The 117,371-nt window shown below is 41.2% G+C and overlaps 2 protein-coding genes and 2 long non-coding RNA genes across 6 annotated transcripts; 2 read left to right on the plus strand and 2 right to left on the minus strand.

Annotated features, from left to right (window-relative positions):
* Positions 1 to 508: 508 nt before the first annotated feature.
* On the minus strand, positions 509 to 69,506 carry LOC115082377 (serine/threonine-protein kinase LMTK2-like). The gene is made up of 9 exons (XM_029586604.1): positions 69,031 to 69,506; positions 50,074 to 50,198; positions 47,554 to 47,698; positions 43,294 to 43,367; positions 38,813 to 38,931; positions 37,978 to 38,065; positions 9,198 to 9,331; positions 1,852 to 1,936; positions 509 to 744 (listed from the first exon to the last, which is right to left on the minus strand). The coding sequence occupies exons 1-9, from the start codon at positions 69,137 to 69,139 to the stop codon at positions 619 to 621; spliced, it is 1,005 nt and encodes a 334-aa protein (XP_029442464.1). The 5' UTR covers positions 69,140 to 69,506; the 3' UTR covers positions 509 to 618.
* A 42-nt stretch (positions 69,507 to 69,548) lies between these two features.
* On the plus strand, positions 69,549 to 83,479 carry LOC115082375. Its single transcript, XR_003854154.1, has 3 exons — positions 69,549 to 69,621; positions 75,217 to 75,482; positions 82,796 to 83,479. It is a non-coding gene; the product is annotated as an uncharacterized LOC115082375 (long non-coding RNA).
* A 7,080-nt stretch (positions 83,480 to 90,559) lies between these two features.
* Positions 90,560 to 105,923, minus strand: LOC115082374. Of its 3 annotated transcripts, XR_003854153.1 has the most exons (4): positions 104,964 to 105,037; positions 100,453 to 100,561; positions 97,994 to 98,200; positions 90,560 to 91,430 (listed from the first exon to the last, which is right to left on the minus strand). It is a non-coding gene; the product is annotated as an uncharacterized LOC115082374 (long non-coding RNA). The 3 variants fall into 3 exon arrangements; XR_003854151.1 differs by lacking the exons at positions 100,453 to 100,561; positions 104,964 to 105,037 and adding an exon at positions 105,800 to 105,923; XR_003854152.1 differs by lacking the exons at positions 100,453 to 100,561; positions 104,964 to 105,037 and adding an exon at positions 104,162 to 104,436.
* Positions 105,924 to 105,928: 5 nt separating this feature from the next.
* On the plus strand, positions 105,929 to 108,504 carry LOC115082373 (parvalbumin beta-like). The gene is made up of 5 exons (XM_029586603.1): positions 105,929 to 106,066; positions 106,785 to 106,852; positions 107,334 to 107,466; positions 107,679 to 107,788; positions 108,206 to 108,504. The coding sequence occupies exons 2-5, from the start codon at positions 106,792 to 106,794 to the stop codon at positions 108,229 to 108,231; spliced, it is 330 nt and encodes a 109-aa protein (XP_029442463.1). The 5' UTR covers positions 105,929 to 106,066; positions 106,785 to 106,791; the 3' UTR covers positions 108,232 to 108,504.
* Positions 108,505 to 117,371: the final 8,867 nt, after the last annotated feature.

A 117,371-nucleotide genomic window follows, 5' to 3' on the forward strand; every position in this document is an offset into this window, starting at 1 on the left:
CTGGAGTGAAGCATTTTTATTTTTATGATCCAGCTCCACTGACTCAGCTTAATAGTGAAAGACAAGCCTTGTCTTGACAGAACTAGTACCTTTGCCAGTGGACAATAAGCTCCTTTATTCTCGTATTTAGGAATAGGTGTCTACAGCAGCCTTTGTCTAAATTCTTCATATTACTTCTTTGGGTTTTTCTTCTACCCCTTACCATTGTGGACTGGAGTTTGAATTGAGAATTCTTCTGGAGTAATTATTTTTTGTTAATATTGTTTCTATACTTGAACTTCCTCTTTTATATGTTTGCATTAAAAAATGCTTCTAAATAAAAAGTGAAAAAAAATACAGAATAAAAAGACTATATAGTATAAATAGAAATGTGCAGACAACAACTGAACTGGAAACTGGAACAAGTCAGACTCTGCAGGGATCGCCAACTCCTCTGTCCTTGAGAGCCACAAACGGGCCTGGTTTTCAGGATATCCACTGTTTGTCAATCATGCATATTTCACTGTGAATATCCTGAAAACCAGGTCTGTTTGTGGTTCTCAAGGACAGGACTTGGCAAAGCCTGCAATAAGCATTAAAAAGCATCCCATCACGCATTCACATTTTGTAATTTGTTACTCACCAAATATTGCTAGGCTTTGTCTGGACTGCTACCACCAATTTGTCTTGAAAGCTTGTCACCAGTTCGGGTGCAGTCCATCGAAGTGGAATTAATTTCTTCTCATCTGTCTCCACGTAGTCCTCCTGTAGTTTTGGAAAAGCATTACTATTTTACACATCAAACAATACAAGCCAAAATATATTTTGCTTTTTGGTAGTTTCCAAATGTAAGTTTTTCCTGGCAGTTTTACACTGCAAAGTATTAGGTCTACAACATGTACATGGATTCCTATTTTTAAAAGAACTTTTGTTTTAGGCCTGTAATGAAAAACCCTTTACTTCTAAGTACAATAGTACACTGAGTTTTCCATCCATTCTTTTGGGATTCCAACTTGTTTGCTTACAAAATCCAAATTTAAAGTTATCTGATCTGATAATGTTATCTGTAAAGTCAGGTATGGGATTGATGTTGTAATTTTAACAATCAGGCTTGAGATTTTTAAAACCCAATCTAGTTACAAGTCTGTTAAGAATCCCTTAAGCTATACCATAAACCTCATGGTACGGAGTCAAGTCTAAACCAAGCAATACTGTACACCAGTTTTCACATCTTAATTCAAAGATCCAATAAGAACTATCGGAGCCTACTTTCCAGGACATGTCTGCAGGTACGCATAGGACCCCCCTCTTAGAGGCACTTATTACACATTTTGTATTCCATGAATCCATAATGTTCAGCATGGACCACATCAAAAATACATAAAATAGTAAGCATTTTGCATTACCGCTCAGTAGGGAGCAGCATATAAGTCAAAACAGTACAAGGCTAACTAATTAAATCAACCTGTTCTGCAGTGGTAATTTTCTTAAATGGCAGCCTCCACCTTCAGCTACAATGGGAGAAAAGAAAGCAAGTCCCAAAAGGCTCTAGGTCAGCAACCTAGTATGATCTGGCAGAAAACCACCACTGCTGTTCTCAGAATATATTACAAATGTATTTTAGAAATGAGAATATGTAAGAAATTCTATGGCAAGCTCAATTTTTAGATTTTTTTTCTTATTTTTTCAGAAAAGGCTTTAAACATTACCAGATTAATACATGTGAGCTAACAATTCAATTTACAGGATACAGAAATGAAAAGAAATAAAGAGTCCTATAATGGATGATCACAGGCAAGCACTGGAATAGTCCCATCTTTGTTAGTGTCTAGTCTATAATACGTGAAGCATGCATATAACACAGCAACTTACCTTACACCTACTGACTCCTATTCCGTAATCTCCGATTTTTACAGTTAAATCAGATGTAAGAAAACAATTCCGTAAGGCTAAGTCACTGGAAAACAAAGAGGGTACAGTATTGAGAGCAGAAGCAAGGAGGAAAAAGATGGTTCAGAGCAAGCGCTCAGACAAATCAATCGATGGTTTGGCTAATGCAAGAGTATCCCCAGAATGGAATTCGATTCTGGCAGCACTGCCCCTCACTGCAGCTCCTTGCAACAACAACACAAGAGGGAAAATACTTGCACCATGAAGATGGCACAGGAAACCTTCGCTAAACCAGTTACAGTAAAAATGACGTTAGTTCTGCTTGAAGTGTTCAAGTCGCTCCATGAACCCCTCTCCCCCAGACCTCTTGGGAGGGCCCCCGCAGCATTTTACGAATGGAGCGCCACGACATTCCATGTGGGATTCAGTGAGCAGCAACAACAATTCACAGCAAACGTTTTACCACTGCACATTTAAAATATTCACACAAACACTGCAGCCTCCACTGTCCCCCCCCCACCCCCCCTTGCGATTTCTGACTTTCCTGTTTGAAGGACCATAACACTCTTTTCTATTTCGCAAAGCACCAGTAACAGGTCCCGTAGAGTCTGGGAACCTGTAGCTTTACATCGGGAGGGCAGTTTTCAAAGCAATCAATCCAGACAAACTAGCCTGTCTGAAAATTGCTCCCCTCTGCCCGAGTAAGGGTACGCATGGGCTTCCATAACATGTGCACTTTCAGCCGGGTGAAAGAGAGAGACTCCTATGGACAGGCTCAGGTCACGGGAGTAAGAGTATGCACACATACATTTGTCTTCCAGAAGTGCGCACAATATAGCTACAAACAAGCATGCTGCAGAAGCCGGTGCGTACTTTTAACTGGGCAGAGGGTGCAAACTCAGCTGGGTAAATAGTTTTGACAATTACCCCCTGCATACTCAACTTCCTTTTTGCCTCTGTGCTGTAAAATATCCAAGACAAGCAAATGGTAACTTTCAATCTGGCGAGCAGGCGCATATTGTGTGGGTGTGCTTTGGCCTGCACCTAGGAATGTGGCTATTTTATAACTTGCACACGTATATGTGTGCAAGTTATAAAATAGTCTGCCCACATGCTCATGTGCACAAAAATGCCACTTCCATTGCATACATTGGGGAATTTTAAAAGTGGTGTGGTGCCCGATGTTATTCCCAGTTTTACTAGCTTGTCCTCAATTCGCCCAATTAAGAGATAGGTCCTCCAAACTCCCTAGTTTAATAGCCTTCACGCCCCACCCCCCCAGTTATTCCCAACCTTCAAAATCTATCATCTGCCTTTTTCTTTATTTTAACTTACACGTCCTCCATAGCAGAAATAAGTTACACGGCAGGGGGCCTCTTTGCGTGCCGGGTTGGCATCAGTATTTACATGCACATCTCGTTCACACCTCAAAATGCCCATGCCCCGTCCTTTTTGAAAACTGTGTAGGTGTGCGCACAGTGGGTGATATGCGTGCATCTTGCCAGCTTTTAATATTGCTCAATGTGTGCAAGTCCACTTGTTCATTGCATCCCCAGCAGGCTTTTAAAATTTAAGTGTCTAGTTTTCATTTGTTTTATTATGGATTTTTATTTACATTTATTTTGTTTTTATATTTTTATTTGGATTTTTGAAATGTGAATTTTGTAATTATGTTTTTATTGTATCTCTGTATGGCACTTTGGCTTTGGACACCCTAGAAAACCTGAGAAGGCTGTCTAGAAATTTCTAACATTTACAGAAAACCCCCCCACTGCAATCCCTCTCATGCAGCATAAAAGTTACTCAGGAGATGCTTAGTTTTGCTCAATGGAAATTTAATCATGTGAATAATATTTTGCATACCAATTCATAGCATTGAAGCCTATGACAGTAACTTTTGAACGTGCACCCGTACGCTTGTTTATCGGCCTGCGCCCAGGGACACGGCCATGTTATAACATATGCGCATGTTATAAAATAGCCTGAATGCGCACACATGTGCAAGCAATTTTAAATGGATGTGTGCCTATGTACGCAAATGCTGCTTCTACCGGTGTGAAGTGGGGGGATTTTAAAAGACAGGCATTCTGACACCGTTACCAGTTTTACTAGTTCGTTCCTAGCTCAGGAATAGGACTTCCAAACACCCCTGGTTTAATAGCTTCCCTTCTCCCCTGTTAGCCTCGATCTTTAAACACCCCACTTATGTGTTTACTTCTGCTATGGATGGCATGTAAGTCATAAAACAAAAAACACTTAAGTTATTCAGCAGGGGCCCCAGCACATGCATGTATTTAAGTGCAAACCAGGAACCCCCAGGCCTCGCCCCCTTTTCAGAACTCATGTGTGAGCCTAGTGGGAGATACACGAGTACACAGGCAGCTTTTAAAATCTGCTCGATGCACACCAGCCCGACTTGAGTTTGTTGATGCACGCCAGGCTTTTAAAATTAACCTGTAAGTGGTTAAAATACTCTTCCGTTGATATAAAACTAGCTATTTCACCCTTCTGCTTTAAGGTGGAAGTAAACCACAAATGGCTGACTTTGAACACACGAATGTAGGCCAATTTCATAGCTCTTACAGAAGAAAAAAAATGGCAAGAGACAACTGAAAATTAATTGTGAAGCATCAGAACTGATGACCACCTGCCTATTTGCTATCAAGCGGGACCATTATACTGAAAGAATAGACCAAAACTATACATTTTTTATACTTCAACATAGAAGAATTAAATATCAAATCCCTATGGCATTCAGAGTACTGAAAGTGGAAGATTTGCAATGTACGTTTTTTAGAGAATTACCAGCAATTCTGTTGTCCCTGCTTTCAAAGATATTTTCCACAGATAACAAGCAGGAGAAACGTTTGTGCACTCCTACTGCTTTGGTGGATACAGTTCTAATTCTAAAAATCCCTGCCAGGCTCATCCCAACTCTTACTGTACGCCAGCACATTTTCAAACTTTGGAGATCAGGCTGATATGTTTTTAAATCCACACCAGTAAGAAAAGAGTTCAAGGGCTTATGGATCCAGCAAGCGGTTTATTTTTATTCTGCTTATTTCAGTTAGAAGGGCTTCGATCTACCTCTAGTGAAGAAGCGATATACAAAAAATTTCAAATAAATAAGGGAGGAATTACCAAAAGCTGTGCTTGCTTTCCTGTCTAAAGGGCAATTAGAGGTTTTTAAAATTGAATCTGTCTGGCTGAATAATCATTAAAACAGAAATGCCTCCTATTCTAGAAAAATTCCAAATTTGCCTCCAAATAACTCCTACTCAGTCATATTTGATATTCTGCTTCACATAGGCATCATGAAGTAAGGAGACTCAGGGAAAACAAAACAAAACACATATTCCCTCTTAATTTAACAAAAAAAAAAAAAAATGAATACAGCACAGCATATATTTTCCCTTTCCCATACCTTTTTTGTCATGAACTGGATCTCAAAAAAAAAAAAAAAAAAAAAAAAGTGGCTACCAATTCATATTTGGGGATCAAGACAAGGAGAGGCTGACTACAGGCTCCCCCTCAAATCCAAAATGTTTAAGCCTGAAGTTTTTTTTTGTCCAAATGGGTAGAACTAACACCCTGTGGTCTTCATTCTTATTACAGGAAATATATGAAAAATACCACGCTCTCCGTTTCTTTTTCCATGGCACACACAGGACACCATTCAAATAATACTCAGAAATGTAAACATGTCATGTATTTTGCAAAAATAAAAATCCCCAACTCTACTTTTAATCAGCTGACTAAAGTCAACCTATAGGCCTATGTCCAAAAACTGTGATGCCAACTGAGGCACTCAGGCTGGATCCATGATCCACATGCTTACCTTTTGTTGGACTAGTCAAAGATCTAAGGTAAATGGAAGTCAAGAATTGCTTCTGTATAATTAGCCAACATGGTCACAACCAGTACAGTTTCACAACGCTAGTCATGAACTAAAAGTACTCAAATAAGGGGGTGAAAAAAAAAAAAAAAAAAAAAAGCATGGCAGGCTCTACATCGCATTTCCTTCATAGAAGTTTCTATCAGAACACAGTTTTAGGCTGCTTGAATTTACCACCAACAACAAAATCACTGATGCTGGAGCTTTATCACATACTCGGACAGCATCAGGATATTGTTACCAGAGATAAACAATTGCACTATGCGTTCCGCAGATCCGGCTACCATGTTTCGCAGTGGTTTCATAGGACCTATAGAACCATTACCTCAACACCTTTTTATTTTCTGTTTTGTAAAGCAGATATTCACCACAACTGATAGCTCGCATACTGAGATCAATTTCAACCACAAACAGCTTCCATACCACACCATAAGTTATCTATATAAATCACTAAGGCCTGGATTCACTATTCTCGCAGAAAATAGTGAATCACGCGGTACCGGGGGAGAGGCGAAGCGGGGGGGCGGGCCTCGAAAGCCGGCAGCCAGCGCACCACTGCGGTGCGCTGGCTGCCGGCTTCGCACTGAATAACTACACCATAAAGGTGTAGTTATTTGGAGCAAAACTGGCGGCGATAAGGGTCCTTTCCTTTCGCCGCCAGCGATGTCTCCGCGGCGTAGGCCCCGGTGCAGCCCTGACTCCTCCTCTTCCGGGGCCAACTCCGCCCCGATCACCCTATCGCACGTGAAAAAGTCCCTTTTCCGCGTGCGAAAGCTATTGAAAATGACCCCCTAAGTCTACAGAAAAATATACCTGAACTTAAGAACACCAAACAGCACACAATGAAGAGTTTCAAAATTAAAACAAGATGGTTTACAAATGTATGCTAAGATTGTAGTTTTGTATATTTCTTATAAGCTATTGCAAATAACTCCCCACTTATCTGTTCACAAATACATTTTCAAAACATTAGAGAAGTTTGCATTCACTTAAAAAAACAAAACAAAACACAATGTGTTAAACATCTGATTACAAAAACACAATGCATCTTCCCCCTTCAACTTCCTCAGCAAAAGACATTCCCTTAGACAATGTTGGCAAAACACGGAGAAACATCTGCACAAGAAAGATTCTATGCAACGTGGAATTTAGAAACATTTCACTTCCAAGTTCCACCTTCAGGAAGGTGGAAGGATAATAGGAATGGGAACGTGCTCCAGACAAAGCTGACATTTTCCTGACTTTGTAGACTTCCATAAATCATGTCAGCAGTTCCTATGGCCTTACTGTGCAATAGCACCAGTGCATGAATGGGCTTAAAAATCCTCTGCCTTACCAATTCTGACACTGACTATTAGAGCCCAGAGCAAAGTCCAATGTAAAATGAGCCTCAACAGTAAAGTGCGGAATCATCATGTTCGCTAACAGATGGCACCCAACAATTTATGAGAGTTGTGTAATTCAATAGTGCCTATCTTCCTCAGCATGTAGAATAGATGAGGTAAGCTGAGGAACAGATTCTTTTACACTCATGGCCCACTTTACATCACTTGCTAAGTGAATAAAGCTAACCGTCCATATTTGGGTTTTAGCCACACACTGAAGATTACTAGCCCGGAGGTGCTGCAGGTGGACATGGGCAGAGAAGGTATGAAAGCCTACAGAGTACACCAGGCAGCCCGAGACTCCTAAATGTTCTGGAGGAGATTCCAGTCTATTTGGTCTCCCTTCCATCTGGGAAACAGGCAGGGAGCACACAGCACTTGAGAGTGAAAAAGAGCAATATTCACTCTCTGTTCCCAAAGGCAGCCCCTCCCTCCTGCACCTCCTTTCCTCATTCCCCTTTTAGGTTCAGACAGGAAGCCTTAACAAACTGAATACATTGCGATCACTGTGTTAATCCTGTGCAGATATGTGAATATACAGTAAGTAATATGAAAATAGCACAAACAATTGAAGATCACATTCAGGTAAGGACATTTTAAAATAAAATTATGGTCACACCCATTGTATTATAGAAATCTGAAGATCTTAATAAAATATTTGAGATTAAATACAAAGGTGAGACTTAGCTAGACCGGATTCAGTTGAGGTATTGGGAGGGGGAGGTCTCTGGAACTGAGGGGGAGTTTACTACAGGCAAAAACTATGATTTGTTTAAATGGTTGGAAGACTTTTTAATTACTGCTGCTGTACAAGACATTTTGTGATCAGTTTTATTAAGTTTTATTAAGCAAACACAAAAACAACTGAAAAAAAAAGATAATCATAACGCTGCCAAAATCATTTCCCCCTCACCCCTACCCCCTGAAAAAAAAAAAAATTAGATGGACTAGCCAGTCCACTTTTCATGTCCTGTCACATTCCTTCCACACAGCTATGCTCTGAAACAAAAATCACACGTCAACTAGATTTACGGACATACAGTATCTTTTCAATAAAGAGATGCAAAATGTATCATGCTCAAAGCAATACTTTTTTTGTATATTTAACTGATTTGATCGCAGAAGATGTAGAAAGTGATTGTTTAGTCATGTGGAATTCAGGGACCTTCCATATACAGTGAAATATCAAGCTGACAGATCTTATCTCAAAGCACTCAGAGTCCTCCAAACCCTAGAGGTCGAGTCCTGAAACTATCAGGACTAAGTTTCATATTAATATAGAAGACTGTTTCAGCAGTTTTAGCAGCCCTATAAACCTCTTGAGGTGAAAATCTGGAAGATGTTTGAAGGGACAGATCTCCCATTTATGACCTCAAGATTCCTTAAAACTGCTCTAAGGACCAAGACTGTCAAAGAACACTCAGTCTTCTACTAGCACTAGAAACACATGTTACGCCTATCAAGCCACCAAACGCAATGTTTTTCCATTTTCAAAGATTTGGCAGGCATAATATTTGCATGCTACTACTCAACTGTTACTCAGACATTATTAAAATAAGAGTTTGAAGCCAGCCTAGTGGGCTCAATGACAGTGCTGTGCTGAGGGACCTAGGTTTGGTTTCCGGCTCAGGTCTTCCACTTCCCTTGTTGGCCAGGGCTGGGAATATCGCCGAGCCAATGAGCACAGCCCCTAGTGGGGAGGGAGTTGTAATTATTGTGTAATGGCAAAACTTAGTGGTCACATTTAGGGTCCATGATTGCTGGACTGTGGAAGGAGCCCTGATGCATAGTCCCTGACCAAGGACGCACTGCAGTGATAGGACTAAAGCAAAAGAAAAAACAATCTGTGGATAGTTGCAAATGAAGAATCATGGTGGCAGTTCCCGATCCTGGTTCCAACTGAGCTGGAAACTCAAAGGGTACATAATTACCAAGTGCAGAATATTCACCCACAAAAAATTAATTATCTATTTTGTTAAACAATCTAGAAGTCTACACAATATCGAAAAAAAGATAAGATATGTAATGCCCAAATTTGGTGAACAAACCTGTGCACAAAATTATGCTTATGCATCACAGCAAGTCCTGCAGCGATCTCACAGGCCATCCTCTGCAACAACAGGACTTCAGAATCACCATTAATCTGCTCTTCATCGTTACACAAATAAGCTTTTAGGTCACCCTATAAAACAAAATATAAAACTCATCACTTTCATGTGTTGAGTGCAACCTAGAGTCACTTGAAAAGAAGCAGCAACTACATGCATTACTTAGTTCAAATTAGTCAACAAGGTTATTATTAGTAGAGTTCTAGAGCTTAATACAGAGTCTTCAACTCATCAAGTTTCATGTCTCAAATAAGGATTCTTAGAGGGCATCTAATGCTTTCCTTCTAAGGGTATTTTCTTTTGTAATTAGTTCGTAGACGACACTGTAGGTCAGTTCTGCATGATTATATTAACAGTGTGCATCAACATGAATAGTGAGTGGCAGAGGAGCAGAAAAGTTGTGTTAACTAAAAACTTTGCACAGGAAGAAGTGACGAGACAGTAATGATGTAAAACAAACGTCTAACCCCTCTGCAGGGAACTCATGAGAAAATATTGGTATGAAACAATACAGCTATTTTACCTGCGAGATGGAATTTATAACACTGAGGCAGACTTGTGTTAACCAGCAAACCAAGAAACCACCAAATAATTTTACATACAAAAGGGTATTTATCACCATGATTTTCCAACACACATCCAGTGGGCAGGCTTCCTAGCATAGCAGCATGAGCTACCCAACTCTCGCAAACCTCCAAATGCTGTGCCCCTTTAACACACAATCATGTATAACTGTGCACATCAAGGAAGAGAGAACCAAGTCCTAACTCAGGTTCCACTCCTCAGCCTGGCATAGGCTGTGGGGGGAACAGCATTTCTTCATTATTACTTATACGTTTTTAACAACTCCAAGATATACTTCTTGTTAAACGCACAGCAATGAAAATGAAATCATTCAACGATAATAACTCAGTGCATATCAGTCAACAGAGAAAAGCAGGAAGATCTAAGTTTAAAATCCAAGAAATACAAAAGAAATAGCACTGCATAGCTGTCATATTATTTTAGAGAGGATTTCAAACTCAAACTTCCCTAGAGGCAGATGCAGAAGGAAGAAAGTGAGGAAGCAAGAGCAGAAGCATTGACAGACCTAGTGCTGAAAACCAAGATCAACAGTGCAGATTGATAAAATCTCTTACATTTTGCTACTTAATTTTCCATGTAAATGTATGGTTAAGCCAAAACTGGCCTAGGCCCTATAACAAGAAAACAGTTTCCTCTTCTTCTGAGTCATTTCAGCAACATAAGGATAAACTTTTACTCTTAACTTTTGCTCTATCATCTGTGGAACAAATCTGAATGAAACTGGATGGATAAATGGGTCAACACTATTAGGGGGTGAAGAACAGCTAACGCTAGAATCTTATAAAGCTAGTTTCCTTGTAAGAAATTCAGCTAAGAATGGGAGCATGACCTAAGTTAATCATGAACATTTGGACCGAGATTAATCGGAGAACAAGTTCAGTTTAACTTTGTGCAAGGCAGAAGATGTGCGTGTTATATGGACTATGAGATACCTTCAACTCTACAGATGATAGATAAATCCTCTGAACATTGCAGCAGGTACAAAATTACAGAAGGTAGCTTTTACTACTACCTATGTTGCTGCTCTAAGCTTTCCATATTCCAAACTCAGGTAATACAGGAAATTGGGAATATAGAACGGCACCTTTTATCCAGAACGGTGGAGATAAGGCCACGCCAGATAATAGGTGTTCCCCCATATGCTAAAAAAGAAACTGAGAAACAATTGTTCAAAGAAAGTGTGTGAGTACAAAAACAAAGATGGTGCCTAAAAGCGAGGTTGCATGCGTAGAGTTCCTAATAGTTTGTACTGGTTTGAAACTAAGGTAGGATGAGGCTTAGACAATGGGTTAGGATGTCTACAGGGTGCACAAACTCCAGATAATAAGTTTTACTGAATGAGCCACAGCTAGTAAATCTGGATTTTTTTTCTGAATATTGGAAGTTCTCTCTTCTATCCAAATTTCCTACCTAAGGCAGGTGTTTTCCACACACAGCAGGACAAAGCCACACAAGGGGGTGATGTCGTTTGACAGCACAGAGATGGAAAAGCTCTCTCAAAGCTCAGAAAAATCAAGGTTGTTTTGAGTATGTAAGAGCTTCCCCATGCAGTAGTCACCACATGAGTCTCCTCAGTTCTTATATCAAGCTAATCTTCAACTCTTTGGGTGAGGAGAACAAGATTGCATGGCTGATTTGTCCTGCTGCCTACAGAGAACACTTATTACAGATAAGAAACTATGCTTTTTCTGTGGACAAGCATGTCAGTAATCAGTCAGACACACACAAGTAGGGACTCCCAAGCTGGGAGTCGCATGCAAGTATGTATTATATTTTTATATCAGCAGTGGAGCACTCATCCCGTACTACGATAGATACTAATGGGAGAGATGAAGGAATTGGAGAAATTACTTACCTGATAATTTCATTTTCCTTAGTGTAGACAGATGGACTCAGGACCAATGGGTATAGTGTGCTCCTGATAGCAGTTGGAGACGGAGTCAGATTTCAATCTGACGTCAGCACTACATCTACCCGTGCACGAAGCTCTGTTCCTCAGTTTTCTCCTCAAAGCAATTATGGATATATGTGTGTTTGGATAATTTTGATTAATTTGGTTTACTTGATTAACTTGAAACTTGATTACTTGGATTGGATGACGAGGTTTCTAGCTGGAGACCGCTAAGGCATTCAACTGAGAAGCGTAGACACCTGGTAATATGGGTGTCAACTAGAAATAAGGGTTGGCTTACCCGTGCTTGTGTTGCACTCGGGGGGAGGTTCCCACGGGGCTTCTTGATTGCGAGGCAGCCATGGGCGGGGTGCTGAGTCCATCTGTCTACACTAAGGAAAATGAAATTATCAGGTAAGTAATTTCTCCATTTCCTAGCGTGTAGCAGATGGACTCAGGACCAATGGGATGTACAAAAGCTACTCCCGAACCAGGCGGGAAGCTGCCCGTGGCCCATTTAGTACTGCCTTTGCGAATGCTGTGTCCTCCTTGGCCTGAACATCCAGGAGATAGAATCTCGAGAAAGTGTGGATGGAGGACCACGTTGCCGCCCAAAGCTCTGCGGGTGACAGCATTTTGGTTTCTGCCCAGGACACTGCCTGGGTCCTTGTAGAATGGGCCTTGCCTGCCTCTATGTAGGCTGCCTTGATTACTTCTTTGATCCAGCGGGCAATGGTTGCCCGCGAGGCTGCTTCCCCTTGCTTCTTCCCACTGTGAAGAACGAACAGATGATCCGTCTTTCGTACAGGTTCCGATCTTTCCAGGTATCGGACTAGGAGTCTGCCGACATTCAGGTGGCGAAGAAGGCGTGAGTCTCCCAAGTCCTTATGCTTATCTGGAGATGGTAGCGAGATGGTTTGGTTTACATGGAAGTGAGAAACCATCTTTGGCAGGAAGGAGGGTACAGTGCGCAGCAGTACAGATCCCGGCATGAATCTAAGGAACGGCTCCCGGCATGATAGTGCTTGAAGTTCGGAGATTCGACAGGCTGAGCAGATTGCCACGAGGAACGCCGTCTTCAACGTCAGGAGCCGTAGGGACAGACCGTGAGTTGGTCTGAACAAGGCTCCCGCTAGGAAGTCTAACACTAGATTGAGATTCCATAGGGGTATCAGCCACTTTAGAGGTGGTCAAATGTGCTTGACCCCTTTTAAGAAGCGGGAGACATCTGTGTGGGCCGTTAGGCTGCTGCCATCCACCCTGGGTCTGAAGCAGCCAGGGCTTGATAGAGTTGAGAGGCAACCCTTTGCTCACACCGTCCTGCAGAAATTCCAGGATCATGGGGATTTTGACTGTCCGTGGAAGGATGTTGCGGTCCTCACACCAGGCTTCAAATATTCTCCATACTCTAATATATGCCAAGGAGGTGGAGAACTTGCGCACTTGGAGCAGTGTGTCTATCACAGGCCCTGAGTATCCACTCTTTCAGGCGAGACCTCTCAATGGCCAGACCGTAAGCGAGAATCTCGTTGGGTCTTTGCTGGAGTAGATCCCTATGTGGAGGTAGGCATAGAGGGTTCCCTGCCAGAAGTCTTCGCATGTCCACGTACCATGGCCTTCTTGGCCAGACCGGGGCCACTAGAAGTACCAGCCCTCTGTGGTGTTTTATCTTGCTGATGATTCCGCCCAGTAGTGGCTATGGAGGGAAGGCATACAGTAGGTCCTCCTGAGGCCAGGTCTGGACGAGGGCGTTGATTCCCTGGGACAGCAGTTCCCGTCTTCGGCTGAAGAACTTGGGAATCCGGGTGTTGGACCCGGTTGCCAGAAGGTCCATGGCTGGTGTTCCCCAGTGGTTTACTATCCGCTGGAAGGCTGTTGTCGACAGTGTCCATTTTCTTGGATCCAGACTCTCTCTGCTGAGGTAGTCTGCAGTAACGTTTGTCTTTTCCCGCAATTTGGGCAGCTGATATCCCTTGTAGGTTTGATTCTGCCCACATTAGGGGTTCTATTTCCAGGGACACCTGCTGGCTCCTGGTTGCCCCCTGGCAGTTGATGTAGGCCACTGTTGTGGCATTGTCCGACATGACTGATTGATTTGCTCCGGAGTCTGTGGCTGAACCATAGGCAGGCTAGTCTGACTGCTCGGGCTTCCAATCGGTTTATGTTCCATGCCGACTCTTCTTCATCCCATTGCCCTTGAGCCGTTAGCTCCTGGCAGTGGGCTCCCCATCCCCGCAGGCTTGCGTCTGTGGTGAGCAAAGTCCACTCCGGTGAGGATAGGCTTGTTCCCTTGCTCAGGTGGCCTTCTTGTAGCCACCATTGTAGTTGGTTCCGAACCTTCGCCGGTAGCCGGAGGGGGGCAGAGTAGTTTTGAGACATCGGGTTCCATCAAGACAGTAGGGAATGTTGTAGGGGCCGTATGTGGGTCCTTGCCCACGGGACGACTTCTATGGTTGATGCCATGAGTCAGAAGACTTGGAGATAATCCCATGCCGTGGGGAGAGTGGAATTCAATAATGCTCATAGTTGTTCCTTCAATCTCCTTCTCCTTGTAGGGGGAAAGGTGACTTTGTTCCCTTTGGTGTCAAACCGGCCTCCCAGGTATTCCAGGCATTGGGAGGGCTGCAGGTGGCTCTTGGGTGTGTTGACGACTCACCCAAGATTCTGCAGTAGTTCCTTGACTCTGGTGGTTGCTTGCTGGCTTTCCTCTGGCGATTTCACTCTGATCAACCAATCGTCCAGGTATGGATGCACGAGGATTCCCTCTTTCCTCAGTGCTGCCGCTACTACCACCATGATCTTGGTGAACGTTTGGGGAGCCGTAGCCAGCCCAAGTGGTAGAACCTGGAACTGGTAGTGATGGCCCAATATCGCAAAGCGTAGGAAATGCTGGTGGATGCGATGGATTGGTATGTGGAGATAGGCTTCTGACAGATCCAGGGAGGTCAGGAATTCTCTTGGTTGTACCGCCCTTATGACTGCACGCAGGGTTTCCATGCATAAGCGGGTACCTTCAGGTAGCGATTGACGGTCTTGAGGTCCAGTATGGACTGGAATGTTCCCTCTTTCTTGGGCTCGATGAAGTAGATGGAATAGTGCCCCAAATTCTGTTGGTGCGGATGCACCAGTGTTATTGCCTTTAGGGAAGCATACAATATATACATAATATAAAAACATAACTACATTATAAAAGATGTAATGACAATCTACACAAATAGTTTGCAAATTAATCAAAGTTATGTTAATGCATGCAATGCTATCTCTAATTCCCTCAAGGCTCCAAGTCTCTCTCCAATATTCCATTACACCATATTACAATGGATACACCGGCCCAATATCAAGGAATTAAACTCCTGATTCATGAGTTTGTACATCTCCTGCTCCAAATGCATGTCTGAAAAATAAAGTAAACTTTTCCCTAAAGGTCCTGGTGCATATTTCTGCCTTCAGACCCTCTGAGGGAGAGTTCCAGAGCCATGACACAATCACCGCAAAAGTTCTTGCATGTGTCTCAGCTAGGCGCACTTATCATGGTGAAGATACATCTAAGAGATTATGTTCTGAAGACCTTAACACCTGTGAAGGTTTACAGATGTCCAAAATTGTGCCGACAGAATATCATCACTTAATGCTTTGTGGATTACTATAAAGATCTTTAATTTGTCACTATAATGGAGAGACTGTAAAACTAGGCAATATGATCCATGAGTCTGGCTTCCATTAACACAGTCTTGCAGCCATGTTCTGTACAGCTTGTAATGCCTTCAGTACAACTGCCAGTACCCCAATATAAACCAAGCTTGTAGGACAGTACAGAAATCACTAAAATATGGCTTTAATTTTCACTAAATGTGCAATTTAAAAATGCACTTCTCGCCATTATTTTTACTTGCAGGCATGGGGAGTGACCAGGTTCCAGCATGCCTCCCAAATTTCTTACTTGTGATAAAGGACTTGCCATTCCTCAGACTGAAACATGTGGGGGAATATTATCAGAGGCAAATATATTCAGGACAATTAATTCAGTTTTTCCTATATTTAAGAGCCAACCTGTTAAAAACATCCACTGTTTTATTACAACTAAATATACTGAATCTACATCCAGGGCAGAAGTCAAAATGGTAGTCAATGGAACAAAAAATTGAATATCATTTGTGTACAATCAGTAGCCCACTTTCAAATCTATAAATTGCATATTGGACAAAGATAGAGATTTAATAGAGTTTCCGATAAGGTGGAGCCTTGAGAAATACCTTCCTTTACAGGATAACCAAAAAATGCTTCAGGTACAATCTTACCTGCAGTCTACAATTCACCAAGTAGGAAGTAAACCATTTCAATATCATAGCTATCATACCTAAAATCACTCAGGTGTGATAATAGTATTTAAAGATTTATTGTATCCAAAGCTTCTGGTATATTTAAAAGCACCGTTATGTATTTAGTACCTACATCAAAGCCTCATCCAAACTTGCAATGGTTTCAAGTAATGAGGAGAGTGGTCATGGAGATCTTGTAGGAATATCGGGGACATCTTTTGAAGCCCACCATTATAAGCGCTGATGCCAATTCAATTTTTACAATTTTATTTTTTTGAGTCTCACATATTAGCTTGTGAAAACACCGTGAGCAAAAGTTTCAATGAAGGCTGAAGCAAAGAAAGCAGAACCATGTCCTTTTGCAAGAGCAGAAGAAAAAAAGACCAAGGAGACTCCAAAGTGGCAGCTGCATGGGTATTTTTTGAGCTCAGAGAGCTTTTTCATCTCAGTATCATAGGATGACATCACCCACTTGATTGGCTGTCCTGTCCTGCTTGCCCACTGAGCAAAGATGCTCTACTAAGCAAACAGAAAAAGACCAGAAACAAACAGCTCAAGATTGTCTTTTTGAATATGGTCTACGATAATATCCAGCACATGAAAAAAAATGATGCTGTGAACTGCATTGGTACGAGCAACTAAATGTATTGAGTAACATGAAAAGATGAATCTGACTCTGCATTTGCAAGATGGATTGATGTGTTAAAAAGTGGAAAAAAAAGTGTCTACAAACACAGGAAATAGATTAAGAGGTTTTACAGAATGAGGACTGCTTAAATTAAGATGTTATAGAACATGTTAACATTTCAGGAAGACTGATACAGATCCGCTATTCCAGTCTATCATGGGATAGGAGGCGGTTTCCTTTTGTGGATTACAAGCTGGTTAAAGACAGGAATCAGAATAGGATTAATTGGCCAATTTTCTCAGTGGAAAAGGGTAAACAGTGGAGTGCCTCAGGGATCTGTGTACTTGGACCGGTGCTTTTCAATATATTTATAAATGATCTGGAAAGGAATACGATGAGTGGGATTATTACATTTGCAGATGATACAAAATTATTCAGAATAGTTAAATCACAAGCAGATTATAATAAATTGCAGGAGAAATTTGCGAGACTGGAAGATTGGGCATCCAAATGACAGACGAAGTTTAATGTGGACAAGTGCTAGGTGATGCATATAGGGGAAAATAATCTATGCTGTAGTTACACAATGTTAGGTTCCATATTAGGAGTTACCATCCAGGAAAAAGATCTAGGCATCATAGTGGATAATACATTGAAATTGTCAGCTCAGTGTGCTGCAGCAATCAAAAAAGCAAACAATGTTAGGAATTATTAGGAAGAGAAATGTCAATGGCTCTGTATTGCTCCATGGTGAGACCACACCTTGAGTACTGTGTACAATTCTGGTCACGGCATCTAAAAAAAGATAATAGTTGCGATGGAGAAGGTACAGAGAAGGGCAACCAAAATGATAAAGGGGATGGAACAGCTCCCCTATGAGGAAAGACTAAAAAGGTTAGGGCTGTTCAGCTTGGAGAAGAGATGGTTGAGGGGGGATATGACAGAGGTCTTTAAAATCATGAGAGGTCTAGAAGGGGTAAATGTGAATCAGTTATTTACTCTTTCAGATAATAGAAGGAGGTATTCCATGAAGTTAGCAAGTAGCACATTTAAAACTAATCAGAGAAAATTCTCTCTTACTCGACGTACAATTAAGCTCTGGAATTTGTTGCCAGGGGATGTGGTTAGTGCAGTTAGTGTAGCTGGGTTCAAAAAAGGTTTATATAAGTTCATGGAGAAGAAGTCCATTAACTGCTATTAATCAAGATGTCTTAGAGAATAGCCACTGCTATTACTGGCATCAGAAGCATGGGATCTGCTTAGTGTTTGGATAATTGCCAGGTTCTTGTGGCCTGGTTTGGCCTCTGTTGGAAACAGGATGCTGGGCTTGATGGACCCTTGGTCTGACCCAGCATGGCAGTTTCTTATGTTCTTAAGTATTAAAAGGGATGCTCTTATGACTGTTTAAAGCCACTGTGGGTACAGAAAAAACTATGTTAACAGAGCCTAAGTTTGTAATACCATTTGTAGGTGTTTTATCTAGAGCTAACTAAGCACTACCTATCACTGGCCTTCACTGCTTAGTATGATAGTCCATTAATGGTGTTTCAAAGGCTAAATCATTTTGTTTGTGTATCAAGATCTAACACATCCATAAACAAGAAAGATTTTTTAAATTATACAATAAAAGTTTGGAAACATTTTCTTCAGCATGGATCCATATCTTCATACACAAGTTAATATTAAGTTATGAGAGGAACTCCTCAATGCAACTGTTAATTTGAGCTCTAAGAACTTTACTCTGGAATGCATAAAAACCCTGACACAAACAAATCCTACATTTCTAACAGCTGCTGCAGTTTACAGTTAATCAAAATACATCTGGCACAGCAATTTGCCTTGCAAATTCTCACCTTGCTGGCCTCTGACTGTTGAACACTAGGTGGCAGCATGCAGCTAATCTTCTGATGTTGCTCAGGGAAGTCAGATCTTCTGGAGGGTGGGAAGGAGCAGTTTTCAGACTGTCTGCTTTGGGGCATAGACTTTGTATCAAGTTCCAAGGAGAAAGCATGCACGTGTACCTTCCCTCTCACATCTGCCATAGGTACACAGTACCCACAGACCTCTGCACCTGTTTTTATTTTCTATGGAAAGTAACACGCATAGACTTGAAAATGCATGCAATCTATGCTCATTATCTCCTGATCACACCCAAAATACGCCCCCAGGAATGCCACCTCTAAATGCAGCTAAAAGCATGCCTGCTGGGGAACAACGTGCAGACTTTTAGCCACCGTGAGGGAGGGCAGTTTACATAGGTAAATTATTTGCCTATGTAATTGTCCTCCCAGTAAAACAGCAACTTCTGACTTGCAAGTCATCCTAGTCGTTTTCAGATGCAGCCGTTTCTTTAAAATGCACCAAGAAAGGGTTACTCATTGTCATACAAAGCTGACTGTACAAGGCATGTAACACTTTCAAGATAGACCTGACAGTGGGAAACAGTAGGCGTCCTAGTGCGTAGGCTAATGGACAGGAACTAGAAGATGCTGCTTCATACGTTGCTTCTGCCACTCACTGTGACCTTGGACAAGTCACTTTATAACCCTTTGCCTCAGGTACCCACATATTGTGAGCTTTTTAGTGCAGGGACTCATTTGTCCCTGTATATATTTTATTGTAAAGTGCCCCGGATCTAAGGCACTATATTACATGCTAAAGTATGTGTTGCTGTTAATGGTGCTCTGCTACAGAGTAATGAGGTGCTTATATTGGATATCCATCTGAATAAGCTCAGGAGTGGCACTCAAACTCAAGTTTTCCATGAATCTGAAATACTTGGCATGGTGAATCCTTTTGTGAATGTGAGATGAACAAAGTTGATGGATGCATATCAATCACGGACTTGTCTAATGAGAACAAAAAACATTTTCCCTTTTTAAAAGTTAGTTGTGATCAAATTGCAGCTCTGTCTTTTGAATTGTTTAGTAAATTAGATGAGATTTTTTACTGCTATACAGTCCATATACAATCCCAGTGTGACCTTTTACAGAAGGAGAGACAGCCTACATTTTCTCTCTCACCAAAAGCTTATTGGGGACCTGATATAAGCATGGTTCTCACACTGCATGACTCCAAACCCTAGCAAAATGTTATCAGAAACTGTTAGAAAATACGGGAAAAAGCCAGGATACTATTCATACTGCACCCCACCATTTTTCAATGCAAAGCTTGGAAGCCCCAGTATGACTCTTCAATTTGGCTCTTTTACATAGCTGAAATTTTCAAACTGCAGAGAGTTAAGAGGAAACTGAATGCAACTAAGTCTTGATATACTGTTACCATAACTCACTGAATGACGACAGTGACATAACATTACTTTATCCATTCCAGAGACCCTCAGTCTATCAAAGGGAGGAATGTCTGACGACGTGATGGACTTTGCAGCAAGTTGGAACATGCTACTTGGATCATACATGCAGCATAGGGATAGTAGCTATTATTTCAACACTTACATCAGCAGGAACCCTCTCACTGTTCCGTTTCCAAATCAAGTTTACCTTTCTTTGCATAACTATTTCTTTGGTATGATTAATGAAAGCTTTTCTTTCACCTCAGAGGGGAGGGGGAGGAATGATGATGGAAGAAATGTCTTGTGCTATTTCTGTGTCAATGGGAAAGTTGGTACACCTGGTATACACAGTCCAAACCATGTAAAATCTACTTGAACACTTGCAAATACATTGCAACAAACGGAATCCGGTAGGTATTTACATGACACCATTGTAGCATAAGATATTAGGAACATTACTAAGCCTCCATCTAAGACTGACAACAATCAAGTTTGCTTTAAAAAAATATTCTGGGTCAAATGTGAAATCAGTTTACTAGAGAACAAGATGGGTAAACATGAGTTGCAGCTGTTAAACAATGCCCAGCGATGTTAATAACAATTTAACCCCATGAAAACAGAGAAACACAATGCCAGAAAAAGACCATTCGGCCTATCTAGTCTTCCCAACCACACCAAATGCTCAGCTCTGCAATCCCCAGCACTCCTTCAGAGATCCCCTGTGCTTCCCCCAGCTTTCTTGAAGTCTGATTCTGCCCTCGTCTCCACCCCCTCCACCAACCCCTCTCTGTAAAGAAATATTTCCTTAGATTACCCTCTCCCATCCCCTCCACTTGGTTCCAGAGCCTCCATTCGGTTGAAGGAGGTCCACCTCCTGTTCATTGTTACTTCTGAATAAAACTATTTCAGTTTTTCATTTTTCTTAGCAGTTTACCTTCCCAAAGTGAAATATATATATTTTTTAATATTTTCCATTCAAATGAATTTGCACTAGCTTCCTTCTAATTTTTACTTTTCCAGGACAAATTGCCATTCTGCTCTCTCACCCTTATATTTGTGAGGGCTCTCTCTTCAGGAACACAAACACTCAGGCTCTTACTTTAAAAAAAAAAATTCTATGACTGAAAATGGTCCTCAGAATTTGTTTCACTTCACTCAGTCAAAAAATTGACTCCAATTCATCTCTAGTCATTTCAATTACTCATCTTTTAAAAAGAACCTTCAAGCAATAAGTTTATAAAAATGAGACTATAAGATATGCCATTCTGGGTCAGACCAAGGGTCCATCAAGCCCAGTATCCTGCTTCCAACAGTGGTCAATCCAGGTCACAAGTACCTGGCAGGATCCCAAACAGTAAATAGATCCCATGCTAACAATAAGTAGTAGCTTTTCCCAAGTCTATCTGCTTAACAGTTTATGGACTTCTCCTCCAATAACTTGTCCAAATCTTTTTTAATCCCAGCTATGCTAGCTGCCTTTACCACATCCTCCAGCAATGAATTCCAGAGCTTAACTGTGAGTTGAGTGAAAGAATTTTCTCCAATTTGTTTTAAATGTACTATTTGCTAACTTTATGGAGTATACCCTAGTTTTGTATTTTTTGAAAGAGTAAATAACCAATTCATATTTAACCATTCTATTCTACTCATGGATTTATAAACCTCTATCATATCCCACCTCAGCCATTTCTTCTCCAAACTGAACAGCCCTAACCTCTTTATCCTTTCCTTAAAAGGAATGAAATGGCTCCCCTATATCATTTTAGTCACTCGTTTCTGTCACTTTTCCAGTTCAGCTATTACAGGTAATGTTTGGTAAGATATTATTGCATATTAACAGTTACATTTTATACAAAATAATTTGTTTTAATAAGTGACATTATTGCTGCTGTAATCTCACATGGACCAGCTTGGTGGTATACAGGCTATAAATGTAAATAATGCTGATTTGTGCTAATTCAATCCCCTCTGTGTGTGAGAATGGTCACTGCCCCAAGAATATCAAGATTCACACTAGGACCGGATCACTCTTTTTCAAGAGGCTTTTAAACAAACCACCAGGAAAAAAAAAAAAAAAAAGAGGAAGAGGAAGAGATGCAGAGCTTGCCAAAAATTACAGAAATCATTCACATACACACATGAACAGTATCTTATAACACATTTTTGTTAAGCTTTGGGTAAATTCAGAGTTTTAGAAATCATGCTAGTCCTAAAGAAAACAGTTTTGTTTGCAAGTAGGAAGACCTGTTATAGACCCACATAGTGCTCAAAAACCAACCACTAATTTCCCAATCATCAGATCAATATATTGACGCTTACAAATTGACCATCATAACAGGCATCATTGTGTAATGCTGTGCAGCTTTTTTTTCTCACTCTGCCTTACATTTAATCATCGGTCAGTCCAGAATATGAACAAAACTTTTTAAAAATATTTTTTAGTGGGCTCCGTGAATACTTCATCCGTGAAGTTAAAATAATCATCGAGAACGCCTGGCCCCTGTCCTCCCTGTTTTAATTCAACCGGGCCAAGTGGGCTTTGTACGGCGTCGGTATGCCCTCACCAATATCCGGAAAGTTTTGATAGCTATGACCTTATGCCGGCGGGACGATATCCCATATTTGGCCATCAGCTTCGATGCCGAGAAGGCCTTTGACAGGGTGGACTGGGATTACATGTACGCCACTCTGGATAAAATGGGCTTCGAGGGCTTTTTTCTGGCTATTAAATTGCTTTATACAGACCCGGCCGCCAAAATACTGGTCAATGGGAGTCTGTCGCAGACATTTCCCATAGGGAGAGGTACTCGACAGGGCTGCCCGCTGTCCCCCTTACTGTTTTTGTTACATTTGGAGCCTCTCCTCTTGGCCATCCAGGCTCACCGGGGAGTGAAGGGCCTCCGCTTTCATACACATACCTTTAAATATGCCGCTTTTGCGGACGACATCTTGGTGTTCCTTACAGATCCCGCTAACTCACTACCCCCACTTCTCGCTCTTTTTGAGACTTTTGGTAGTTTTTCCGGCTTAAAGTTAAATATGGATAAATCGGAGGCCCTGGCATTCCCTGCCGCGCTTCGGGTGGGTTGGAGTGGCCCTTTTCCCCTCCGTTGGGCTTTGGATAGCATTAAATATTTGGGTGTTGTTATCCCATCCCAACCTACTCAGTATTATCAATTTAATGTCCCTGGTCTTCTCGCCTATACGCAAGCTAAATTGCTTTATGGAACAATCTGCCGTTGTCTTTGGGTGGGAGAATCCACTTGTTTAAAATGACCCTTTTACCTAAGTGGCTTTATTTATTTCAAAATATGCCTCTGGTCCTTCGGAGGGGCGACCTTGCTTTACTGGAGCGCTCTCTGCGCCGCTTTTTGTGGAGGGGACGGAGGGCACGTGTCCCTCTATCCCACCTTAAGGTAGCCTGGAAGAGGGGTGGAATGGGGGTCCCGGATCTGGGGCTCTACAATGTGGCTAGCAACCTCCGTCTTTTACGAGACTGGATTACGGATAAATCTAACTGGGTGGACCTAGCGGCGGAAAAGACCCTAGTTGCACCGTACAATTTACATTTTGTATTGCAAGCTGACATTAGACTCTTCCCGATTTCGGGGGAAGTTAAATTATTGGTGGGCCCTGTCCGTCGTGCTTGGTCACACCTTACTGATTATCTGGGTGTTTCCCGGCTATGTGCCTATTTGTTACCTATTGAGGGGAATCCAGAGTTTACCCCGGGGTCTCACACGGCGGGCTTCCGACATTGGGCGTCCCAGGGGGTGACATTGTTAGGCCATGTCTTGGACCTCCAAGGTAAAATGCTCCCCTGGGCTGAACTACGTAAATTATATGGGTTGCCTGCAGGCCATGTATTTTCTTATCTGCAACTACACCATTACATTGTTTCTCTGCCAGGTGAGAGTGTACAGGCCGAGCCCTTTTATAAGCTGGAACGATTTCTTTCTTTGGGACACGCTCTATCCCCGTCTCTTTCCCATTACCACAAGCATTTTGAGGTGCCTGCGGCCCAGGGGCTGTGGCGGTTATTACGAGACCGTTGGGAAACTGACTGCCCTTTCCACTTGACAGACAATATGATTAAAATGGGATTTCGTTCTCTTGTTACTGTGACCTCCACTCACTACTACAGAGAAATGCAATTTAAATTTTTGTGGAGAGCTTATGTTTCGCCTCTGGCGGCCTGTCGCTCTCACCTCACGCCTTCGGCTTTATGTATCAAATGTAATCTTCAAGCGGGCTCTTTGAGCCATATGTTTTGGGACTGTACATATATCAGAAAATTTTGGGTACGGGTACTGCATTATTTGAATGCCTTACTGCAGATATCGGTTTCTTTGTCACCAAGGGCTCTATTGTTTGATTACCTCCCATTGCGGACCGTGCGTACTGTTTCCATACGCCTTCTGTTTTTAAAGGCGTGCTATGTGGGGAAACAGCAGATTCTACTGCAATGGCGAGAGTCGACTTCACCATCTTACTGGCAGTGGTGGAACTCCCTACATCGTCTGATGCATATGGAATCTCTCTCACTTCATATCTCTCCCATCTATAGGAGTCGTTTCTTGAAGATTTGGGAACCTTATTTGCAGACTCTTCCGCATCGAGCTCGCAGTTTAATTCTTAACACTATTTAAGTTTTTTTTTTCCTTTGCTGGTTTCTGTGATACTGTCTGCACCCTAGGTACTGTGGACTTCCGCGTTTGATTTTTTGCTTCCTATCTCCACGACTATTGGACCCCTTTTGTCTCGGAACCCTGGTTTGGTTTGGGGGGGGTGGATGGGGGGAGGGGGGTTTTAGCGACTGTTTAATCCAGTTCATGTTCCTGCTTGTGGTGAGGTTGCAGATACACCTTCCTCACTATACTAGTTGTATTTGTTTATCTGAAACTAATAAAATGTTTTTCCTAAAATAATCATCGATTTTCCTTTTCATTACAGTTCATGAATTAAATAGTAACTTATCTGGAAAGTTGTTCATGTATTATTTCACATGAAGCTGTCAGCCACTTCTGGTTCAATCACAAACAAAAGGGATCGGCTTCTACTAAAGCTACATCTAAGTCTTTCACCATCCTCCAGAATATAGAATTTTAAGATGAAAAGAGATATAGAATTTTAAGATGAAAACGGGATCGCATCAGCAAGCCTTTTGACGACGTGCTTGGTGCTACCAAGCCGTCCGGTCTTATCTATCATTTGCGACCCGATATAATTCTATATCTCTTTTCATCTTAAAATTCTATATTCTGGAGGATGGTGAAAGACTTAGATGTAGCGTTAGTAGAAGCCGATCCCTTTTGTTTGTGATTGATTGTTTCATAATTAGGATCGTTGTTTGCTCCTTGTGAGTTTTTGGTTTAGCCACTTATGGTTTCCATGCCCAAATTTATCATGCTGTTAGCCAATTGCAGTCTCTCTGCCCGACACGGTACTGTGTTTCGGACTCTATGCACGTCCTTTATCAAGGGCTCCTTTATAACGACGACATGGCGTATCTCGGCGTTTTTTCCGCCTGTTATAGACCCACATAGGCCATATCTTACATTATCTGTCTGCTGTCAAAAGCTCATTCAAATCATTGTCTTTAGATAGTCTTATTTTGATCCAATTAAAAGAAAAAAAAAAAGGTATGACAACCAGAAAAGAAACCATATATCTATATCACTTTTTTAACCCTTTCTAGATACTGTCTTTTCTCTTAAAAGGCAAAGAAAATCTATGAAGAGTGATGTATTGTAGCTTTTAAATTCACATCTAATGCAAGTCTGTGCTGATAAAAATAGACAGGCACACTGAAAAAAAGAGACAAACATACCACTGAACTATACCAAACACTCTAACACATGAAAAATATTAACACTTTCACAATAAGCATGGTTAATGGAAGGTTACATAGAAACATAACAGCAGAAAAAGACCGTATGGCCCAGCAGAATAGCAATGTGCACAGGAAAAATTTTCATTTGTTTTCAATTCAAGTAAAAAAGGTTTCCCATATTAATTCCAAAATACACATCCCTTCTACTTATTTTCAGAAGTTTAAGCATATAAATGCCATTTTACATGAATAAAACAATTTTATGCTTGTGAGTTGTTACTTTATATGTCTATTTGTACTTACATGCAAAAAAATCAAATTTTATATGCATAAAAAAAAACTTTACATGCATAACCACCAAAAACAAAAAGAACAAATGAAAAACAGATAGGGAAAATTCAGCAACAAAGAAAGAGAAAGCAGAAAAACAACATGCACATTAAATTCTTCATCCAAAAATCAATGATGTGGGAAGTGCAAGTCTCCAATTTGCTCACCAGCTCCAAAAACTGAGAACTTCAAACAAAATATTTGTTCCAAAGGCCTCGTATCTATTGTGTTCCCCCATTATCTTAGCTGACATACTATAATTAACAGCACTCATCTGAAAACTACTAGGGCCAAATGCCTCTTCATCAGCCATTTTCCAGATCAGTTGAAATAGCTAACAAAAGAGAATGCCTATCCCTTCAATGTACTTGAGAACAGGCAAAGTTATATAATGATGATCCTGGAGTGCTGGGTATAGTTCTGGAGCCCATACCTTCAGAAGAATTAAGACAGGGTGGAGGCAATTCAGAGGAGGACTATGAAATGGTCTGGGTTCTGCACCAGAAGCCCTAAGAGATAAGACCTAGGGATCTAAATATGTATATACTTCTACATATTTTTCTTTGGACCCAATGGAAGGAAACACACGATTCCTCATAACCCAAACAATATCGTCTATCTTGAGTTTTCATAAAATAAAGATGAAAGGCAATAACTGCTACTTCATGTCAAGTAATAATTAACAGGGTCATTTATCAAATCGCGTTACGGCCCTAACGCCCGTGAACGTCATAAAGCATGTGTTATTTTTAGTCAAAGGGGAGGGTTTTGAGCAGAGTTTATGAAAATGAGAGGTGTTTAACATTGCTCACGATAGCATTATGCATGCTATCGCATGTTTTAACACCGGAAATAACTACACCTTTTTTCCTGGCATTATGCTATGCGATATGCCCGACCAGGATTTGCGATAAATATGTGCCCTCATACCTCTGATTGTGCATAGAAAACTGCCCACAAACCCTAGACCACCACCAAAAGCTCACTTCGAGTTACTAGTTGACCCTCCTACATTGGTATAAATAGTTTACTAATATGAGAGCCTTATAAGGGTCTCTCTCTCTCTCTCTCCCCAGGAGCAGCCTAAAACATGGAAATGTCTGTCTGGGCACTTTGCAGCTTATGAAGGGAAAATATTGCTGGTACAATAAATTTAACGTGCGTTCTGGTAAAATAGTGTGCGTTGTGGTAACTCAAAAATTACCCTAACCGCGTGCCTTTTTTTGTTTTGTTTTGTTTTTATCTCGGGCGTTGTTCATACGAAGTTTATAGCAAAATGATGAATCTAGGCCTAAATTAGAAACTGTTACTTGTAAATCATTTTAAAGCTGTTGACAGACTAAAGTTCACCACCAAATCTTCAAGTACTAGCAATAGCTAAATTAGCTCTCTTTAAAATACATCACTGCCATCCCTTCTTCAACGGCCCCATCTTTGTCACAGTCATCTAGGCCTGCATGATTTTCCACCTGGATTCCTGTAATCCACTCTACACTGGGATTCTAAAACTCAACTGGGACCTGGCAACTCAAAGAGAATGTTATGGTTGGAATGTTACATGCAAGCAAATTCGAAGGGATTACAGTAATTTATTTATTTATGCAATTCTTATATACCGTGATTCAGAACACATGGTTCTATCTTTACGGTTTACAATATAACTAAAATACCAGTAAGAAGCAGAAAATACAATAAAAAGATAAAATAAGGGGTAATTAAATATTTCAAGATAAACTAAAAAGCTAAAAGCTAAAATAGAATTAAAATAGTTAAGAAAATAAATAGATAAAATAGAGGAAGACATGTGGATTCCAACTTTCAATAGAATTTTAAGTCTCGGATCCTTAGGCTTGTTGAAAGCACCATGTTTTCAAATCTTTCTTAAATCGTTTAGGATTTTAAAACCTCTACAATGGCTTCTGACACTATCATGCCAAGTTTAAAATATTGGTCTTGGCGCATAAGACCCACAATGGCTGCATTCAATTCTCTCAGTTATCTTCTCATCCTGTGAAGTACATTTCTTGCCTTTTGCGTTTGCTGCCACAAGACTGCCTAGTTGTGCTGGCCACCTAAGGAACCATATCTCACAAGCACCAGAAATAGACCCAATCCATTGATACCCTCTGCCAAACACTGTAAATAAACTCATTTTACTTCAGTTCCAACAACTAGCTCAAAACCTTTAAAAAGATCTTGAAAACTTTATTTGAGAAAGCCTTCCAAGGCTGAATTTTATGATGACAGCATTCTATGGTGTACCAAGTAGATTTTATCTGTTTTGTTTTTATTTATGATTGTTTAAATACTTTTGTCTGCTTTATTGTTTTGATGTATTTATGATTGTTTTTGTAAACAATCTTTTGAATTTTAAGATATATTGCGGCATATAAATGATTTTAAATAAATAATAAATATGTCTCCTAGTCTTCAGGAAATTCCTAAGAACATGGTCCACAGCCATAACTTGAGTTTCCTTGTTCTGAGCAATCTTGGTTCATAGAACACTGCTAGACAGAATTGGTTACAAACTTTGATTTAATTAAAATTGCCCTGTGCATACCAAATATTGCCCTGTGTTTCCTCTCTCGTGTTACACATCATTGTGATTTCCATCTTTTGATTTACTCATTGTATTCATTTACCTCATTGTGATTTTCCTTTTGATGTATTTCTTAACTGTGATTATTATCCATGTAATGTATTTATTTTGCTATACTTTACTTCCATTGTAGTTTCTAAATTGTTGTAAAATGTTTTAGAAGTGTGAAATAAAACAAAGAAAGAGTATAAAAAACATGTAATCTTTCCTTCACCAATTTCTTAGAAAACCAAAGTATTTTTAGATTTAAGTCGGGCAATCATGTCTGTTCCTGTTACTTTCTCTCTTCTCTCAGACCCCCTTCCAAAACACCCACTACTTAAACTCACACCCCCTTCCCCTATTACTCACTCAAGCATCTCCTCAACCCCCACAACTACTCACCAACATTCCTGCATGTTCCTGGCTCCATACAGCTCTGTGTCACGGTGCCTGTACTCCCTTCTCCTTTAGGCAATTATCACAACAATAGTATGGGCGTATAGGTATAGCACAGCTCAAATTTTCTGAGCATCATGCAGGGCCATGAGTCAGCAGCAAGTTACTACTGCATATCCAGTAATTCTTCCAAACCTCACAGAACAGCCAAAAGAGACAGTGATTAGGCACTGAAATGCCAAAAATACTGCCAGTCAAATACCTGAAAATAATCAATATTGCACAAAAAAAGAAACATTTTTTCAGTGCAAAAGAAATTCTAGAACAAGGGGTCATAACATGAGGAGGTACATGGTTTTTATTTATTCTTTTTTATATTGCTGTGCACCGCTTTAATTGGTCTTGTGAAAGGCTGGGAAAGTAGTTTAAAAGATTTTTAAAACAAAAAAAAAAAAAAAAACACTTCAGGAGTAATATCATGAAACACTTTTTAACAGAATGCCCTCCTGGAGTAGGTGGTAGAGGCAAACAAAGCAAACAGACTTCAAGAAGCCATGAGATAAGCAGAAAAAAAAGTGAAGCGATAGCAGAAGAATCAACTGGCAGCACAGCCTGCCAGCAGGTTGCTAGTACAATGATAAAGTTCTAGTAAAAATGCAGGCTTCTTATAATGCCAAGTCTGTCTGGCAGGCTATAGGCTCCTCATGTTGACAAGATCAAAGCAGTGCATTGATGGTGGCAGACCACCATCCAAAAAGGCCAGAGACACCTAAGATGACGGATGTTTGCTTAACAGTCGCACTGGTGATTTTGGGACTTTGTAGTTGGAAATGGGAGGTGAGGGGAAGGGGTGCTAGGTGTAAACTAAAAATGGATCTTGTATGCTCAGCTATTCAGAATAGTAAAACACAATGGAAGATAATGATAAGAGAGGAAATGTGGAAAAAAGGATTTGCATTCACAAAAAAGCGGGGAGTAGTTTGCTTGTTACGGCGGTTACTACCCCAAACCAAATAAGCCTGATACTTCACTTTCAATGCATATCCAGCATAGCTCTCTGCTTCAACGGCAGGGGGAATGAAGAAAAGTGGATCTATATACAGTCAACAACCAACAAGGACTGAATTACATAGTCTGGGTAAACAAATAAGCATGGGTGTAGCTTGCTTATTGTGGCAGTTACTACCCCTAACTAATTAAGCTAGATATTTCACTTAGATGCAGTTCCAACACTGCTCTCTACATTAATGGTGGGGGTGGAAGGGAAATAGAACCAAAAGGTTACTAAGAGCCAAGAGAAACAGATAAGTATGAAAAAAAAAATGTGAAGCTTGCTGGACAGACTGGATGGGCCATTTGGTCTTCTTCTGCCGTCATTTCTATGTAAAACTGTTTTTTGATAATGAGTGAGATCCTAAAGGCCACTATGGTCTATGGGTGACAGCTTGGCTAAATCCTTGGCAGTATGGATACAGATAACTGAACGACTGAATGGAGCAATAGGTCTTTTTCTACTGTCATCTACTGGGTTACAATGAGATAAAAGTAATGGGCAACATGCAGGCTTATTGTTTGCATATCATTTGCTGGCCGTGCTTCAGATGTTCCCATTCATTCTAATATGCCTTCCATATTAGTTTATGTACCTGACATAGTCCAGTCCTTACCACACGTCCTATTATGGCCCTAATAAAAAATAAATTTCACATTGGTATGCAGGTTCTGCAGCCATATGCTTTAGCCTGTAGAGTAGGGAATGATACTGTCAGAAAAGACTGTACTCCTATTTTGCTGAAAGATAATGTGCCGTTTTTAAGATAAGTTTTTGGGATGGACAGGAAACTAGTCATATGGCAAACTGCAAACAAGATGGCCGGGGATCCAACCTGCAATGAGAGAAAATGCAAAGAGCTTCCTACAACTGCTTGTGTTGATGTGAAGCCTCTTTTGCCAAAAAGGAGCTGTGTGCAGAATTAATTTCTGTATAAAGATATTCTGTAGGAGGAAGTCAACATTATTCAAATGTAAACACCTTTTCTATAATAGCTCTCTTTCTTCATAACAATTTGTCATTCTATCAGCAGAGGATTTGCTGTGCTGACAAACTGGCTACACATGGCAATTGAATATATAAAAGGTTAATAAGCATACCACCTCACTATTTTTAAACCAGGCAAAGTGCTATGACAGTAAGAGTTACACCATTAGGTAATATAAATTAACAGTACCAGAAATACCATGTAAACTACTACAGGATTATTTCAATCCAAATTAAAAGGGGTTAACCAAAAAGAAAACACATTTTATAATGTAACAAAGCTACAGTACACTAACTCCAGATACAAAGTAACCAGGTTTTTTTTAAAATTTTGCTTCTACTGTCTGCCTAGTCTACCAAGAAATAATTCCGCCTCCTTGCTAATCCCAGAAGCTGTGTGTGTTTTATGCATCAGTATTTAGAGACTGAGTGAATTAAACTTCTTCTTAGATAGATATAAGGTTAGTCAATTCTGTAACAAGAGATAAATATCCCCCGGCCCCCCCCCTCCCCAAAAATAATAATTTGGAATATACTTGGCATTGGGTTCTGCAATTTTAACCATAATTTTCCTGAATCTTTATTTATTTTTAATGATCTTGGTCCATGATTACCAAGACATTGCCCACAGTTGGAAAATGGGTGTGATCATGAATTTTTGACCCATTTTTAGCTATCAGGTGATTGGGGGAAGAGAGAAATTCTTAGTTTTGTATTTAAAAGTCTCTTTGATCCTGAGAATAAGAATTTATGAGCTTCTCTAGTACAGAGGTTCCCGAACACTGCCCATCAAGTTTTACAGGACACCCTTAATGAGCAGGCATGAAATCTATTTGCATACACTGAAAAATCTACATATGCAAATTTATTTCATGCATATTCATTGTGGATTTCATGAAAACCCAACTGTTTGTGGCGTCTGTATCCAACCATAAAAGTGTGCCATTTATGTACAATTTATGAAAACTATTTCAACAAAAATTTACAGCATCACTATCAAAAAGACAATATGTAGCATTATAGTGATGGACTGACAATATTTCCACTTATTTTCGATCCACTCCTTACTCCATATTCTCTGTGAATATTCAAATAAGACTCTAATCCAGATGTTATCTATATTCCCCATAAGAAATATATGAAATTACATTTTTAAAGAGTTAAGATGACCACCTTTAATCTCATAGCCAATGACATTATGAACAGGTCCCAGCAGCACGGCACCTCAACGGGTACAACAATGGCCCCAGGTATCGCGAATCTGTAAGTGGCGCAATTTGAAGAGCGCTTTCTGTATCCAACTGAACATTTTAAATACATTAAGACATGGTACAGATATATTGACAATATTTTTCTGATACGAGTATCGGAGAACCATCTTCAGCGGTTCATTATGTGACTCAATTCACAAGATTTGAATCTACAGTTCACTATGAGGTGCGGTACTGAAAAAATATCTTTCTGGACATCTGGATATCTAAACAAGGAAATAAGTTGGAAACATCCTTATATTGAAAACCATCCGAGAGGAATAATCTAGTTTTCACCCGAGTGGTATAAAAAATAATTTGCCAATAGGACAAATTTTGAAAATAACAGCGCATCTGTTCAAAGAAGCTGACTTCCTAACACAGGAACTGGAACTGAGAGTACGATTGTTGGAACAGGATTATCCTTTTCATATAATTAGAAAGGCTTATAAAAAAAAGAGCTATGCATGCAGAGCGCACTTGGCTTTTACTTGATAGAGTCACCTCTGGCGTGTGTACTTCAGCATTCACATTTAGCAGGAATGATTGCTCACATCATCTGTAAACATTGGGAAGTGTTAGCATTGCATTCTATACTCAAGTCACCCCCCCTTTGTTTGCATACAAAAGAGGCAGAAACATTAGGGATTTAGTTGTACACTCTTTCTTCCTTGGAAATTGCCACTTCAATAGTCCCTATTAGTGGACACAACCCTTGTGGTAAATGTAACTTTTGTATTCAATCTGTCCTAGGCACACAATGGACTGGACCCGTCTCAGGAAAAACTATCCAGTTCCACAGTAATACTGTCTGTCCATTCATGTTGTGTATTTTCTCGTGTGCTTGTGATAAGATTTACACTGGCCGAACCAAACGCAGTACAAGAACACAACTGACAGCATAAAAGCTGCATGAATATGTACAAGACTCAGGCTCCTATTGAGAGCAGTCATTTTACTTTAAGAAAATATTTAACGGCAAATAAGAAATCACAGTTTACTGAATAACAAAATGGGTGCATATGCATTGTAATTGTTAAACAATTCCTAGAAATGTGTTAGCAACATTCAACCCGATGAAAAGTGTTTCACAAGTATATCATGCTGTCAACTATATTGCATCTGGTAAAATTATGCATGACTGAGAGTTGATGATTTTAATGCATTTATTTTCTTTATGGAAAATTGAAGTTATATAAATTATGAGAATGTGGATTATGGGTATCGCAGGTAACTAAATGAAAGGGGAATTATTTGTTTTAAACATGATATAGATATTTGTACAATTTATTTGTTTAAATAAAACACAAACAAATAAATGTTTGATATAATGTAGAGCAGGGGTCAGCAACTTTGTTCCTGAAATGCAACAATCAGGCCTGGCTTTCAGGACATCCATAATGAATATGCATGAGATAGATTTGCATACTATTGAGACAATGCAAGCAAATATACCTAATACATATTAATGTGAATATCCTGAAAAACAGACCTATTTGTGGCAATCCAGGACTGGAGTTGCCTACCTTTGACATAAAATTAAGCATCTATATAATTTGTACTATTAAAAAAACCCAAAAAATTACTTATTTTGATCTGACAATTTCCTTCTGCTCATTTGGTCCTACAGTTTAATCGGACCCAGGACTGGGATCTGACACCATAAAATGTTTTGGGGAAGAGAAAGGGGGGAACGGTGCTCTCTGCCTATTTCTTTGGCCTTCCAGCTCAATCAGAAACTACTGAAGTTACGGCCTAGGAGCTAGCCCTAGCCCCCACCTGCTCCATTTTTAAATTCCTTCAATGCAGAGTAATCAGTGTCACAGCAGTCCTTTGGCTAAGCAGCACGTCATCATGGATCCCCTCCAGAGCACCTCTGAGCCAATCATCAAGTGTAGCTGCTGCACAAAGTCTGTAGCTCCCTTCCCGTAGGGCTGTGAATAAGGTTCCTGCAGCATTTCTAGCAACATATGGTGACCATTTTAAGCTCTTGGATTTTTGCAAGCACCCTCTCTTTAGAAGACTATTTTTTAATGAGATGTTCTTTTCACCAACTTTACATTTTCACAATTGTTTATTAATGGGGCAGCACTGGACTGTCTCAATAACAACTTACAAATGCAGCTAAAAAACTTATTTTTAAGTTAAATAGAGTAGCTCAAAGAGATACAGAATACTAACATAAGAACATAAGAACATAAGAAAATGCCATACTGGGTCAGACCAAGGGTCCATCAAGCCCAGCATCCTGTTTCCAACAGTGGCCAATCCAGGCCATAAGAACCTGGCAAGTACCCAAAAACTAAGTCTATTCCATGTAACCATTGCTAATGGCAGTGGCTATTCTGTAAGTGAACTTAATAGCAGGTAATGGACTTCTCCTCCAAGAACTTATCCAATCCTTTTTTAAACACAGCTATACTTACTGCACGAACCACATTCTCTGGCAACAAATTCCAGAGTTTAATTGTGCGTTGAGTAAAAAAGAACTTTCTCCGATTAGTTTTAAATGTGCCCCATGCTAACTTCATGGAGTGTCCCCTAGTCTTTCTACTATCTGAAAGAGTAAATAACCGATTCACATCTACCCGTTCTAGACCTCTCATGATTTTAAACACCTCTATCATATCCCCCCTCAGTCGTCTCTTCTCCAAGCTGAAAAGTCCTAACCTCTTTAGTCTTTCCTCATAGGGGAGTTGTTCCATTCCCCTTATCATTTTGGTAGCCCTTCTCTGTACCTTCTCCATCGCAATTATATCTTTTTTGAGATGTGGCGACCAGAATTGTACACAGTATTCAAGGTGCGGTCTCACCATGGAGCGATACAGAGGCATTATGACATTTTCCGTTTTATTCATCATTCCTTTTCTAATAATTCCCAACATTCTGTTTGCTTTTTTGACTGCCGCAGCACACTGAACCGACGATTTCAATGTGTTATCCACTATGACACCTAGATCTCTTTCTTGGGTTGTAGCACCTAATATGGAACCCAACATCGTGTAATTATAGCATGGGTTATTTTTCCCTATATGCATCACCTTGCACTTATCCACATTAAATTTCATCTGCCATTTGGATGCCCAATTTTCCAGTCTCACAAGGTCTTCCTGCAATTTATCACAATCTGCTTGTGATTTAACTACTCTGAACAATTTTGTGTCATCTGCAAATTTGATTATCTCACTCGTCGTATTTCTTTCCAGATCATTTATAAATATATTGAACAGTAAGGGTCCCAATACATGGCTTTCATTTACAGCCCCAGCTGCCAACACTGTCGACTAGTTCTGCCTTTTTCCTGTTGTAAACAGGAGGGCAACTCTTGAAAAGTAACATTAGATGAGACCAGCCTTAGTTCTGATTAACCAGTCAGGCCCTATAAAGCCTTAAGCTGCCATAGATTAGTTTTCTTATAAATCTTTTTTTTATTACCTGAAATTCTTACTGGACGGCTAACTGCCTAGTAATAACCTTAAACGGTTGTCAACATGCAATGCTGGTGATGAGAAACACTTCAGCATGAAGTGCTCTATTAAACACTTTGGAACTTTTCCAAAAAATACCTCCCCCACAACTGGTATAGTGCATTCAAGCTTTAGCTGGAATTAGTGCTCCTGAAATTGCACACTCAAACCATCAATACTGTAAAATGATCTACATATGCAACTGCATTTACCAGATGGCTCAGCGAGGGGGCCCAAAACTGCCAACCAACTACAGTTGGTCTCTAGAAACCTAACGAGAATTGTGTCTCGCCTAAGTAAGGAACATGTCCAAAACTACTTGCCACAATATGTATTTACCAGTGATGTCCTCATTTTGACTACAGGATAAGACGATGAAATTAAACTGCTACATTAAAATTCTCATGTGATCTTATATAATTATTGTAATACTGTCCATGAAAACAAATTCATAATGGGGTAGATTTTTTAAAAGTACGCGCATGCGCATACTTTTGTTCGCGCAACTGGCGCGAATAAAAATCTGGAGTCGGCGCGTGCAAGACTGAACAAAATCGGCAGCCTGCCTGCGGCCTCGGAGGGGACTTTTTTTTGTTCCCCCCCCCACCTTTCCCTCCCTGCCCCTATCTAACCCACCCCCAGCCCTAACTAAATCCCCCTCCCCTACCTTATTCCGTTGAGTTACGCCTGCCTCTGGAGCACTCGGCCCCGCCCCCGGACCTCTGCCACGCCTCTGGCCCCGCCCACGGACCACCACCACGACCCGGACACACCCCTGAACGCCATGCCGCCCCCAACACGCCCCCCAAGCAAAAGCCCTGGTACTTACGCGCGTCCCGGGGCTTTGCGTGTGCAGCAGCCTATGCAAAATAGGCGCGCAAGTGCCCTGCCCGTGTAAATCCGGCAGGATTTACGTGCACAGGGCTTTTAAAATCTACCCCAATATATTTTTAGAAATTTGCAATCTCAGGCTCCAAACAACTAAAACCCCATAAAGTTGAAAAGAGGGGGAAGGTAACTGTTAAGCAGCCGTGCAGGTGCACATGTATGCCAGCTCACACCAATAGATGCCACCATTTTATACCATACACATGTAGGTTATAAAATCGGCAGTACGTGCGTACATATGCGGGGGTATTTTGCCAGGCACGTACGCCCAGTCCGTTCTGGTAAAGGACAGGACTTTCTAACCCTGCTAGCTAGATAGCCTCCCCTTTTACCCTATTAGTCCCAAACCTTCAAACCCCACTGACTAGCCCTGATTTTTTTTTTTTTTATTTTAAAAGTTACACACCATCCATAGCAAAAGTAAAGTTACAGGACAGGGGATCCCGGCACACGCAGACTTCATGTTATAGACCCAGACCACCCATGTCTCACCCCTTTTTTTTTTTTTGCCTTTTCAATCTGTGCATACACCAGAGGATACGTGCATACTTGGGCACTTCTTAAAATCCACGCAGAGAGCACCGGCTCGAGACACGCCCATATCTCCCGGCTTTGGCGCACGTAGAGCTTTTAAAATTCACCTTTAAGAGTATAACAGAACAAAGTGCACATGTTCGAACTGCCAAAACAAGCCATTTAAATTCAAAAATATTTTCCCATCAATTTAGTGGTTGGCACAAACACAAAAGTCTTAATTTAACCTCAGTGAAGCAAAAAGTCCCTGCAAAGCCCACTGGAGCTTCGCATGCTCACACTATGGATTCCTGATAGACTCTGGAGGATAGAGGCCAGGCATAAGCCTTCAGTTGCAAAAAGTCGTAACCATAACAGAGCGCTAGAATTTACTTTCAGTATAATTACTGTGTATGTTCCGCAAGAAAGCATTCAAGGAACTAGATGTACAAACTGCTATTAAAAAGATGAAGTTAACATGCACAACAGATATAACCGTCCTGACCTAAAAATTGACACTGGCCTATATTTATTATGAGTATTCCTGGAAATGGCTGGAATTATGTTTCCAAATTAAGCTGGGAAAGCTTCAGCTATGAAATACATAGTGCACAAGTACAGTCCTACAATGTTCTTGACCAGTAAGATCATTCAATTGGTAAATAATAAATCAGTAAACATTGAAAAGTAGAAACCTCAGACTTACCAAGTCACAAAATTCAAACACCAAAAGGTAAGGGATGGATTCCACACACTGCCCCACACATTGTATGATATTTGGATGCTGAAGGATGCTACAAATAAAGTTGAAACAAGGAACTTTAAAAACTCACCACAATATGCTTAGAAATATGTACAAGAATAAAAAAAAGGGCTTCATTTCTCTAGTGGAAATGACTTAAATAAACTTAAGCAGCGCATGACAGAACAAAACATAGCACATGACCACAATATCATGCACCACAAAACATAGATCAATATTAAATGGTAAACAATACGTAGAGCTAAAAATAAATCCACTGACTCACAATGTAAAGACTACAGCAGCTAATACTTTTACATCTTACAAAATATTACTTCTGCTGATTTTTTTTGTACATAACTTTCACTACTAAATATATTGTAAATTCATCATAAGAGCACTAACACTATGAAGTTGTTTCCTTCAGCCTAATAGCCCTGTGGCTGAGGGGAAGAAAACCGGGTTCGGTTCTCGAACCTGCTGCTTGGGCCCAGATGAGAACACGGCAGCATGGAAAGGTACATCATCCAGTGGCCAGATTCGGGCTGCGAGTGCACCCCAGTCAGCCACGGTTTTAGAACCCTGGCTGAGAAGCGTCACAGCAAATGAAAGCTCCTGGCACCAGCGTTCCAGCGAGTTGGGAGTCCAAAGAATCAGAAGAAACTGCCAGAACAGGGGGACCCCCCACTCCCTCACTGCTTACAATAAGGAAGGAAGGAAGGAAGGAAGGAAATCTGCTTTGAAAATGTATAAACCCATTCCATCTTTAAACAAGTCAGCTTATTTCGATTGAACTTACCAGTATGGCTCTCCATTTTTTAAAAACTGTTCTTGTTCTTTGGTGCCGGCACTTGCTTTTAACTCCTGTACTATTGCTCTTGCTACACTGGTATCCGTGTAGACCTCCCCAAGCAGAACCTGAGTGAAAACAATGGATTCATTCAGCTTTATATAGGTTCAGTCACACTTAAACAGGAAGTTTCATAGTTCCTTTAAAACCAGAATTACAGCAACAAACAAAAACATGGAAGAAACCAAGGCCAGTGCAAACAGGTGCGGAAAGGATGTTTTCTGGACTGTGCGCCAGAACTTAATCAAAAGCTGTGATAAATCTAGCCTCGGTCCTTAAAGTTATTCCAGCCATCGTGATGATGTCTTGACTAATTTCTCAGAGGCACTCTTTTTTTCTGGAAATGTATATAAGAATGGATTAGATAATTTTTATTTTTTTTTAAATGTGCTGCTTTTTGGGAAACAAAGCTAAAAATTTTAGCAAAATTAACCTGTCAAAAAAAAAAAAAAGGAAGATATACTCTGGGGCTCATTTAAAACTTGATCTGGCCATCTATCAAGTGCCTTATTGATTAAAAAAAACAAAGAGGGCTATGTCAGCCCATCTGATTAGCTAATGCAGCCTTTTATCCAATAACTAACATGCAGCCATACAGCTGCAGAAAAGGTTAAATGTATACCAATTTTATAATGTAATTAACTAGGATTCAGCGGGGATTCAAAAATTCCTCTGGGATTTACTGATCAGGGAAGAAATTCCCTGCCCCCCCCCCCCCCCCATGTGTTTGGAGGATGAGTGGAGTACATGGCAAGGGTACACCATCCACCCCCCCCCCTCACCTCCTCCAGTACCATCCCTACCTTTGATCCCCACCCAAGGTACAGCCCCCTTCTTTCCTCCTCCACACCTCTCACCTCTCTTTTCTCAGTTATTCACTGCACCATTCTCCCTCACCTCTACCTCTTTTCTCTGTTGCTGCTTTCCAGGCCTGGATCAGGGTTTAAAAAGACACACCCACTCCCAACAGGGACCAGATCAGGACTGATTGTTGCTGGTTCCTGAGCCCATTCTGCTCCTGGGCAGCAGCCACAAATATCCACTCACTCTGGGTAAGCTGGCAAGTGATTTTTTTGGAAACTCTTGTAATTAATGTGCCTAACTGTGCTCCAAATCATTTAATTGATATTAATGAACCATATTTCACAATAAAGTGGGAGCAATTTTCAATAGCCCGTTTAGACAAAGTACACGTACTTTTACAGCTAATTTTGAAAAGGAAAACCACCCAGATAGATTCTCTTTGAAAATTAATTAGCATAAAGTATGAGCACTAAAAATGTCAGTGTATTCCGCACCTATTTATGGAGGCAGCTGAGAGGGAGTAAAAGAGGTCAATATTCAAAAGCCATTAGAGCAGCATTGGAGGTGCCAGGAGCAGTGAAGTGAATCCCTCGCTCTCGGCAGGGAAATTGAAGGTATCCGGTAAGTGGGGGGGGGGTGATCATGAGGAATGGAGGCCACTACATTTCATTACTGTGGGTGGATGGGGGCAGGCCAATTTTCTGTGGCATAAGAAACCCAGCTATAAAACACAGGTACTTTTACAGATTTATGACAGGTTTGCGAGGTTGTAGGAATCACGGCCTGACAGGGCCATGTGTGACTTTTTGAGGGAGAGAGAGGGGGATTAGGCTGCTTCTCCTTGTATTTATTTTTATCTTATTTATTTTTAAAGAGTTCAACAGCGCTACTTAGCCAGATATATTTTAAAGATATCTGGTTAAGTAGCAAGTTACCCAGCCGCACAAGTCCAGACCGGAATGTAATTGAAAAAATTGTGTATTTTTACCTTAGTTATTGGTAATGTTGTCATGGAAATCCAGACCAGTGAGAAACTGTCTATTTATATTTATGATCAGTTCTTTTTATTTATTTATCTGTCGTGTTTTGTTTACCGTCATTCAGTTTCTCCATCAGAACGGTTTACATCGTTTAATGTTAGTTACATAATATAACAGCATATTTTTATTACATCGGTTTGCAACTTCATGATAATTAGTGTATAAAATTTGAGTATAAAGGGTTGATAAATTGCCGATTTATAAAAGATACTTTGAAGTAAGAACTGTAAAAAATGAAATCAAATAAATAAAGGGAAACCATGGACATTCAAACAATAAACCAGTTTAAAAAAAAAAGGGGAATTATAAAACTATAAAATTAATGTGCAAAAAATAGACTAAGGTAAAAATACACAATTTTTTCAATTACACTCCGACCCCCCTCTATCTGTTTTAGTTTTTTACATCTTTCATCTCTCTCTTGATAGGCACAGATGCTCAGTATACATACTGATAATTAATACAATTTTTGCTTGAACAGGTTATTTAATTATAATACTAAGGTGTTACCCATGGTCCTTGTTCATATGTTTCTGTTTTAAATCGACCTTGCAAATTTTTGTCTGTTCAATTTATTTATAATTCATATTCATAAATGTCTGTTTTGTTTTAATTATTCTTTTCTTGTTTTACATTATATTTTTTAAAAATTTGTGTGATGTGGGATTTTTAATGTTATATGTGTTTTTATATATGTATTTATTTGTGAGTTTTGTATTGGTTTTAATAATTGTTCCTTTGACTGCTTTTATTCTGTAGCCCCTGAAGCAGCCCCTGTATGGGTGAAACTCAGGCCTAGAGTCGAGCACCAACTGGACAATCCATTCATCAATAAATATTTTCCAATGACTTTCGGATCTACTTTTGGTTGTTGGGCATTCACGTGAAGAAATTGACAAGGCCTCAAAGTTTAGACAAAAGATCAGGCTCCTCGTCTGACACTTTTTTTTAGGTCCCTGTCCATACTTGCTTGCCAAGGTCCTGGCCAGCACACTTTCTGAGGTCCCTGTCTGTTTCAGCTGGCTCCATTAGGACCCATCTAATTGTTGAGAGTTATCTGCAACCTTTGTCTCTCAGAGCTATCTGCTGTCTCTGGACTACATGGAAGTCATGGACCAGTCTCCTGCCTAAGCTGTGGATGTAGCTGAGACTCTTCAAGGAGAGACTGCCAAATGCCTGCACACACCTGCCCATCAAAATTTAAGGCCTAGCTAGCTTACTCTCTTATGCTATGAATTTAGACTGCAGTCATTGGAAAAGGCAAGTTGAAATTAATTTGGCATAAAGTGATTTAAGGCACTTTTGAATCAAAAATGATTTATAGGTGTTAAACAACAAATCAAAGCAAGTTCTAATCAAAATGTAATCCATTGCAAACTATTGTATGTCATCATAAAACTCCCAAAAGAAACCATAAGAATTGTAAAGCAGTCTCTCTCTCTCAGAGCTTGGATTGTATTTTCTGAAATCTAAACATAAGAAACGCCGTACTAGGTTAGACCAAGGGTCCATCAAGCCCCTCATCCTGTTTCCAACAGTGGCAAATCCAAGTCACAAGCACCTAGCATGTACCTAAACATTAAATAGATCTCAGGCATTCCTTACTGATTAATAGCAGTTTATGGATTTTTCCTCTAGGAACTTATCCAAACCTTTTTTAAACCCAGTTATATTAACTGTCGTAACCACATCCTCTGGCAATGAATTCCAGAGCTTAACTATGTGCTGAGTGAAAAAGAATTTTCTTCAATTTGTTTTAAATGCCTACTTGCTAACTTCATGGAGTGTCCCCTAATCCTATTATCTGAGTAAATAAAAAATTTACATTAACCCGTTCAAGTCCTTTCATGATTTTTTAGACCTTTATCATATCATCCCCTCAGACTCTTCTCCAAACTGAACAGCCCTAACCTCTTTAGCCTTTTCTCATAGGGAAACCATTCCATGCCCCTTATTTTGGTCGCCCTTCTCTGCACTTTTACACAGTGTAACAATTTCAGATATGATCTCTGCCCTAGAACCCAGTTCTAAGTATATACACAGTGGAAGCTCATGGATATAATTAATCAGGCAGAATAGGGGGCGATCCAATTTTCAGCCAAGGCATTTTACACAAGTAAAATGTCTGAAAATTGTCCTCCATTTAAAAAAAACAAAAACAAAACAAAACAAAAAAAAACCACACCACACATTTTTAAGAAAGCAAAGCTGCTGAAAGAAATTGCCACAGTTGTCACATTCTGGTACAACAAATTCTTTTATATCCAACTTGTTGGCTCCCAAACCATTTGCTATAAAAAGCAATCACTGTGATATTTTTAAACTGATGTTGTCTGTTGTAAAATCCATCCAATTATTTAGGAGTCCTTCATGTAAGCACTACAATCTGCTTTTTTTCCCAAATGGAAAAACTTAGCAAGAACAACATAAAACTGCACTTGTAATCAGTGACAGAAGAAATCCAGGAAAAACGGTTTTATCCTGTTATTTTGTTGGAAAAAAAAATAGTAGTATTTTAAAAGAAATATCTAATTGAGGAAGAGGAGGGAAACAATGGCAAAACTAGATTTAGGAAGGAAATTTTACCTTTCCAAACCAGCCGTGTCCGATTTCCTGGATGTAGCTCAGACTATGACGTGCAACTTGAGACTTTAACCCACCTATTTTAAAAAACACAAAAATGCAGAGAACATGTCCATTCAACATCTCATTTCTTAAGAAAATTAAAATGGATTTGTAAAAACAAATCTGGGTCTTGATAGGGCTCAAAGCAACAGAACAGATTTACATTTCAAATGTATCAAGGATACTCATCTCCCAACAGTACAGTGAACAGTCTTAAAAAGATAACCTAGTTCCCTGTATGTACCCAGATCAGTCCAGACCGTGGGTTGAGCCTCCTGTCCAGCAGATGGAGCCAGACCAAAACTGAAAGGGTATCCTATATCTGGACAGAGCCTACCCTGCAGCCCTTCTGTATTTGATGGATCAGATGGATCAGCTCAACCTGCGGTTCCCTGATCTCGGCTAGTCAGCCCTTTTCCCTGTTGGGTACTTTTATCTCTAAAGATCAAGCAAGTAGTAATTTATTTCAAGTGTTTACAAAAAAAAAAATATATATTAGTGTCGTGGACTCTGTCTTTTTCTATCAGGAGACAGTTCTGTCTCCTGGCTCTTGTGGGGCTTAGCCCCTTTTGTGTTGCATAGCCTAAGCCCTGTTTTTTCTTTCCCGGTGATCCTTGGAGGGTGAAACTGGTGGTCCAATCACTCCCCCGCCCCTTACCTGGCTGCCTTGGGGCTCGGAGCTTTTTTCTTCCCCTGCACTGGGAAGGCTTTTTCACTGTCTCTCTCAGTTTAAAAAATAAATAAATAAATAAATCCACAAGCCAGCAGCCAGGGTATTGTGTGCAGAAGAGCGTGCAGGGTTCATTCATCTGCCTCTGCTCCTGCCGGCAGCTAACTTTTTGAAATCAGCTGGTTTTTGCTGAGGATCGCGGCTCCTCTTCACCGAGTATGCTGTGATCACATTGCTGCATAGCTTGTGATGAGCCCTCGACGCGCCTATCGCGCGAGGGGCTCTGCTCGTTTGCCGGGTGAGGAGGGCTCCTCTTCGGCAGCGCTCCTCACCGCATGGCAAGGCAGTTTCTGGGTCGGCAAACCGCAGGAACGGCGGCCATTTTGGGAGTTTCAGCAGCTCCCGATTTGGGGCTGCTCGGCGCTGAGGAATCAAATTTTGCGGAGTTTCCCTCTGATTTGAGCCCCATGCGGCCAAAGGACGTGGTCCCCGACCCCCCCTCTCCCCCTTCGGCAAGGCGAGGCCCCGTTTTTCATCAGAATTTGTGCTTCTTTTGCACAAATCTTACCTGGCCAGCTTGCAGGAAGAGGAGGACCCTTCCCCAGGTCCCCTACCGGCAAAACTCCTACGGACAGCCCCTCCGCCCGCTCCTACGACTCCGGAGGCACAGGGGTCGGTCCGGGTGGTCCCAGGGGTCCCTCTCCTTCCCTGATCCTCCGACTCCCCTGGTCACTCCGGATCCAAGTATGGATTTAGCGGGGATGCTCCCCCCCTCCCCCCCCCCGGAAGAGGATGATCCCTGGGTTCTCCGTATGTTTCAGAGGGAGAAATTGGAACCCCTCATTCCCTTTGTTTTTCAGGAGCTAGGGATTGAGGGGCCCCTGGCGGATACTCTTGACTGCTTCGCTGCCAAAGCATATGGACCCGGTCCTGGCGGGACTCAGGGCTCCAGCTTGTGCCTTTCCCTTCCATCCAATGCATAAATTGCTGCTACTTCGGGAATGGGAAGTAGCAGCAATCTCTTAAAACAGTTCCTTCCTTCTTGCCGAAGGTCGTTTCCGCTTTTCATGTCAACCAGTCGGTGGAACTTCCCGCGTTCTTTCATGAGGAGGTCGCGGGTCCCGTTGATGGCGATCTTCGCAGGGTGGATGTGAAGCGTGTTTTACTTCGGTACCTCCAGGTCACCAATGACTTTCGGGTCTCCGATCATCTTTTTGTCCTCTGGAGTGATCCAAATCGGGGCAAACCGGCTTCTAAGACTACTATTGCCCGGTGGTTGAAGGAGGCAATTTCCTTGGCCTATCTTTGCCAAGGCTGGGATGTTCCTGATGGCCTGAAGGCTCATTCGTTGCGTTCTCAAGCTACTTCCTGGGCAGAGTCAATCGGGTTTCTCTGCAAGAAATCTGCAGGGTCGCTACATGGACATCCCTGCATACTTTTGCTCGACACTACCGGCTGGATGTGCAAGCACCGGTTTTTGGTTGGCAGGTACTTCGAGCGGGACTGTCTCGGTCCCACCCGGTTTAGGGAAGCTTTGGTACATCCCATGGTCTGGACTGATCCGGGTATGTACAGGGAAAGGAAAATTAGTCCAGACTCCCTTCCCTGTTTCTTTCATGTCGTCCACTCAAAGCTTTCCTACAGGTCTCTGGATGCAAGTTATCTATCTTTATCTTCAGGACACTGGAAGCATCTGTGTTGATGACCAAGGATATGCAAGAGTGTTCTTATACAGAGTTCCTTCAATGGTTGTATGGTTACTCAGTTGAGTTTTCTGGTTACTTGCTTGATCTTCCTCTTCGGGGGAGGGGGTTCTTTTTTTTTACCTGCTTTGGCAATGGTTATACTTAGGGGCTGCAGAGTAGGCTCTGTCCTGATATAGGATACCCTTTCAGTTTTAGTCTGTCTCCATCTGCTGGACAGGAGGCTCAACCCTCGGTCTGGACTGATCCGTGGTACTACAGGAACAAAATTAACAGGTAAGAACTAATTTTCCTGTACCTCATATAACACTTATAATGGGAAAAGCATAAACTTCACATTTTTCAAAAGGCCATTTGAATTAGTTCTTTGAAGAAATCTGAAGCAAATCTGAAAAATGTACTTTGAATTTTTAAAAAAATGTAAAAGGTAAATTCAGCCCAATTATGCATCTGCTTTAGACTTTTAATTTTCCCCAAATCCACCAGTAAACACCTGACAGATTTCTTCAATAGCTCTGAAGAAAATCCAGAGTCCCATTTAACTCCAAACCAGCCTGAAATATATCCAGTTCTAATTTGAAATGTAACTTTTTGCACATCTCTGATTACCACATCTGCCTAAACCTTCCCTGTGAGGGGAGACAATAGAAAAATCCTTTCTGTATCTATTTCACCAGATACTGTGAAAGTAATTTGCTGGCAGCAACGTGACCAGTCCATTTTTATGAAGGTCCCTTTATCACATATTCAGTTTTGGATTACGGTGTGCGACTGACAATTTTTTAAGTTATAGTGTCTACTATGGATATTAAAATTGTGGCATTATAAGGTTTTTTTTGTTTTTCTGATTAACTAATTTTTATAAGAATCTGTAGAAACTTCAGATATGAAGGCTTAGGTAGGCACCTCAGTCCTCAAATTAACACAAATGTCTTGATTTTTTAAAAGCACAGGGCCAAATAAATTTTTTATACAATGTGTTTGTAATGTATTTGTTAAAACAGGCCAAAGATATATCCCTCAGATTTGAAAATGCTTGGTCCAGTTCTACCACAATTCCAATTGCCATGCACTTCTCTATTTCCTGAGCAGGAAACCCAAAAATGACAGAGGCATAAGGCAGGATGTTTTCAGCATGGTAGGGGCTGACAAAGTTCACATCCCAGACAGGAAGTTTATGGACATGAAAGGGATTTTACAAAAAGAAAAAACAGCTGTCCAAACTCACTCCGTCCTATTTTACTTTTGTTTGAAGACTAATTGCACAAGACATTTTAAAAGTATACATTCATTAGAAATAGGTAACCTGTAAAATGTTAGAAAAAAAAATGAATGTCTAAAACAAGAATATTTTCGCCTTGCTGTTTATTCCCAAGATTAATGGGGCAAATCTGTGTAGCCCATATAATCGCAAAGCGTGTTCAGTTTTAAAGGGAAATCAAAATACGGGTGGTAGGTGTCTGTGTGCTCTGCATCTTCTATCTGCACGATGGCCAAGTTGGGATAAAACAGAGTGCCTACTTCTGAAAATGCCAAGTACTCTTGTTTTACTTCTCAAACCTAAAACACGCCAAAAATAACCCCTGAGAATCTCAATGTATTTTTTAAGCCACTCAGAGGGGCAATTTTCAGAAAGGCCAGTTTACCAAGGTAACTCAGCATTTACCAGCATAAATGTCTTTGAAATTATTCTCAAATACTTTGATTTGTAGCCTATCACCGGCTTTCCTCAATTCGTTGTATTTCCTATTCATGGATAAAAGAGGGTAAAAGGAGAAGAATATACATAGGAAACATTATATCAATTTTTATATTAAGGGCCATATTTAAAAATGCAAAACAGAATACCTTCAGGTGGCTGAAGCTGGGATGGAACTGGCAAAGAAACATTTGGGACAGAAAGAGTAAAAACTTCTGCAGGCGACTGAATTGATGGAGTATCTTCTGCCGGTGGCGTAAAATCAATTTCATCAGTAAAATTGTCTTCAAATTCCTGGAAGAGCAGAAACAGCACTTTGCTACTTAGACAGTAATAGCAGCTAAGGTAGTAAAAACGAACATACCTGAAATATAACCATTTCTTTTTTCAACATAGAAAAAGGATAATGAACCAAAAGGGCAATCACTTATCACTCAGTTGGATGACATGGTCACCAAATGATTATTTGACAGGAGTGTTGAATGTGTCATAGGCATTTTATAAAAAATTATTCTGCTCTGAGCCAAGAATCTCTTATGCAGGAAGATCTCTTCCCCAAGCTACTTTGGGTAGATAGGGCACCCAACTGTTTGCATAGTAACTCTCATGCCAAAAGAGTTAACTCTCTTAAGCTGAAAATTAAGGACTCTATGCACTAAGCATTTTCCATACATAAACAAAATGGAAGAAAGCTTTTAGTACATAGACCTCAAGCTACAAACTGGCTTTTGAACTGGATATCGGACATATTACCAAATAAAACCATGAACTACTTTAAGACAAAAATAACCAATAATGCATTTTTCTAGTTTATTAGTATAAAGTATGACTACCTAGGTACCAAGCCAAGGTAGGAGAAAGGCACATCACCAAATTTGAGTAAGTTTAAGCCTGTGAGTTAAACGGAAATCAATCCTTGCTCATGATACAGTTTTGTCCAGCAATTGCCTTGAATATACGTGTACAAACATACATACACATACTAAACTAGACATCTAACATATATATTCAGGTTGTCACTACAAAATCTATTTACCCCTTTCAGTACACATGAAGTCTGGGGCAGAGCTTCAACTTGACTCACCTCAAAGTTGACCAAGCTTGAATGCTTTAGAGTAATTTTAATTTAATGTAAAATTAAATAAATTGTACATAGTGCTAAATGACAATCCTACATGCTCAATGGAGGCCAATATAAACAAATATTTTCTACTACTGAGAGGGTCAAAGCGCACCATAAATTTCAAACTCCCTCCCCACTTCCTACTCAGGGAGCAATGCACCACAAACGACTTCTTTAAAGGGCTCAGCAAAACTCATAGGGGTAGATTTTCAAAGGGTTACGCTCGTAACCCCGAAAATCTGCCCCTGCGCACACCGAGTCTATTTTGCATAGGCTCGGTGGCGCGCACAAGCCCCAGGACGCACGTTTGTCCTGGGGCTTTGAAAAAGAGGCAGGAAGGGGGTGGGGTCGTGGCACCGATCCGGGGCGGTTTGGGGGCAGGACCGAGGCCTCCGGCACAGCGGCCGCACCGGCAGCTGGCCGGCGCGCGCAAGTTACACCTGCCAGAGGCAGGCATAACTCTTTGAAATAAGGTAGGGGGGATTTAGGTAGGGCTGGGGGGTGGGTTAGATAGGGGAAGGGACTGCACTGACCCTGGATTTTATAACATGCGTGCGGCAGCACACACATGTTATAAAATTGGGTGTACGTTGTGCACGCCGGGTAGCGCGAACAAACGTACCCTGCGCGCCCTCGTTTAAAAATTTGCCCCATAATGCAAAAGGTGTGCTAGCCTCAGAAATATCTGTGAAATATGTACCTATGATCACTATCAATATTTTTGCACTAAAAGATTCATTGCTGACTGGCCCAGTAGCTCAGTGGCAGTGTAGCAAGTTGCCAACGGAGGTCCCCTGCTTGAATTCCCAGATCAGGCCTTTGGCAACTTGGGTCAGCTGGGGATACTGTGGTGGCAGCGTTCCCAGTCACCAGGGAGAGGGGATCTGTGGTCATTAAGGGTAATACAATGTGGCTGTATTTAAGGCCCTGGACACAAAATAAGCCTTGATGTAGTTTCCAGCCTCAGGACCATTGCTACAATGACCAGACTTGGAACAGTGGGAGGAAGGGTCTATTAAAATACAGGGGGGGGAGGGGGGACACACACACACCTCATTGCTAATCCATTCTTTCTATGTACACTTCACAGGATAGTTTGAAAAGAATATCTAAATATATCTATATCACCAGAATCTGCCCACATTACAGGCCACATTCTATAAATATGAAGTAAAAAAAAAAATTTGCATGAAAGGCATTCCAGAACATGTGTGTGTGTTGTCAATGCAACAACTGGGCTAGGTGAGGTGAGAGGGGATATAAAATAGGGAGGGGGAAAAAACCCTGGGCAGTTGCAAATGAAGGCTGGTTCCGATAGAACTAGGAGGAGGAGGAGCAAACTGCCAGGCCAAAAAGAGAAAGAAAAAATAGATCATGAGGCTTAAGCTTCCACCCACATGACAAAACCTGAAATAAACATAACTAAGGGGACAGACAAAGTACAGGATTTCACCAGCCAGGATAAAATCAGGTAAAATATTAATTGATTTAGTTTTGCTGTAACTGCAGAATGTCCCTTTCTGCCAATGTTAATTTAAATACACACCTTGAAGTTTATTTCTGGCTCCTTACAGCAGGAAATGCAGTTCACAAGCAGGATTATCAGCACAACTAAACTACATGTTGCCAGCATCACATAAGAGAATGAAATTTCATTAGCAGCTGCTTCCCCTGGAATCAAAGCAAAAATAAATGCAGCGTTAAATATAACACATTAATAATGAATTTTTAACACTAGCATTTTCAAATGGAGTAGATTTAACCTTTCCCTGCACTGAACATAGAAATAGTTAGATTATACCTTCAGCTGACTTCTGTCAGGTAAAACATCTATTTCAAAGGCCAGCATTTCAACAATGCGATAACAGTTTATTTTTGTGACAAACTTCATTTAGTATATTTCTCATGGTGCTTTCATTCAGTCATCTAAAACCAAGTTCCTTACCTGTAATAAATGCTCCCTAAAGATAAAGGAATCACCAATCACAATAAGAGGTGACGTCATCAGAAAGCACCACCACCAAACTTGTTTCCAAAGGCTCTGAAAGTCCCTTTGACCATGACCTGTTTAATGCACTACACAAGTAGCAGTCTCATTAAGGTTGGAATAATTCTGCCCACTCGCCTTATCATCTGAAGGAGATTCTAGCTGACCTTGCTGCAGAGAGGAAAAATGCTGCCAGCTAAAATACACCTTACGGTCTATTCCTGAGCCTTAGGGGAAGAGCTCGGCACCTAGCTTGCTGATGCCGCGCCTGTCCAATAGCTCCCTGTGACGTCACCTGGGGGAGACTGTTTTAACTGACCCCACTGCAGGGGCTGAGAGTACTGGAATATGGTTGGGTGGGCTATTCTAGTATTAAACAGATATTTTGTTAGCTGGTTTATGGCTTAGCCTTTGTTTCCAGCTTGATATATTGATATGTATTTTATCTATTGTTTTATATTAATGTATTTTTTAACTGTATTAGTTTCTTGATGTATGTTGTACTATTTCCTTCTTTGTAACCTGCTTTGGGTTGTATTTTGGTACAAGAAAAGTGGTCTAAAAATGAAAATTAACATAATATGCACAGCAATTCCAGAGTCTCTGCTTTCAAGCATGTCACATACTGTAAAATTCCCCTTTCCCCAGAGGGCTCACAATCTAAATTTGTATCTGAGGCAATGGAGGGTAAAGTGACTTGCCTAAGGTCACAAGTGGCAGCCGAGGGATTTGAACTCTGGTTTCCCTGGTTCACTGCACACTACTCTAACCACTAGGTTACTCCTGCACTCCAAGTTCCATTATTAAGCTAACAAGCCAAACTCCAGTAGCAAAGGAAGCTGGGTATGCGGGACTGAAAATTCTTCCATCTTCATATAACAAATGAACACAGATTAGCAGTTTAATTTTCTCTGAGCACAAAGTTAATCACCTAATCACACTGATGGGACTCCCTCGTAAAAGGATGTCCAATAGAACTTTGTAAAAGTTTTCTCTGGGATAAAAATTGCTTCCTAGGCTCCTGCCTCATAACTCTTGAGGTGGAAGCTGACAAAGGCAATACTGGAGAGAGCATGAAGCACTGCATGGTGGTCTTTAAGGAATTTCAGAGCCTCCTTGTAATCTCTGAAGAGATTTCCTCCAGTGCAAGACCTTTATTTATTTAAAATAATGTATAAACTGAATCAACATTTCTAGATAGGGAACAGATATACATTTATAAAAATAATATACCAACAACCAAATAAACAAAAAGCAGCACCTCATGTCAAGACATAAGGCCTTAGAACAGCAGCTAAAAGCCCCACACATTTAAAACAAATAATTGAGCTCCTCAAAAGTCTCCCAAACAAGTGAGTCTTCAATAATTTACAAAACCTTATAATCTCAATTCTGCTTTTAATTCATCTGGCAAAGAATTTCATTAGCATGGTCCAGCCACACTGAATAACTGCTCTAAATTCAACAAGGCAGATCTACTTAATGGATACTGCATCTAACAGATTCTGAAATGAGCAATGAAGTATATGTACAGGCTGATAGATCTTCAATATAGAACTAAAATATTTGGGGGCAAATCCATATATAGCTTTAAAGACAAGTAGTATGATTTTGAACTTAACCCTCCAGAAAATCAGCAATTATCTGCAAGTTGTTTCTGCATGTCTTCATGTAGGCTAGGCAACCAGCATCACGAATGCCTATGCTCATCTAAAGTGACTGCCGAGGCTCAATGTCATCGCAAAATAATTAAATGCTGAACATATAAGATTCTTCTTACGCTCCTTGCATTGAGTCAACACCCTGATCCTCGTAAGAGAGGCAGTCAGTGAATTCCTTTGCCCTTTCCAGAATGCTATATAAAAATGCTATACCATGTAGACCTGGTAGGAAGCTATATGGGACTAAAATGTAGCATTAGTTAATGCCTTTTTCCAAAATGATCCATGATCTGACACTCATCCCCAACACACACCAAGATATGATTTGTACACTTTCTGGTGTATTTTAGAATGCATTCAACCATCACTGACTGGTATAGCAGTTGGAACCTATCAAATCTCATGGCTGTCTGGACATAGAGGGGCGGATTTTCAGAGCCCTGCTCGCGTAAATCCGCCCAAAACCGGGCGGATTTACGCGAGCAGGGCCCTGCGCGCCGGGAAGCCTATTTTACATAGGCCTCCCGGCGCGCGCAGAGCCCCGGGACTCGCGTAAGTCCCGGGGTTCTCGGAGTGGGCGTGTCGGGAGGCGTGTCGGGGGGCGGGGCCGGAGCGCGCGGCGTTGCGGGGGCGTGTCGGCAGCGTTTTGGGGGCGGGTACGGGGGCGTGGCTACGGCCCGGGGGCGTGGCCGCGCCCTCCGTACCCGCCCCCAGGTCGCGGCCCGGCGCGCAGGAGGCCCGCTGGCGCGCGGGGATTTACGTCTCCCTCCGGGAGGCGTAAATCCCCCGACAAAGGTAGGATGGGGGTTTAGACAGGGCCGGGCGGGTGGGTTAGGTAGGGGAAGGGAGGGGAAGGTGAGGGGAGGGCAAAGGAAAGTTCCCTTCTAGGCCGCTCCGATTTCGGAGCGGCCTAGGAGGGAACGGGGGTAGGCTGCGCGGCTCGGCGCGCGCAGGCTATACGAAATCGATAGCCTTGCGCGCGCCGATCCAGGATTTTAGTAGATACGCGCGACTACGCGCGTATCTACTAAAATCCAGCGTACTTTTGTTTGCGCCTGGAGCGCAAACAAAAGTAGGCTGTTCGCGCTCGTCTGAAAATCTACCCCAGTATGTTGTGTACCAGGACAACAGAATGTAGGTTTTCCTACATTCTCTTGCAAACCTCCTGATAAAAAGGGGTGAAAAGCCACTATCAATGACTCCTCGAAGTCCAAATAATAGGGTACTGTGCTTTTCTTCAACCTACAACTGAAAGGAAATTATGTTATAGTCTAAACAAATCTGAGAAGGCATTTAAGCGATCTATTCCTTGACTAGAGTAAGAGTCTTATAAACATTCACGTGTAAATTCTACCTTAGAATCGCTTTCCTTCGACTCATGAGGGAACAAACATGAATGTTCAGAGTCATTCTCTATATAAACTATGGATGACTTCTGAGGGCATGCCAATTCTAGAGAGTCAACTGCCTTTCAGCACTGATTGACAACTTTTGAGATACTGAAACTGATCATCAATGAAGGTCTGGAGAAGCTTCTCTTGGAAACAGTTCAACTTTAGCTTACCAAACCTCGAGACTCGAAGCTTGATGATAGCCTGAAAATGCTTGGTTGCACAACGGAGGCAGCAGTGGGTGTGGTCATTCAATACTCCAACTGGAGTTGAGACAGTTGACATATGCCACCCAACACTTTTCATGTGCTGAACAAGCACTTCTGCTATCTCTGAAGTTCTTCTTCAAAAATATCAGTTCAAATGGTTGATGGAGGTCAGTTAGAGGTCTAAACTCCTTCACTTTCTTGGGGTAACCTGAAAGATGGACTAATGGAGACTGATGTGGTAAGCAGACTGGATAAAACTTCACTCCATTTGACACTGCTTTGAGGGCAGGATATCCCAGTATTCCTTCCTTCAAGTTGTGTGAAGGAAATCAACACTGACGGATCTTCTCCTTCAATGTCCTCTCTTCTTCAGCTCTGTGTTCAAGTGCTCAGAGCCTGATTGATTCTCAGCAAAAGCTGGGAGAATGAGATCTGGCTCCTTCCTAAGGATTTGGCCTAAAACAATCAATATGAGATCAATTGGAAAATAAATTTTGAAGGAAAGATTGAATACAAAAAGAAGCATTCCCCATCTGGAAAGCTGATTAGAGATTGCAGCAAAAGTGAGATCTACTGACAGAATATGAAAAAACTGAAGCTTGACGATATCAAAATGCCGAATTAAGATACTTAGAGGGATTAAAAATACACTAAGGAAGAATTTTACTCAAAAAAAGATTTGCTCTGGAAAGCTAACTTCAGTCTTCCATTAAAAATAAATCAGTTTCTAGCAGCAGAAATGATGAAGTGAGACATGCCATGAAGCTGCAGAGACTTGACAACTTCAAGCATGCCCAGAGAAACCTTCAGATTTATCCTGCAAAGTTCTAGGGAAAAAAAAAAAAATAGAATCACTGAGTAGTATAAGGACAGACTAAGAGTGGATATGTTCTGTCCAATACTTTATAAACATCGGTTTGACTTATAATTGAAAATTTTAAAATTTTAAAGAATTAAAAAAACCAAACAAAAAACGAGTGGATACGTGGTGGCAATTTTCTCCTGAAATTAGGGGAAGGGATGGAAAATCACATTGTTATACAGGTGGATGAAATTACAGAAGATATGAAGGAGTGTATATAGAATCTGATGACCTTTGCAACGAGCACCTGAATATACTGCATTTTTTAATTATTTTTGATTACCACTTACCACTAACATATGAACCATTTTTTTAAGTCACCAGATTGATAAGTTACAACAAATATAAAACCAGCAACAGAAGACATTTAGATGTTTTTCACTCAGTTTGGCATGCAAAACAACTACATTAGACCTTAATACAAATAAACATCTAAAAGAACAAGAACAACATTAAAGGTTTCTGAAGGTTTTTGCAACTTAAGTGCAAAACACTCACAAAATAAGATCTAACGCCAAGTGGTAATTTAGGTTGCATTAGAAAAATGTTGATTTCATAGACAAATTTCATCATAGAGAGAAATCTCAGCAAGCCAGACTATACTGTGTTTAAAAAAAAAAAAGCTTAGAAAATGTTAACCTTTTTCTATGGTAGGTTTTGAGGCCATATATTGACCTAGCTTTTAATGTACAAGTTTAAATATATGCTTTCCATTTTTTTTTGCTTTAAATATTTATCCTAATCAAAATCTCACTTGTTTGAATCAATAGATCAAAATAAGAAATATGCCTGAGTCAAGGTTGTAAACAACTATTATAAAATAGATGGGAATCTTACATTATGAAAGCTCACACTTCCATTTTTAGTGCAGTATGTAACAGTTAAGTTTATAATCAACAAAGCAATATATAAAAATGAAAAACTGCAAGTAATGGGAAGAGAATTATGAATTTATAGCACATGAAAATTTAATTAACAGCCTAATAGCATGATTAATTTATCAAAACGTACACCACAAGCCAGAAAAAAAAAAACAAAACCCAAAATCAGCCAGAATGTTAATTTTGAAAACAATATCAATATAGGGAAGTCTATTATTATTATTCTGTTCTATACTTACCAATGAATAAGATATGAATGACTTTTTGTATTACCAATACTTGTACTTATCAAGACAACCAAAAATCATCTAGATTTTAACTCTCCTTGAGGGTATACCAGTATGCAAACTGGCAGGAAGACACTTTAAAAAGATAAGAGGGGATGGGGGAGTGGAGTCAAGATGGCGCCCTGAACGGATGCACTGAATACTGCTCTGGCGTTATTTTTTCCCTCCTAAGCGCAAAGGAAGGCTGAGAACTTACCCTTCTGTCTCAGCAGTTCCAGCAGGGCAGAAGACGATCGATCAATGCGTTCAAAAATTGGAAGAGAAAGAGCTGAGAGGTCCGGCTGTCGGGTCACAGAGGGGAGAATGTGACTCCGACCTCGGAAGAGGTTTCCCTCAGCCCACCGGACGACAGACTACCACTGGCTGCGCGTACCACTTCCACACCACAGCTCTCCGAGAACCCCGAAGTGGATAATCTTGTGCAGCAGCTTGAAGGGGGCGATGTCGTTAGAAGGACTACCGCAGACCTCCATGGTATATGGAGAGAACTCCCTCGGTGAGCGTGAACATGGAAGAAGAGAGGAACAACAGAGCCCAGGAGGTGGAAGTCGGGGGCAGAAGCCTCTTCCCTTCACCGAAGGTGAGATAACTTTTAAAAGTCAGAAGTAGTCACTTTGGACTGCCTATGGAAAATGTCATCGGCAATGGCAAAATTAATAGCTGATTGTTCGACAAAGATAAATACTGTTTCCTGCCAATTGGATACACTGAATAAGAATTTTGAGGGATACAAGTTGGAGATGACTGAGAAATTTACAAGTTTGGGAAATGATATATAAAACATGTAAAAGAAGTTCAATCTACATTGATTCAAGATTGTGGAGCAGCGAAAAGAAAAACTGAAAATATAGAAAATATGCCGAGGCATCTAAATTTCATCCAGTTCATGTGCCCGTTTTATTGTAACTTTTGTTCACTTGTTCTCTCTTTGCCTATTGTTCATGTTGATGTTAATGTTTTTGCACCATTGTTTCTTGTAAACCGATATGATATGATTGGTATCATGAATGTCGGTATAAAAAAGCCCTAAATAAATAAATAAATTTGAGAATAATAAACTTTCCAAGGGTTGTTGGAGAATTCCCTAGAATGACCATGAAGCGCTATTTTCAAGAGGATTTGGAGATTCCCCCTGAAAAGACTCCACCCCTAGAAAAGGTTTATTTTCTACCAACGAAGAGAAATCAGCAAATACAATCAGCTCCCAATGTGTTAGAAAATCTAACAGACATCTTAGAATCTTCAACGTATGAGATTGCTGTGAAAGCTACATTATTAATATCTTTCCTTAATGAAAATGATATGGGAGAAATAATCCGTGCTTACTTTAAAAAAAAAAATCAACGTTCCCTTTATGGGATTTGGTATTAGAATCTTTCCAGATTATAACTAAAGAAAGGCAGCAAAAAAGGAAACATTTTTTGGCTTTAAAGCAGGATGTTCTAGCAGTGGGTACCTCTTTCATACTGAGGTTCCCGTGTAAATGTCTTCTTAAGTATGGGAGAGACAATTATATTTTTTTTCATCCGGACCAGCTAAAATGTTTTGTTGAGGCCAAAAAAGTGGAAAAACAAATGGGTGGTAGTTAAAGAAGTCTACATAGTAAGAATCCGATATATATAGGACACCTAATTTCCTAGTATATTTTGTTTTCTTAGATTCTCCCTTGGTATTACAGTTATACCACTCCCCACACCAAGTTTGAGGTCTAATGGGTGTAGTAAATTTCAAATTGTGATATGCTGAAAATATTATTTCTATTTATGTATTTAAAACTTTTCTATACCATCATATAGTAGAGCACCATCACAACGGTTTACAGTTGGGCATAAATATGTGGTTTCTCAATTATCCATAGGGTGCCATTATTATACGGTTAAACAGTTCAATAATATACTCTAAATGGGGAATGGGCGTGGTTACCATTTACGATTAAATGTCTTTCTAATTTAATACTTAATTGTGAGAAAATAATAAAAAAATAAGCAATTCTGCTTTTTCTTGGTGACTTCCTGCTTTGTGTATGTGTTATTCCGCTACCTCACTGTGAAATGCTTTTTTGAAGAGCCATGTTTTTAAGCCTTTTTTGAAGTGTTTTAATTCCTTCATTATTGATTGCTATTGATGTAACACACCATTTTTCTTTAACAACGTTATGCTTTGTATATTATTATGAAAAATTTAATAAAGAGAAAATTAAAAGAAATTAAAAAAAAGATAAATTTCTCATAATTTTGTGGCTTTCATTGCGGTGCCATGCCCCAGCAGCTCTCTTTCCCTCTGCAGGGTGAGGTGCCATACAGGAAGTTTCTCAGATTTGTAACAATGTTATTTTTACCTTCCAGTCATGAATGGTGCTTCATTTTTTGAAACAAACTCATTTCCCTTCTATGGTTTCCTCATTATGATAGATGGTATTAACTCTTCACTGTAATGACTGGACTAAAGTAAATTTGGAGGAGATATAAAATAGGTGAATAAAAATCCCCAAGTAGTTGTGAATAAAAGCGAAAAGTTCCGGTTCCCAAGGAGCTGGAGGAAACAGCAGAGTACAAAAAATGAAATTAAAAATTTACATTTAAAATCTGTACTGTGTTCATAAAACTAGGTCTGCAGACACCATCAGTGTTAGATACAGAAATATTTTGAAGATAAATCACAACTAAGGTTTGCACAACAGCCAAATTGTCATTTGTTTGCATTATCCAAATTATTTTACATTCAAAGTAACAAATGAATGCCAGTGATCACACTGCAGTAAGGATTCACTGCATTATTTTAACTTGTTTTCATCTGTGTGGATGTCTTCAAAGCTTCCTTATAGCTGTACTGTCATTCTCAACATTTAGGTCAAGAGCTTCTGAGTTATACAATTGACAGCTGTGACATACATTTAATAATGAATTGTCATATTTAACTGCACTCTAATTGCAAGGTAACTAACTAGTAGGACTATGCCATTTAGGTGTTTTACTGCTTTGTTTATCAGATGTATGAAGATATTTGGAAAGGTAATCAAGATGAATGTGAAATGAATAGATTGCTATAATATTAATGCAGTCTAAGTGAGGAACTGCATTTGAATTGTCCCCAAATTACTTTTAGTTTTTTGAAAAATCATGCTTGCGATACAGCATTACTTTCTTTGTAATTCTGTTCCAATGTATTCCTCTGCTGAGTTACTGCTTGAGATTTGTGCCGCTGAGGTTTGATATTTGAGGGCAATGTCAAAACAGTAAAGCATGTTTTGGCCCCTGGTAGAAGCCTATTCCAGGAGCCACTAACTGCCTTCTCAGTTAAATTTGCTTTTTGCTTGTTTTTAATATTCCTTTTGCACCTCCCTCCATTTAAACTTGATATCATGACTCCTTGTTCTCAAGCTTTTCATTTTAAGAAAAGTGCTGCCTTCTGGCACTTGAAGACTTCTAAATATCTGACTGTCTATATTATATCTCCCCTTTCCCATTCGTTCTTCAAAAGCATACATATTTAGCTCGTTCAGTGGCTTACTCTTCTGCTTCTTGAAAAGGAGGCCTGAGATCCAAGTCTTCAGATTACATTTTATTCAAATTTCTCTTGCTGGTGTTGCAGAGTGGGTTGAACTATATTTTTTTCCCTTTTCCTTTGTTTAAATTGTTGTGTGTAGTTGCCTTGATGATGTAAATGGAATAGGAAATATATTTTTGAATCATTTCCCATACTTTTCTCCTAGGTTTCCTGATTTTAATGTCCTTGACAAAGCTCTTATTAAAGTGTCTCTCCTCAGATTCTCTCCTGGCCTGCTTTTTTTTTTTAATGATTTACATATAACTTACCAGTGCTTACGCACCTTTGTATTTTTCTTAGGACTTCCTTTCTGTTTAAGAAAGCAAGAAGAAAACACGCACTGATATGATTTTATGCCAATGAGAACCCTTGCAGAAAAGGAAAGCCCATCCACCAGAATAATTTTGTAAACCATTGTGATCTTGATATGGAAAGACAGTATTTAAAATATCTAAATAAGTTTTAAAAAATTATATATATAACATGAAGAAAAGGCAATGGGGTGTTTAAGGTGGGTTGGAATAAAGGACTAAATTTCAAATTTCCACTGGCAGCTTCTATCTGGCTACAAACGATTAACCTAACAAAAAGAGAAAAAATGTTTTATGGAAATCTGATTCTTTTTTTGTTCTCTCGGTCCATGGAAGACATGTGCTTAATATTTTGTTATCTATTGCCTGCCAAAATATTTTGTCTTCTTGGAAAGACTGTTCCCTGCTAAGTGATATATTCTGGTGGGACTCTGTATGGTGCATAAATAAGAAGTGATAGCAGCCACAAAATATAGTCAGAGCTCTGAATTTTATCAGATTTGGAAGCCCATTCAAAAGCATACTAATGGATTTAAGAATTGCATGATGTGTATTTGTATTTACCCCATCTGCATGTTATATTCTTTTTTTAAGTTATTGTATACAAAAGTGTTGCTGTTTTACTATTTTTATTCATTTTTATTGATTTTAACAGTTCAAGAAATCTACAAGGGAATCAGTTGAACTGTTAGATAACTAGGGGCAATGAGGGAGGACAAGGCCATAGCAGAAAAGGTAAAATAAATCTTTCCTTTGGTCTTTACTGTGGAGGCTGTTGGGGACATACCTACGCTGGAGGCATTCTTGGTAGGTGATGATTTGGAGGAACTGAACTAAAAGCAATGCAAGTCCTGAACATGTTCTAGAGCAAATTGACCAATTAGGTAGTAGCAAATCACCAAGACCTAATGGTATTCACCCCAGGTTCTAAAGGAAGTCAAATGCAAAATCACATACCTGCTACTGTAATATGTAACTTATTATTCTAATTGCTTGGGTACCTGAAGACTGAAGAATAGCCAAAGTAATGCCAATTTTCATAAAGTGTTCTAGGAGTGACCCAAGTTACTACAGACCAGTGAGCCTGACATTGGTGCTAGGTACAACGGTGGAAATTGTTAAGAACAAAATCACTAAACATATAGATTAACATGATTTAATGGGGAACAACCAGCATGGATTAAGCAAATGGAGGTCATGTTTACCAATCTAGTATAATTCTTTGAAGGTGCGAACAAGCACAAGAGAGACCTGGTGACATTATCAAATGCCAGCTAAAAATCCAAATACATTAAGTCCCTCACAATAGGCTTCTACGGAAATTAAAAAGTCATGGGATAAGAGACAACGTCTTACTGTGACTAGGTAACAAATAAATATTAACAAGGTAGAAGCATTTTGAAGAAGACTACTAAAATGATTCATGGCCTGCTCAATAAGATCATTTATCATGGGTGGTAACTAATACAGAACCCAGCATTGTGTATCTGTAGTTTGAATTATTTTTCCCTATATTCATCATTTTGCACTTGTCCACTTCAGATTTAACCTGCTACCTTGCTGCCCATTTTCCTAGTCTGGTAAGGTCCCTCTCAGTTTGCTTGGGTTTTAAATAATTTGAATATTTGTGTCATCTGCATGTTTGATCACCTTGCTCACTGCTTCCTTTTCCAGATCATTAATGAATAAGATTGGGAAAACTGACCATTCAGAACTGAACCCAATAAAGCATTGGGTAAATAAAAATAAAAAAAATAAAATAAAAATTAATATGCCAATTTATTTTCCACACACTGTATCAAATGTACTCAGGAAATAGATAATATTAACACCAATTAAACTTTATTGGTGCCCTATTTTCCAGCAAGACAACTACATAAGTACCAGGTTGCCCTTCTTTCAATGCCTTCTCTTAGGAGTTGTCAATTGATATGGTCTGGACTGCAAGCATTTTTGTGCTATCTGCCAAAACTTTGGAATTCATCCCCAGTAGAAGCTAGACTTTCAAGAGAGATTACCTAATTTAATTTTTTAAAACATGGCTGTTTGAACAAGCCTTTGGTGTTTAACTTGGATGTCTAATATCATAGCTTGACCTTTGTTAGATTATCAATATCTTATTTTTTAGCTGCTTTAAAAAGAACTAAAATTGATTAAATACTGTAATGTTTAATTACCTTGTACTATTTTGATTGAAAGGATTTCCTTTTCATCCCTCCATGTTTTGATTGTTGGTTTGTATATTTGATTATAGCTAATTTTGTATCACACTTATTTTAAGCATATAATAAATGTACTGGTTACAACCCATGTAACTGAAGATCAAACCAATATAGGCGTAATTATGGAGAATGCTAAGAATTACAAACCAATATAATAAAGCAGGGGGAATCCTCAAAACAACTTCAAGCAGACAAATAAGCAACTGTCTCACAGGCTAAAAATATAACTTACTATGCATTCTTTTGTAGTCCTACTGTCCATCACATGCCTATGTATGTTTACCGATCAGGTTTGTTATTAGACAGTTTGTTTTACTAGACACGCACTGACTACATATGCACAGACTCTACTGCATAAACTAACAAGGGAAAGAAACTCTGGGTGACAGGCCATGTGTATGAAGCTCAGAACTTACAAATTAAGAAATATTCAAATGCACTGTCTGTTGCCAATGAGGCCTATGATTCAGCCAGGTCACATAGCCTGTACCAAGGGAACAAATCTGAACAGCCCCTAAACTCTTCAGCCTCTGCTGTGAACTTTTGCCCGAATTTTAAGAGGCCCACGCTCGTAAAATCCAGGGGTTATGTACGTGGCTGGGCTGAGCGCATTTTAAAAATGGCCCGGCCACGCACATAACCCCCAATACACGCAGAGGTGCTGGGTCAACGAAAAGGGGCAGGCCGGAGTGGGACAGCGGCCATTAGGCTCCGAAGGAGCTGTAAGTATTCCTTTACTCCTTAATTGGAACAGACTACGAGGGAACTGGGAAAACCCTACTCCCATCGCCGTGAGTTGCTTTTGAAAATCCCCCCCCTCCCTGTTGTGCACATGGAAGAGGCCACCTGCCCGCACATTAAAATCTGGCGCACATATGCACGCAGGAATCATATTTAATAACATGCGAGCATCAACTCGCACATGTTATAAATTAGCCGCATCCATGTCCACATGTCAGGAACTGCGTGTACATGGACGCACGCGCGGGCTTTTATGAGCAGCAGTGAACATGGCCATCTTAATCACCCTAATGAACTAAAAATGTATTTCCACAGTTAAAGTTGTATATCAACTGTTTTAGTCCAAGAGAAACAAAAGTACACTTATAGCAACAGTCATAAAAGTGAAACTGAAATGGATATCTGGAGAACCTCACTTCTTAGTTTATATATTCAGTTTTTCTCCTATCTTATAGTTTTGCATTCAACATAGGGAACGTCCTAAGAATAAGATTATGTCTTTGAGGTCTACTTTCAAATTCTGTTTGAATTTCAGGTGGTCAATAACTTAACGGAAAACATATCACATGATAGTACTATAAAAAAAAAAGTGTTAATTTCTCGATTAAATGTGCAGAGCTGATACATGCCCAGTAACTAAAGAAGAAACTTCACCCCTGTTTAATGTTCTGCATGAACATGAAAGTTACAGCCCCATGCTTCTAATCCTTGAACGAGCTACCTGTACAATTAAATCATATATTTATTACTTATATCCCACCTACTGCAAAACAATCATGCTAAGCAGCAACCCCTATGTTTCCTGCAAAGAAACAAGCGGAAACAACAGAAACTGGGTCTTGAATGACCATTAGCTAAAATTAGTTTTCATTTTAAAAAGGATGTGTTTTAATCTGCAAAGAGTATAGGCATATCCTGTCTTTTCCATTCAACCAAGTTTAACCTGCTGCAACTTTACATAGAATTGGTGAGATAATGATCTATTGAAAATGCAGGCTTCTTCTAGCCTGCCTCACACGAGCTAATGTTCCCCACGGCAAAATTCCTAGCGACAATAAGTGCTGTAAAATTCATAATGCATAATCATATCTAAATGACAATAATGAAGTCTTTCAGAGTCTAAACAAAGTCATCACAGCTAAAAACCACCACAAATATGTTTTAACTGGTAAACAGCTAAAAAACTTGTTTTAAGCTAAGTAGATGGAATAAAACTAATAAGATAGCTTGCTCTGAACAATCTCTAAACCAGTGTTTCTCTAGCTGGTCCTGGAGTACCCCTTAGCCACTCTCACTCCATTGCATGCAAATCTTTTATGCATACTCATTGTTGATATCCTGAAAACAAGACTGGCAAAAAAAAAAAGTACTCTGGTTTGAGAAAGGTTGTTGTAAATTGTGCAGTTTAATTAAAACTATCTGTAGATTTCAATGGTATGAATGATTTTGACATCCTTTTCTCAATGTCACTCAAAGCAAGACATATAGTTTATTTTGTTCCATAATGCACCATCCAGCACTTTTGAGAAAATAGTCTACTACTGATGATGGTTTAGACTAGAGATTGTTCATATTGATATAGGCTTTGCAGTTTTGCAGCCTCTCCCATAGACTTCCATTGTAAAGATCTCAGCATGTGTACACAAAGCTGAGAAGGTGTGTTTGGTAGGAAAGAGATGTAAATATTTGAGATATTTAATAACTTTCTACATTTTTTATTTTAATTTTTAACAAATATAAAATTACATTTATATTTGCAGAAAATAGGTACAAAAACAAAGTAATTTTTATATGGAAATCATATTTAAGGAAAAACAATCAAAAGGATTATAACCTTACAAGCCCACCATATATAAGGGGGGAAAAGAAATAATGAGAAATACAAATAACTCTTGTAAGCATATGTAAGTAAAGATGAAACCTAGAGGCATCAACTAAAGCGATCTTATACATAGATCTAGGTGGGTTCAGCAACAGTACTAATGGCAATCTTGGTATCAAGAAATAATTAACTGTAAAGGGTCCAAAAATATATAATGATCATCTTTATATTTTACAAGACATTTGCATGGAAAATGAAGGAAAAATTCACCAAGAATATCCAGCACATCCTGCCTCATCTGCAGGAACTGCTTGCATCTAGCCTGAGTTTCCATTGATACATCAGGAAACACCAAATTTTTTGTCCCTTAAAAAAAAAATTCTTTAGCTTTCATTTTATGGTGTTCACATCAAGATTTTCTTCCCTGCTTTTCAATGTTTATGCATTTTAAGCTAAAACTGATAGTAGTTGTTGAAAAATGTGAAGTGGCTTTGCTAATCAATGCAAATCAAACCTAGTCACACTAACTATAAAAAGAAAAATTCTAGACCACAAAGTAGAGTAGAAGGAATAGGAAATATGTATCAGCTTGCCATGAGCTACATATAAAAAGCACATCACCTGCATGCAAAACTTCACTTTCTTTCACCAAGTCACTTTATAGTAGCTATAGTGTGCAAACTCACCGGTAAAGCATATGCAACTAATTACATACATAGAAATTATAAATAACAAATTCACTGTGAACTAATTTTTTATGGCCTCTGCTTTTCAGTGTTTTATTTAATAACTAAGTAAATCAGATTTGGGAAGGTTTTTAAAACATGCAAATATTTGTTGAGCTTTAGATTACAAAAATAAATACTAAATTTTACTCACCCTAACTTAAGGTTTTCTTTATTCAAAGGCACATAAACAAGCACTAAGGAGCCAATTTAAACTGTGTGTAGTTAGTAAAGAGACATCAATCTCAGTGGGGTTATTTACCAACAATGCATATTGACACATTTTGTAATCAGATCCCTAAATTTTGTTCTAACCTTCAGACTAAAGCCTTACATAATTTTTTTTTTTTTATAACAAGAATCATGATCATACTGAGGATTATCCCACCTACTACACTGTAAAACCCTTCCATATTGATCCTTGATTCCTGAGAATTACTAATGCCATGGGAAACCTCTTAGCTCGTGGCTCTTAGTAAAACACTACAACAAAAGCACTTGTAAAATGTATGTCAGGAACATGGGTTTAACTAAAAAGGACCCCAGCAGACTTCTGAAATATGATGCCATGAGTAAAAGCTGCCAGCAGTTAGCAGCACTGTTACAAGGCCAGCTCGGCAAGTAACAGTGAAAAAATGCATATTCCTTTTTAAATTACCAAGTCACTATAAAAATGACTCCTCACATGTTCATGCATTTCATTTTAAGTGGGGAGGGAGTGCCAATGAATGTTGGCCAAGGGAAGAAGATATGCTGGCATATCTAGCAACATTGTGCTTGAGTTATCAGCGTCTCCATCAAATGACTTATGAGGAGAGGTTGAAGAACCTAAATATGTATACTCTGGAGGAGAGGAGGAGGAGAGGAGATATGACACAGACCTTCAGATACTTGAAAGGTTTTAATGATGCACAATCAACAATAAGCCTTTTCCACTGGAAAGAATCCAATAGAACTAGGGGGTCATGAAATGAAACTCCGGGGAGGACGACTCAGAATCAATGTCAGGAAATATTTCTCCACGGAGAGGGTGGTGGACACCTGGAATGCCTTGCCGGAGGAGGTGATGAAAGCAAAAACTGTACAAGATTTCAAAAGGGCATGGGATAAACACTGTGGATCCCTAAAGGAAAGGGGGAGGAGAATGAAGTAAGGGGCTTGGGGGAAACTTGCTGGTGTGGCAGATTCTACCCTTAACAAATAAGCCTTCATACTGTGATGCAACTCTATCATTGCTCGCTGCTTCAACAGCAGGGGGAAAAAGAGTAAGAGGGGAATTAGATTCAGTCAACAAACAAGGACATTGAACTGTACATTCTGGGAAAATAAACAAACTTGGGGGTAACTTGCTTGATGCAGCAGTTACTACCCTTAACAAAAAGCCTGATACTTCACTTCTGATGCAACTCCAATATTTCTCTCTGCTTCAACTGCAGGGGGGTAAGGTAATTGAACCCAAACAGTAACCAACAAGAGCATGGGGGTAACTTGCTTGTTGCGGCGGTTACTACACTTAGCCAAAAAGCCAATACTACACTTCTGATGCAATGCCAACATTGCTCTCTGCTTCAACAGCAAGGGAAAGGAGATTGGACTCAAACGGTAACCAATAAGAGTCCTGACCTTGGCGGACTGAGTAACTGATAAGTATGGGAAACTGATAAGTAATGGAGCTTGCTGGGCAGACTGGATGGACTATAAGGTCCTTTTCTGCCATCACTTCTATGTTTCTATGTTTCAGTGATGCTCTGAACTCTTCTGCCTTAATTCAATTATGTTACAAGGATGCTGTCTATCATTTTAAAAACATACAGCAGAGCATAAAATGTTACTATGTCCTCCACTATAAGCTGACTGACACTAGCCAACTCTTGTGCACTTTTGTTAAAGTAGCCTATGCACACAAAAGATTTCATAGATCATTATGGCTTCCTACCACAAACTAATTCATTAATAAAGAGAAAATGTTGATCATGCTCATTTAAAAGAAAATATCAAGAGTTTATTTACTCTCATCACCTGACTTACAACTGGGATGGGGTTAAATTAATCTCAGTTTAGGTTCAAGTTATTTCTGAGGTGTAAGCTGCGCCATCACTACTTTTAACCAGCCCTCACCTGTGCCGGTGCCAAATCTTTATTGGATTGGATTTGAGCCTTTTTATATTCTGCCCTGAAGTAAAGAGTTAACTACTGAGTTCTATTAAATACATAGATACAGACTCCACTGGTCAGGTCATATGATGTCCTCGTCAATCAGCTTTCAGCTCTTACTATAATACTATTTCCTGCTTTCTAATCTGCATGATCAAGAATCATAAAAATGTTTGGCTAAACTAGTCTAGCTATTTCACTGGAGCACATTATCTTCTGAGTTACATAGTTCACTGCTTGGGCAAAGGGCAAGAAGAAAGCTTCTAACTTGTTTTAGGTTGCATTTTTTTTATACTTCCGTACGTCCTTTTTTCAAAACAGTAGTTTGTATTACTTCTCAGTTTACTTAATTACTAAAGAATAAGATTTGGGGACACTAAAGATTATTTAATGTTTAGGAGAAAGATGCTATAAAAATTATAATATTGGATCTGGGGAGACAAATGGGATACATCTTAATAAGGATACCACTCTTGTAATGACCATTAGGATCCACTTGCATTAGTTTCTATTCTGCAGACAGAATAGGAGAGAATCTAGACAACTGAAGGTCACCAATAAACCCAACACCTGAAAGTAGCATTGAACAGATTATAACTGTTTCCTAACCTGGTCATGACATCTCATCTAGCTATTTGTTTTTCAGGATATCTTCAAAGAATATGCATCAGATACATTTACATATAATGGGTTGTCCAAAGTAAGCCAACATAACTCATACATGTATATTGTCAATAGATAAGGCTCTTGGACCACTTTGGGAAACATTGGGTTACAGCATACTCTCTCTCTGGCTTTGTAAGATGCTTAATATGGCAAATGGAGCTGTGACCTTAAAATCATCACACAGATGCTATTAGGACAGAATTAAAATCAAATATCCAGTTTAGAAAAAATAACCTTACATTCAAATCACAGCAGGAAACAAAGATTTAAGAGTATTAAATATACAAACATGGACTTACTAAAATGAAACTATACATTTGATAATTTATAATGGTTTAAGGATTTGTCTCATAAAAATGGGGGAAATATCGTCAGAAGTGGATTATAACACAATATGCCCAGTTCTGCAAAACCAATGGACAAAATTTGCAAAAGATTTGCTTCTAACATAGAATCTCTGGTGAACGTGATTCTTTACAGAATAAAGATATACAAGTTGGAAAGCATACAACTGATTTAAACGTCGGCAAGCAGAAGTCCAGACTCATTGTTGCTGACCCAAACGCAGGCGCTCTCAGAACATTATAATGACATTTGTAATGAAGCTTAATCACCCAAATTCTCATCAGGCTCAGCAAAAGCAGGAATTTAAAAATCATTTAGTAACTGAACAAGGGCATCTGTAAGGCCATTTGTGCAAACAGTACTTCAGAATTAGATACGGGAACACCTCCAGTTCCAAGAGAAAGAAAGGACCTGTCGTTTTTGTTTCTACCTAATCGTTAATGACGGGGTTTTTATCCGGACTCGTAAACAAGGAAACGATTCCTTCCACATCCGAGTACACAGATGCCAGAACTAAACAGCACCTGAACCCCTGAACTGCACAAAAGGATGCAAGGCTGAGGAAGGCGCAAGATCAGCGTGCGGGGGAGGGCAGGGGACTGTCCTCTCTCTCGACCGAAACTCGGTGCTATTTCACAATACAATCCGCTCCCAAACGAAAGAGCGCCCTTCCTGAATCCCAGCCCGGCTCACCTGCACCTGTTTCCGGAAGTGGAGCTCCCTGGGCGGCCGGTGCCAACGCCAGGAGCAGCAGCAGCAGCAGCCGGGCGTCGCACCAGCGGCATCCGCTCGGGTCCCTCATTCTTGCCGCAAGTCTCCGGCCGCTGGCTCCGCCACCCCAGGGTCCCGTTAAGCGCGGCCCCCGCTCTCGCTGGACGGCGCAGACACGGAGATGGGAGGTCTCCGGGGGGGGGGGGGGGGGGGGTCTCTCGCGCGCGCGCGCGCCTCACCACCGGGCTCGGTGCTGGCCCGCCCGACGCTCGGATACCGCCGCCGCCGCTGCTCCTCCCCGCCGCTTCGCTACGCGCATATTGTCCGCCTCGGCCCGGCTCCACATCACTCGGAGCCCGCAAAACGCCGCGTCCGCCGTACAGAACGCCAACAGTTTCCAAGGCAGCCCTCACACGGCTCCATTTCCTCCCGGCGCCATGTTGTCTTACGTCACGCTCCAGGGAGGCGGGGGGGGGGAGTAGGGGGAGGGGGTTAACAGCCGAGTCCTAGAGGAGGGTGAGTGACAGCGGAAAGAGCCAATTGGAAGGAGACGAAGGAGGCGCTCGCTGAAAGGTGAGTTGGTGACCTCACCAGCGAGCTGTGCAGTGAGCTGGAGCCTCAGTTGCTCGGAGGCCGGTTTAAAACAGCACGGGAGGCAAGGGGAGAGCGGGTCCGACCCCTGTCACTCTTTGCTTTGTTGTATTCTTCTAGATTCTGCAGCAGCACCTACAAATCTATGTAGTCTAATGCATGAACCTTCTCTTTCAAAAAAAAATTCCGAAATCTCCATTAGACCCTTGAAAGTCCTTGGCGAATCAAGTGTGTGTCAAACGAGGACGTTCTGAGCTGGTCCAGAATATTTTAGCATTACTTTCTCTTTTTTTTGCCAACGAGATCTATAAATAATTAAAGGATTGCATGTATGCAGCAGTTATTTTTCCAGGGCACACTGAAAAATAAGACTAGGAACAGACTACATAGAAACATATATTATGGCAACCGATAAGGAACACCAGGCTCATCTAATTTTCCAATTCCTTTCCTATTGCAATACAGTAGCACCAATTTGATATCTGGCTCTACCTTCAATTCTTCCTAACTAGGAACCTCTGTACTTATCCAATGCTTTCTTCTTTTTTTATAATGGTATTGTTTTGGTTTTTTTGCATCATTTCAGTTTATATGGAAAGAAAACCCCATGCAATAGAAATCAATCACTACATAAAGAAATAATAAATTAAGTACAAAAACAATTAAATTACACAAGTGAACCTAAAGTCCACTATAGACGAGACCCAATTTGGAAAATTACTCAGAAAATAATGGGAAGAAATGCATCAATTTAAAATTACAATTAAGGTGACCCATCCCCCCAGCAATAACATTGATAAACAGATTAAGATGAAGCATGAGTGTCAGCACTGGTTCGTAGGGGGCTGGTGCAGTCTTTGGGGGTTTGCTCCTAAGGAACGTAATTAGATGATCAGGATCAACAAATATAAATCTATTCCCTTGATACCCCATAATGTACTTGCAGGGCAACTGAGGAAAAACAAAGCCCCACATCCAGCATGCGCTGATACAGAGCAAGAAGCTTTCCCATGAGTGCATTTGGATAATTCTGGAAACATCCTGACAGTTTGATCCAGAAATAATTCATCCCTCTTCTTAAAGAACCTATGCAACTCTAAGTCTGTTCAATTTCAAGGCAAATGATACCATAAGAGTCACGCTGGTCCCCAGAACATCCAAATAGGTCTTGAGTAGCCCACCAGATTCAGTATAGAGGAGCCAGGACCACAGAAGGGTCCTGGCTCCTCTATACTGGGAATATTTTACACCCGGGAACATAAAATACTCAGGAAACTGGTGGAATTAAGTTTTAATGCATTCAGGGAATATTTCTTTAATATCTCACAGGGAGGCATTTACTTGGCTTGAGAAAAATTAATTATCCATAGAATTTTATATCTTGCCATATCTTACGACAAGTTAACCTTACATCTCAAAGAGGAAATATCTTTCACCATAGTATTCTGTGTTCTTAATATTCAGTAGCAGTTTAAGGTGATTTGATTTTGGGATTGCTCAATCACTCTGTTAAACAAAAGGAGGAAAATTGTGTATCAGCAATAAACTTACAAAGTTGGGAGACTCATCCAGCCAAACTCCTCTCAAATCCTTCCTAGTCATCGTGCCACAGAGGATTTCAAGAGAAACTTTCCCAATGGCCTGCAGGGATGCCCTTGGTACATGCCAGCCAATGTCAGAGGATTCACTGCCTTTGGAATTTCAACTCACAGAAAGTCTCCTGGCAAATTCTCAGATCTGCTAGGCCTTTCCTCAAGGTCCACAATGATAGACCATCATTGAACACCTCCTGAGAGGACCAAACAACTTACAGGCATTCTTGCTTTCACACTCTACTCACTCCCCAACATGCTGAGGCTCCTCTGCACCCCATCACCAGTGGATCCCCTTCCAACCACTCCAAGCAGTGGCAACAATTATTGAATTTGCTGCCAGCATAGAGAATGCACTAGGGTGGAGCTAAAGGAACCTGTCTGGCTGTGGTGACTGCTCTCTTCCACCCAGACTCAAGGAAACCAGTGACAGCAACCTCGCCCCCTCAGATACCACCATTAGAGCCAACTCCGTGCAGAGCACAGCAATTCCCAGGTTCATGAATGTATCGATTGGGCCAATTACTAATGTTAAAGATTTGGAGGGGCAAGCTGGAACTTTGCCCTTCCTTTTCCTCACCATTTTAGGAGAATTTCTAAAAAGAGATGAAGAGTTAGGAGCTCACTCAAGCCATGGATGCAAGGGCGGTTACGTCTAGTGTCAAACATCCTGTGCTTTCTTCAATTCTACTACATTTTTGCCTTGAATACCAACACCTTTTCTGTGAAGAAATATTTTCTTAGATTGCTCCTGAGTTTACCTCTTTGAGCTGTATAATTTTACCCCTTGAGACAGAGCTCTCTTTCTATTGTAATATAGTAGATGATTATTTATTTATTTATTTATTTAACACTTTTCTATACCGACCTTCATGGTTGAAAGACCATATCAGATCGGTTTACATCGAACTGGGGAACTGTAACAAAAAACAATAGTTTGAACAGGAAGAACAAAGTTACATTCAACAAGGATAATAAACTTGGAAGCATAGACTGCTGGAATGAAAGGCTAAGAAAGTAGAAAATAAATAGTATAAACAATTGCTGAGTCTGGGGAGGCTCTTATTCCGAGCTTGAAGGTGGTACGGAGATCTATTGTTCATGAATGAAAGTTCTGTCGTCTAGCGTGTATCAGGGGGATCTGAGAAGGCTTGGCGGAAAAGCCAGGTCTTAAGTTTGTTTCATTATTAGATGTTATTTATTTGATTTATATTCTGCTTTTTAGTCACTTCAAAGTGGATAGTGTTTAGGTACTGTAGGTATTTCCCCATCTCCAGAGGGCAATGGAAGGTAAATTGACTTTCCCAAGGTCACAAGGAGTGGCAGTGGAATTTGTGTGCTGTCTTCCCTTGCAGCCTTCTGCTGTAACCAGTAGGCTATTCCTACACTCCACTATTTGATGTCTGCTGTTTTGAAATATATTGGTGTTTTGAGAAATGTTATAAACATTTTTATGAGGTTTTAATTATTGTATATTCTATTCATCAGTTTTTAAATATTCTTTTTATTAGTTTGGTTTTACTTTTATGATGATGTTTTATATTTCTTTATTTTGTTGCTCTCTTATTTTCCTTTAATAAGAGCCTGTCTGTGTTCTGTATGTGTGATCCAGGTGAGGGATTCTCCTAGTGCATAGTTTCCATGTAGGGTTTTATAGCAGCCCTTCTTGCTTTGTTTTCAGTAGGAGGTGTATTGATCTAGGTCCTGATGTAATATTTGCAGCCTAGGCTAGGGTTGTTGCTGTATGAGTCCTGGGAGTTAGTGTTGTTTAGACATGGCAGATTTGTTTCTTGGGATAAACTATATTCTTAGTAGGCTGTGATAGCTTTTATTGGAGCTATTATTATTAAAAAATACTATATGTGACTTATTGAGACAATATAGGACACTTCTTTAGATATAAATGTCTCTGATGTAACATCTGAAGAAGGGACTTCTGTAGTTTTAAAAGGTTTTGTACAATAATTTTAGGTGCACGTAATTTTTATTTTACAGATATTTTAGGAAGCTTTACTTGTTTTGTTTTATAAATAGGAAGTATATTGGTGTTTTAGAGCCTGATATATTTGCAGTGTTGCCTTTTCTTTGGTAGGGTTGAGTTTGAGCGCTGGCAGATAGTGCTGTTTTTGTTATGGGAGGTTTACTATATTGTAATTATTTATTCATGGCTTTCTGAGGGCCAAGCCCACACCCGTTACATGTTACAACAGCCTAATGCCATATGGGTTCCATGTGTCTTTTGTCTCTAGGGGAAAGACAGTTGAGGGAGTGACGCTGCTGTAGACCAGGAGTGACGTGGGGGGGGGGGGGGCAGGCAGGAGACACGTGTAGAAGGGGAGAGGGGACTGAGAGAGCGAGACTGAATCCCCTGCTATAAATGTCATCGCATGCCACTGATTGATACATAGATGGCACTGTATAATAGATATTCAATACTTCTACTTTTTTTTTTTTAATTAAAATCTATTGGGATCAACAGATTTTACTAAGACGACTATTCCCCATTTCATTGGCAGGCACGCCCATGCAAATCATACAGTCACACCAAGCTAACTTGGAATAGCAACATTCATGCAGGATGATCAACAGGGAGTGGAGAGGCATCACACGTTATTCTTCTTATGCAACACATCATGAAACTGTCAATCAAAATCCATGAAAGGATATCATTAATGCAGTTACCTATAACCCATGAATTGTCCTGGCATATCTCTCACCTTGCAGAGTTACAAATGAGAGTTAGTAATTGTGAAGGGGCAATTCTGATATTTAAGAGGGTGAGGTCACTGAAGTCTGTGGAACTGGATAACAGTCAAAGAATAAATGACATCTTGCGAAGGTCATCCGAGTGGAATTTTCTGACAAAATCGTACTCTGTCTCCATGGACTGGGTACCTTTCAGCCAACGGGAAGGCTGGGGGTGGGTTGACAGAATCTTCCGTTTTGCAGGTGTTACTTAATATGCCAGCAGCATGGTTGCTCACAGTCTGTGTTAGAAATATCCATCCCCCACCAATACCTAATCAGAACAGTTGTTAGATACACCCCATGGGGCAATTTTAGATAGCCCCATGGAGCCGCAAAATATATGAATACTTCTAAGCATGCACACTTTGTAGCAAATTCTGAAATAAAATTAGCTAGGGTAAAGGGTGCACACTAAAAATGACCCATTCATCTTACAGCTGCTATTTGTGTAGGTGGTGGGGAGGAAGGACAAAATAGTCCTGTGCACTTTTGAAAATCCCATGTCCGCGCACTGTTTTACTGACCTGGATGCATTGATGTGTGCACTGTGGAAGCCGGTGTATACTTTTAGCCACGCAGATCAATTTGAAAATTGCCCTTCACATTATAAGATAACATTGCTTTTCTTATGTTTTTTAAAAGAACATTTAAGATTTTTTTTTTCCAAGTTGTTGATTGTTGACCAAGGTAATGCTCAGGTCAATATTTCCCTCCAGAGACGATAACTCTTGTTGCTTACTATAGTCAGGATCTGGGTAGTTGCAGGCTCCTTTTTCAAGAACACTCATTTCAAATGCATGAACTTTCTCTTTGAATTTGCAGCCGAGATGGAAGGTGGCAATCTGTTCTGTTGCAGAGATTCTTTTGGGGACTTGCAACATCACAGGTTTCAAGAACCAAAAGAAACTCATGAGGACATAAATTAATGTCAGAGATTCCAATGAGACTAATAGGGCCATATGTACCAAGGGCTTTCTTCCATTTTGTGTCTGTGGAGGAAATGCTTAACACATCTGACTATTCCCTCTTGGGAATGAATGCTGTGACGTGATGTAATGCAGTGCAATCCAGTAGGTTGGAGTGCATAGCATTTGAACTCTTGATTGAATTCTGAACAAGAAAACAGTACACGTTTATGCTCTTGAGTTTTGTCAGCTAGTCAGGAGCCAGAAATGATTTTATTTTAAACTTCTTTGTATTTTCTTTTTTTTTTCCACATTGATACTTATCATCCTAGGTTGAATACCTAGGTGACCCATGTGCCCTCATGGTGGAAGGGGAGTCTCCTCTGAGATGTGCTTTCCGTTCTGCTCCTTCATCCAGAAAGGGGCACCACAGCAGGAGCCCATGTGCCTTCTCTCCCCGGGATCAAGCATCTTCCCTGCATGAGACACCTGACCTCTGATGCCTCTTCAGACAGGAGACTCGGACTTGAATCTGTTGCACGGCAGTGAACAGTGCTACCTATATGAGCCACGGAAACAGCCCCAGATAATGTTTCAGGTATGCTCTAGCTAGCAGGAAGTCTAGTGATTGCTTTGAACCTTCATTCACAATTACCTAAGGTTTTCCCTCCGTTTTTAACTTCTCTTTCATTCATCACAACAATAGTCTTTTGTTTTTGTTTGCTCTGTTAATTGGTTCCCCCTAGTTTTATGTAAACCGGTATGATAGGACCTGGTCTTGAGCATCGGTATATTAAAAGAATTTAAATAAATAAATAGTCTTCAGCCAAGGACCTCAAACCACAGCTCTCTGGAATGTGCAATGAATCTGATTAGTAAGTTTTGCTGTTGAGTGAACTAGGATTCTCTCCATTGGAGGAGATGAGCACTGCCTCCAAGAGCAGGTCTGAGCTGCATCAGTCAGCATTTGGAATCAAACCCAGATCTCTGTCATGGCTATTCCTGTGCTGCCACTGGGCCAGCCCCAGAAACAAAGACCTCTATGTTCATCAGCACTTAGCTGGATAGGTTTGGACTTACGAACTAAGTGGTGCCATTTCAATACTGGGCCATGTTGAACAGCCCCCACTTAGCCAGCTTTATCTAAGTTAGGCAGATAATTTAGACCCGCTACTGAGCAGATCTAAAGTTAGTCTAAATAACTTTTAGATAGCTGAGCACCACTTAATATCCTGTCTAAGTTAACCAGATATGTTTATCAGGCTAACTGCCTCAGCTGGATAGTGGCTGAATATCTACATCAGAATGCTTAGTAGTTAATTGAAGTTATTCCATTAAAAGAGGAATCACTTTCTATAATCTTGTTTATTGATCTTTATGTCCACTCATTCAACTGGATTAACATGGCAACCATGCTACTTTAAGATGAAAATTTTACTCTCAGCAAGAAAGCTTTCTTTAAATAACTCAAGATGTTATCCTTTCCATCACTCAAACCAATATGTAATAGACAAATATTATACATTATACAACCCTAAACAGAAGGCATGGGATAATCCAGGCTTAATTTGTAGACAAAAAGGAAGTGGGGTGAGATGGGTAGAGCCATGGTCAGGTGTGACCAGTTCAAAGGGGTGGGACCAGGGCCGGGTGTGAACTCTCTCACACACATACCTGAATCAAAGCTACGTGGCTGCCCTTGTGTCAGGGTTAGCGGCTCCATCGCTTTCTGGTCTTCTCTGCTTCCTCCATGGGCTGGGGAGGGGGCATAAATAATCCATGATGCAACTACTGGCTCTGTTCTGTTTCCTCAGGGGAGCCAGAACTGATTTACACTGCCAGCTCTGATGCACTTTCTTGAGTCCCAGAAAAAGGTGGCCGAACACCATTCTGGATTATTCTCCCACAAATTAAGCTCTGGGTAATGGCACAAAAAGAGGCTGAATTAGCACAAATTTAAAGGTTGTGAGCAGCAGTGCCACTCATCAAGGCCAAGGTTGAAGCCTTGACAATGGCACTCCTGCTCCTTTTTTTTTTTTTTGTCTCCTTTGGGTAGCAGTGTCTGCCTCAGGAACACCCCTTCCCCTTCTGTTCTCTGCAATAGGGGAGGAGAGGTGGAGGGGAGGGGCTGGATTAGGAAACAGAGTGGCTGTTCTCTTCCAGGTTTACCCTCTCCCCTTCCCTTCCCTGCAGCCTGCCTGGAGGGGAGAGGCTGGAGCAGAACACCCCTGCTGCTCTGCCTCTTAAGCCTGCGTTCCAAACCCTTCCCTCACAAATTTAGCCTTAGGATAACCCACACAGTGCAGCATTTAGAACCCTAAATACCTTGCTAGGCACACTGGATGGGCCATTTTGGTCTTAATCTGCCATCAGTGTATATTTGATGGAATCCAAATTTTGTGCTTGGAAATCAGACTTCTGCGAGAGTAGCAGAGTCACCAGTGAGTCGCATTTAACAAATGCAAATAAAAGTACTGTTCTTTGCCACCAGTCTTGCCAGTGAATTCTTTGCCCATGGAAATCAATCAAGCAAGGTAATTTCAAGCAATGGGTAACTCGGCTAGTTATCTTACACAGGGGCCGATGCAAAAATGTTGCGCTGAAAGCGGGCGCTGAGTGTTCAGCGCCCGCTTTCCTAACGCGCCGCCAGGCACCTCTCCGGGGGGGGCACCATGCAATATTGAAATTAGGACTCGCGCTGTCGAGGAGGTGCTGGGGCAATTGCGCGCCCCTAGCGCCTCCTTGACAGCGTGCGCCTGAGAAAGCAAAACAAAACCAGAGGTGGAGGGGGATGTAGCCCCTCTTCACACACAGACTGCAGATAAACATGAGAACCTGCTCACTAGTCCAATGATTAGCTCTTCGTGCCTACTTTAGTCTGTTTTCCACCTTTGACATACTTTGCTGTCTGCGTGGCGTAGCCCTCACAGCACGGTGACCTCCAAACTGTGTTTAAGGCATAGCCAAGAACAGAACATCACGTGGCTTGATATCTAAGTATACCATTTATCTACAAGTTTCTGATGACCTGATTAACACAAGAGACCGTCAAATAAAGAACAAGTTATGAAATGGAACAAGTGCAGCAAACAAGCCACTGCTGACTTGTAAAAAGTCTTAAGGAATGAACAGAAATTCATAGCATAACATGATAGTCTGTTTGGGCTAATTTTACTTTATTTTCTGTCACACCAAACTGTAGTTTTTATCTGTAGTACTAAAAGATCTTAGCATAAAATACCACAGCTCGACTGAGTTGTTCTCTCATAATTAATAACACTGAATGTATTCTCTCTCATTTGCTTTTTTTTCCTAGAAATTGCCATTTCTTTCATGCCTTTAATAGTGGAGGGGTTTTATTTTTCTCTTTGGACCTGAGGCTGAGTTATTTTCTTTTCCAATTGCTTGCACAATCTAGTTTCCCTGAAGTGCACCAACAATCATAATTGCAAAATACAATGGATTGCTTACTAGAGACTTTGTGAATTTACTGACAACAGCAGCTGGGCATAACTAAACTGGACTCCGCAAGTCCTGATACTTGTTATTAACCAATCTAGGGGGTTAGTACCACTACAAGGAGCCTGCAAAGAATCCAAATTCCTCTGAGGACTGCAGCTTCTAGAGCTCTGTATGGAACCCACCTAACCAAGATGAAATTCTTCAGTTGCAAGAGTATATCAGTGCTATGTAGAAGGGTCTTCAGGCCTGACATAATTACATAAATTGTTCCTTGAGTCTTAGATTCCTCATTAATCTCTTTCAGCCTGCAGATGTTCCACTTGGATTGGGTCTACATATATATCTAAATACTCCATTAAATAATACATATTTACAATGTGTTGAAATTGAACAACTTATAATAATTGGACAGCTATTAGAACGGCACAATTCATCATATTTTGATTGTATATTTTAACAAAGCACATGAAAACTATACTAGGTAGTAATTTTCTTCAAGAGTTTTGATGACACATATCTATCTTCCATGCTTTAGCCTGTCCTTTAGGAGTACAAGATAATTTGCCTCCATTGTATGCAAATCTATTATCTTATGCATGTGGAAATCCTGAAAACCTGGCCTGTTTGTGTCATTCAAGGACTGGAGTTTGCCATCACTGGCCTATACCCATCCAGTATGCATTAGAGAGACAAGGGCGTACCTAAATAGTACAAAAGAGAAACAGAGGAGTTTAAATAAAGAAAAGAATCCAACCAGAGCTACAGTATTATTCAGGTACCATATACAATTCTAAACTGGAGTCCTGATAATCCCTAAATTTCAGTTTGAATAGCTAGTGGAGGCCCTAAATTTCAGAAAGGAATAAGGGGGATCTTGGTTACAGAAAGGCGGGACCACACAGTTTTGAGTTTATTTATTTCTGGATTATGGATTTACCAAAGGAAACGTGTGTTGTATCAGATTCCTGTTATTTCAAAAGTGCTTTATGTTGGAACACCAATCGTGTGTCCCTCTGATTCTTTTTAAATGCACCTCAAGCCCTGGAGAATATCTTTTTCCTTCCCCCTCCCCCCATGGAGAATCCACTCTATGGGGCTTGAAGAGAGTGGACTGTGTATGCGACTTACTGACTTAGCTCCTATCTTTTGTGACGGACCCTGTGAATCTGAAAGTCTTTCCTGAGCTCAGGGTTACAGAACCGTTGTGCTAAGTGAATGGCTGAATGGAAGTTCTTGTGCTTCTCACTCCTCTTTTGTTGCTCCATCTGCCACTAATAAAGCTCTGGGAGTGATATGTTAAAGATTAATCAGGCATATATTCTCCTGATCAAAGATAAATAAACACAACTGTCTTTCAGATGAGGGATGCTGGTGAAATAACTATTTGTTAAAGAGAGTATAAACCAACGAAATGCACAAATTAGAAATGCAAAGAGAGAAAAAAAAGCTTCCCCAGCTTGTTAATATTTTTTGCGCACTTATCCACAAAGGCAGCTTGTGTTGCATTCTGTGTGAAATCTATTATTACAAATCAAAATTTGATCAATAAGCAGGATATAAGTATATTCTTAGAACAACAGGAAATCGTGGAAGGAGAAGAGGGAGAGGGGAAGAGGGATGTAGGATCTATAAGGCTCTCACTTAGCTAGACTTCCCCTTTGCTTTGAATCATTAGGTATATTTCCTGGGCGACTCGTGTAAAATGATGTCAATAAAGTTATCCAAATCTGTGCCTAGACCAGAGGCTCCCAGATCTGTCCTGGGGGATTAGTACGGGCCTGGGAAATCAGGGATAATGAAAAAGAAAATTGTGTCCCTCAAGTCTGGAGAGCTTTCTGGGCAGCCCACTCTGTAACATCCAGCTGGTAAACATATTATGGGATGTAAATGTTCATTTGTGCTGTCAAAATATTGTAAATATTTATTTTGTTGTTTACAAATAAACTAGAATTACTCAGCCAGTCATCTCATACATAATCAATGTGGATATCCTGAAATCCAGGACAGGCTTGGGAGCCACTGGACTAGACTATGACATGTTCATGTCTTGAAACTGATTTGGATTAAGAATCGCTTGCATATTGTCAGATATCCAGTCAATTATATAGATTTCACCATCTAGCGATAAGAAAAAACACCTGATGTGTTTACATAACTAGCTCTCCCATTATGGTCCTGAAGGTCATACAACACCAGAATATAAACTGATAGGTATATAAAAACCTGTAAATAAATAAATACTCATCAGAGGTTACCTAAAGGTCATCTTTCTCGTGTATTCCAAAGCATGAATGGTGTCAGAGATTTCATTTTACCCTCTCTTTGACTGCTGATTTGCTCATAGTGGATAGATAGAAGCAGATAACAGGTAAAGTCCACCAGGGCCAACCAGTCTGTATTACCAAATACTGCAGCCCCTCCTTGATCTTTCCTGTTGCTAAAGGTCTTTACACCCTGTCCCATGGCCTTTTCAATTTCAGATACCATTTATTGTTCCACCACTTCAAATGGAAGTCTGTTCCCTGAATCCACCACTATTTCTGTAGACATAACTAAATACTTATTATTTATAGCGTCTTATATCACTAAAATATACTGATTGCAGGCAGGGTCTGAAATCATGGCGATGACCAAGTATTACTCTATTATATGGTTTCCTACCATGCACAACTCCTCGTTTCCCCTCACTGATAGCACGATGAGAAAGACAAAGGAGTTTAGAAAGTGCAATAAAATCCCAACAGCCTTACGATGCTTCTGGGCGATGACAGCCTTGCAAATGCATCTAAAAGAAAAGCCCAGAAATAGTTCGTTGTCATGGAGACTCTCAGGCATTTAACAGAAATAGAATTGCAGTAGCACCAGCAGACAGACAGAGCAGCGTGGGTGCTGCTGGTTACTAACACCTTCTTTCTCATCCTGATTACATTTTAGCCCAGAAGAAAGAGTTTATAGCCAACGACAGTTCAGATCTTCTTCCAAGCCTGTCTTTGGTTACTTAGCGGCTACTGGCAGATTCTTCCAAGTTCTGTCATTCATTGACCAAAGTTTCTTGCCCACCAGAAACTCAAATCCGCCGTGCCTATTGTCTTCCCATAATTTCTCTCTCTCCTTCAGCAGGATGCACTTTTGCGGGAGATCATAGAAACCTCATGTAGATCTCCAGGCTATATAACAAGAGACATTGAGCACCTATTGCAGCAGTTCTTGCTTGTGCTAGAATAATTTAATCTCACCCTCTCTTTTTCTTCTTACTTTTCCCCAAGATCCTTCCCCCCCCTCCCCCCCCTTGACTCCTTGACAAAAAGCACAGCTTTCTGTGTGAAATGGCTTTGGGGAGGTGTGTGAGTTATCCTGAATCTGGCTACTGTGGATTGAAAAAAAGGGGATTTGTTTTTTCTTTTACTTGCTCCTTGTATTTTACATTTGCTGTGAGAGTACTCATCTCAGATTCCTTCCTGCTTCGTTTACGCACTCTATCAGCAGCATCTCTAATCTGCCTCCTACTTTCATTTGTCACACAGATATATGCCAATCCTCCCTCCGCCTTTCATGGAGGTTGCATCCCCGCGCTCCCTCCCCCGCCACCTCACCATGTTTCTCAAAACCCAGGAGAGGGCTAATCTCCCAGACCCAGTGGACTGGATGTGGTGAACTCAAATTACCCACTCCAGTCTTTACTTCTCTCTGTCAAATGGAAATGTTAGCCTTAAAAGTATACTTAACCAGGGGCTTATTTTGCAGATAGAAAGGAAGTGGGACTATGGAGAGGGTGAGATGGGTTGGCCAGGGCCAGGTTTGACCTGTGCAAAGGGGGCGAGACCAGGGCCGATTGTGAACTCTTTCTCTCTCACACACTCACTCACACACACACTCACTCACACACTCACTCACACACACAAATCAAAGTCATGTGGCTGCTCTTGTCTCAGGGAAGCAGCTCCAATACTCTCTGTTCTTCTCTGCTTCCTCCTGGGGCTGGGGAGGCCATAAATGATCCATGCACCTACTGACTCTGTTTGTTTCCTTAGGAAAGCCAGAACCAATATACATATCCTGCGGGTTCTGCTCCGCTTTCTCGGATCCCAGGAAAAAGATGGCAGAATGCCACTCTGGGTTCTTCTGCCAGAAATTAAGCACTTGGTAATGGACAGAAAAGGGGGTTGAATTAGCATAAATCTGAAAGTTGTGAGTGGTAGTGCCATTCATCAAAAGCTGGGATGAAGCCCTGACATTGACACTCTTGCTCGCAAGTATTAAACTTGTGCTAATTCAAACCTGCAGTGTTTGTTTCACTATAACCCCTTTCCCTTCTGCTCCCTGCAATAGAGGAGGAGATGTACGTGTGGGGGGGTGGGTTAATGAAGGAAAGGTAGGATTAGGGAGTAGAGTGGCTGCTCTGTTCTTTGTGTCTCTCAGACTCACCCCCTCTTCTTCTCTTCCCTGCAGGCTGCCTGGAGAGGAAGGGCTGGAGCAGAAGGGTCCCTGCTGCTCTGCCTCTTAAGTCAGAAAAAAAAAAGTGCAGGAACTGCGTTCCACCCTGTTCCCCCCCACAAACTAAGCCCTGCATGAGAAGCGCCAACCAGCATCCTGTCTCCGACATTTCGTCCTTCTTTCATTGGAAGGTTCTGCACTCTGCGCTTTCTGCCTAAAACAGGTCTGGGATTCACATTCCAGCACAAATGCAAGAAACCAGGGGAATCCAGACTGCAGGGACTGAAAAGTGCTGGCTAGGTAAATGGCTAGGCCTAGAATAAAAAAGGTAATTCTCTGGGCTCTAGAGAAAGAGTACGTTTTAGATAGGAGCTTCTAAGAGAACAGAAATATTTCAATGTACCAGCCCTGCTCCTTCCTGCTAAGGCTGCCTGCACAGCTTGAACACTGACCACTCTGATTTTGAATCTATTATGTTCTGCACTGGAGGGCTTCAGTTCAGATTCGTCATCTTGATGGCTTAAGTCATATTTGTACCGAAGGAGGGAAGCTCTGCCTTCCTACTGTTATCTCATCTGGACGATTTAATGTGATTCCAATCAGCATTTCCTCCAGTGCAAAAATATGATTTGGAGCCTGGAGTTTGATGTGGGCCTGCAGCTGATTAATTCTATTCTCATTGCAAAATATGGGACATACTGTGTGTGCTAAATGGAGGAAATGTGTGTGTTGTGAACTCTCAGTGCTTATATGAACAAATTATTTCACCATCTGTCCCATGAACTTTGAACTGATGGGCATTGTATTAATTTTGTATGTGTCCTGACCATTTTAATGTGGCGTCCGGTATATGCTGTAATAGAGAGCTTGACAAACTTCATTTGGATCTAAGAATAAGCCTGAAAATCAAGAAGGGGAAGGGGGGGTGGGCAGTAGGAGGAGGCCAAAAAAAGGGTCAGCCGCTAAGAGTTCTCTCAGCGTCTCTCTTCTTTCTGTCACTCTCCCTCTGTCAGTCCCCTACACTGTCCCTTTCTCTCTTAACCCCCCCCCCTGCCCAGAAAGACCCTAAAACATTGCAGGCCATTTAACATTTAGCAGCTTGATTGTTAACCATCCATACCTGGAGGGACCACATTACCCCAGGTTTGGTCAAGTTACATGAGCTACCAGGTGAGTCAAGGATTTTGTCCTTGACTTATAAGAATCTGCACAATGCATAACCTAAGTATGTGGCTGCCAAGCTGAAACCCTATACTCCATTTCATGTATTATGCTCCCAAGAAGAGAATTTGCTGGCATTTCTGGCTGAGGGAAATTTAAAATCATTTAGATCTGGAAGCATATTTTTTTCACTGGTCATTCTTCGTTTGTGGAATTCACTGCCACAGGAAATTAGGTTAGCAGTTTCTTTATTGGGCTTTAGATATGCCTTCAAGATCTGGCTATTTAAATTTATTGGGGAGTTTATTGTTTAAAGATGAGAGCAAAATAGAGTTTATTACTACTCCATAAAAGTTGGCTTTCCTTTTGGATTGTTAGATGCAGTTTGTTAACTTGCTCTTTTAACTGATGTAAAATTGAGAGAGTGGTTGCTGATTTTATCTTCTCAATTATGTTTTGCTGTTTTTTTATATTGTATGGTGTATTTATAGTTATCACGTAACATTTTGAGCCATCATGACTGCTTTCTGAAAGATGGCATACATATATGGTTAATAAATAAATTATATTCCCATTGGCATCAGCTGTGCTAGTGCAGATGAGGCAGATAAAGCCAATGGCTGGCTTGTGCTATAGGAGATTTAGAAGAGTGTTTGAAAATTGTACTCTGTATAATCTACATGAGATTATACAGAGTACAATTTTCAAACACTCTTATGTTCTTACAATCTTACTCTTATGTTTTTATCTTCTTATGTTCTTAACTAAGCAGTTAGTTACCTTGGCAAAATTGTCAGCTGAGAATTGCCCTCCCCCCACAGTTTAAAAGGGACTGCACTCTTTCACAGAGGGGGCAGGGGGCTGGAAAGCCATGTACAGGGAATTCATTCTGAAATCCACAGGCAGTGCCAACGTTGGCATTACTTGTGTAATTTGGGGATTCGCATGGGTAGATTCAGCTCATTCAAAATGTAGCCCTCTGTAACAGATATCCCACATATACTTTAATCCACATAAAAAGTATGTGTCCTTGGGGGGGGGCATGTTTAGGGCACACATAGATTTCAAATATACAGCGTTTTCCCGCATAACCCATGCACAGATATAGCAGGGACAAAGTTAGCCAGTTTTCAAAGAGAAATTACCTTTGACAGTTCACTAATGTTGCACCTTCATACTTGGTCATTGGCCAGCCTCGTGAAAATCACCTGCACTGTGCACATTAATGGTGTGAGAAAAAATTTGCACAGAAAAAGGAAATGTGCTGACAGCTCCCCAGCACAAGTGCTCCATTGTTTGGCACATGGTGCACCCGTTTCAGTGCAAGCTGCTATGCAAATCCAAATTATTAGGTGATTGATTCACTTTTATTTGGAGTACTTAACATTTAAGAACATAAGAAGTGCCAAGCTGTGTAAGACCAAGGGTCCGGCGATCCCAGCATCCTGTCTCCAACCGTGGCCAATCCAGATCTCTAGGAAGTATCCACAGGGATGGATTTTGTTTGCTGCTGCCCCTAGGCACTGATTCAGTGCCATGACATGCCACCCTATCCAGGCAAACATTTGGACTGCGGTGCTGCCTTCCCCAACCTTGGCTCCAACAGCAATCCTCAGAGGTCATGGGGACTAAGCCTGGGTGTAAATCCTGGGTTTACCCAGGAGGTTCCAAAGAGTAACTCCTTTTCTTATTACCCACAACCAGGGATAACTGTTGGCTTTCCCCAGGTCTATCTGGCTAATAATTGTTTATGGACATTTTTTTCTAGGAACCTGTCCAAATCCCTTTTAAACTCAGCTATGCCAGACACCTTCTCCACATCCTCTGGCCACAAATTTCACTTTCTCCAATTTGTTTTAAATGTGTTACCCGTTAGGTTCATGGAATGTCCCTTGTACTATCTGACGGGCCGATTCAGTAAGTCCTGTGCGCGCAATTCAGTATTTAAATGAGGTCCGGCGGTAGAAAAAGGCAAAAGGAGGCGCTAGGGACACTAGCGCATCCCTAGCGCCTCCTTTTGGCCCGGAGCGGTGGCTGTCAGCGGGTTTGATGGTACCGTTGGGTAGGCGCTAATTTCTGAAAGCAAAATGTGCGGCTTGGCTGTTTTCTGAATTGCGCAGGAATACCTAATAGGGCCATCAACATGCATTTGCATGTTGAGGGCGCTATTAGGTTCAGCGGGTTGGACGCGCGTTTTCGGCCCCTTACTGAATAAAGGGTAAGGGAAAATGCGCGTCCAATGGCGGGTTAACAGTGCGCTCTGTCAGAGCGCACTGTACTGTATCAGCCCGTGAAAGAGTAAATAACTATTTCCTATTTATCTGTTTCACCCCAGTCATGAAGAGGGGACCTAAGTGATCTCAAAATTTTCTGTACATCAATGGATAATTCTGCTGATCCAATTAAAAGCTTTTAGAGCCTGCAAAGCTTCCTGGTACCTAGAGAAAACTATGCCATGCAACCATATTTAAATATATTTTTTCTATGGCACACCCCTTGTTCTTTATCTCTTTTTCCTTACTTTATTCTTTGTAGGTTGAAACTAATGTTAAGAGTTCTCCCATGATAATAATATCTTTGCAAGCAGAGTACACACTGAATACCTTTCTTTCTACAGGAGTTACTCATTTACCTGATCCAGAGCTGCCAGTCCTCCTTCCTTGGAAAGTAAACTTCTTCTTATTTGGTCAAAACCAAAACTATTTTCCTACTTTCTCCTTCTGAGGGAGAATAAGGTTAGATCCCTTTTATAGCCCAGTTTCCTGCAGGGAAACTAGCTCTAGAAGGTTATCAAGTCTTTATCATGTCTGTTTGTCATGTACATGTGCTCCCACCCTCCAAAAAATGATTGAATCGTTCATTCCGTTTTATTCATGTGCTCTTAATGCCCACAGCACTGACAGTCCCTGGTTCCTTTTCTTTCCTATAGGGAAAAAGGAAGATTCAGATCAGCTGCAATCTCATGGAGGTCAGAGCAAATTGTGATGTCATTGAGACATTGGTTAGAAGTTACAACCATATGAAAACTTGAATACCTAAGAAGGAAAGTAGACATCATGAAATATTCATACATCTCCCTTTTATTGCTTGCTAAATGTTGGCATGCGCACAGCACATCAGGAATTCAGCATGTTCATTCTTTTGGTCCAGGTTACAATTCATGTAATTCCTCATTGTCTCCAATCAATAAGAGGGCAATTTTCAAAATGGAGTTTTCTACCAAACCATGGAGATTAAGCAGCTAGATCACTGTGTTGAAAATGCCCACTGGTGAGCAGCTAAATATAGCCACCTAATTTCACTAGATGGCTATATTTAGCTATACAATTATGGATGGTCCCGAGGGAAAGAACCTAGTTTAAGACAGGGGAGAGAGAGAGATGGGACTTAGCCAGATAAGTTCCACAGCTATCTCTCTCTGCAGGGATACTGTTGCAATTTGTGTGCTTATGATGATGAAATTTAGGGAGCAAGCTGACATGATCTCATCATCCCAAGAATAATGCAAGAACTGGTCTCCTTAGCTGTACAAACAATCTGCAGGCTGGACAATGGGACAATGCCATATTCTTTGATAACCTGATGAAATTGTTTGGTAAACCAGGGTTTCCCAAACTGTGGGTCAGGTCCCCAAATGGGGTCACAAAACCTTCAACTGTGTTCACAAGTGCTTCCAAGGGCTAAGCTCTTCAGGCACCATCATCCGCATTAGTAGTGGAAGGCAGCATGGGGCCTGTGAGCCAGGAACCTGTAGAGGCCCTGCCCTTGCATGAGTTTCTGTAGTAACAGGAAGCCCTGCATGAGGAGGGATTGGGGCTGCTGTAATGCCTATGAGCATGCACAGGCTCATAGGCTCCAAGCTGACTTTCATTGCTGATGCTGGTGCTGATGCTGATGCCACTTTCAGATCGTCAACAGGCTTGGGAACAGCCATTAGGTAAAGGGAGGGGAGGGCTGTGTGTACATGGGCCAGTAGAGATGGCCACTGCTCCTCTCTCCTCAGCCACCACTGAACCTACCCAAAAGGAAAACATTGTCCCTCTCTTCCTTTCCCACCAATTTTCATCCATCTTTGGCCCAGGGACCAAAGGAAAAATGTTGCTGCTTACCCTGATTGGGAGATGTTTAGAGAAGGAGCTGTCTGAAGGAAGGGATCAAATGCAGGAGGGGTTAAGGGTTGGATTAGCTTGGAGAGGAATTGGCTGAAGAATGTGACAGGGGATCAACTCGGGAAGAAGTGAGAAAGTGTTAGAAGAAAGGAAGCAAGGCTGGGAGGTGAAAGAAGGGATGGGAATGGGGTGAAAGGGAGGGAATGACTGAGCATCAAATTTGGGGTTATAAAATTGGCTTGGAGATGAGCTAGGATTAGCTGAGAGGATGTGAAAAGGGATAAGGGGTTGAGAGAGATCGAGGGGATGAGCTGGGAAGGTGAGAGGAATGTGAGGAATGTAAGAGGTGATCAGCTGGAGGAGCAGAAGATGGGAGAGAAGGTCCTCTGGAGGGGTGGAAATAGAGAGAAAGGATTGATTGGAGAGGTTAGTGGTTGAAAGAGATTAGCCTAAGTGACTGTTGGACTGCACCCCGTTAATTTGTTTTGGTCATCCTCTGGGATCCTGTGAATTTTCAAATACTAAAATGAGGTCATACTGGTTAAAGGCTTTGGAAGCCTTGCGATAAACTGTAGCATACCCCCTTACCTCGTAGCAGGCTTTTTTTTTCTGACAGGACCTAAGGAAGAATGCTTGACATGGACTGAAGGTGGATTTGAGCTGTTTGCTCTGTAACCTGGGATAGAGAAGGAGAATCCAGCATCAGAGGTACACATGGAGCAGGAATCATGTAAGTATTACTCAATCGTCCCCCACATACTCAGGATTGCAGAGGGACTCATTCTGGCCAATGAATCCTACTATTGTGTTTGTTATATTTTGTCACTGTTCCTTGGTTTCTAGGTCTAGGTCTAGGGGATACAAAGTATATACACTGCAGTGCATTTTATAATAAAGTTACTGGAATTTGGTAACAGTTCTGCTCTGTGATATTAAATATTGTAGTTACATATGTGTTGTGGTTATATTTGGTTACTGATAGCAAGGGCGTTATAACCAGCTAGATTTAAGAGGATTTTCAGCATAAAAATAGCCACGAGTTGGTAAAAAAAAAAAAAAAAAAAAGTCCATTATAGTATATACTGTAACTTTTTTTCTTTTAGATGCTGACATTATATATTGACCCATATTTTAAGTTCTTCAGTCTGTATGGAAACAAAGACTTTCTCAATCTGTCCTTATGTTTTATATACTTTTCTTTTTATTGTAGTTTGGCAATATATGCATTCTAACAATGGTTACACAAATGCATAAGACAGGTGTGTAAATTCAAATCCCCTTCACTGATTAATGTCTTGCAATGGGGCCAATGAAATAAGGTGCACTCAGTAGAGCACACAGTTTTTCTTTCAGTTGTTTGCATATTGTTCTGTGTGAAAATGCAGCAAGGAATTGTGTGCACAAATATGTGCATGTAAAACTGTGCATTCTGCTTAGCACCTTCACATGGAAATTCCATGTAAATTGAAGCATGAACTATTACTCCCCAATGCAGAGACATGTCCTGGTTTAACGCGGGTTTCCTTAGCACTGGAAATTTTAGTCCTAGTCAGAGATGGAGTTAAGTTTCCAGTGCATGTCACTCTATGGGCAGAAGCTGAAAATCTGACACCAGGACCTGTAATTGGGTCTAAAAACAGTTTGAATAAGTTTATGGAGGAGAAGTTCATTAACAGGTATTAATCAAGTTGACTTAGGGAATAGCCACTGCTAATACTAGCATCAGTAGCATGGGACTTACTTAGTGTTTAGGTGCTTGCCAGGTATTTGTTGTACCCTGGATTGGCCACTGTTGGAAACAGGATGCTGGGCTTAATGGACCCTTGTTATGACCCAGTATGGCAATTTCTTATATTCTTGTTCTTATATGCTTTGTGCACACAAAAAAAAAATGTTTTCTATATGAAAAGCATTTTGTGCACAACAAATCATATTTGATGTGCACAAAACATGATTTGTATGCATAAAGGTCTTTTATGTGCAAAAAAGATGTTTTGTGTGCAAAAATCACTTATGAGAGACTCCCCCGTTTCCTCAAATTTAAAATGTGCATTCAGCCTGTGCTGTACGCACACATTTTAATTTGGATTTGTGTGTATCTTTTCCAGTCAGCGCATATTTTTAACTCCCAATGCATTAGCATACTATTAGCTTACTGAATCAGAAGTTTAAAAAGAAATGTAACCTATGCATTAAGAAGCTGTGCACTGAGTTTTAGCACACAGTTTTTGTATTGACCCCAATGTTATCAGTCAGAATTTGCTTACACCTAAGAATTTCAAGTTCTTTAGAACAAGTCATCCTACCACTATATAGAATTTGTGTATGGTTGTATCTCATGCAATTAGAAGACTAGCAAAGTTGTATACAGTTTCAATATATGTTTGTGATTCCTTAATTTCTGGTCTTTGAATGTGACTGAGACTGCAGTGGGGAGAAAATACAAGCAGGCAGATGTTGATTACATGTGTGCTTTATTTTAATTATAAACCTTTTTTTGTTTTACCTCCTAAAAAAAAAAAGCTCAGCATCTACACAGTTACATGGGGACAGATAGGTTTTCCATAAGAAATAGGCTTATGCATGTTCTTTTGTAAGCATGTTAATTCAACTGTATTTAGTAAAATAAGTCTTTGCTAAACAGATCCAGTGAGCACTGTCTTCTTATACATTGAGTTATCTAATGGAACATTAATGTCCATGAGGAATCTTTCAGCAGGTGGATAACAGGCGGGTAACAGGCTCTGTCCATGGTTCTATTTTATAAGAGTGTCCTGTTAATATTGTGCTAGCCAAGAGCAATGAAGTATTTTCCTCTCCCAGGACCACCATAGGAAAGAGATAAAACTGATCTAGAAAACATTATAGCGTCCTTACAACAGGAATTATGTCCCGGTGAGGATGAATCAGTAGAAAGCTATTGTTGTAAAGTGGAATCCTTGGAAATATGTTCAATCTTTACTACTGGGAAAGACATTTCCACTACAGAAACTACCACAAGGTGGAGCTGCATAATCCTTTGGAAAGCATGGCTTGTATTCTCTTCGGACAGTGCGTGCCAAGACAGAATCTCAGAATGCCAATGCCAAGGCACGTTGCACAAATCAGTTGTGTCTTCGTCCTTTGACAGTTTTCTTTTAATCAGTTCAATATTTATATTGGATTGACATTGTAATAGACCCATATCAAATGATGAAATTCAGGTTTAGCATTAGCCATGATATTAAAAAGTGAAGATATCCCTTGCATGGGTATAAGAGCAATGCTCTTTTCATGACAGCTGAGGTAGATTCTTGCAGAGCACATTGTGATGTCATTGAAAATCTGGAAAGCTGCCCTGCCATTGCTTAATAGTCAAAAACATATGGAAACTTGAATACCTAGAAGGAAAGTAGGTATACATAAGCATAAGTGCCTTTTCCTATGACAGCTGAGGTAGATTCTTACAGCACATTGTGATGTCATTGAGAATTTACAGTAGAAAATACTGTGGCAAAGATTCTGAAATTCTGTGGTATTTATGTGGCATGTTTGCATAAATGTGCATAATTTGCACATTAAATGATGTAACTTTTTATTTTACTTTAGAAAAAGAAAGTTGGTTTCTGACATTTATTATGTGTTTGAATAATTTGATTTGTTCTTTTTTTTTGGCAGTGGAGGGAGTAAAGGGATAGAAAATAAAGGTAGGAAAGAGGATCAGGGGGTGGAGAATGAGTGAGAGGGAGAAGGGATCTGGAAGGAGGGAGATGGAGAGATCTCAGGAGAAGGGGTGAAAGGAGGAGAGGGGGAACTGTGACTGGAAGGAAGAGAGGGGGATCATGGTGGAGGGAAGATGAGAAGGAACTGGAGAAAAGAGGGAGGGAGGGTCATGAGGAGAAGAAAGAGGGATGAAGGGAGGATAGAGAAGGGGGATCAGGAAAGGGAATGGAGAAAGAGGCTTGGGGAAAGGGAGACCCATGATCAGAAAAGGGAGGGAAGAAGGATCCATTTTAATAGCCTCCTCCTCCTGATACTGATCCTTTCACTCACTCATACCCCTTCTGATCCCCTCAGTCACTCACTCACACTCACATTAAACCCCTCTCATAGAAGCCAATCCGCTCTTTTTCCATTTTACGCCAAGATGGGCTTGCAGTTAGAAGGAGGACAGCGGCAGTCACATCCTCCTTCTCTGTTATCCGGGCTGTAAAATTGCAGTTTTAACCACAGCAAAGGAGGTGGCCTTGGTCTGAGGTACTGGTCTCTATCTGTCCTACTCCTAACACCAAGTCTGGATCAGTGTGGGATGGAGAGGATGAGAGGTGTGCGGGTTACCATCACTTCCGTTTCAATGAGGCCCCCATAGTTTTCCAGGATTCTTCAGGGAATAGGGACTTCTGAGGCAAGGGCATTAGAATCTGTATGTGTGTGTACAGTGGCATCCCCCCCCCCCCCCCCACACACACACACACACTCTAATGAAACCCTTCATAGGCTTCTCTTTTTTCCCCAACAATAATTGTTGGGTTCTGAACACTGTTTATAATTGTGCTAGGATTAGAATAAGGTTGCCAGTTCTTTTTGGGATTAGGGGGTTGTTGTCTGGACTATTTTCAAAATATACCTAAAAGCACACTATTTAAATGTTGCCACCTCAAAATATTTCAAACCTGGAATATAAAACCTCAGAGCCAGTGGGTATGTCCTGTATATAAGAGAATTATTATGCAGCAGAAAAAAATATCAAATCAGGCAACTACATCCAGCTAACATTTAGATTCTGTGTGAGAAACATCCAAGTCTGAGCTGGTTCCAGGATATTTTAAACTAATATTATTAATATTCTCTATCAGATAATGAACTAGTTTCCAATCTTTGCTGTCTCCAGCTGAAATTTTCTGCTCACCGTATCTCTTTTAATGCTCTATTCTTTCTGGGGGGGTTTTTTGTTTGTTTCACACTGTTGTATTTTTTTCTGTTTAAATTCTCTCTCTTTGTGTTTTTCATTCAAAGGGGATCTTTTAATTTTCTCTTCTTCCTTGTGTCCTCTTAGATTCTTCCTACTGCTTGCCTTTCCCTATTCTTCCTTTCTTGTATATGTCTCTCTTCTATTCCTTTCTACATTATTCCTGGATACTCTCTCCCTTCCATCAAATCCACAGTCTTCTCTCTTAGCCCTGTCCCAAGTCCTTTCTCCCTCTCCACCCCCGCCCCCCCCCCCCCATGGGTCCTTTTTCCTTCTCCCTCCACCCAATAATCAGTCTCTTTTCTCTATTCCTCCATTCTCATTCCTCACTCCCTCACATTTTCCCCTAGCCAGGGTACTTTCTCCTTCAGTCCCTGTTTTCCCTGGCCTCCATCCCCAGTCTTCTCCCTCTGGCCTTGGTCCTCTCTTTCTCTCCTTCCCTCCATGCTGGTTCCTTTTTTACGCTCCTTAACCCTGTGTCCTCTCTTTCTCTCTACCCCACATCCAGGTTCAATCTCTGCTCTCCTCAAACCCTAGAATCTCTCCCCACATTCCCTCCCCTTGACCCCCAGAAAGCTCTTCCCACATTCCCCCTCCCAACCTTGGAAAGTTCTCCTCCCTTCTATCTCCCACCCTGGAAGGGTCTCCCCGTGTCCCCATGCCATCCCTAGAAGGGTGTCCCTGCTTTCATCTGCTTCCCCTGAAAGCTCTTCTCCCATTCCTCCACCTTCCCCAAATCTCTCACACCTCCTCTCCCCAGTTCCCCCTGATTTTCTCTGCTCTGCGATTCCCAGTGTAACTTAGCCTCCTCCCGATCTCTCCCACTCAACAGAAGGAACAGCACTTAACTTCCTGTGCTGTGGAGGTCCAGTCTTTTGCTACAAACCACATGAATCCCATACCATGGGACTGGTCCCGCAAAGCACAGGAAGTGAACTCTCTATTAAGAGCCACTCTTGACAACTGAGGAGTCGCGCAGTGGGGATTGAAGAAGATAAGTCAAGTTCTGCACTGCTTAGATTCTATGGGCAAGCTCAGCTGTGTCATGTTGCAACCCCCTCCTCCATCTGCAGCTACTTCCCTGGCAAGTGCACAGTGGGTCATGCTAGCCCTGGGCAAGGGCTGGATTTTGTAGCAGACCAGGGGTACTTGGCATAAGGTTTAGAAAGATCATATAGATTTGTTCTATCTCGAATGAATAGAACAGCTAACCTTTATTTGTGATATTAGATGATTCCAGAGAAGAGAGGGGATTGATAACTGGAATGCAGAGGTGTCATGAGATTTGAAGCAGATTTCATTGTTAAGGAAGAGTTAAAAACATACGATTCATTGTTAAGTCAAGAATCTTCATTTAGGATGCAGCCAGGCGTCTGTCATGCAGAGGACATGGGCTCCATTTCCAGTCAGGAACCTGCTCCTCAAGCCAGCTGGGGCCAGGGATGCCAGAAAGACAGCACACACACACTACAGCCCTTGTGTGGAGGAAGTCTGAAACATCACTCAATCGTGACAGCCAGAAGCCAGACCTAGAAACTGTATTCGCTGGTTCCTAGAGTGAGTTGCAGCTTCTTGCCCCTGGCTGAGATAGGATAAGGATAAAAAGAGGGGGAAAGACCTCAAATATTTGCAAATGGAGGCTCATGGTGCCATTGTACAGCAGAGGCCAGCTCAGATGGAGCTGGAAACCAAGAAGAGCAGAAAGAAACTGCAAAGACGAAAAAATGTATATTCTGCTCACTGTCCGACACAATAAAATTATATCACAACAATTTGTGCTTGAACACAACAGATGATATGCTATCGACAGCCACCTTATAGGCAACTCTCCAGGGTCTGTGCAGCAACAGATCCTGCACCTGTTCCTTAGCTCTTTTTCCACTTGGCACGTGACATGCAGCAATGAACTTGAAGATGTCTGAGAATTGCTCAAGTTCAGGACTCTGCTTCTGCACCTGTTTACATTCTGCAGAGAAGCTGATGTCTTGCATGACGCACTAACATCTGAACAAACTCACTAACAAGCAACATTTTTTATATTTTCCAGCTGTCTCTAGCCTTTCTACTAACTACAACAGTGACATCTAGTGGCCTGATTTAGTTGCATGACTGCAGGATTCCACAAGGAGCCTTGGTGTGTGGCCCCCCAGTCGAGGACTGGGCTAGGTGAGCTTGGAGGGGGGGGGGGGTGGAAGGAGAAATCAAATAGTTGTAAATGAAGGCTTCTGGTGCTGGATCCCAGACTGAGTTCTGACTACACTGGAAAACTAAGGAAGCAGAGGAAATCTGCCATGTCCAAAACAATAAAAAGCACTCAAAGCATTAGAGAAAACTGTGAAGGATGTTGCAATCACATTCTACTGTCATCAGCTTTTAATTCATTGGGCACAGATAATTATGTATTCCTGAAACCTTTGAAAACTCCAGATCATGGAATTGCCCCTGATATGCTCAGGCCTGGATTTACACACATGTCCACAAAAAAATTTGGGAAGGTGGCAAAGTTCCTTTCTTTCCTTCCTCCCCACAGACTGCAAATTTTGCCACGGCTCTCCGAACCCTTTCCTCCAATGGCTGCCATTCCCTCCTTCCCCAGACTTCAGAGGATTTGCTCCATCCAGGGTATCATCAGACTACAGTGAATGCAGCAAGGCAGCCTGCAGGGGAGGGCAAAGCAGGGCAGGCGCCCCCCCCCCCCCACAATAGACTTGTACGACCTTAGCCGCTTCCCCCCCCCCCCCCCCCCGAGTTTTTGATAATTAAACAATCGTGATCACCCCTCTACCACCCCTTCCAGAATAATCCTGTAAAAACACATAATTGGATGTATTTTACACATTAAACTTTGATTTTTGTTGTGTGTATATATCTATATCTATATCATATATAGATAGATAAATAGATAGATATGTATATATCAAAAATAATGAAGGAACCTTCTAGCAAGTATTTACATATCTTAAAAGGGATGAAAAGCAAATTCATAAGATCAGGAGAATCTGTCGACTGGCTGAGAGACTCTAAGGCTTCATTGTAGTATGTGACGGGAAGGCGAAATGTCAGCCTAGTCATGAGACTTCACTGGATGACAGGAAGCTTTCACTGCTATTAAAAAAAATATTTCAAAACATTCACTACTCTTCAGCTCATTCACTGCTATTAAAAATATACAGAGAGAAAAGGAGAGGTGAATCGTTGAAGCTCTCTCTCAGACACGCAAGATTTTTTTTTATTTTCGCTTTTAAGCGTGAAGCATGAATTCCTTTTCCAGCGAGAGCCCCCCCCCCCCCCTAAGCCTGGTGCTAAAGCAGGCAGAGGGGCTGGGGCTCAGCTGAGATGCAGGATATCTGATCCAGCCGATCCCCACTGGAATTTCCTTAGTAGCTGAAACGGTAGAGCACGAGCTGAATTGTCAAATTCATTAGTCAGCTCGGAACGGCCCCTAATTAGGCGGCAGCGTGAAACCTGCCGAATTTCTGAGGAACGGGTCAGAAAAAGCCTCAGTTAGACGACAGCCAGGGCCACCGGCGCCCCCCGCGCAGGCCGGCTCCGCCCCTTCCTGCCGAGAGCGCAGGCGCCAGCGGGAGGGGCGGGGCTGTTTGCGGTGCAGCACGTGCTCCCTTCCTCGGAGCAGGTGACCCGTTCTCTGCGTTTCTCCCCAGTTAAAAAGCTGATGGTGATTATAAAAATAAAAAAGTCCAGGCTGGATTGTCAAAAGTAAAAAAACTCTTACACTTATACGGTTTATATACAGAGCCTCTGTTTCTGACTGGATGTCTTAGCACCCCTTTATCCACTGTTTCTAGCAGCTAGAACAGTATTTTGTGAGTGTAGTATCTACCCTCAGGAACTCATTAGCCTCCTGCTTATCATCCTCGCCAAATCGTTAGTGATTATCTTGCTATTTAGGTTTGATTTGTTTCTATTCTGGAGGGGAAGAATAGTACAGCAGTTCCTCGACTGATAACAGGCTCTAGTGACTCGGCCCCTAATTGGCACAGTTTTGTAAGCCCATCCCAGTCACGGGCCTGATTCTAATAACTTCGGCTAGGATAAATGCAGGGGAATCCTAATCTACTTTATATTTCTTCTCATTTTCTTCCATTTCACTTACTAGCATGCTTTCATGTTTGGCCTCCAGAATGGTCTCATTTAAATCCCATATTCCTCTCACATACAAACCAAACAGGCTGATTCAGTACGGTGCGCTCGGCCGAGCGCACCATTTAGCATCCTTTTGGCCGCGTGTTTTCGACACATCTATTACCCCTTATATTGTAAGGGGTAATAGCGCCTTGAAAACACGCAGCCAAACTCGTGAAAACTAATAGCGGTCATCACATGCAAATGCATGTTGATGAGCCTATTAGTTAGTCGCCAGGATACTGAAAGCACATTTTACTCTCAGAAAGTAACACCTGCCCAATGTGTTAAATGGTCCAGGGTTGGCTATTTGCTTTTTTAGTATGTACTTCACAACTAGCTATTTCTTTGCACATAGTTTTAACAGTTGAAAATTTTATGTAAATTCAAAGTTAATGAGTGACTGAGATGCAAACTTATGCAAAGCAGCTCATTAGCTATATGAATGCATAGTTAAAGTATGTGTGAAAAAGGCAGAATTCCATTCTGCAAAAAAAAAAATAATAATAATTACATCTCAATGAAGTGTAGTTAAAACTTTTGCAAGAAATTCAGTAGAAAGACTACCCATATAGTTTTTCTTCCTGGCATATTTGTATATAAGTCCCAGCAGCAAAATAATGCACACACACACTACTACATAAGCCTGTTTGAGAATTGCTTCTGATTTCTCAGAAACTTACTAGGGTATCTTCTAAAACTTTGCAGCTTCATCCCTAGATACCTACCCACCCCCCCACTGAGCCTCCTGGGTTTTTTCAGGTCCCAGACATGACACATCCCAGTGCTCATGCCATCTGAGAATTTCAACAGCAGCCAAATTAGAAGGCTAATCAGCTCCATTACTCACACCGTTCAGTATTGTTTGACTTGTCTTGATTTCAGAGTCAGACAGAATGACATCTTTAGCTCATTTATTATAAAAGGCAAGCTTTCTTCCAGTTCAAGCCCAGTGCAATGTATCTTCTCGTGTGTGCAATGAGACAGTACAGCTCCTGCCACCTTCTTCTCATCATGGCTTGCCTCAAATCTGGCAGAATCAAGCAGGTTAAAAAATTCCTAGAGAAAAAGAATTCCAGAGAATATTAATGCTGATGTTAGCTACATCTGACAATGATTTTTACCCATGATTCAGACAGCTAATGTTTTATATCACAGTTTAATTTTTCACTCATGTAATATTTGTATGGAACCTGTCATTGTCTACTCTAGTGATACACCTGCTTTGTCTTACAGTTTGGTTACACATTGATATGGAACATTTCACCATTTAGTTCTATAAGGGCTTAAAGGGTATGAGACAATCTCATGAAGGCAAGATATATTGGCATTAGTATATTGTTTCCCCAAAGTCTATTTTCATTGTATAGTAGTAGTGCTATTATTACTATACATTTTAGTGGAGAAATTATGCAAAAAGATATGGAATATAAAATGTTACATAACAGGAAGACAGAAGGTGACTTTAAAACCCAAATGTGGAGAGAAAGACAAAGATGCACAAAACAGAAAAAAAAAAAGGTTATAAGAATCCCTTCCCCCAAAAAAATATTACATTAAAAAAAATAAGCAAAGACAAGAGGCCTGAGGAATATGTAGTTTGTCTTGAGTGGTTTTAGACAATCAAATGGAGACTGGAATGCCTTATGACACTGGAGTTCATTTCCACTATACCCTGGAAGGAGTCAATTTGCCCCTCAGACCTCCTTTCCCCTAAGTCCAAGCCCTACAAGAGACCCGGTCCTTGAGATACACTTAACCAGTCAGGTTTTCAGGATATCCATAACAAATATTCGTAAGATAGATTTGCATACAATAAAGGTCTGGCTGTCCTGGATGGCAAACTGTAGGGCAGCGGAGAGATGAAGAGGGCTCCACAGTGGAGAAATAGGAACTGGCTCGCGCCCATCATGTCACATGTGTAGATATGTACTAAAGCAGCGATCCTGTCATACCGGCAAACAAAGCTGGTGTGGTGTTCTGCGGATGGTGATAGGAGGGGTGAAAGGGGGGCATTCACGGTTGCCAAAGTTATGGGAGAATAGAAAGATTTCCATTCTTTGTTAAACAGCAGTCCAGGAACACTGCTATTCTTTTCACAGTGAGGACCTGATATTCTGCACATATATCTGTGCGCACGGTTAATGAGGTTTTATTAGCACTGCTTCATCTTACTGTGCAGGTATCATATCATTTAGCTGGTTCACAAGACAAGATCTAACATACTGTCTCCCTCCTTGTTTAGCCATGGCTGATAGTGGATGCTGTGTACAGGGATAAGAGGCAATAAATAAAAGTTTTCTCCTCCTCCAGTGCTAATAAGAAAATTCTACAATTAGTAAAAAAAAATTAGTCTTTTAGCGCATTTGCATTCTTATGCTTCAGATGTTATTGATTTTATGTGAAACATACAAACAAAACTGTACAGTGAAGAAAGTGATAAGGGGTGGATAGCACAGGAGAGGGACAAGTATCAGAGCCAAGATACAAGAAATGTCTCAACTAATCAGAGGGTTAGTGATATGGCATCTGGGTTAGAATTCTTCAGCCTTAAGCAGTATTATAACACAGTGGGTCATCACATTTACTGTCATTAAATGTCCTATCCATTAGAGCTCACTACTTAAATAACTGAACAGTGTCGCAAAAGGAGGGGAGGACTCCATATACTGGCTTTTGACACCTTTTCTCCCCTTGTCTCATGCACTTAAGTGACTGTAGAGCAGATCACAAATACACAGTGTACTGAGATATAACTTTAGAATGCAAGGATCACCAAAAGGCTTCCTCTAGGAGCTGTGTCACATGGCAACTCGGGGACAATCGTGTGTGATTTAATAGGTAGAGGAAACATTGTGGGTGATTGGGTAAACACAAAAACACCACAGAGCACAGGATGGGAGAAAGGTCTTCCTAAATAGGAAGAAAAAAAAACAACTTTTAGTCTATCAGGCCCTTTGCATGATTGGGTGGGTATGGAACATGGTGCATGACTGAACGGGTGGAGGAGATATGGTGCAAAACTGGGCAGGTGCTGAAACATTGAGCGTGATTCAATGGATGAAGGGAACATTGTGCGAGACTGGACAAATGTGATCACACTTATCCTCAAAAGACATTCACTGGACCCTTCCTGCCCTGCTGTCATCCTAACTCCCTTTTCCGTTTTGCATTCAAACTGCTTGAACATACCATTCATCTCCATTCTCCTGACTTTTTTTTTTCTTCTCAAGCCATTCTAGATCTGCTCTAGTTTGGCTTTTGCCCTCTACATTCCACAGAAACTGCTCTTGGCAAAAGTCTCCACTGACCTTTTGGTGACTACGGTCAAAGGCTTTTAGACAGCCAAAGCTTTAAGACAGCTACGTCTCCAGAATAAGTCCTTTTTCTCTGCATTGCCACCTTTATGGAATGATTTGCCTTTGAAATTAACGGAGGAGACAGACATTGAAATTCTGTAAATAATTAAAGTCCTGGCTGATGTCAAGGATTGTGGAATGTTGATACTAGTACAGTTGCGATCTGGATGATGAATGTTATGAAATGTGGGGGTGGGGGAAGGTAGGCAGTATTATGTTTGTATTGTACATCACTTAGGGAGATTATATCAGTTAAGCGATTCATAAATGATTTTACATAAATAAATACTGTCCTCATTCTTCTAGACCTATCCGCTTTTGACACTGCTTGTCATGGTCTTCTCCTTGACACAAAATACTCAGTTGGATTTCAGGACTGCACTATCTTTGTTTTCCTCTGACCTCTCCCATCATATTTTTACTATTTGCTGTGATGATTCTTTCTCCATTGCTATTCTACTATTGGACTGTGTGCCTCAAGGCGCTATCTAGTTGGGTTTTTAGGATATCCATAATGAATATGCACGAGATAAGATTTGCATACCTTGGAGACCATTGTATGCAAATCTTTCTCATGCATATTTATTGTGGCAATCCTTAAAACCAGACTAGTTAGATGTGCCTCCAGAAGAGGGTTGGGGAACACTGATTTCATATGATGTCACTTGTCGTACTATCCCAGTGCAGTTGTGTTTCAGCACCAATGTGGTGCTTGCCTCAAGGGATCATCAGTTTTTGACCAAGTGACAAGTTGCAAATGATTTCTTGACACAATGCAGCTCAATATCATTTACAAAATTCCTACTCACACTCAAAAGGGAAGATACAATATTATAAATATAGGATGAGCCACACAATTCTTAATTTTTACCCATGGATTAATTGAGTTTTTCCATTTTATATGTTATCTTTTTTATAATTCTACAGCTCCGGTGCTGGTTTAAGCATTTACACTGAATTTAAGGAATTGGATCCTAACTGTTATTTCCTCGAACTCTGAGTAGTAGTGTCATGTGTGCAATGGTCTTACAATGCTGCTTACCAGGCACATACAAATATTTTGGTTGGAACTTAATTTGATGTGCTTGCAACAAGACCCCAATATGTTCCAGTGTCAGCCCTGATTTTACTCTCTTTCAAATGAGATGTGAAATCACTTCTGGAAGCAGGAAGTGCTTGGTCCCCAACACCTTTGCTCTTGTATTCAAGACAGTTAAGTGAAGCTATAGGTAATTGATTTTTTTGTTCCTTGCAAATATATGTTTTCATACATTTGGGGCATTGATTTGATAAGGAATTAAAATTTCAAGAACTTCTTATACTTTTCTACCAGGGATCAGTTATGCCATCCCTTCCAATGTTCTGATATCATGGAGCACCCGCCCGCTACCTTTAAAATGAAAGTAGCGGATGATCTGAAGGGTGCTTACAGGTGACTACAATAAGTTTTAAATATTCCATGTTTTTAAGGAGGATGATGTTGAATTTAATGTTGTTGAGACTAAGATGCTACCAGAACGCAACAGAACTAGGCAAAGTGGAGGTGAGTAAAGCCCCATGCAGTCCCGTGAGGCTTTACCACTGTGTCTGAATCCTGATCTAATCAACATGGATATCCGAGACCAAGATCCTTCTGAGAAAGAACTATTAGTCTTGACTATCTGCTGAGTGAAAGGCACTTCACATCTATCTTCACTTATTATCCAGACTCTAAATCTCATTTTAACCCTGTTTTACAAAGGCAAAAGAGAAAAACTGGTGCACTAAAAGTACAGTTTTCTTATACCTGAAGGCATAGCTATAGCTATGTTATAGAAATTTGGGGTAAAGTCCATGCATAGCTCTGTTAACACTTTATTAGCATTATATAAACAAAGAGTAGCCAAGTGTTTGCAAGAGAAGGTAACGTTGTAACCAGTGGTTGCTACTTGTTTCTTTTATCCATTGTGCCAGAATACTTAGAATATGATACTTCCTAACACTGAGAAGGAATACATATTAATTCAAACTATAAAGCAGCCTTAAACTGACTAGCTTTAAAACTACATGCATTAATTAAGCAGGGTACAGCCACAAAGCAAGGCAATGTAAAGCTGATTCATAGGATCTACCTTTCTTGTCATTCTAAATACGTACAAATATCCAGGCTCCTAAGGGTTAGAAAATGGGATCATTTCCAGTTTTTCAGAAGAAACCCTAGGTAACGGATGATTCTAGACCCCCCCCCATGCATGAAAGGAGGCCCACAAATATCAGGCAGCGTTGGCAGAGATCTTCCTAATTCACAGTGAGCTAACAAAGTCCTAACATCATGTGCATAAGAAACCAGGAACTCTGGGCAGTCCTCCACCCCCTCTCAGAGCTGGCACACTACCACTGCCGAGAGAGATTCTGACTGGATCCTGAAAGAAAACTGGAGAAGAATGTTCCAGTTGTAATATTTTTATTGGACCCACATGAAAACTTTATTATGCAAATAATCCATTGTCTAACAATTATGCAGAGTCCCTCATATTATAAAAATCACTAAAATGATAACCAGGAAGCCTAACGGATTCATTAAATTATAACAGCAATGTTTCCTTGCATCCTCATGGAGCAGAAATCTACTTGGTGCATTAATTAAACATGGATTTCATAGACAGACAACATAGCCAATATCTCAGGGTTAGGAACCTCTCACATGATGCATAACTAGTTAATTCACCTGCTGTTTGCTTTGGTAATTTAATAGTGTTTTCCTTTCTATTAATGAAACAAATAAATACAAAAAAGTAGAAATAATTGCCATAACGTAAATGCATTTGCCATAAAGAGTTCCCAGATAAGTTGAAAACTCTTATCTCTGTATATTTGTGCTGTGTATTTGACATAGTTCGTGATTGATTTCGTTTGCTTGGGGTCTTCTCCCACTCTTGTCCCTTAGGAATTTCATTAAAGAAGAAATCCAATTAAAATGCCTTTTGTAATTTTGCATTTCCTGCAGGTCCAAACATTGCTATGCCCCCAAAATGAGCTTTAGAACGTTGTTGGGCCCCTGTGCGGGTGCACGGTGAAACCACAGCTGTTCCTGGGGGTGAGGGGGTACCCACATGCATGCCTTCTTATAAAGACCCCTCCACTAGAACTTAAAACATCATCAAATCATTGTCAACATGAATTGGTTTATTCAAAATAAATTCCAAGGTACAGTGTGTGTATACACACACACACACTCCCCTAACATTTCATCTGGAGGCAGAGCACGCTACACAGCATGGGGAAAAAATGCGTTTTTCTTGATATGTCTTCTGATTTTAATACAATTTCTATTTACTTTCATAGTACATTTCTTAAGGAGTTAAAGGTACAACTATTTCTCAGGGCACACTTGCTTTTGTCAACAGTTTAACAGATACAAAGCACTAAGTCTAAAATTCTCACTGTCCAGATAATCACATTTCCTCTTACTAGACATAACAATGGAAAGATTTTTACCATCTACATGTACAGCTTATTGCCCTTAAACAACCACTAAGAGATAAACACACGTCCCTCAAATTATTTTATAGAAACAAAAGCGTTTGCTATTGGGCGTCTTAGGGCCTAGCACATACAGAAGAACCTTAACGTTACATGTGGGACATAACCTAGTGAGAAGGACATGTAGGAGAATACTTACAATCTTCTTCCGTCATTCATAAAAAAAAAAAAAAGAGAGAGAGATCCTGCAGTTGTAAAACCTGAGGTTTCGGTCGACTGAAGCGTCACAGCTACCAAATAATCACTAAAACTATCTAAGAAGGTGTCCCGTCCAGAGTTGTTGTTTTTTCCCCCGATTCTCCATAGCCACCCCGATAAGCGCAGCAGCTGGAAGTCTATTAGCAGGATTTGATTCAGCAAAATAAAAAGCCGCCATCGGACAGATGTGTTTTGCAGGTTCTCAAGTGGAGCTGGCAAAACGGGATGCGGGAGTCTGCTGTAAATAGTGTTACATGATAGCGCGACATTTCTGGGCGCCGCACGTGCTCCCCGGGGCTCCGGAGACCGGCCTGCTGCCTGGCTAGCAAGCCTTGTGTGCTGGCTGTAAAACAGCCACAGAAGAGGCCACTTTCTGCAAAGACAAAATGCTCTTCTTAAACCACTTCCCCTCCTTTTTTTTTTTTTTGGGGGGGTCACTAAACATTTTTTTTTCCAATCACACTTTTAACAACATTTGAAAGTTTGGCAAGAGATTTGTAGAGAAATGTAAGCAGCTGTGATGGTCAGAGCAAGAAAAATGAAAACGATTATTTGAATTAGAATATATTAAAGTAACTTTCCCGAATTTGATTAGTTGTGCTTCCCAGAGAGGAGGAGCGACCTCCTGTTGAGGAGAAGAAATGCTGAGCTGATCAGTTTATGCCACAGCTCAGGGAAGAAAGCTTGCAGTGGGAGCTTGTAACGCCGCGGGTCACCAGCTCTGCCCTACCCTGCCCCCTTACCTTTTGGAAGAATAGGAGAGCACTGAATCCCGGCCAGCCCGGAGCCCTCTGATACTCACCCAAGGCAAACAGCCTGGGGAGCAGGCAGAGTTAACCCCCCCCCCCCCCCCCCTGGCCTCGAAACACGAAGGGACGCTTCTCAAAATGGAGTGATCGGACAGCTGGACGCAGTCCTTTTCAACCCCCTTTTTTCCCCCACAAATTTCCCAGGGCGTGTGACATCAGCATCGAGCAGCTGCCATCCCTCTCAAAGAGAAAATCACATCTCTCCCCCCACCACCCCGTGCCCTCCGAGCAAAAAAAATAACCCCGGAAGCAGGAGCCAGACACCCTTTATGGCTATTTATTTTCTAAGCTTGTTTTAAGTGTAAAGGTGGGTCCTGAGATGCCCCGAGATACTGATCTGTCCACAGGCCCACGAACCCAGACCCCCACCTGCCCTCTCCCTGCCCCGCATAACACAACCGAGGCAAGTGGCCTCCAAATCAGGGATAGGCGCCTATTATTCAAAAGTACTGCCCGACTCATTGGTGGGCTGGGATGCGAGTGCCCTCCTAAACAATGTTAACCATTCAGGAGGTTTTTTTTCCTATTGATGGACGGATGCTTGCAGATAATTTATGGTTGAGATGCCAAGGCCCATAGTGAAGCCTGTCCCATAGGAAGCGTCCAGACAAAACAGCAGGAGTGGCAGCAGTTAAAACACTGAAGCCATTGCATCTTATCGGATTTACCTTTTTTAGCCCGTCACCCTGTCTGGGGTGTCGTTCCCTCCCCCCATCAGATGGTTAAAGTCATATATTTTCTGCTTAAATCGGAAGAAATGTAATACCAACCTCGCTTTTTATTTCACATATCTGTCGACTTATCTTGTTTCCTTTTGAAATATCAGATGTATTCTCTTGAGATAAAAATAGTGCGAGATGATTAGTTAGGCAAGTTCACTTGACACCATTCCCCGTTCGTGACGCTGGAACTTAAAATCTGTATATGGTATACAACTTATAGTATATATAAGCGAGGGCTGCCCCGAGGAAGGCACACAACAGCCAGGGCTCCTCTGCCGACCACTGCTTTCTTGTCCAGTCAAGAAGACCTCAACGGTAAGTGGAAGAGGTCACAGCTGTAGAACAGCAAGCCTCAAGGAAGAGAAAAAAAAAAAACTAACCCTGGCTATCAGGAATACAGCTCAGAAAGGTGCCTTAGATAACCTCTTCCGTTACATTTTACTCTGCAACAGAGAAAAAAGAAAAGAAAGGGAGAATGAGCTTTAGAACAGAAAGGAGAGATGTTAGTGTTTTAGGGAAGCTTTCTACTTCCGAACTGAGGCCAGAAATGAAGTGATGAGGAAACTGCGAATAGAAATGAATTGAAAAATTAAAAAAAGTAATAATGCAAGATACTTCAGATCTAGAAACATAAATGTAAATAGTAGCAGAGAGAAGCACAGAATCCAAGGATAAAATAAACCAAGCTACTTCAGAAAGGATGATGTAATTGTGCCATCGCACTTGATTTTTAAAGGCTCTGAATGGTGAGTGAATTCGACGTCGATGTGCAGGACAGAGAAGGCAAAGGATAGCAGGGCACGGGAATCAAAGGGTAGAGAATTGCGAGCTAACTCCTGCGAATAGCCTGTAGATCTGATCACCACTTTCTCACCTGCTCGGCTATCTGTTACCAAATGTGTAGTTCAGTGCCAGTGTTTGTAATACCAAATAGAAGACTTTACCAGGCACGAACCCATATAAATCCCCAGACAAACACGTTTAATAACAACAACAACAAAAGATAAGTCTGTTAACATTTTTTTTCCCCCAGTTCAACAATGTCTATGACTGACTTGCTCTCAGCGAAGGACATCGAAGCTGCCCTGAGCAGCGTAAAAGGTAAGGAGCGTGCAGACAGCGCGTTAAATGCAAGCGCGCACACTCGATGTTCCGCTTACCGGCATGTTTTCTTTCGTTTCCTGTAGATTTCTGCTAGAGTTGTTTTCTAAACTTAGAGGAAAGCCCAAAAGGGCTGCTTATACAAACATGAATGTAAGGGGAAGTCATGAAATCTCCCAGAACGAAAACGTGTTCTCTTTGTGGAAAGTTTACTTTTTGCACTAAACACACTTCATGGCCTAAAAGTTAAATAAGGCCGCGAGGCAGAGGACTGAGCTGCAGAATTATAAAAGCATCGCCCTAGGTTCTGCAGTCCGTGCCCTGCACGGTGGCTGTGCCTGGCGGAGTCCTGTACCCGACGGCTGGATCACTTGAGGGGAGGGGGAGGGGGGGGGGGGAGATGGGGGCCCACCTCACAGAGCAGAGGGAAGGGGGTGGCCCGCGGGCCCGGAGCTAACGTGGCTGTGTCTGTCTCCTATAGCTGCTGAGTCCTTCAACTACAAGTCTTTCTTCGCCAAGGTCGGCTTGTCCAACAAGTCCCCAGATCAGGTCAAGCAGGTCTTTGCCATCCTGGACCAGGACAAGAGCGGCTACATTGAGGAAGACGAGCTCCAGTAAGAAGTCCTCCTGGGGTCTTTGGGGTGCAATTGCGCTTTCTTGGCCCAAAAGGCTCCAGTTGGGGATGGGGGAGGGGAGGGGTGCAATGGAAGGTTGAGGGGGGGGGGGGCAGAGCCGGGTCTGAGCCCCTTTTCTCTTTTTTTTGGGGTGGTGGCTGAAAGAGCCCTTTAACCACGTGAGCTCTGTTTCCCTTCCTTTTTGCCCGCAGGCTTTTCCTGCAGAACTTCAACTCCGGTGCCAGAGCTCTGAGCGACGCAGAGACCAAGGCTTTCCTGGCAGCCGGCGACTCTGACGGGGACGGCAAGATCGGAGTGGATGGTAAGCCTGCTCGGGGGGGGAGGCTGGCGGCCCGCGGGCCCACACGTGCTAATCTTAGCTTGGACTCGGGGAGGGGGAGGGGGAGGGGGGCGCTGCGGCGGCGGCGGCGGCTCCTCCTGCTGGAATGTGCCCCGGCAGCAACTCTGCTCCCTGCTCCGTGTAACTCGTAAGGGGGGGGGGGGCGGGGGGGGGGCGCCTAGGATACCACATGGAGACCAGAATAGCCCCGTTCGAGGACTTTTAAGGAAGGAGGGCTGGCTGCGAAGACTGTTGACAGCGGGAGCGGGATTAGCTGGCGCTCCCTTTTTTTTTTTGCAGCGCTTTTTGGGAAGCACCGTGGGGGGGCGGGGGGGGGTGTCCTGCCTCTGTCCCCCTTCCCATCCATTTGAACTTCTCTCTCTCCTCTTGGCTTTCCAGAATTCCAGGCTTTGGTGAGGGCGTAAAGCAGACCAAAGGCAGCGTGGACTCCCTCTCCACCCCACCCCCACAGCTGGCACCCATATTATTTGTACATTTTTACCGTCTCATGGCATTGGTGAAGCACCTGTATCTTAACTCCTCTTGTGGGACTGTTGGAAGATCTGGCGATGTGCAGGTGTTTTGCTTGTTCTGTACTTGATAAGCGCGTCTGGAAGGCGCTCAGTGGTTTCGACCGCGCGCAATGTTGAAGTTGTGACTGGAAGAAGAAGAAAAAAAATAAAGAAAACTGAAACCTCCCCCCACCCTTGTTTTCTTTTTGTGTGTTTGTCTTTTCTTTTTTTTTTTGTTTTACCTCTTTAAATTCCATTGTCCTAAGCTTGTGGTTATTCCTTTTTGCCGAAGCCCGTGCTACCTGAGCCCATGGAGAATAAGATGAAATAATTAAAAGCTACTTGCATGCTCTCCATTTCGGCTGCAAATTTAATGTGGCATTACATTGGTTCATTTAAGCATTTAAGCCCTGAAGCCCGGATGCACAGGGAAATGAATTATTGTCCAAAGTTCTGTTTTTCCATTCATCTTTGAGATGATTTTTGTTTAAAAAGCTGGTAAAACCCTTTCAAAGCCTGGGACTTCTGCAGCCCATATTCCATGTCTGGGTAATTCAGAGACTTACCAAGAGCTTTCGGACCCCGGAGGCCCAGGCTCCCACAGTTATCTTCCCCTTAGACCCTACAAAGCTGCAAACAATTCACATTTCTCTCCTCCGCTTAGGAAGGATGGGAACAGCTCTGGCCAGAAAACTGTCGAGTTCAAGCCTTAAATAACCCAAAGCGAAGTAAGCTTTAAAAGTCAGGTCTCCCTCCATTGCCTCTGGTGCAAACTTATTTACCAAAGGTTTTTGCCCATTTTGCGTCTGAAAAAATTGCTTAGTAAACCGGGACCTTAGGTTGTGAACCCCCTGGGGACAGGTAAATACTTCCAGTACCCGAATGTAGCTCACCCTGAGTTCAGTCTAAAAATAAATACAATAAGAAGCCACATGGTAGTGCATCTTTAAACCTTTCTTGACTCTATAAATATGCAATCTGCATCCAACCACTTGGTCTGTTTTAAACAATTGCAAATACTGAATAAGTCTTGCTTTCTCCAGGACCAGAGAGGGATTGTTAGGAACAAAATGCACTTCTCCTGTTAACAGTTGTTTTCACCTCTGAACTACAGTTGTAACTGATTAGGGGGGGGGGGGGGGGCCCTGATTCACCCAGGCTTTTCTCTCTCTCTCCCTCCTGTCCATGTGAAAAAGCTTAGGAAACCAAGCCCTAAATCTCAAGCTATTAAGGTCAAAGCTCACACATCCTCTGCTCACTTTTGCCGGTTTTTCTTTAACTCACATCAGCCTTCTCCCTGCCTCTCAGGATATACAACAAGCACACAAGCAGGGCCAGATTAAGACATCCTGAGGCACTGAAGCTAGATCAAGTTTAAGAGGCCCCGTAGCAATGCCAAAACACGGCAAACTTCAAATTGACCAATTTCTTTTTTTTCCCTGTATTTAGAGAGGCCCTAAGGTGGCTTGTTCCTAAATCTAGCACTGCGCCCAAGGCCTCCTCTGTGCCTCTCTTTAGTTTTGGGGAGCCCGGAAAGCTCTTTAGATTGCTTTCTGCATCTCTCCTAACTGGCCTGTGCTTGCAGAGCAGATCATGTGTTGCAGGCTGCATCTCACTTACACAAATGGCACGCAACTGAACCGAATGGCAGTGCAGGAATTCTAGCAATAAGCAGAACTAATGCTTTGGCAGTCAGGCATACCACAGAATTATCAGGGCTATAAATCCTAAATCCACCCCACCCTGTTTGCAGAAACCTGGGGGCCTGCCGTTTAAGCACCTGGCATTTCCCCTGCCAGGTGCTCTTCAGATATCTACAAATCATATTTTTATTCCAGGTGCTATCCCTACAATGCCCTCCTCTCTGGGCAGATTATCTAGTAGAGGTTGGCTGAGCAGCATTGTTCTTTTCCGAGTTCATCGACTGAGATGCCAAACTTTGCCCTTAGACAAACAGGCAAACAGCCTAGCCCGGAAGCAGTTCTAGGAAGCTGCGTTCTGTTTTCTGGTTCCCCGAGATGCTTGCTGTTTGGCCAAAAGCATGGTGCGTTGGCTTTGGACCAGTGATGTGTTGGTCTGCCAGAGGCTGTACCCGTGAAATTTCTTAATGAAATCAGAATGTGTTGCCGAGGAGCACAGAACTTGTAAGATACGACTCCTGCTGCTGCTGCTCATCATCATTTTTACAGGGCCAGGAGAGGAAGGCAGCTCTGTACAGATGCACAGAAGAGATGGTCCCTCTCTGTGGAGTTTCCAATTTAGTCAAACACATAGAAACTACCCCCCCCCCCCCCAAAAAAAAAAAAGAGTCTCAGGAAACTTTATTATTATTACAATAGAGAAGGTTAAAATCTGGAAGAGTAAAGGTTTAAGATATGAGTGATCTCAGAGCGGCACCTGTGGCACAGCAAAGTGGAAAGTGCTGAAGTGGACATTGGTCATGGAGAAGGGCACCCGAGGAGCAGTTCACTCAGTGAAGAGAAGAGGGGTGGGGGAGATAAGAGAAGGGAGACATCTTTTACATTGCATTATAAAAATAAACTAGTTCTACACCCCAATTATTAGTGTTATTTATTTAATGTTTATTGGGTGAACAAAAGTGATCTCAAGAATGAGATCACTGAGGAGAAGACCTCAGGAATGGGGAAAGGAAGGGATGAGGATCAGGAATGAGGTAAGGAGAAAGGGAGAAGTATGAGAAGGAAAGAGGACTTAGGCATGGGGAGGATGGGAGATGGGTTAGGAATCTGGAATGGGGAAGAGGAGGGAGAGAGAGGAGGTTGATGGGTTGGGGAGCGGGTTCCAAGATCTGGGGAGAAGGGAGAGGTAGGAAGGAAGGAGGTTCCAGGATCTTGGAGATAGAATCCAAGATCAAGGGAGGGAGGATCTGAATTGCAGTGGATGGGGAGGGGAGCAGGGAGGGGTGCCTACCATGCTCTGGTCCTGTCCCTCCTTGTACCCCCTCTCTAACATTCCATCCAGTACATCACATGCACACCCACACCCCTCCTCTCTCCCACACATGAACACTGCCCCCCTACTCTTGTTCCCCTGTTCCCCTTTCTTTCACCCCCAGCCGGTCCCCCGTTCATTCCCCACCCTCTCTTGCCACCCTCCAATGATCTCTACTCAGCCCCTCCTAATCTCCTCAAAACGATCCCCCTGTGCTCTGACTGCTGCAGGCTCTCCTGTTCCCTGCATGCTGTCTGGAGTGGAGGGGACTGGATCAGGAAGCAGAGGGCTGTTGAGTGAGATTCAGCAGAACTGAGAGGCAATAAATCTTCAGCCAGCCTGATGCCCATTCCCCCCACCCTCCCGATTCTGCTGCCCTAGGCACAGGCCTAGCAGTGCCTATTGACAAATCCAGGCCTCTACTTGTAGGCAAACAGGAGAAGCTTGAATTATATGCAAAAGTGACTTGTAATGACTTCAGAAGGGGCTTACATGGTTGCAGCATTGCCAAATATTTTCTACTGACAACCTTCCATATTTTCACTGACAACCAGGGTCAGATTTAAGATTATTGCACCCATACACACAAAGTGCCACAGCAGTGCCCCTGTGAAGCTGTGCCAGGATGTGGCCCTAAAAGAAGCAGAAATAGGCTCTTCTTTAACCTCGGACATTTGGCACCTTCAAAATTTTGCTTATGCCTAAATCTGGGCTTACTGACACTCTAATATTTTTATTAACACACCTTTTACCACTGTCATTTTGTGAACAGCTGGACTTACTATACTGGGATTCAACCTATTATGCACTGGGACACTGCAGCCTCACAGAGCCTGAGCCCACAGCTCCGGAGACACAGGCTCTATTGCTCATGATATTATTACAAATTACATTATTTTTAGGACATTTATTTATTTTTATTTTTATTTAAAGATTTTTATATACCGACATACACTGTGAGTATCACATCGGTTTACAGAGAACTCTTCATAAGTACGAGTAACAAGAACTAATTATTAATGCGAATAACAAGAGCAAGAACTTAAAGAGAATAAGATGAGCTTAGCTTACAGAATTTTACAGCGAACTCTTTACAAGTGCGAATTATTAGAAGCTGGGGTGAAAGGGACACGGGAAGGGAAAAAAGGGAAAAGGGGTTTTAAGTACAGCATGTTATTCTCTGAGTATCTGGATAAATTAATTACAGACATTATTATTTGATAGTCTGGAAACTTAATTACAGAATTAATATCTGTAGGATGATGAGAGGGGTATAGCAGGAAAATGCCGGGAATTAAGGGAGGTCTAGTATCGAAGGGGAGGAGAAGAATATTGGTAGAAACCAGGAGATGAATATTGGTAGAAAACCAGGGGGAGAGTGCAGGAAACTAGGTTTAAAAAAACCAAAAACTATAGGGAAGGGGGTGGCCCGGGAGGGGACCTGATATGAGGGGCACGAAGGAGGGAATGCCTAGGTAGGATTCAGCCTGTTTTGTGCGCTATTTCTTTTTAAACCACCTTTTGTGAATTTAGTGAGAGTTGGCAACCCTGCATGGTTGTAGTGGCAATGGAGAAGAATAAGCTGTGCCATTAAGTTTGAATAGACTAAATAGGTGCCCCTGCTAAGGAATTCTTGCCAGCGAAAGCCCCTTGGTGAAACTGGTATCACCTTGCAGCCTCTGGGAGTATGGTGTCCTTCCTTATTGCCTGGTCATGGAGGGACACCTGCTGGCAGGTCCAAGAACAGCACCTTGAGCTCTTCATGGATGGAGAAAGCTGAGCTCTGCTATTGCCTGGGTAACGAGCAATGCTGCTTGCTTGCTTACTTTATTTATTTACAAGCAGGCTGATACAGTAAAACCGAGTGGAAAACGTGCGCTCAGTGTTGAGCGCCCGCTTTCCTAACATGCACCCAGCCTCCTCTCCTGGGCCCAGAGTTCTGGCTGAGGTGAGACTTGGAATACTATGTGACTGGTAACTTAGAAGTAACTTTCATGGGGTTAAGCTGCCTGAACTCAATGAAAGTTACTTCTAAGTTACCAGTGTGCAAAGTCAAAGTCTCACCTCAGCCAGAACTCTGGAAACAAGCATACAAGTTGATGTTACTCTCCCTCTGACGAAGCTGCTTGACGGTGAAACATCGAGGCCTCCATGTCGAGGTTTGAAGATTGACTTTAAAGGGTGAACCTTCTTTGCTCTAAGATCCATTGGCAACAGAAGAGCGACTGGAATGTTTATCTTGTGATTATTACATCTATAACTTGGAAACTGATTACGGCTTTTCCATTAACAACGAGACTGTTTTGGATGGTAGCACCATTTATTGTTAAGCATCTTTGGAAGAATTTGTTCTTATGATGATATAAAGGGACTTTTTAGGATGATATCTTATAAGGTTCAGATGGACATTATTTTGATTTTTGTTTGAAAAATTTTTTCTTGGAGAGTGGTTTTAATAAGTGGTTAACCTATATCATTTTTGTATTAAATGATAAAATAAATAAAAATAAAGATTTCTTTATGATGATAATATTTTCTGTTCCTCATTAATAGGAATATATATAATATATATATATATGTAATATAAATGTTTCAGAAATCACATCATAGTATCTGATGAATGTATTAGCTGTGATTTAGGGAGGCAGATTGTAAATAAAATCAAGAAATGCATACATTTATAAATTAAATGAAATCCATGCCACATTGGCTAAAGATAATCTCTGAAATGGCTAGGCTAGGCTGAACTAGATGCTCCCCCTTACTATTCACCATACAAAAAAATGTCAGATTCTGGTATCATCTCAGCAACAGTAACATAAACTCCATCCACAGGGTCCTTCATTTCCAGTTTAAACCGATTTTCACCACATAAATTCCTGCATTTTTTCCAAAGGTGACAGCAATTGGTTTAAACCGATATTCACCCTAATTTTAGGCTGATTAAAAAGCAGCTCCGGAGCTGCAGATGCAGCATTTCAAGGCCTCCGGCCACTGCTGGAAGCCAATGTGTGGGCCAAGGCGCCCGCTGTGTTTCAAAGTCCCACGCCCCGCCAGTGAAAGCGCTCGCCCTCCACTGCCGCCCATGCCGTGTTTCAAGTCCCGCCTTCCCACCCACCCCCAAGCAGTCAAAGTGTCTGCTCTCTGATGCCGGCGAATGCATCTGAAGCAGGCCCTGTCCAACAGAAGTGCAGAGCTGCAGAGCGTGGGAGCCTCAGTAACGGGCCGATGCAGTAAAGTGCGCTCAGGCTGAGCGCGCTGTTAGCCTGCGTTTGGCCGTGCGTTTTCGATACACTATTTTTACCCCTTATACAGTAAGGGGTAATAGCGCATAGAAAACGCGCGGCCAACCCCCCCCCCCCCCAAATTAATAGCACCCGCAACATGCAAATGCATGTTGATGGGCCTATTAGTTATTCCCGCGCGATTTAGAAAGTAAAATGTGCAGCCAAGCTGCACATTTTACTCACATAAATTAACGCCTGCCTTTGGCAGGCGTTAATTTCGGCCAGCACCGGGAAAGTGTACAGAAAAGCAGAAAAAAATGCTTTTCTGTGCACCCTCCGACTTAATATCCTAGCGATATTGTCGGAGGCCCCAAAAATAAAAACAAATTTAAAATCTACCAGCGGCTCGCGGGTTGGAAGACGGACGATCAATTATGCTGGCGTCCGTTTTCCAAACCCGTGGCTGTCAGCAGATTCGAGAACCGACACCGGTAAAATTGAGCGTCAGCTGTCAAACCCGCTGACAGTCACCACTTCTGTCAAAAAGGAGGAGCAAGGGACGCGCTAGTGTCCCTAGTGCCTCCTTTTTGTACCTGGAGCCACCATCGGAAAGGATGAATGCTGAGAGAGAGAGAGAGGAACGCGCTAGGCAGGGGATGGGGTAGAGATGGGGATGCTGCTGATTGGGTGGTGGGAGAATCTGCTTAATATTGTTTTATTATCCTGGCTTCTGTTCACCAAAATAAACTCTGATATTTAACTGGAAAAAAATACATATTTTTTTTTCCCCCAACTGATTTTCTCCTATTTTTGTTCTTGTTGTGATAAACCCTGATAAATTCCAGGGAAGAATAAAGAACAATAGAAACTGAAAATGAAGGTCCCTATCCATACATTAGCAGACACTCTGTGAAGTAGCCAAAACCCTGCAAAAAAGGAACCTATATAGCAAACCTGTCATAGCAAAACAGCACTATTCCATGCCCTCCAAAAGCTGCTGCCCTTGGTGACCACCCAGTTTGCCGGCCCTGAGCTCTTCTTAAATAGAAGTTAGACTCATGTGTTGGCTGCAGGCCCTGGCTACTTCTACTCACAAGTTGGATTCCTTTGTGGAGAAATGAGACCCCCCCCCCCCCTTGGTGAACAAACATGAGGTTAAATTGGGTGACCACGAGAATAAACTCTCCTTAATTCAGTGAGATTTGACCAAGATGACTTCTATTCAGGCTCAGCTAGTTCAAGAACAAAATACTATTTCTAGAAGGGTTGAGTTCCTGGAGAATTCTTCATGTTGTCTGAAACTTTGTTTTCTGAAATTCGTAATGGGTGAACTTCCCATTATGAATCTGCAGAATATTTTATGGGCATCTTGAAAATTTCACCGGACTCTCTGCTATCTATAAATAATAAGGCAATTTTTTTTGTCTTCTCCTAGTTCTGTTTCTTCTCCTTCTTTAAATGTTACTCAGCTTATTGAGTCATCTGGTTATGAGATTATTGTTCATGCTGCCCTACTTGTTTCTTTTGTTACTCAAGTTAATGTCTCTATATTTTTGTAATTTTAATTCTAATTTTCATGGTCAGGCCATTCATATTTTTCCTGACCTTTCCAGGAGCTGAGAAGAGGTTTCCTTCTTTTGAGACAGGAGGTACTGGATAAAGGTGTGACATTTATACTTTGCTAACCCTGTAAATGTTGTGTTTCTTTTCACTCTACTAGTTATATCTTCTTTTTTCCTGAAGTTTTAACATCTTCTTCAGCTCCCTTGGTGGATCAATAATAGCTTGCATTTAATTTAGATAGGAACATAATTCCCTCCTTTTTTCTTTTTTTTTCATATTGGTTAACAAATATCTGCTGATTATGTATTTGTTTCCTTATGGTATTTCTTTGTTATTTCCATTTGTACAAAGTATTGTATATGTGCTTTGATTATAAAATGACAATAAATAAATAGCAAAAAAAAAAAAAAAAAGAGAGAGGCTGATTTACAAGTGCTGGGCACCAGCACCCTTCGCTCAGGAATCAAGGTCTAATTACAAGAGGCCACAATGTGTAACCTAATAGCATGTCTTAGGGCTGCATAAACGATTTACAGAAACAAAGTTGTGTCTGCTTCGCCCTAATTTGCAAAGAAAAACATCCTCTGCTTTGAATTTTTTTTTTTTTTAGGTTTTCCCAACCTGAGACAATATTGTAGGTTATCGGTTCAGAAATGAATGGGAGAAAAAATAATTATCCCACTGATCTCTAATTAGCAAGGCTGAGGCTGAATCTAGTGCTATTTATAGTATTGTAATTAGTGCCTCGGTTGTGTTGTTTATTATTAATTACCCGCTTTAGTAAATTGGGTCAGCGCTAAAGAAAAAAAGAAAGAAAGAAAGAAAGAGATTGCTGTTTTTTCTCCTCTTTCTTCGTCTTGGCTTTTTAAGTAGGTTGGTGTCTGGAGTGCATAGTTTGCCCCTGGTTTTTCCAGCCCTAAAAGGATCATCACTAAGCAGCCTTCCCTGCAGGGTTGGATTTCAACGGTGCCAACTTGAAGCAACGCTGGCACACGGCCCTCAAGGCAAGCAGAAGCAGGCTCCTTTCTGGTCCGGGAGCTTGGTGCCTTCAGAATTCTGAGCGTTACCCATCCCTAAGTCCACGCCTGTAGTATTTTCCTGGTAAATCAATTATACCACTTGCCTGTGACTGTGATTCGTTCTGATAGATTTATTCTCCTCTTTGCCATCCTCTGCCTTGATTTAACTAAGTAAATCATGGCACACCTCTGCTATCTACATTCAGGATTCAATTGCAATATCTTCTTATTGAGTCTTGGGCCAGATGTTCTTAAGGGCTTTTAGCGTCTATGGGAAAATTGCTTAGCCAGC

Source organism: Rhinatrema bivittatum, unplaced genomic scaffold (assembly GCF_901001135.1).
Source record: "Rhinatrema bivittatum unplaced genomic scaffold, aRhiBiv1.1, whole genome shotgun sequence".
Taxonomy (NCBI): Eukaryota; Metazoa; Chordata; class Amphibia; order Gymnophiona; family Rhinatrematidae; genus Rhinatrema; species Rhinatrema bivittatum.

Coding starts and splice junctions, on each gene's coding strand:
- LOC115082377 (XM_029586604.1), bottom strand. CDS start 69,139: ATGAGGGACCCGAGCGGATGCCGCTGGTGCGACGCCCGGCTGCTGCTG. Junction 50,199..69,030: donor ACTTCCGGAAACAGGTGCAG/GTGAGCCGGGCT, acceptor CTTTGATTCCAG/GGGAAGCAGCTGCTAATGAA. Junction 1,937..9,197: donor AAGCATAATTTTGTGCACAG/GTTTGTTCACCA, acceptor TTTGTTTTCCAG/TGACTTAGCCTTACGGAATT.
- LOC115082373 (XM_029586603.1), top strand. CDS start 106,792: ATGTCTATGACTGACTTGCTCTCAGCGAAGGACATCGAAGCTGCCCTG. Junction 106,853..107,333: donor TGCCCTGAGCAGCGTAAAAG/GTAAGGAGCGTG, acceptor TGTCTCCTATAG/CTGCTGAGTCCTTCAACTAC. Junction 107,789..108,205: donor CGGCAAGATCGGAGTGGATG/GTAAGCCTGCTC, acceptor TTGGCTTTCCAG/AATTCCAGGCTTTGGTGAGG.